The sequence below is a fragment of the Pristis pectinata genome, chromosome 2 (genome assembly GCF_009764475.1).
Source record: "Pristis pectinata isolate sPriPec2 chromosome 2, sPriPec2.1.pri, whole genome shotgun sequence".
NCBI lineage: Eukaryota > Metazoa > Chordata > Chondrichthyes > Rhinopristiformes > Pristidae > Pristis > Pristis pectinata.
The window spans coordinates 129,301,862-129,446,040 of NC_067406.1; the positions used below are offsets into that span (position 1 = coordinate 129,301,862).

At 39.6% G+C, this 144,179-nt stretch overlaps 1 protein-coding gene across 1 annotated transcript; it reads right to left on the minus strand.

Annotated features, from left to right (window-relative positions):
• Positions 1-3,414: 3,414 nt before the first annotated feature.
• Positions 3,415-116,740, minus strand: LOC127584276 (serine/threonine-protein kinase 32B-like). Its single transcript, XM_052040942.1, has 10 exons — positions 116,607-116,740; positions 92,846-93,019; positions 57,308-57,345; positions 48,948-49,037; positions 34,208-34,311; positions 17,864-17,980; positions 13,885-14,010; positions 9,249-9,380; positions 8,625-8,689; positions 3,415-3,550 (listed from the first exon to the last, which is right to left on the minus strand). The coding sequence occupies exons 1-10, from the start codon at positions 116,723-116,725 to the stop codon at positions 3,415-3,417; spliced, it is 1,101 nt and encodes a 366-aa protein (XP_051896902.1). The 5' UTR covers positions 116,726-116,740.
• Between the last annotated feature and the right edge of the window lie 27,439 nt (positions 116,741-144,179).

Below are 144,179 nucleotides of genomic sequence, written 5' to 3' on the forward strand. Positions count from 1 at the left end.
TACTTTCTGCTTCTTGATTTTTTTTTACATTTTCAAGTTAATATCCAACTATCTCTCCTAGTACCAGAGTTAAACCAGCTGGTTCATTGTTCCTAAGGGTTGTGTCCAATGTTTCAGCAGCACTTTTAAAATTTCTTTTGCACAAATGTAATAATGGCTCTGTTATCTCTTTCCCAACTGTTTTAATATGAAAGAATACATTTCATCTGGAGCAGGGGGCTTAAGTTTTCCAGGTTTGATTAATTTATTCACCATCTTTTTACCTCAAATACTCCTTTTTTTGTTTGATGTCTTCCAACACCATAGACACCTTTTTTGGCTCCCTGACACAATGATTGAGGCAAAGTAAGTTTTGCATTTTCATAATAACTCAGCATGTTTTATTACACAATTGCATTTTGGAAGTGTTTTTCAAATATGAGATGACTGCAAGGATAAATTGCGATCTTTGTCGATTATACTCTTTATAAACACTGCAAATTAGGATGACTTTGACGTGAATTTTTATCAGACATTGTCCATTGAATGTAGAGACATTGTCCATTGAATTGGCCATTGTGAAGGATTGTGATAGTTGGTACACCAAGAAAAACAAAAATAAGAAAGAAAACAGGAACTTACCCCAAAAAAGGATGGCTCATCCTGGTAGAATCTTGATTGCTTAATTCACTAGCAGTAACCCTGATAGTATTGGGCCTTTAAAGGAACACAGGAAAAAAAACTTCATTCTCCAGTCAAGACCCAGTCCTACAGCTGAAGCTCCCACCATTGTCATATCACCCATTTGCAGTAGAAAATCACAAAAGAGACACCAATCATGCACTGAATGGCAGTTGATTGTTGCAGAAGTGTGTTATATGCATAAGGCACCTTAACTGGAATTTTCAAAAACCTGCTGTGTTCACACTGAGGACCTGCTCATTGAGGGAATGGATTGCAGAGTGAGCTCAGTTGCACAGCACATGCAGATTTTGCACTACATGATAGAATTTCTCACCCTACAACCAGAAAAATAAGGATTGGAAATGCCAATGTAATATTCAGCTGACAAACCCACTTCCTCCAAATGGATTGGCTTCCCGCCCCACATCACACCGCTTTTAAAAATGTCTTGGTTTGTTGTGGATTCATTTCCTGATCTAGATTTTTTTGCACTTTAATCTCATGTGACCTCCACCCACACATTTTTGCAATTTACGGTTTATCTCAATGCACCCCAGTGACTGTTGCTGTACTTTCGTTCTTTCTATGTGCATAGTTGGCTAATATTTTTTCTGGCTGGGTGCTGCTATGAACTGCTATGTAAAAAAGAGAATACTATAAAATCACTTGTTTCATGAGGTATGAGGCTCCTCAGGTACTTGGCCACAGACCTTGTTATAAGGGATCCTATATTGCATTGTAACTCACCGGTTAAGAGCAGGACAGTATCAGGGTGTGACTACAAATCCAAAGTCAAGGGCTGCTCATGCACCAGTTGTAAACTGCGACCAGCATCATGACAAGTCTCGTTCAGCCTAGTGAAAAAAGTCCACGTGGGCACAGGAGGATGGTGCTGGATGGCGGCAGAGGAAGAGGGAGGGGAGTCAGTGGTCTGGGAGTAGGTGCAGATTTAGGATTTGGATCAGAGGATCAGCCAAGAAGGTAAAATAAATTCAACTTGGCATTGACGTTAATACATTGTGTGAAAAATGTTTTTTTCTGAGCTTGACTTTATCCTGAACTATAATTTAGGATTATTAAGGAAGAATCCAATTTTGGATTTAGAGTAAATATTAGTTTACTCATATATTAAATAATTTGGTTGTGCCTTATTTATTGTATTTTCTTATTGTATTCCAATAAGTAACAAAATACTTTTTCATGATTTACTAAGTCTTCAATTCCATTGTAATGTTGACTGCTCATCCTCTGTGTAATAATGCTGCATTGCGGACTGTGGTGTGGGCTCAATGCAGACCTGTTTCTCTCAATAAATAATAAGCAATATCTACTACTTGGGTGAAGAGTTACAAACTAAAAAAGATATATTTAAATAGAAGCAGGTATCAAAAATTATAGACAATATTCAATCACGATGTAATGCTATTGTCACTTTTGAAGTAACAACAGAACTTTCCTAACAGTTCCTTCTAAATCTTCTAACATAATCAATATTTATGATAAATAAATGGTGACAATTTAGATTCCCATTCTATTCAGTTCATGCAAAGTGCTAGCATTAAAAATATGAAAGTTCTTTGCACTAGTCAAAATTACCTCTTTTATAAGTCTTTCAAATTGCATCTATAATGCATTGATTTTTGACAGCATCATGTACTAGGTAGCATCTCTTTCTGAATGAATAGCAACAGTCAAGACAAACTTCAGGAGATACAGTGGGCATAGCAAACTTATCAGTTTCTATTTGTCAGTTCTAAGCATCAAAGTAATAGCAAAGGGAGCAGAAAGAACCATTGAGCAATAAATTACCCTGGTATTAACTTGAGTTATTCATTTATAAGTGCTATTCTTCTTATTGATGATACCTTTTGACAACAACAGGTTTGATAAATGACAGAGAATAGCCAAATCCAATGTGAATTATTGTCAATAAACCTAAAATTATCATTGTATTTACAGTTCTCTCAATTTGTACAAAAGCAAACTATTTAAAATGTCAGTGGAGAGTTGTCAATTAACTTAAAAGCAGAAATACTAAATAGTAAACTGGACACTAATACTGACAATGAAATTTACATAAAGACAGAAGGTACTGTAGTAGTCATTACCAGAAGTTGGTGCTCTAGTAATGCAGGTTCTTTCATGAATCACAGAATATTGTACTTTGTCAAGATTAGCTTCATCTTCAACATTTTATTAACACAGCATAGTATTATCACACAAAAATAAAATTCCCACTGAAACATTGAATTACTTCATAACTATATATATATATATTTTTTAAATCCAAATGACTAAGAATTAAGATAGTTAAAGTATCAGGAAGGTCACATACTGGAACATAATCTTTCCGTTGACATGGTTCAGTGTTGTGCACATGGTAAAATCAATACAAAGGCATAAAATGTTGCTATTCTCAAAAGGCTTAAATGGGATGTCTGCACTTAAAACATTTTTAGTGGCCTTAGAGGAATCGATGTGAGAAATTGACTTCAAGATAGTTTAAAGATATATTGATGTTATCATCCTCCCGTGTAAGACTGTTGTCCTGCCAATACATTCACCCTTTCCAGTCTATCGCAAGAGTGTAGAAAATGAACAACTCCAATTATGTTTTGAGGAATGTTTAATCCAAGTTGCTCTTCCATGCAGAGAAAGATATTTAAACCACGAGGCATGCATAGAAATAATGCACACTATAATACACATAGTCTTTAGGGTTCTTGGCAAGCTCAGACTAACTCTGGTGGACTAGCTAGGAATAGTTGTGCAGACAGAGCCAGGCACATTGTTGTTGTGACCATCCTGTGTCTTTTCATGTGTCTGATTGCAAGTTCCATTTTCTTTGCTGGATGGTTGCCCAACTTCTGCCTGTGATTTTCGTAATCTGAAAAGCAAATACCATAAAATGATGTTTGAGTACAGTCATGAAGAAAGCATTCTTCATCTACCAGGCAAATAAGGATGTGTGAAAGAATTTCAGTGATAAGTCTCAAAACACAAATCTATTTTCTACCCATGGAACAGTAACTTCCTGAAATTTAAAGCTTATTTACACACTGTAATGATGACTGTAAAACTGTAATTTTATTTCATGCCATTTTCAAGTTTACCACTTTTTTCTAAATTTTCTCTTGTCCTTCTTGGCAGTAGAGTCCACGGGTTTGGGAGTTGCTGTCAGTGTAGCCTAGCTAGATGACTAACAATGGTTTACTTTGTAGATGGTGTACTCTGCAGTCACTCAGTGCTGATGATGCAGGAAGTGAATGCTTAGGGTGGCGGATGAGGTGTCAGTCAAGCAAGCTGTTCTATTCTAGATGGTGCTGAGTTTCTTAAGTGTTGTCCGAGATCTACTTATCCAGGCAGGTGGTGAGTATTCCAAGTCACCAATGACTTGTGCCTTATTGATAACAGGAAGACACTGGAATGTCAGGAGGTGAGTCACTCACCACAGGGCATTCAGTCTATAATCTACGATTACAATATTTATGTGAGTTGTCCACTTGAGTTTCTGATTAATGGTGACCCCTCTGAGCATGTTGATGGCATGGTCTCAGTGATTGTAATGCTACTAAATGTCAAGTAGTCAGACTCTCTCTTATTGGAAATGGTAACTGTCTGGCACTTTGGTGGTACATATGTTAGTGCCACCTATCAGGTCATGCATAAATGTTGTCTAGGTCTTGCTGCATGTGATTATAGATTGCTTCTTTTTCTAATGAGATGTGAATAGAAATGAACATCGTGCAATCATCAGTGAACATTCCCACTTATAATGGAAGAAAGGTCATTGATGATGTTGAGCCTGGGATGCTGCTGAGGAACTCCTGCAGTGATGTCCTGGGCTGGGATGATTGGCTTCCAAATACTACAACCATTTTCCTTTACATGAGGTATGGTTATAATCATTGGATTATTCTCTCAATATATCCAATAACCTTATTTTGTTTTTACCAGGGCTGCTTGATCCCACACTGGAATTGGAATTAATTTATTATTGTCACATGTACCAAGGTACAGTGAAAAACTTGTCTTGCATACCGTTCATACAGATCAATTCATTAAACTGTGCATCGAGGTTGTACAAGGTAAAACAATAACAGAATGCACAGAATGCAGAATAAAGTGCAACAGCCACAGAGAAAGTGCAGTGCAGGTGGGCAATAAGGTGCAAGGTCATAACGAGGTAGATTGTGAGGTCAAGAGTCCACCTTTTCGTACAAGGGAACCATTCGATAGTCTTAGTGGGAAAGATCTGTCCTTGAGCCTGGTGGTACATGCTTTCAGGCTTCTGCCTGATGGGAGAGGGGAGAAGAGAGAATGACCGATGGGAGAGGGGAGAAGAGAGAACGTCCAGGGTGGGTGGGGTCTTTGATTATGTTGGCTGCTTTACCAAGGCAGCGAGAAGTATAGACAGTCCATGGAGGGGAGGCTGGTTTCCGTGATGTGCTGAGCTGTGTCCACAACTTTCTGCAGTTCCTTGCGGTTTTGGCCAGAGTAGTTGCCATACCAAGCTGTGATCTATCCATATAGGCTGCTTTCTATGGTGCATTAATGAAAATTGGTGAGGGTCGATGCAGACATGCCAAATTTCTTTAGCTTCCTGAGGAAGTAGAGGCGCTGGTGAGCTTTCTTGGCCATGGAGTCTACATGGTTAGACCAGGACAGGCTATTGGTGATGTTCACTCCTAGGAACTTGAAGCTTTCAACCCTCTCAACCTCAGCACCATTAATGTAGACAGGAGCATGTGCACTGCCCCACCTTCCTGAAGTCAATGACCAGCTCTTTTGTTTTGCTGACATTGAGGGAAAGGTTGTTGTCATGACACCATGTCACTAAGCTCTCTATCTCCTTCCTGTACTCCGACTCATTATTATTTGAAATTCGGCCTACCACAGTGGTATCATCTACAAACTTGTAGATGGAGTTAGAGCAGAATCTGGCCATGCAGTCGTCAGAGTATGGGGAGTAGAGCAGGGGTCTGAGGACACAGCCTTGTGGGGCACCAGTGCTGAGAATAATCGTGGCAGAGATGTTGCTGCCTATTCTTACTGATTGCGGTCTGTTGGTCAGGAAGCCAAAGATCCAGTTGCAGATGGAGATGTTGAGTCCCAGGTCTCGGAGTTTAGTGATGGTTTTGCTTGGAATTATAGTATTGAAGGCAGAGCCGTAGTCAATAAGCAGTAGCCTAACGTAGGTGTCTTTATTGTCCAGATGCTTCAGAGATGAGTGTAGGGCCAGGGAGATGGTGTCTGCCATAGACCTGTTTTGGTGGTAGGCAAATTGCAGTGGATCAAGGCTGGAGTTAATACGTCCCATGACCAGCCTCTTGAAGCACTTCATGATGGTGGATGTCATAGCCACTGGGCAGTAGTCATTAGGGCACTTTACCTTGTTTTTCTTAGGTACCGGGATGGTAGTGGTCTTCTTAAAGTGGGTGGGAACCTCAGATTGAAGCAGGGAGAGATTAAAAATGTCAGCAAATACCCCCACCAGCTGATCTGCACAGGATCTAAGGACACGGCCAGGGACACCATCCTGGCCAGATGCTTTCTGTGGGTTCACTCTCCAGAAGACTGATCTTGCATCCGCAATGGTGACTGTGGGTTCAGGTGCATTGGAGGCCTTCGGGGTGGGTGGTAACATTCCAATCCCCTTCTGTTCAGCGCTGTCAAATGCTGCCCTGATGTCAAGTGAAGATATTCTCACCTCACCTCTGGGATTTAGCTCTTTTCCCATGTTTGGGCCAAGAGTGTGATGAGGTCTGCAGTCGAGTAGTCCTGGCAAAACCCAAAGTGGGCATCAATTAACAGATAATCAGTGAGTAAATGCCACTGGATAGCAAGGTTGATGACTGCTTCCATCACTTTGCTGATGATTGAGAGAAGGCTGATTGAGCAGTAATTATCCGGATTGGATTTGTCCTGCTTTTTGTGAATAGGATGTACTTCGGTGATTTTCTGCATTGTCGAGTGTTGCCTTGGGTCCTGAAGCTGGGACATAGCGTTTGATGTATTTAGCAGCCTCTCAGCAATTTCTTGATAATATGTGCTGTGAATCAAATTGGCTGAGGACTGGCTTCTATGATGGTGGAGATCTCAAGAAGAAGCCGAGGTGGATTCTCTACTTGGTACTTGGACTGATGCTTCAGCCTTTTCTATGCTGGTACTAATACTAATACCAATAGTATTATTATGGGAATTGATGTAAAATTATATTCCTATTTAGCTACTGTCTCCCATCATAAAAACTGCAGTTAAATCTGAAAAAAAGTTTAAACTTCTCAGTTGGTAAGACCAATTCTACCTTGGATGTTAGAAAGAAAGATGGTGACCTTCCAATTAACTGAAGCTTTGATTTACACAAAAGGGGTAATCAGGGAATAGGCAGCAACAACAATTTGCATTTAAAACATCCCACAGTATTCCAGTTTTAATATTACAACTAAAATTTTAACTAAGTATACAAGTATCATCAAATTGCTTAACAAAGAATTGAATGTCATGAGAATAGACTTAATTAAGGCTTCAAAGGCATTATGTATAACGATACCATAAAATGCTGCTTCAGTGATATGTTTCCAATATCAGTAGGCTGTTAGAGAATGTTTTAACAGATTACTATTAGACATAGCTGGCTAAACAACTGTGGGTGTTTGAGGCACGCAGATTCTACAAGTTTCATCTTCACCCATGAGATTGCTTGTAATGGATTTGCAGAGTATTTCCAGTACTTTTTATTTGTTTTATTTCAGATTTCCAACATTTGCAATATTTTGCTTTTGAATTGCAAACATGTTTCCTAATGGGTGAGTAATTTGCTCTGCCAGATGCATGTGAAAATTATTCCTCCACATGCAGTCTCTATATTGCACATCAGAGATTTTGAATATGAAAATTAAAAGAATTGCAGATGCTGGAAATCTGAAATAAAACCAGAAACTGATGAAAATGTACTCATTAAGAACTCGAAATGATCATTACTTTTGCTGCCAATTTCTGCCCTGCTCTCATTTGGTCCATCTCTGACTCTCCCCTTTTCTTTCTGGATTTCTTTCTTTCTGACTCAGGGGATAGGTTGGTGGCCAATTCACATTACAAATGACAGAGTCCCACAACTATCTCAATTATTCTTCCATCTTGCTTCATCTGAGAAGTCCATTGCATTCTCCTAGTTCCTCCCTCTCTGTCATATCTGTTCCAGTGATGACAATTTCCTTTATCATTAACTGTGGCTTCCTCCCTACCATGGGTAGTGACTCAATCATGTCTCATCCTTTTCCTGCAACTCAGCTCCTAGCCCCTCTCCTTTCAGCCACAGCAGGATAGAATTCTGCTGGCCGTCACTTTCTATCCCACCAGTCTTTGCATTCAGCAGATCATCCTTCACAATCTCTGCTTTTTTTTCCAGCATTCCCCTTTACAAAAGCTCCCTTTATGACTCCCTGCTTCATTCTTCCATCTCCACTAATCACTGTCCTTCTCATGACATTTTCCCATACAAGCTCAGGACATTCAAAATTACTCTTTTACTTCATCCCGTCCAACCATGTAGGGACCCAAATAATCCTTTCTAGTGAAGCAGTGAATATTTTGCACTTATTCCAATTTAGTTACTGCATTCAGTGCTCATAATGTGGTCTCCTCCACACCGAAGAAACCAAATTCAGACTGAGCTTCCAGTTGCCTGTCACTTTAGTACACTGCCCCACTCTCTGTCTGACCTAAATGTCTGTGGCCTCCTGCACTCTTCCAATGAGGACCAATGTAAGCTTTTGGAACAGTACCTCAACTTCTGTCGGGGCATAGTACAGCCTTCCAGACTTAATATTGAATTCAGCTGTTTCAGATAACTCACTATTTGTTTGTATCAGAACCAGCCAATTCTGATATAAGATTCATCTGTAATATCAACTCACTTTTTCCACAGAAGATGATGGTTAAGTATTAAATGCACTTACTTCTCCCTGTTGAATATGGTGAAATCATTGTGGACTGTTTCCAGACACTGTTGAAGATGTCCATTCTTCAATACCATGCGAATGTTCAAAGAAAAAGCAAAAAAGTATACGTGTGAGAAAAATGTTAGAATGAGAGAAACATTCAATTTGGCTGCAAATGCCTCACTTAAGTTTGAAAGTTAATTACCGAATGTGTCAACTTTAATGATAAATGAAAAAGAAAACAGTATTTTGCTATTGCCACTTTGATAAAATAAACTTGTATAATTTTTAGAAAATCTACAAATGATAACTCTTTAAAACACCACATTGAGCCCAACAGTTTTCAGAGTTCCACCTGTAACTCTACAGAACCGCCAGGTGCGTTAAATACATTGTCAAGGTAGAATCCCAGGAAGAGTAATCTTGGGTTCCATAATGTCAAGTAGTGAGCTTTTTCCGACTGGTAAGGGTTTCCCCAGAAAAACAGCAGAAGGAAGAGTCATTCCATAATTTTCAGCATTTTTTATTGGGATTACAAAACCCACTGAAAATTGCAGCTGAAGATCTATTCCATTTTATGATGCACTAACGATTTGGAATGGCATGTCTCAAATTAGATCAAGCTGGATCAAGACATCTTACCAGTGGGGAAGATTCTTTACTGAGATCTTTAGATTTATTCTTAGCCAGTCTTTTCTTTTTCTTGTGAAGAGGTTTGGACTCCAGTATCATTTCTTCTAGTTCAAAGGTTGGATCACAATTCAGCCTTCCTTTCTGTTAGAAAAGGGAACAGGCAATGGAAGACTGAAAATCAGCAATGGTATCCTTTTCAAAAGTGATTAATTATGAAAGAGCAACGGTTTAATACCCCTTGTCACTGAGTTTTCAATCAAAACTGCAAGTGCAGCTGGTATTCTTGATAAAAATCTGCTGAAAAATCTTTTCAGGCTGATGGTGTTTGGGAGCTGAATTAAGATGCAACCATTGCTGTTTAGTGTGGTGGATGGGGTATTAATATGGAACATTTAGCAAAGAGGAGAGATAGTTGGTGGAGGAAAAGAGTTAGTGGTGTCCAAATAGGGAAGGTTAGTGAATTGCATTTCCAACAAATGAGAGTTATTTTTGTGCTATTGTGTTTCAATCAAGTATCCTGCCAGAAAGTGTTAGAGGGAGAAGAAGCACTGTGTAAAGTTTTGCCATTTTATTCTTTGCAACCTCTTTGCTTTCCCTTCCTCAGTCCACCAATTACCTCAGATTCCTTTCTCATAATTCCCCTTCTCCTCTTTATACTGCCCATCTCTCCTCCCCACTCTCAGTTCTGATGCAGGGTTTCGACCCGAAACGTCGACAATTCCTTTGCTCCCACAGATGCTGCTCGACCTACTGAGTTCCTCCCGCAGATTGTTTGTTGCTCTTTGCTTTAAAATTCTCTGTATTCCTGTCAGAGTGGGAAGGCTTCAATGCTAATGGTTCTGGCAGTGCTTCGCTGCTAAGTTTTTCCCAGTTAGTGTAGAATGGGTTCAAGCATAGGGAGCCTATCAGCTTTTTGGATTCTTTGGACTGGATTTGGCTACATGAGGTGGGTTTACAATTTGTTAATTTAATACTTTTGGATAAAGTAAATGAATAATATTAAGCAACACCTATAGTAACTCACTTGGGAGCAACAGGTAATTTTAATCTTTTATTCCCAAAGCAATGTACACTGGGATTTTCCCTACACAATGTCTGGATGTCTTGAAAACTAAATGTTATAGAGTGATTGCTATGATTTGTATATAGCTCCATTATTTTGGTGTCATCTGACTATAGGGCTGGTTGAAGACATGCTAGGTAGTCCAACAATCTTTGTTCTTTCCTCTCAGTCCTGATACATGGTCTCAACCTGAATCTTTTGCCTCCACAGATGCTGCTTGACCTACTAAGTTCTTCCAGCTTTCTGTTTTATATTCCAGATTCCAGCAAATGCAGTCTTTTTTTTCTAGATAGTTTGAGGTTTATTTTATCTTGGACATTCAGTATCACTATAGATTTTCCTTGCAACCATTAAGATGGAGCTAAAATAATTCAATAAAAGAAGAAAATTTTGGAGGTTCTCAGCAGGCCAGACAGCACCTGTGGAGAGAGAAACATTTAATATTTCATGTTGATGACTCTTCACTAGAGCTGGAAAAGTGAGAAAACAAGTGTGTTTTAACTTGCAAGGTGGGGGTGTAGACAGTAGAGGGAATGTCCGTGATAGGGTGGAGACTAGGGTTGTCCATGTGACACAATCACTTTTGGTGGTTGTCCAGGAGAGGTGAAATGAATGTTTGTAATTTACATGATTGTAAATAGAAGGAGATGGAAGTTGGAAGAGGGCAAGGGCAGTAGGGAGAGAGAGAAATAGGGAGATAGAGAGAGAGAGAGATAAAATATTCTGCAAGTGTGAATTGCAGAACATAGCAGTGGTTGGAAGTTGAACTACTAAGAGAATGATGGAAATAGACCTCTCCCTCACTTAATCAATGATAGCATTCCCACCCTAAACAGATGGCTTGTTCATTCTTGGTCACACCCATTCTTCCTGATCACATTCCTCCTTTCCCACACATCTTCCTAGGATCTATTTAAGAGTTACTGCCAACAACACAGTAACTCAAAACAGTCATCTTCACCAGTTAACTAGCTGGCAACGCCAACCAGGCGTTTGCAATTCTGGGTCTACATGTTTCAATATAGGGATTGAATCAATTTCTAAGCCAAGATGCTAATATTTGAAGCAGTATAGCTTATTCTGAAAAACATCAAAATATTGGAGACCATAACAGGCTTAGAGTGAGTGGAAACATGACAGACAATTCAATTTAACAAAATTAAACATGTTTCATTTTGGTAGGGGCAATAAAGCATCCTGTGAAAGGTATGAAACTGAATAGGTCAGAAGAATAAAGAAATATGGGATTACTGTTACAAAAATTAATAGACATAGCAATGCAATTTAGTAAAGCTGTAGAGAACAAGATAATTTTCAATGAAAGAGAATACAAAGGCAGGGAAGTTTTGTTAAATTTCAAGGGAACCTTTATTAGATTGTACTTGAAATATCACACAAAGGAAACTGAAGCACTGGAGATGTGCAGAAAGGAATTATAAGGATGTTACCAGAACTGAGAAGAGTAAGCTTGACAAAGATTTTGAAAATTATAGCTGGGTTCACTTGGGTGAAAGTTGAGAAATTGTTTCCACTTCTGGGGGATGCCAGACCAAAGAGACAAGAATGAAAGACAACCACTAACAGGTTAGCCATAGAATATAAGAGGAACTTCTTGACAGACAGAATTGAGAATCCTTTCAGTGACAAACCGTTAAAGTAGATAACATTAACATATGTAAACGAGGGAGGGGTCGGAAAGAATAGGTGGAGTATAACAGAACAACTGGTTTGAAGCAATTGTGTACATCAGTGTTGTCTTGTATGTAAGTGGCAATACTTTATAGCAGAAGCCTTTTCAATGAGGTATCCCAATCAGTTCCATGTTGATGACCTTTGGAAATAATGTACTAGTTCCTCATGATTTCAGGCATGCTGCAACTGGCCTGATTCTTGGTGGTGGCAGGATATCTTGCCCTCATAGAAGTATCTTACCCATGCACTAAAGCTCTGAATCTGTGATGTGCATTGAGAAAACACATTGACAACAACACTGGAAGGGTTCTGAAAGCCAAAGTGGTGGCAATGAACCCTGGAAACAGCTTCTCAAATATTAAAAGATAATAAAAATAAATTGCTACAGATGTTGAATGTCTGAATCCCCCAGCAGGTTAGTTAATATATTTAAAGAAAAAAAGAAACATTTTTATATTTTAGTATCATGAGAACATGAGCAGGAATGACAGGAATAGTTCATAAATTTAGTTGGAATATTAAGTCAATCATGATCTTATTGAGTCTATTCTGCCATTCTGGGAGTCTATCCCAACTCCAATTTATTGACTATTCCCCATAACCCTTGATTCCCCTGGAGTCCAAAAATCAATTTGTCTCAGCCTTGAATGTAGTTAATGACTGAGCGTGTGCAGTTCTCTGGAGGAGAGAATTCTAATGATACACAATCCTCTGAAAGGTGAAATTCTTCCTCATTGCAGTCTTCAGTGGTTGACCACTTATCATGAGACTGCATTCCCTAGGCCAATGGTGTGTATCTTCTCATAAGATACCTTCTGAATTATTACTGTTTCAATTGATAGTTGGGACAGAATACTGAGGACCATTTATTGGAAATATTTCTGTGTACATCCATTAGCCCATTTAGATTTGAAAGGTTAGTGCCTGGGTTTTACGAGCAAATACTAAAGCCATCTATATGTTTTAAGTGTTTTGTCACCAATATCTTCAATTGCAACTTTAGTCCACAGAATTTCTCTTCAGTGACACTTTACATAATGCACGCAGAGGCGGAACGGAACGACCAGATACCTTATACTTTTATCATTTCAGGTAATTTGTCTCATCGTCGCCTGGATTGGAGTGTATTAGCTATAAGGAGAGGTTGGATAAACTTGAACTGTTTTCTCAAGAGCACCAGAGGCTGAGGAGCACCCTGATAGAAGTACATAAAATTATGAGAGGCATAGATAGGGTCAAAGTCTTTTTCCCATGGTAGAAATGTCAGATACTAAAGGTTTAAGGTGAGAGGCTGAAAGTTTAAAGGAGCTTTGCGAGGCAAGTTTTTTTACACAGAGAGTGGTAGGTGCTTGGAAGGTGCTGTGAGGGGAGGTGGTTGAAGCAGATACAAAAGCAAGTTAAGGAGGCATTTAGACCAACACTTGAACTGACAGGGAATAGAGGGATACAGACCATGTGCAGGCAGACGGGATTAGTTTATTTTGGCATCATGGTCGATGCAGGCATGATAGGCCGAAGAGCCTATTCTTGTGCTAAACTGTTCTATGTCCTATACTGTTCTATGTCCTATGGTTCTATTAATTTGTTGATTGCTCCCTCTCTCAACTTACTGTACTGTCAATTCTGGAATTTTTAAACACACCTGGGAGAAGTTTGCTTTAGGTCATTTGTGCTAAATATGTGCAAAATTATCTGCTGCCAGTTGTACATTCAGTTCTGTTGACTTCCATTGGCTTTTTCAAATGAGTCCAATGACCAAAGGAAAATTTCTCCCCCATTGTTTCAGAGTGTGAACATTATCAGAATTAAGTGCAATAATAAAACCGAAATACAGGAATTAAATTAATCAAATCAAAACTGATATCTTTTGCCTTCACTTTTTAAACTCACATTAGGAATAAAACCAGGGGTGAGATTCTTCTCCAGAACAGCATCCCAATTCACATCAGCTAAGTATGGAGAATTCTGAATGTCCTTGAGACTTGACAGGCGATACTCAGGCTCTTTCACAAGAAGCTAATGTGACATGAAATGCAGTATTTTAACATTGTATTTTTATGCTGGTTAATTAAAGATAAAACAGTCACTGAGCTTTGAAATACATATCAAAACACAGAAGTTTCTAAGATTACTACTTTTATGTAGCAAAATATTTAATTTGCAACACTCTGGAGTAGGAAGTTGATCTAGTCCAGTGAATGAGAGTTCAGAACCCTTCATAGTTGATGCATTTAAATTCAGTTTAAAAATAAATCTGGAAATAAGAACCATGAAGCTTTGATTGCTGACCAATTTCCTCTGAAGCAGGGAAACTACCATCTGGTCTCACCAAGTGAGGTCTATATGTGATTCTGTCTCATATCCATATGGGTGCCTTAATCACTCAGTTATATCAAATGAAAAAAGCTTACCACCAACTTCTCAGAATAAATAGGATTGGAAAACAAATTCTGGCCTAGTCAGAACTTCCCACATTCCAATGAAAAATATCAGCAAATTATATTGATTTACATTAAAACATTATTCCTGTTTAATGATGGCTAGAATGTTCCAGTTCACACTGAAGGCTTTGTTGTCTGCCATTGAGCATGAAGAAATCTGCCCACAAAGTGTAGTCAGTTTTTGTGGGATAAATTTCTTCTCCCATTGTTAATTGCTCTCAAGTACAGTAAAACTCTGAAAATGTGGTATCCAATGGTTCAACATCTAGATCACTCATTAGTCCTCAGTGTGAGTCAGGGGATCGGAGTGCAGCCTGGGTATGCAGCCAGAGACCAGATTGTGGTTGGGAATACCAGGGGCCAGGAATGTGGGTAGGGCTGTAGCTAGTGTCGGGGGCCAGAGTGCGCTTATGTTGGTAATTGGTTTATCATAGTCACATGTACCAGAATGCAGTGAAAAGCTTTGTTTTGTGTGCCATCCAGACAGATCATTCCATACATAAGTACATTGAGGTAGTACAAAAAGGAAAAAAAAACAGAATGCAGGACATAGTGTTACAGGCACAGAGAAAGTGCAGTTCAGATAGATAAATAAAGTGCAAAGACCATGATGAGGTAGATTGAATGATCAAGAATTCATCTTTAGCATATAAGAGGCCAGTTTAAGAGGCTTCCAACAGCAGGATGGAAGCTGTCCTTGAGCCTGGTGGTATGTGTTCTCATGCTTTTGTTTCTTCTGCCCAATGGGAGGGGAAAGAAAGAGAATGACTGGGGTGGGAGGGATCCTTGACTATGTTGGCTGCTATCCCGAGGCAGCGTTTCACAAGCTGAGACTAACAAGCCGAAACTCATCGAGTTCCATTTCCTGCTTTCTTTAAGCTTACTGGGTTTATTTAAAAATTATTATACTACTGTGTAACATGTAAAAAAAAGCAAAATAAAAATGCATTGGACACTCAGATAGAACAACATAAAATCTGTAAAATCTGCTGGACCACCAGAAAGAGTGTTTAATTATCAGAGCTTTACTATACTTTCTACAGGGTATCTATGGCATCCAGTAGTGGTAAATTCATCAAAGTGGCTGGGCAGCCAATCAGTTAAAGAATCTGACAGAGAACAAACTAACAAGTAAAAGAGTTTAATCTGTTAATAATTTGGTAATCATCTTGCAAAAAAAGTTTGGTTCAGAAACATTAATTAAGGTAGTTGAAATATAAACACATTTTTAAAGAAGATTTTTTTGTTATTTAAGAAGAATACAATTTTGAAATTACATTTCACATGCCAACAATTAGTTTTTACATTCCAGAGAGCTTGTTAACTGGCAATTGCAGCATTTAATTAGAAATCTATGTTGTACCTTGTCAATGAGGCCTAAAACTTTTAATGAAAAAAAATGTTCGTCAAAAAGTTACAGTTCATGTCAATTCACTAGTTCTGTGTGGATTGGTTAGGCAAAGATTTCAACAAAAAACTCAGCCCATTCCAGGTATCAGTCTAATAAACCTTATCTGAACTACTTCCAATGCACTCCTTCTTTAAGTAAGGAGAACCGTACTATTATCGCAAGTTCGGGTCTAATACACTTGACCATAGAGTGCAATTTATTCAAGAGTTTGTTGGAATGATATACTCATTTGGAATTTTTTGTTACTATGTTTGAATTTAGTGTCAAGAAGCAGAAAACATGTGAAGTAAATGGTCAGAATATAATCACAACCCAAAATGTATAACCCCTCTAATCTTCCAGGAAACAAATAACAGTATACACTTACTCGGCAGAAAGAATAATTATTTAAAACTTCCACTACCAACTGGAGATTGGGTGCCAATGCAAGTCTGATTATTTTTCCACTTTAATAGTTAATCAATTCAACACAACCTTGAGAGATGGCTGGGTATCCTCTCTTTGTGGGTAACCAGGGATCAGACCAACTTGAATCCCTATAGGATCACAAGGTATCAATGTTGCACTTTTGATAAGATATCTTTATTGTTCATATGTACATCGAAACACACAGTGAAATGCATCTTTTGCGTAGAGTGTTTTGGGGGCAGCCCACAAGTGTCGCCATGATTCTGGAGCCAACATGGCATGCCCATTTGCTTGTATTTCTAGAAGTTCTGAAGTAAAATCTTTTGATTGATATTAAATTTCTTGGCATTTGAAGTGGGCATGGTAGAAGGGTGTAGTGGTGGGGGTGAGGCGGTGGATTGGGAACTATCAGAAAAGTAGTCCTGGGTCCAGATTTCAGGCCAGCTTCAAAGGAAAGTCTGCTGGCCTCAAGGGGCTTGGTGAAAATGTATTGGAGGTAAGGGAATGAATCTAAAGTACAGGGTGGTTTGACCTTTCTCTGTGTGCCATGGAGTTACATTCTTGTTTCCAATGGCTCACAGGGAAAACATGTTGTCTTAGGTTGTTGGGATGGGTGGGGGGTTTGGGGGGCTTTGATTCATTCTCATTGGCTCCTCACTTATAGTCACCAGTCAATGGCCATTGCTAGCTTCCACGGTTGAATAAAAATCCATTTAAGGTCTCATTATGGGGCAGGCACGGTAGTGTAGTGGTTAGCGTAATGCTATTACAGTGCCGGTGACCCGGGTTCAATTCTGGCCACTGTCTGTAAGGAGTTTGTATGTTCTCCATGTGCCTGCATGGGTTTCCTCCAGGTGCTCCGGTTTCCTCCCACATTCCAAACGTGTACGGGTTAGGAAGTTGTGGGCATGCTATTTTGGCACCAGAAGCATGGCGACACTTGTGGGCTGCCCCAAGAACACTCAATGCAAAAGATGCATTTCACTGTGTGTTTCGATGTACATGTGACTGATAAAGAGATCTTACCTTATCTTATTGTTATGGGACCATATTTTTTGAGGTTCCTGGCTATTTCTGCTGGGATCCTCATCCATGAGCATTTAAAATGATGGCCACTAGGATTGGGGTGGTAAGATTGGATGCTTCATTCTAAAGGAACTATGTACTATTCCTATGAGTCACAGGAAGGGAAAGCTGTTTAACAGAGTGAGTGGTTTAAAATCTGAATGCACTACTAAGTGGGTTATTAGAGGAAGATTTGATCTCTGTATTCAAATGGCAAACGGGTAATAATTGAAAGGAAAATATTTGCATGTGTATGAGGGCAAGGCACAGGGCCAGCTGTATTGCATTTGGATCAAGCTGAAATGGACTCTATGGACCAAAAGGCTTCCTTCTGTGCTGTAATCTTTTTGTGCCTGTGGAATTCTGTGTAGATTGGGTTAAAATTCCCCTCCCTGCATTTCGTAAAAGAATGTTTTCACAGGGCACCGAGATTGCTTTTCATCCACTTGAAGCAGCAAAGTGTGTCGTGATTGATTTTTCTGACTCAGAGTATCTGTGTCAGGAGCAAGACTGCATTCCATGACCTTTTCTTTCCATTCTTTACCTTTTTCACTAATGCCACCAATCCTTTGGACCATGAGGAGGAGCAGTGGATTTTTTCCGTGGTGATCATGAGAAATATTTCTTCCACTGGAGTGTTGGAGTGAATCTCATAAGGTCTCTGTAAGGCAAAATATAACAGAAATACATATTGTTTATCTTGTACTCTCTTCAGTAAATGTCAGGAGCCTTTACTGATAAAAGCCTTTCTCCTCTAAACAACAATAATATCAAAATATGATTAGTTATAAGCAAAGTTATGCCATGATTCGCAAAAGTACAAAGATTATGCTTCAATTATATAGGCCACTGGTGAGACCAAATCTATGGTGCCGCATATAATGGTCTTGAAGAATGTAAGTACATTGAAAGCATTTCAGAGAAGGTTCATTAGACTGATATTAGGAATGGGCAGGTTGTTTTATGAAAAACATTTGGACAGACTAGGCTTATCAGTTGGAATTTTGAAGACTGAAAGGGGACTTGATTGAAGCATATAAGACCCTGAGGGGTCTTGACCGGTAGATGTGGAGTGGATATTTCCTCATGCAGGAGGATCTAGGATTAGAAGTTACTGTTTAAAAATAAAGGTTAACTGGTTTTAGGGATAAGATGATTTTTTTCCTCCAAGTCTTTGGATTTCTCATCCTCAAAGGGCAGTAGAAGCAGAGTCTTAATATTTTTAAGGTAGAGGTAGATATTTGATAAGCAAGGGGGTGAAAGATTACTACTGGTAGACTGGAAATGAAGCTGAGGTTACAATTAGATCAGCCATAACCTTGTGGAGGGGTAGAACATATTGAGGAGCCAAATGGCTTAATCCTGCTAATTAGTATGTTCATATATTCATATGATCATATGAATCACAACTTAAGACATGCAAAATTGCTGGTTATAACTAAACCAAAGATATTATTAAATATTTTAATTTACCAGCTGGTGTAGTGGGATTTGAACTCATGTCTCTGGAACTGTGGTCCAGGGCTTTGAATGCTCACTTGTGAGTTTACCCCTCTGCTACTGTTCCCACTATTGAATATTTTGTCTGATAAGGCATTACATCTAGTAGATTGAAACTCTTTAAGAACACTGATGGATCAAGTGTGTGTTTCCAGCGATTTCTATTTTTATATCAGATTTCCACCTTTACAGTTTTTAAACAATCCTTTCTTTATATTAAGTGGCCTAAAGTATGAGTGAATGTTAATGGGAGATAAATTCTGGGATACCGGTAAAGAACTCTTGGAGGAAGATTTAATCTGCTTATTCTTTTGAGTGAAGTAGTAAGTGTGTGTTTATGCATTGTGTAAAATCTGTATTATTTGCTTATTGTAATCAACTTGTGCTACCCAGACTGCTTAACACAAAAACTGATGCCTTGAACACTGAGCTGTCCTGGGAGAGTGGTTTTGGGACAAAGCAACAGGAGTCAAGCCAACTAACCAGAGGCAAACCAGGTCTATACAGGTATAGAAGTAAATCCCAATCCCACCAGGGCTAAAATGAACCTAACCCAGGTTCAAGGACAACTGCCTGAGGAGTATTGATTCAGGTTTGGTGGTGGAGGCAGAGACTCTCACCATATTTAAGAAGTATCTAGACAGGCACTTGAATTACCAATAGACCAAGTGCTGCAAGTCAGGCCACATACCTTTTTGTCCCTCTTCACTCTGTCAAATTTTGGAGATTAAGCACGTGCTTGTCCTCATCTATGGAGCTTCAGGGACCTCTCTGATACACTGTGGCATTGTAGCTGTGTTGCAACCTGAAAGGAGCCCCTGGTCTGAAAGTTGAAAACATGGATAACCTTTGCAGGAGTAGGCACCAATGTTCCTGCCTTGGTTTGAGGCTAAAGTAGGTGATATAGATTGGTTATCCCAACTGTATTGAATATTGATTTACAACCTCACCCTATCACTGCAATTTTTGGATTACCAAGGATAGAGTCTGGCCATTTATCTGCTTCCACTTACCGTATGATTGCGTTTGTTACATTAATGGCCATATGATCCATTTTGTTTAAATGGAAGGATCCAATACCCCCTACTACTTCTCAATGGTTTTCTCAAACTATATCATGTTTAAACTTGGAAAAAATTAGGAGTGGTACTGTCGATCCTTCGCTTAAATTTGAAGATATTTGAAGTCCATTTATTCAATATTTTCATATGATATAGATCCCTTTTCAATAACTTTCCAATTTAGAGGAACAGATTTGACGACATAATATTGCTCTGTTTTTATTGAGAAATTTCAGTCCAGTCTTTTTCTTTTTTTTTGTCTTTTCTTTTGAAATTTTTCTTTTTAGTTTGTTTTGATATATTGTTTATAATTTTTTTTTATTGATTTGGGGATTTTTTTTCTTTTCTTTTATATACACAATAAATCTTTTTCTTTCCTTTCTTTTATATTATATTCATTTACTAAGAGATCGTGAGATCTACAGATTTTTTTTATATTTCATTATTCTTTATGATTGTCTATGCCATGAATGTTCTCTTGATCTCTCTGTATTACATGTACAAACATCGATGTTATATATTAATCTGTATTAATTTGGAAACTAATAAAGAGATTGAAAAAGAGAGAAAGATTGGTAACAGCCTCTGTAGCAAAGGTGACTCAGACATTGCTCTTCAGTACATTTGTTGCAAAATGGGAACCCCCTGAAGAGCGTGTATAGCTATGAACTTCAACTGACTGCCTTCCTTCTCCATCTTCTGCTCTTGGGCATCTTTCCTGATGCTTGCAATTATATTCCATTCCTAAAGACACCTGACTAGACCAACCATGTAAATGATGGCACATTAGTGAGATAGTGCAAAAGCAGCAAAACCTCTCCATGTGCAGACAAAGTAAACTTACAAGCCAAGAATGTTCAGCAGTGGGTAGTATTTGTAAACCATGAATTAACCTAACAAACTAATGTATTAATTAATGATTTCTAGTAAGCAAGGATGGTGCATGTACTAGGGCATGAACTTAAGTACCAGGATAAGAAGAAGTGGAAATTGGGTCCAGCACAAACTCTAGGAACGTCTACAGCAGAAATTATTTTGACTTTAAATGGGACTGATAAGTGATCCCGACTCATAAGAATACCAGGGCATAAGAAATAGCAGCAGAAGTTGGCCCTTGTGCCTGCTTTGCCATTCAGTAAGATTATGGCTGACCTTTTACCTGAGTGCCACTTTTTCCTGCACTAACCCCATGTTACTTGATTCTCCTAATGTCTAAAAATCTATCAATTTCTGCAATGAATATTCCCAGCAACACTCCTATTGGGTAGAGAATTCCAAAGATTCTCTGCTTTTGAGGTGAAGAAATTTCTTCTCACTGATGCGCTCGACAGCCTACCCTTTATGTTGAGACTGTGACAGCTAGTTCTAGATACACCAGCTAAATGGAAACATCATTTCTGCATTTACCCTGTCAACCTCTGTAACAATTTTGGATATTTCAGTAAGATCATCTTTTCATTCTGTTAAGAAGGAACCAACCCAGTCTGCTTAATTTCTCCTCATATGTCAAATCCCCTTCCCAGCAATCAGTCTGGTACACCTTTCCTGAACTCCTTCAGTTGCAAGTACAGTATATCCTTCCTGAGGTAAGGACACCTGCCTTATACACAGTACTCTAGATATGGTCTCCCTAAATGGTTGGTGCACCTCCATGTTAAATTAACTTTGTAGAAGGACACACTAGTCCCTCTCAACACTAACACCCTTCAAACTCTCACCATTTAAAGGATACTATTTTTTTCTAGTAATATAAAAGTCACTACTAAAGGTACCGAATTTTAGTTGCAGCTGTATGCTAGTTTCCTGACCAGCATTTTGAGCCCTTCATTGCAATTGGCACCTGGGAAACTAGTGGTATGTGGCCTAATCATTATGTCCAGATGCGTAGAGTCACTGCAAGTGACTCTCACTGCAACTGAAAATATTCCCATCATTGTAATAATAGTGCCAAAAGAAAATATATTATTGCTATGCATAACCAATTGGAAATGGCTTAGCAATAAAAAAAGAGTAGTTTTGAAACTTAAAAGAGAATTGTTTACTTAGTTAAAATCTTATCAACTTTCTTCCATTCTCTGTAAGAATTCTGATAACGAACAACAAATCTGACTTGATCTAAATCTTATTTTCTTTATGGCTGACAGCCTCCTTGGTAAACTGAAGATTTATATAAATGGTAAAAGAATTACCAAAAGCTTATCTGAGGAATAATGGCAAGCAATGATGGTTTTAATCACGGAACAGTTCCTGAACAGTGAGTTATTTTAACCTTGCAGTTGGCACTACTTGTGACAGGAGACAGCTTTGAAACAATATCAAGAGTTAACTTTTCTTGTGTAGCGACTCACCGTCCAAGCAAGCAAACCAGCTCGGTGGTCAGGTCACGCGTCGTCGGAGCGGCGAGGCCCAAGATGGTGTTGGGCCTTCGTCTTCCCCGAGCGACAGGGAGAACTCATGCGCGGGAAAGGTTTGACGACGTAGTGTATACGTCATTTCCGTTTTCGGTGGGCGGGAACAGTCTCTCTTAAAAGGCCCGTGCAAGGTGGGAAAATAAACCAGTTCTTGTTCTGAAACCCATTGACTAGCGTCTTGTTTTCACATCGCAGTAGCAGCCGCTACACTTGACTAAATGAAGAACCTTTATTGGTTTTGTTTCCTTTGTTGAAATAAATGAGGGATTTTGACATGGACCAACCACAGGGGATGCTTGTATCTCCAATTTTCTGATCTATACACGTGACAGATCAATCACAGCAGCATTGACGGAGCTTCACAAACTTAACATGGTCAGAGTTATTTTTCAGAATCAGAATCAGGTTTATTATCACTGACTTACATGTCGTAAAGTTTGTTGCTTTGTGGCAGAAGCAGTACATTTTATTTTCTGCTTCTTACTACGGAGAAACTGCTTACACCACTGGTTTGGAGTCAATGTAAGGAACTGGACTCCCTGCAAACCTTTAAAATTTAGTGTGGAATTTTCTTTAAACAGAAGCATTTCTAGAGTCTGTAGGCTGCTTTGTGTTACTGTGTGCATTAGCAAATAAACAGAGGCAGAGCTATAAACAGGGATTGTTTTAGTGAAGGTTATTCTTAACTAAATTACAGTGTTGGGGCTTATAGAAATATATATACTATACTGCTACCCCTTTGAAATGGAAATAAACCCATGCAATGAATTTAACTATTTAAATACATGAGGCTAAGTAATTATCTCAATACAAAGTTATACATCCAACCACTTATGAATTCAGACTTTTGTTCTCTGCTCACTCCTTGTTGTAGGCTGCACTTGTCACTTCTAAAGTATCCAAATCAGGTACCAGTAATCAGTGTGCATCATTTTCCCAGGTAGACCTCACATACATCAGGCCTCGTATCCTGTTGCACAGTTGTCACATCAACATAATTGACTTCATGACTTTGAACACATTGTACTACATATGATGGAGCACTATTTTCTTGGTTCACATGTATACACTAAACTGTACAACCAAAACATAGTCTAATAACTCCTTGTAATAATGACTGTAGTTACAATTATACATTCTATTGAATACATCCCATCTGATACTTCTGGTACCATGAACTCTATTGCAACAGTCTCCCCTCTGGCTGCTTTTCACTCTCCATATTTCTACCTCTGCTCTCACAACACCTTGCATTCTAATTCCACTCTGACTGTGGACAAAAGACCGTTCCACCTGCTTGCTATCATGTTTGAAGTCACAAAGTCATCTTCTCTGACCTTCTCCTTCAAGAATGTCTTCAAATCTGGTGCAGCTGTTTACCATCTGTTGTGAATCTGGCTCCACACCATGATACAGTCCTCTCCCATGCATCTAACTGAGTCTATGTCAACACAGGAGGCTTGACAGGTAAGGCAGATGAACTCGGGGTGTGGATTGGCTCTGGGAACTGGGATATCGTCGCCATGGCAGAAACATATCTGAGTGAAGGTCAGGACTGGCAGATGGATACAGATGCCACAGGCATGACAGAGGTGAGAGGTAAGAGAGGTGGGGGAGTTGCCTTCTTGATGAAAGGGGACGTAAGTACGGTCATTTGAGAGGATATTCTTGGGTGATCATCCAGTGAGGCCATATAGGTAGAACTTAGAAACAAGAAGGGGATGGTCACTCTGATGGGATTGTATTATAGGCCCTCCGATAGTCAGCGGGAACTGGAGGAGCAGATCTCTAGAAAGATTGCAGCTAGTTGTAAACATAATAGGGTAGTATTAGTGGGAGATTTTAACTTCCCTAATATTGACTGGGCCAAACATAGTGTAAGAGGCTTTGATGGATTGGAATTTGTGAAATGTGCCCAAGAAAGTTTCCTTTATCAATATATAGAGGGAAATAGTAGAGAGGGTGCAACACTGGACCTCCTCCTGGGGAACAATGTAGGACAAGTGACGAAGTGTCTGCCAGTGACCATAATTCTATTAGTTTTAAAATAGTTATGGAGAAGGATACGACCAGTTCACAAGTTATGGTCCTGAACTGGGGCAGAGCAAATTTTGAAGCCATTAGGCGGGATCTTGCAGCGGTCGACTGGGCGAGATTGTTTGCAGGAAAAGGAGTGTCTGCCAAGTGGGAGGCCTTTAGCAGTGTGATGTCAAGAGTTCAGGGCCTGCATGTTCCTGTTAGGGTGAAGGTCAAGACTGGCAGGTTTCGAGAACCCTGTTTGATGAGAGATACTGAGGCTCTGGTTAAGAAAAAGAGGGAGGCATACACTGTGGATAAGCAATTGAGAACTAGTGAATCTCTTGATGGCTACAAGAAGTGTAGGAGTTCACTTAAGAGAGAAGTTAGGAGGGCAAAAAGAGGATATGAGAAGGATCTGGCAGGCAAGGTGAAGCAAAACCCAAGAGATTCGATAGGTATATTAAGAGTAAAAGGGTGGCTGGGGAGAGAATAGGTCTCCCTAAAGATCAGCATGGCCGTCTGGTTGTGGAACCAAAGAAAATGGGTGAGATTTTTAATGAATATTTCTCTTCAGTTTTTACTGTGAAGAAAACAATGGAAGCTAAGGAAATGGGGGAAATGAGTGGTGGTGTCTTGGACCACATACGGATTTGCAGAGAGGAGGTATTGGAGCACATAAAGTGCATTAAGGTGGATAAATCCCCAGGGCCTGTCCTATTGCATTTTGGGAAGGTAGAGAAGAAATAGTGAGGCCCTTGCAGAGATCTTTGGTTCATCTCTGGCCACAGGTGAGGTTCCAGAGGACTGAAGAGTGGCTATTGCGGTAGCATGGTTTAAAAAGGGTAGCAAAAGCAAACCAGGAAACTGCACGCCAGTGAGTCTGACATCGGTGGTGGGTAAATTGTTGGAGGGGATTCTGAGGGGCAGGATTTACCAACATTTGGAGAGACAGGGTCTGATTAGGGACAGTCAGCATGGCTTTGTGCGTGGGAAGTTGTGTGGACAAATCTCTTGCAGTTCTTCGAGAAGATAACCAAGAGGGTAGATGAGGGTAGGGCACTGGATGTTGTCTATATGGACTTTAGCAAGGCCTTTGACAAGGTCCCTCATGGTAGGCTAGTCTGGAAAGTTAAATTGCATGGAATCCAGGGGAGATAGTGGATTGGATTCATAATTGGCTCAGTGGTAGGAAGCAGAGGGTGATTGTCAAGGGTTGCTTCTCAGACTGGAGGCTTGTGTCTAGTGGTGTGTCACAGGTGTTGGTACTGGGACTTCTGTTGTCTATAACTTACATAAATGCTTTGGCTGTGAATGTACAAGGTATGGTTAGTAAGTTTACTGATGATACTAAAATAGGTTGAGTTGTAGATAATGTAGAAGGTTATGAAAAATTACAGGGGCTTCTTGACCAGCTGGGTATGTGGGCTGAGGACTGGGAAATGGCTTTCAATCCAGATAAATGTGCGATATTGTATTTTGGGAGATCAAACCAGGGTAGAACGAAAACAGTGAATGGTAGGGCCCTGGGGAGTGTTAGAGTGTTATAGAACAGAGGGAACTAGGAGTTCAAGTGCATAGTTCACTGAAAGCAGTGTCACAGGTAGATAGGGTGATGAAGAAGGTATTTAGCATGTTGGCCTTCATTAGTCAGGGCACTGAGTGTAGGAGTTGGGAAGTTATGTTGCAGTTATATAAGACATAGGTAAGGCCGTACTTGGAGTATTATGTACAGTTTTGGTCACTCGGTTATAGGAAAGATATTATTAAACTAGAAAGAGTACAGAAGAGATTTACCAGGATGCCATCTGGACTTGGGGGCCTGAGTTACAAGGAAAGGTTGCATACACTAGGACTTTATTCCCTGAAATGTAGGAGATTGAGGGGTGAGTTGATAGGGGTACATGCGATCATGAGGGGCATAGACAGGGTGAAAGCAGATAGTCTTTTTCCCAGGGATAGGGTGCTGAAAACAAGATGGCATAGGTTTAAAATCAGAGGTGAGAGATTTAAAAGGGACATCAGGGGCAGATTTTTCACTCAAAAAGTAGTGCGTATTTGGAATGAGCTGCCCAGAACAGTGGTTGAGGGGAGACACATTAGCGACGTTTAAAAGCCATCTAGATAAGTATTCTCCCTGCCATCAAGAACATCTTCAAGTGGCAGTGCCTCAAGAGGGTATCATCCATCATTAAGGACCCTCACCACCCAGGACATGCCCTCTTCACGTTACTACCATCAGGGAGGAGGTACAGGAGCCTGAAGACCCAAACGATTCAGGAACAGCATCTTCCCTGCCGCCAACAGATTTCTGAATGGTCCATGAACATTACCTCATTGTTCGTCTTTTGCATATTTATTTATTTTTGTATCTTATAGTAATGTTTATGACTTTATGTCTTGCACTGTAATACTGCCACAAAACAACAAATTTTACGACATATGTCAGTGATAATAAGCCTGATTCTGATTCTGATCCTGACATAGATAGGAGAGTTTTAGAAGGCTATAGGCCAAATGCGGGCAGATGGGACTAGCTCGCTGGGCAACAAAGACAGCATGGACAAGTTGGGCTGAAGGGCCTGTTTCCATGCCATATGACTCCATAACTCTCTGTCCATTCAGCCATTCTGTAGATAGGAAGAGTCTTGTAGACACCAAGTCTTCCTCAGAACTTGGTTAATTTGCCAGGTCTAAGTGATATTCACTCACTACAGCATCTCGTACTGGGCCTATTTTGTAGACTCTTGTAGCAGTGTAGCTGTTTTCTTCTAATTTTCGTGAGCTGGCTCTCTTATGCTGAGCTATCAGATTACAGTCATACTGAATCCCTGCCTTCCAGGTTTGTGAATAGTCCCATTGTTCTGAAAATGCCAGACCACTGTCAATGTGATGTCCTTCATGCACTCTACTCAGAGTGGATTGTCTTTCACTGGACCTAGACTTGGAAGATCTATTCCTCTGGGACACTCAACCTATTCCAATTTTATGAACAATTGTTTACATTTTTCTATAGGTCTGTTTCTCAACCTCATGGTTGCATTAGCCAACACTTCTGTAACTGATGCCTTCCACCCTAATATTTCTCAATACCTGCTCACCAGCTGATCAGCATTTACTATCTGCACTGGAAAAGTAAGCAATGTGAATCTGTAACTCTCAAAGTATGTTTTCCTTATGTGTTTTATATCTCTGAAGGCATGCCCTTAGTTAATGTGTTTACTGCAGACCCATATTTGGAGATATCAGGTTCCCATTTCTGCATTAAGAAAATTCTCTTCTGTTCAATCAGTGATCCCCATAGGCAAATCTTTGCAAATCACTGCCTTACTTCCCTCAAGGAAGGTCTCATATTTCCCTGCTTGGCTTTATTTTCTTCCCAAATTCTGTTGCAAAATCCACATGTATCACCAACTTCACCTTGGTCGGTACATCTGCCTGCATGGACAGTGCTGCCTATAATCAATATACCCTCATCCTGTGGTAAATTTTCTCTCACTATACTTAAAAAGTAGCCATTTACCTATTCTTTACTATAGGTATCTCAATCAGACTACAACATGTAATTATTTTTGCCAGTATCTGCTCAAGGCACCTTCCAAACTCACCTGAACAATATTCTTCTTGGGTGGGTCTACAGCCTCCCAAAGTGTGAGTGGCTTCTGGTTCTTCTTGCTACTTCAGCTCATTGTCTTTTTTAAAACATAATCTCTCAATCTGAATGACTCCATCCAGCCTATTCCCATGATAGTTGGTGCAAACTCAGAGCCTATAACTACAACAGGGAACTGGACACATCCATCTCTATCAGATCCAACAGTTCAGCACCCCGCCCCCACCTCCCCTACAGTAACTTGGGAGGTCCCTTCTGCATAATTGCCCAACATCATTTTGCTCACCTCAATGGAAAATGGTTGAGATATTTCAGTTGTGCTCCCTGGCCAATGACAGACTGACTTGCTGTGGTATCAATGCACATGGTTACAGTTGCTTCTTCAATCAATGAGATGCCTATAAATGTACCGTACTTATCATTCTCCTCAGGTGTGCAAAAGATACTGTGCAAAATTCCTTTTCTCATCTCTTCATTGTCTGATTTTACCACATGTAGAGGGACTGCCCTCTTGTGTCCACAGGACACAACCATCTTTATTGGTTATTATCTTCTTGCATCTCCATGCAGTACTTCCTACCCTGTGACAAAAGTGGCATCTGACTATCTTGAATGGCATTCTGAGGCTGGATGTCTCCCATAACATCCATGGCAAGGCCTCCTATCTTTTACATTTACATGACCCACTGGTTTCCTGCTGAACCCACCTGTAGCATCCATGTGAAGAAGGAGACCATACTGCCATTGGTGTTTCTGTGAGCTTGTTCTCTGCCTGCTTTGAGTGAAATGGCCTAGTGTTTTTAAGTGCCAACTCTGCGCTGGTGGCCATGCTAAGAGCCCCCCTGAACACAAGGTCTGCCTTATTAAATAGTTTTGCCTGATTTCTCTCATCTCCAGCCTATATACTGAGCGGTCTCACAGCAAATGATCTAAAATGATCTAGGAATTGCACCATTTTGTATTGTTTTAGTCTGATCTCCGATACTTACTCAAGCAGTAATATTCCAAACTAAATCAATGTAGTATCTTTCACTCTGATTGTATTATTGCTTGCATAAGCAAATAAACAGAGCTAGGGCTATAAAAGAACATTATTTATTGAAGGCAGTAACTCTCAATTAAGCTGCAGTGTCTGGGTACAGCAATGTAACAAGAGTCATATCATGTAATATAAGCCAACAATGTTCCTATCTGCTAGCACATAATATCAGATACAGGAGTTTAGCTCTGTAAGGCTTTGATGTACAAACAAAATACTACTAGGATTGCTCAGCAGGGAAAGCAATTTCTGTGGAGACAGAAATATCATTTCTGTTTTAGGCTGTGACATTTGATCAAATTCTGGTGTTGTTCAGCTGAGTGCAAAAACCAACAGACATTTCAGTCTTGGTATCTTAACTACACCTTGACTCTATTCTAACCCATGTCCCTAACTCCACATAAATTAGAACATAAGAACTAGGATCAGGAGTGGGCCATTCAGACCCTTGAGCCTGTTACCTCATTCAATAAATTCATAGCTGATCTTTGACCTCAGCTCTATTTTACCTCACCCCCGGCTCCCTTGATTCCTCTCATATTCAGAAATCTATCGAACTCTGTTTTGAATGAATGCAATGACTGTTCCTCCACAGCCCAAGGGTGGAGAATTCCAAATATTCACCACCCTCTGCATGAAGGAGTTTCTCCTCGTCTCAGTTCTAAACAATGTACCCCTTTAGTTTAAGGATGTGACTCATAGTTTCCAACCGCTGCCAGGGTAAATACCCTCCCTGCACCCATCCTGTCAAGCCATCTCCTTATTTGCCTCTTTTGAATCTGTACGACTGCTTTCTCAGACTTGTCCTGCATATTTTTAGAATTGCATTTGCTATTCAGTTTCTGCATCATATGAAAAAATAGTCTTGCTCTTTAAATAATGTCTCTCCTGCTGCCTGCTAATGATTATTTTCCCTTTATTTCCACACATTCTGTTGTGTCTCACTGCCATTTTACCGGTTTTGTTTGTCATTCTTAAATTCTTGTCCTTCAGGGACAGTTATCAGTGAAATCCCCTTGGAACTCCTGCAGGTCTTTTGTCATTTAAATGCCAGCAACTCAGCTGGACAATCTCTCACACTGTCCAGCCGATTGGCTCAAACACTTGCTCAATTTCCAAAGACACAAATCCAGCCCACTCCTGTTTACCGTTGATACTAGCAGAGCACAGATCAACATTTTCTACGTGCACCTTTCATTTATTTTTGTGCTTTTGATTTCTTGTCTTCCTTCACTAAATAGTGCAACTGCTCGGTGGCTGTAACTTAGCCCATTAGACTGTTCTGCATCACCCTCTGCCATCCGAGGGAAAATCTCAATCAATCAACATTTAGCCATTATTTTAGATTGCAAATATCACTCCATGAAGTTGCTTTGACTCCTCAGTTGATGCCTGCTGATTTCAAGGAAGATAGAACTGCTGTTTATGGAGACATTAAATCGACTGGGCTTGTATTCACTAGGACATAGAAAACTGAGAGAGCATCTAATTGAATCTTATAAATTCTGATGGGGTTGGACAGACTGGATGTGGGGAGGATGTGTCCCCCGGCTGGGCTGTCTAAAACAAGGGGCCACAGATCTAGGTTGCAGGGCAAAAGATTGAGGACTGAGATAAGGGGAAATTTCTTCACCCACAGGTTGGTGAACCTGTAGAATTTGTTACTTCAGAGGGCTGTCAGAGCCTAAATCAAGGAATATTTTTAAGAAGGAGATAAATAAATTTCTGGATGCAAAAGTTATGGGGAAAGAGTGAGAACATGGTTCTGAAACAGATGATCAACCATGATCATACTGACTAATGGAGCAGGTTCGAAGGGCAAATGGCCACTTCAGATCAGATCAGATATCTTTATTAGTACATCGAAACACACAGTGAAATGCATCTTTTGCGTAGAAGATGCAGCCCGCAAGTGTCGCCACGCTTCTGGCGCCAACATAGCATGCCCACAACTTCCTAACCCGCACGTCTTTGGAATGTGGGGGAAAACCAGAGCACCTGGAGGAAACCCATGCAGACATGGGGAGGACGTACAAACTCCTTACAGACAGCGGCCGGAATTGAACCCGGGTCACTGGTGCTGCAATAGTGTGACGTTAACCGCTGCACTACCACGCCTGCTATATCTTCTGTATCTGTAGGCATGGGTTTCCCAGGGCAAGCTTAACCTGAATCATGCTGAGTGACTGCCAATGATACAAGAAATCTTAGACTTCCATGTAGGTCTGGCCAAAAGCAGAGGTCTGAGATATTTGTGAGGTCAGATGCCAGCTCATCTGAGTGTCCGCTCTGTGGCTGGAATTACCTATCAGTGGAGCAGTGACTCCTTGAGGGGGGGTCTGCATCCAGCCCTTGGCTTTATGCCATGGAGGACTGGTGCAAGATTGACAACGCCATTCACCTGCCCTATGGAAGGAGGTAAGTGCAGCTCAGTTCTTTATTTATATAATCTTATTTCTGTTTATTTTAATGGTTTGGGCATATTAATCTGTTTTTAATTAAATATATTTATTTATTAAGTTTTATGTGATTTTTATTCATCTTAGATCCAGCCCAGTGTCAATAAATATTGCGGACCCTGTTATTTCACTTTCATCCAGTTTATAGTTTAACTTTGTCAAATTCACTCCTTTCAAATCTTATCCGTGAGTTGTTAAGTTAAACAGAAATGAAATTTCCAATACCTCTGTCTCTGGTAGTGGGATGTTAGAAGGTATAAAGTATAGAACTGTTAATACATGTAAGAACCATCCTTCAAACTACTTCCAAATGTAACTTACAAGCAATAATTGGTTTTGAAATTAGAAGGACAACTGCACAAACAAAAACAAGCAGGCTACCAGCTCACTGTGGGAGGCCACTTCAGAGACGTGCTTTGAAAACTGACATAACCATGAGACGTTCTCATATCCACTGGCCAAATGTAAAGACAAGAGAGTCATAGTCATACAGCCCGGAAACAGGCCCTTCAACCCAACAAGTCTGCGTCAACCATCAAACTCCCATTTAAACCACCACTAATCCCATTTTATTTTCCCCACATTCCCATCAATTCTCTCCAGATTCTACTACTTACCTGCACACTAGGGGAAAATTACAGTGGCCAATTAACTTAGCAACCTGCATATCTTTGGGATGGGGGAGGAAAGCCACACAGTCACAGGGAGAACATGCAAACTGTGCCATCCACAACAGGGCTCTCTTAATTGAACCTCATCAGAACCCCAACCACCATTATACTGAGAGAGGTGTAACGTCCATCGGTATTGAGAAACAAAGATTAAGTTCTAGGAATTGGAACCAGGCATTAGACATCTTGAAATGCTAAGATATTTTGCACTATTGTGAAATAGATCGAGGGGGCCCTGGCTATCCAATCCTGGAATGAGATCAGAGGAGGTTCCAGACCAGCTATTTTGCCACTTAGCCCATCAAACTTGGTCATACTTATATTGTGTCAACCAATCCTTGGGGTGTATATGTATCCAATGAGCTACCCTTCACAATTCTGTGGTAAAAGAAGGATGTTTTGGATGTCCAGGTTTTGTCCTTAGAACTATCCTGTCTCAATGAAGGTGCTTGCTGGTCTTGTCACTTACAATGTGTTCCTATTTTAAATTTGCAATTCTATGGAGTCATTTCTTTTGCACACAAAACTATGATTCTTTCACCAGGTCTCTCCTACGTGTTTGCTTCTGTTGAATAAAGACCCATTACATCTACAGCTCCAGACTCTGAGTGGTTAAAAAAGTCACAACAGTGGACAGCATTCCCATTCTAGATCATTAAGTGTTGCATTTGCATGAAGGTTGCTTGAGACTCGGTTGAAATTACTGTGTAGGATGTCACATAAAGAATGAATGTGTTGTGTCAGTAAAACTGAAAACTCAACACAGAGTCAACATCCTCGGGAGAAAATTGACAAGAATGGAAATAAAATAGAACATCAAACACTGGATTGCTAAAATCATTTGTTTACTATGACATTAAACAACCAGAGCATTCGTCTCGATGAACTTCATCCAGATAAAGATACTTAACGTTGTGGCAGAGATGATTACTTTATTCCTTCCCCAGTGAGGAAGCATAACTGGAATTGGAACTGTCACAACATGTTCCTGCACTCAGAATGCTCCATTGAATAATAATTGTTTTTTAAACTGAGCCAATCACAAGTGCTTCCTTTCATTTGCTTCCTTTCATTGCTTTGAACCGTGGAGGCAAACTATGCCCTTTTTGGACTGAAAAATAGCTTAATATTTTACCTCTGCTAATACAACATGTTTTTGATATGTTTTCTGCATGGTAATTAAAATTGTCTGTACAGTTGCAATAACCTGATGAAGAATGAAAGTTTAAACCTAATTTGCTATTAACAAATCGTAGCTAACCACGAATGTTAATGATGATAAAAAAAATGAACACAAATGGAACACAGAAATGCCTTGTCATTAAATTACTATCAGAAGATAAACATAAGGAGCATATCATTGTAAATTAAATATGTTTCTGACAGTAGGAAGCCTTGGTTTTAAAATATCAGAAACAACCTTAGTAAGATATATTAATATCCAGTTCTGTGACAAAGAGATCATAAAAAGTGACAATGATACATAAGCTATAGTGACTCTAGCAATGCTATACTTAACATATATTGGTTAATTGTAATTTAACAGATATAATAATATATTTGAATTTCTCAGTTGACTCTTCAGTTCGTTCATGAGATGTCATAGAATCCTAATTCTAGTAAGCATCTGTAATTTCATTAATATAGTGGCAATATGGAATATTAAATTCCAGCTAACTGATGAAACAAAACCTTTAACTGTAGGAGATGCCACTAGTAATGAAATTGAAAGTTATTCAGTGCATTGCATGGTATGAAAGAGGAAAAATCATTTATCAGGCAACAAATGTATTCCTGGCTTCCCTATTTTAATTGAAATGTGGGGATATTCTAGATCATGAATTTATTACGACATTTTTGACCTAAAACAAACATCCTACATAACTTCCATAGTTCACTTTGTTAAAAATGTCATTATAAGTACTGCATATTATATGTTTATATGGGTAACGACTGAGCAAATTTAAAATTGTCATAAAAGTTGAAATGCCTTTGTATACGATGTTGACTTTTCAACCATTAGTTGACAATTCATTCACTCTCCATTGTGAGCTTCCAATAATAGTTATAAACAGGCAAAGTTACATGAAGACGTGAGGGCAAAACTGTACACCTTACCCAGCCCCGCAATAATTCGTAAGATGTTATTCCCAAGGACCACCAGTCCACCGGATATGAGTAGCCAGGGCCTCCTTCCAGAAAGGACTGAAAAAGTTCAGGAGCTAAAGAAAAGCAAATTGAAACAAAATTAGCCATAAATATTTATATCCAAAATAAAGATTCAGTGTTATGAATAATAACCACGGAAATACTCAGCATAGTCATAAGATAGCAATGAGTCTTATTGCTCAATTTTTGTTTAATTTCAAGAAAATACAAAGTCCATACTGGACAACGTAAGTAATACCCTTACTCATACACTGTTTTGATCACATTTTAATAAATTTAGAAAATTTATTTTATAACAACAAAATAAACTATTTATATTTAGTTTAGAATCAATTTATTAATCACTGACACTCTTTTAAGAAAGAAAATTGAATTGGCTGGGGTGTGGAATATTAATAGTCAATTTTAACTCAGGTTGTTTTCCGCTAAATTGATTTCCTGGCCTTTTAACCTCCACACAGCCCTTTCTGGTATTGCTAACAATTTGTAGTGAGGCACTGACGTACATCCAATTGCCTGAGAGCCAGAAAATCTAAAAAGATACCTCACTGGCCCCAGAAAATGAGTTGGGATTGGGTTAGGGCTTTGGAACTTGCGAGTAGATATTATGGGAGTGCATATTAGGCTCAAGCCAGATGTTTCAGGTAAGTGTTGATGAGCTGGGGTTGAGGAATGGGAATTCTGGCTACCTTCTCCTGTCCTTCATTTAGAAATACTAAAGCCAATCATTGAAGCTCCATGGTAGCCATGTCATACTCAATTACTGCAATGCAGATGGGACAACAAAGCTGGGAGCAATATGTAATCAGCTTCGTGTTGTACATTCACTCTGCCAACAAAAACATCAGAGTAATGAAGCCTGTTCATTTTGGAATGTTTACAGAACATTCCCTAAATCAATTCTAACTCAGTTATATTATGTGTATCACTATTCCCAAGACTGACTATTACTCATCATTCCTCATTATGAAACATTTGAAGTCACCGTAAATCTTAATAAAAGTCTTTAATTTCTAGTACATTTTGTAAGGCATCCATCACTGCTACTTAATAAACACACCAACACAAAGCAAGTGCATAATTTTTGCATATCGCATTGGAATATAATTACCTAGCATCTGATGGATGAATAAAATCTCAGGGCAATTAAAATTAAAACCAAAGGGTAATAAGCATGAATGTTTTCAGTATCCAAACTATTGGTTTGATTAGAATTTATCCTATTTTGAAAAATTACTAAAAATAAGCTGCTGTTAACCAAAATGTTCAAATTTGCTTCTGTTTTTTTTGTTGCCGATTCTCCATGGATAATTTTCTGGAACAAAATTCCTGAGATTGAAACAGAAACTTGCTAGCATCTGCTGAATTAACCAGCCAAGTGCTGCTAATTCATCATCAATCATAAAAGAATTTGCTGTCATTCAAGATATTTAGTCCACTGTCAATGTAAGTTTGATTTATTCATTAATACTGCAGATGAATCATATGTAGCTGTGGGCTTGCCAAGTTATTTGGTAATATCATTAATGCTGACATCCAGCTTGTATCCAACAACAGAAGTTTGTAATTGCAGACCACAGCTAATCTGTGCAAATTGTAAATGGCTATGCTTTAACAAACTCCCATTGTCTGCTCTAGGAGGAACATTTGTTTTTTTAACTCTTGATAGATACTTTGCTTCATGTGTGGTTTTTGTCTGTTAACAGCTACAGCTGATGAAAATGTAGAGAACGAGAATAATGGGCACTGTCAGTAAAACAAGCCAGAAACATCCTGAACTACAGTACTTAATTCTGAAGCACCCACTTTAGGCCCAGAAAAGAAGCAAAATGGGTACCAATTTTTACATCTAAGGACCTTTAGATGCTATAAAATTATAGCCCACAGTCCTGTGTACAAGTCCTCAGAAATAAAAATGAAATTTACTTCACAAATGGCAAATATTTTGAAAAGTTGGCATTGTGTCTAATATTCAAATTATTCCATTGATTCCTACTGCATAAAAGTCAGTGGAACCAAAAAAATACCCTTGGAGTTCAATTTACCATCATGAGTACATCACAAGGCAAAAAAGTGGAAATAAGATTGCTATTTGTCAGTGGAGAAATGTTCCAAATTTAATTTTAGAATTACAAGAACTTTGAGTACAGACATTGCAATTTTATGGATGAGTTCATCCTCTGGAAATCAACTTGTTGCTGAAAATTTCATTACAGTGAGAGTAAACTCATTTGAATTACAATTTTGTTACATTTGCATAAAGCAAAGCAGCAGAGGAATACATTACTGACAGATTGTGAAGAGGGTAAACAGAGCATGAAGACTGTGCCAAATGTACAAGTCACTATTCAGTGCATGCTCAGTCAATCAAAGTTGATTGGTATCGGACCCACTGGAGAGGCAAAGTTATTCATTTCCTTCTCTTTTTCACAAGTAAATCAGCACATTTATATGCAAGAGCAAATACTGCTGAATTCTACTGATTAGCTTTCTAGTCATTAATGCTACCTCTTTACACAATCCTATTCAGTATTTTTTTTAATCAATAGAAATAATCATGATGATAGTTTTGAACATTTATTACGTTAGATCAGTATAACGAGCTTCAGATGAGACGTCTGAAATAAAGATCAAATTTAATCCCAAATTCTACTCCTGGTTTACACAATAAGAGCTATTTACAGTGGCCAATTAACCTACTAACCCACATATTTCTTGGGATGTGAGAGGAAACTGAAGCACCTAGTGGAAACTCATGTGTTCATAGGAAGGATGTAGAAACTCCACACAGACAGCACCAGAGGTCAGGATTGACCTGAGGTCGCTGGAGTTGTGAGGCATCATCTCTCCTAGCTGTGCCATTGTGCTGCCACTGTGTCCTCAAATACTAATTGTCTCCATCATTTGCTCCCTTTATCTTCCTTCCTTGTTCCTTTGTCTCTTTCTCATGTCCCTTTCTCTCCTCATTTCTATAAAATGGCTCCCCAATGGTCAGTACTCAAGCTCCTTATGACGTGACAGCTTAACCAATCTTCAGTGAACATTTTGTCTTATCCTTCACTCTGCCCCCCAGCTCTGTTTTGAAAACTGTAACCTCTCCACTCTTCTCCCAGTTCTGAGGAAGGGTCCCTGACCCAAAATGTTAACTGGTTTCTCTTTCTGCAGATGCTGCTTGATTGGCTGAGCTCTTTCAGCATTTCTGTTTTTGTTTCAGATTCCAGCATCTGCAGTTCATTTGTTTTCCAAAAAAGAAATAGCCTGAAACAAATTCATTATGACTACAAAAGTGCAATTCTCCTGTCTCAGAAACCTTACACTTCTGCCTACCTCTGGTGTCACAAGCAACCGCTCTGACTCTGAGCCGATGTTTCTTCAGGAGCTTGGGGATCATTAAAGCAGGAAAGTCAGAACTCCAAGTCCAATTGGTTTTCATTACTACATATTGTTATTGCTTTATTATTGTCACTTGTACCGAGGTACAGTGAAAAACTTGTCTTGCATACCATTCGCACAGATCAGTTCATTACATAGTGCATTGGGGTAGTACAGAGTGCATTGAGGTAGTACAGGGTAAAAACAATAACAGAATACAGAGTAAAGTGTCACAGCTACAGGGAAGTGCATTGCAGGTAGACAATAAGGTGTAAGGTCAAACAAAGTAGATTATGAGGTCAAGAGTTCATCTCATCGTATAAGGGAACTGTTCAATAGTCTAATCACCGTGGGATAGAAACTGTCCTTGAGCCTTGTGGTATGTGCCCTCAGGCTCCTGTATCTTCTGCCTGATGGGAGAAGTGAGAAGAGGGAATGACCCGGGTGGGTGAGGTCTTTGATTATGCTGGCTGCTTCACCAAGGCAGCGAGAGGTATAGACAGAGTCTATGGAGGGGAGGCTGGTGTCCGTGGTATGCTGGGCTGTATCCACAACTCTCTGCAGTTTCTCACGGTCCTGGGCAGAGCAGTTGCCATACCAAGCTGTGATGCATCCAGATAGGGTGCTTTCTATGGTGCATTGATAAAAGTTGGTGAGTGTCAAAGGGGACATGCCAAATTTCTTTAGCCTCCTGAGGGAGTAGAGGCACTATTTGTATATTCAAATACAGGCACTCAAGACTCACAGGAGGGGCCTAAAAAACACAAGGAGACTACAGGGAGATTTTCAGGGGTGGAAAAATAAAACAACTTCTGCCTGATCAGCTCAATCAGCTCGAATGGCTGAAAATGCATTGAGATTATGCAATTCTCATTCCAGAAATGTGAAAACCTTATTACCACAGTTAATCAGGATTTGTAACATTTGTAAACAATAATGATTTAATGAGATGGGATGTGGGACCCCAAAAATTTGATCGATTACACCTCTTTTTAAGTGGAATTTCACATAACTTGATGTAAACCTAGAGAAGCTCTTGCTGTGATTATTTCTGGGTTAACTCCTGCCCATTGTAAAATTACAGAGTACAGCTCTGGTATTTAAGCTACCAAACCTGATGTTATGCTGGTGCAGCAAGTGATATCACAAGGTGCACAACACCCATTTCTTCCCTTATCAATGTAAACTGGAGCTCAAAGATGCAACTTAAAACCTTTAGCGATAGGCATGAAAAAAGCAGGAAGAATATTGTTTCGAACTCAGTAGACCTAATTTAAAACGTTCCCTTTCTGACTTTGATATCATAACATCCTTTGGATTCACATTCCACTGATCAAAATATTTTTACAATCATCTTCCCTCCTTCCATCAATGTTTGCAGCCTTTTTATTTCATGCACTTCAGTGTTTCATACTGTGATCTCTGCTTCACTGGTCATTTCACACACTGAAGTGGCCTGGGTCACTCACTACACAGGACTCCATTAGGGCTGTGAATTGCATGGGGAGATGGGCACACACATCATATCATTCCCCCCCCCCCACCCCCCCCCCCCCCCCCCCCCCCCATCTTCACTCACTTCCATGGCAGTCTTTTATGCTACTCTGTGCCTATTGTGGGAATGAGTCCTTTAAAATGTGATGACCTTCTATGCACATAGCTTAGCAAAGACACAGCAATCACAATAACTCTCTGCAGATCCTGCTGGGGAGCACACAGACCCTTGTTTAGTGCATCTTCCAGGGCAGTTAGGCCTTTCTTTTCAGGGTCTTTCAGGCTGCACCACTGTTTCAAACCACTGTTTTATGATTTTTTGTGGTGGATTGGAGTAGACAATAGCACTAAATGGTTTAGTGCATCAGTAATAAATTAAGCCTGACACTTTGAGCATGAATTTTATATTCAGGAAGTGCAGCATTAATAAATTCTAAAAAATGACACATTCCTATTTTTCTATCTTAAAGTCATTGAATCTATCTTTCAGATTACTTATTCAGAATTTAGTTTTTCATTTTCAGGAAGCAGGGAACTGGAAGAAAAATGCACAGAGCAAAAACCTTCAGAAATGAAAACATTTAAACATAATATAGGCACTTGAAATACCAATTGCTAAAGCTATAAATCCATAATTTGGAACTCCTGATGACTTTTGGTAGCAATCATGGTGACAGGTGTTGATCTTCTCTGCCTGAATATTTTAGTTTTGATTTTCTGATGGGGTCATTTATAAAGGATGACCTCAAGAGATGCTTTGGACTTCTTGTCTGAAAAGACAATTTATTTCTATGTTTTCAAAGGCACTTGTATGCAACTGATCTATCACAGGCACTCTTCTGTGTGAATCTTATTTTTAAAAATTCACTTTCATGGTGTGAGCATCACTGCCAATATTTATTGGCATCTGTAGTTGTCCATTAAAGGGTGGTAGTGGGTCTCTTTCTTGAGCTACAGCCCATTATGTGTTGGGTAGGGGATTCCAGCAAGGAATGGTGATATTTTTCCAAGTTAGGATGTTGAGGCTTGAGCCCAGAAATCCATGTATGACACTTTATTGTACTGAAGGAGCACCGCACTGTTGGACCTACATTTTGTCAGATGCTTTCTCAGGTTGATTTATGGACAAAATGGACAGATGAAACTGTAAGGCAAAGGGATGTGTTTGTGCAATCAGTGATAAAGCTAAGGATAGGCATGAAAGGTATGTAAGTGCAACTCTCAGAATCATTGCTGGTACCTGTTGTTTGAGAAAAGTGGGAGCAGTACTTGTGACCGCAGTGATGAACTTGATGTTTATAATTGAAAGTCTGTGATGTGCCTAATCAAAAGGTGAGATACTTTGTCCTTGAGTTATTGCTGTGCTTTGCTCGAATAGCATTAATAGGAGAGAGCTACTTCACTCTCTGACCACATTCTATTATATTTGATCTCAGGAATCCAGGGAACTTCAAGGTAACTGCCTTCCCCCATGGTTGTCCAAGATTCAATAAGGTTGGACAACCTTCTTCCCCCAACTCTTCTCCCACCTCTGCCCCCAACTTCCCAACAATTTGCTTGTGCTCATACCCAGCTCCAGAGGGATCTTTACCCCTGAAATGACTAAGCCTGCCAATCAGGCTGACTTCCAGATGGGGATCCTATCAAAGAAAAGCAATGATTGCTGTGGGCCAGAATCTAGACCGATAAGCTGCCCAAAGGGAACTTCAGATGCTCACCCCTGTCAAGATAGGGCCATTACCTTTGTGTTTCTCTCTTTACAAATGCCGAGTGACCAACTGAGTGTTATCTGTGCTTTCTATTTACATTTCTACTCTCTTATATTGAACAGCACTAAAACAAATTGGGGAAAAAGATCTAGAATTTTTTAATGCAATTTTATCCAGTGGATTAATGAACAAATAGATAGATACCATTTGTAATTTTGAGAAGTATACTAATAAGCAATAGGTTCAATGATTTAATCTTGCTCCTAACCCAATACACTGCTGTAGGAGAAGCAATTCATTCCATTATTTCAGAATATTATTTTTGGATTTGTTAATATATAACTTTGTGATTATTGTTCTTTCAATCTCTAAGAGGTGTAATTAAAGAGATGCATTTTCAAAAGGATAATATTAAAGCAGAAATTTGAATCTGATAGCCTTCAGTTTTCAGATTCAATCAGTGACTGATAGCTGATTGTTTAACTTTGTCACAATGAAGGAATCTCATTGAATTGAAACACAGCAGAAGGTTATACATGCACTGCATCAAGTTTGGAATTCCAATAATTATTTTTCTCATTAACAAGCTCTTTCAAAGTCTTATATCTTCCTCAAAGAGGTCATAATGAATTAAATTTTGTTTTTGAGATGTAGTCAAAAGCAGCTCAGGAAATCTGTTGGAAATGTGGGGACTTTAATGTTCAAAGGAACACAGAAAATATTAAGGGGTCCTGCAGCATTGAATTAAAATAAACAGTGATTGGTGCAGATGTGCAACATTTTCTTCTGGCATGTTTACATGCTGAGTATTTCCAGAGCACTCTGCTTATAAAAATTGTCACAACTCTAAAAATAGGTAAGAGTTTTGACGATAGCCATTTACCTACATTCTGCCTTGACCATTGGAAATCATGTTGCTTCTTCTACTTATGATGCTTGGATAATTGCAGATTACTAGGGAGAAGGTTATATTTGGCAGAGAGAACGTAGGAAAATTGACATCATTATGAAGGATTGACTGTGGTATCTATTGACCTTTATGTCCAGTGATATGTGTAAAGGGTCAGAAAATAATACCTGATTTTACTATTTTGAGCATTCAAAATCCAAAATTCTGAATTATCTCCCCAACTGTTTTTGTATTTCTGGCTAAATCCCAAAATTGGGGGTTTCTCTTAGAGCAAAGACTTTAATATTACACCTTATTCACTGAACATGTTTGATTTAGATATAATTATCATCACAAGTTATATTAGATTTTGGAACTCAAGATATTCATAGAATTATATTTAAAGTGCTTGGATCAAGGAAATGTCATACTCTATTCTTCACCAGATAGAGTGATTCATGTTTTTTTTTATTATTCAGTTTGGTTCTCATATTTCCTTTAGAAGTGGCACACAAATACTGTGGAGACAAAAGTGAAATTGGCATTGACTGGCACACATTCACATGTGTAATTTAGCCTTGAATCTTAATCATAGAGCTTGAAGACTTATATCCAGATTACTGAAAAACCCTATAATGACAAGAATGTACACAAGACTGATTTAGTCTGCATAGTGAACTGAAGAGTAACTACTCTAACAGGAACCAAAAGATGTCAGGGACAGGAGCTTTGACATTCTCCAGCCTCCAGGTTCAAGTGATTGTAAACTGATTAAGAATAACGTGTATTTTCTATTGATGGCTTGAAGGCTGCCATTGGTGGCCACCTGTTTCTCTACACTTTCCTCAGGCTTACCACTTTATGGTTTGAAACGAGTTCCTCCCAATGTTTCTCTTCATTGGTGATGATGTATGCTATTGTTCGAATGTTGATGCATGTGTAATATGCTGGTGTGAGCCCTACAATCTCTAATTCAATGATTGCAGATGTGGAGTTCATGCTTGTTTGAGTCTAGGGTTCATTAATGTGGTCTCATTCCCATGGCTATTTCTGATGGCACTGAACTTTTACTGAGATATACCAGGCCAGTCAAAAAAATTATTTTCATCTGCAGCCACCTGCCAGTAGACTGCAACTCCTGCAGACAGAGGTAAACATTAAACATAACTAAATTTGCAAGGTGTTTAATACATGTGGTGGCTTCCAGTCCCAGAGGAAGTCAGGACAATATGACAGGTGGCCTCAAGTATGTGAATGCCTGAAGTATGTGAATGCCTGACTACTGTTTCACTGCAAAGATGCCAAACACAATGTTTGGTTACATTGCAAGGAAGAAGGCATGCAAGGTTGGTCAACAATGTAGCCTGATGGGCTGCAGTTCCCAAGAGATCTACAGCCTCTGGCACACCTGACTACTTAATCTTTTTCCACAGATGAATTCAAGGCTGAACCAACTGCTGTCAAACAACTGTAATTAAAATGCTGCATAAGACCAGTGCAGATGGCCTGAAAAACTGGCTTTTTTTCCTTGTGGATGTACTGCAATGATAACATGTGGTTGTGTCTTTGAGTAGGAAAGTGAACAGTTCTCTCAGCAAACTTCTCAGATTATATCACCTCCTGTACAGTAGCTATTAAACAAGCAGTCAAAGACTCAACTGCTCCTCCACTGTAAATTCCTTGTCACTTGCTGTAACTTGGTCTCCATCTCCCTCATTTCCCACAAGGTTGCTGATGGTTTGAGATGCTTTCTGAATTATTCCAAAGGATTTCAGAGTTATTTTTGTTAATCTGTTCAGTCTCCTTGCTGAACACAGTCATACTGAGTTATACAATGGCACCAGTAGCACTTCAGATAGTGCAGCTGTCTCAGAGCTTCAGCAACGTGTTCAATCCTAACTTCTGGTGCTGTCAGTGTGGAGTTTTCATACCCTCCCTGTGAACACATGGGTTTCTCCAGGTGCTCCCATTTCCCTGACCCCCCCCCCCCCCCCCCCCCACATCCCAACATCATGCGGGTCTTTAGGTTAATTTACCACTGTAAATTATCCCTGTTGTAATTTGCTCGTGCAAGAATCACGCAGGTTTTAATGGGCATGTGAGACGGAATATGTTACAGGCAAATCAGTAGGAGAATGATATCAATGGGATTGCTCTGAGAACCAGAAAAGATTTGCTGGGCTGAATGGTCAATGTTGTAAGTAAATATATGAAATTATATTATACAGATATCTTGGTTTTACTGAAACTTTGATCAAAGGTTTTGCTCTCATATTAATATGATTGCACCCATTTCCATCAAAAAATTGAACTGACCATTTTCAAGCATGATTTGCCTCAGTAAAGCTGTCATTACCTGGTGTCAGTTGTGCACAAGATGATATCATCACATGCATGAGGCTCATTTCTTCACTAATGACTGAAATTGGTGCAAAATATTCAACCTACGACCTGCAATTGTCATTCACTATTAAACAAGGAATAAGCATGAATTAAACTGTCTTTGCTGGGACATCAATGTTTTTCATCCTCATTGTGCCTGCCTGCTTATGCAACAAATCGGTTCTCTGTGAATGTGTGCCTGCAGCAGCCTTTCACTTCATTACTGTGATCTCTGCCTGCATTATGACTCAGTCTCTCAGTGGCTTGGGGCAACATGAGACTGGAGAGTATATGGGGTGGGGGGTGGGAGGGTGGGCAAGAGCACTCTCGGAGAAGTGGAGGGGATGTAGTCAGACACAGTATCCCTTCTCCCTTGCATTTATATGTCTCTCTCTGACAGCCCTTTGTTCAGTTGGTGTTCAGGCCATGGAAGGTGTACTTTAAAACTCTGACATACTGTCCATGATCCCTGATGGCAATGACTTGGCATCTGCAGCCTTTGCAGGCAGATACATTGGGAATTGTATGGGACATGACTGAGCACGATGATCTTTTTTTTGGTGGCAGGGGGTGAAGTATACCATAATGACTTCTTAAAGGCAAAATTAAAATGGATGTTTGTTATTCGGACTTTTAGAAGGCATTTGAAAGAGATTTATTACAGAATTTTAGGGGTATTGCATTGTATTACAATTTACTGTGCATCTGCTTAAGGCAACAAGAAAGCAGAAGGTAAAGGGTTAATTGATGTGGGTTAATTGATGTTTCTTCAGTTAATGGAATGCAAATTGTGGGAAGCCCCAGAACTTCCTGCTGAAACCTCTTTTGCTTTCTACAATGTGGTTGATTTTGCAGGCACAGAAAGTCTGATATAGAAATTTGTTAATAATAACAGATTAGAAGCATGAGGACCTGCAAGAAAGATTACAAACAGATATGGAGGGAAGTAGACCAATGTAGAGAAATATGAAATGGCACATTTTGGCAAAAAATTATAATGAAAAAAATAATCATTAAAAGAAAGTGGCATTTGGAGAGGCACATGAACAGGCAGGGGTCTGAAGGATATAGACCATGTGCAGTCTGATGGGATTAGTTCAAGTTTGCATCATGGTCAACACAGACATTGTGGGCTGAAGGGCCTGCTCCTGTGCTGTACTGTTCTATGATCTATATTTTTAACTGATGGAAAGAAGAAGGGGATTTAAATACACAGATAGTTACGCAAATAACGTACTAGTGTTTTTAAACTTTTCACTCATACAACAACCCACTGAGGCTCATCAAAATATCAAGTGACAGGATTTTGTTCTGGCTGAAATTAAAGGCATAAATTCAAAATTTAGCATTATTAATCATTCCCGGCCCATTAATTTTATTGAGGGCAGCAGCAAACAAAATGTTAATTTTAAAGGAACAACTTCCTATCTGAATTTAGTGCCTGTGTTTGCTCTTACTACTGCTCCCATGGGCCACTTTATAATAGTTTGAAGGTAGACTTAACATGGCAGCAGTTACGTACAAACGGTCTCTCTTTCCTCTTACTTTTTTTCTCTCTATTTTTATACCAATATTTTGTCATAATAAAGCTGTGGTATTTTCTTTAGAGATCATCAGTCACTTTTTTTAAGAGCTTCATCTGGTGCTGCAGAGTCCTGCTGCAATGCCATCTAGATTTTGCACCCAGCAGTCTTGAGCTCCCTCACAGTGGCAGTGATCCAGACAGAAGCCCAAGCTGCATCGACACGCAACCCTGCCCCAGGAAAATAAGAGCTTCACCTACTGAGAGAAACCAAAACGAACATCTTGGCAGCAAAATGCAGCGTCAGTGATGTGCAAATCAAACAGGCAACTTTGCATCTGACTCAATTAAAACTGTGCACCTAACAAGGAGAATTGCACTTTACCTGATATGATAAGTGGATCATGGAGAATTTTGATTACACAATTGCAATTTGACAACATAAAACTTATCACCCTGAAAATCTTTGTCCTACCTTGTGGCTTCATCTCCTATAATTCTGTTTAATGAGACTTGTTGGTCCTATAAATTCATCCATAGATCTCTACTGGCTCTCATTATCATTGTAAACATCACCTTTACAATTACTATTGCAAACAAGGTGGGCTGGGCTGACAAAATTTGCAGGCTGGCTTGAAATTTAGAAGGAACCCCCCAATCCACAACATGTGTAACATCTGTGCATTACCATGTGTTAATTTAGTTCTGTCTTGGAAGAAACTTTGGAAGCCTGAAGAAAAATCATTAGTAGCTTTTTTTATGCTAAGAATGAAATTAGGACACATTCATGCATACTTAGCACATGAGTCAGCTTCAATCAACCGAACAATCTGAACCCCTTTCTGATTTTAGATTCACAGTATTTCAATGCACAATCATTTCATTTTAATGGAGAACATTAAGATTTTAATTGTACGACTGCCTCAAAAGACTAAACAAGTCTGCCTTAATTGCTTACCAATATGCAGACATCTAAGTTTTTATGCAGTGCTGCATAACATTGACATTTTTATATGTTTTCTAATAGGCTGGATCTAATTCAGTATTAATTGAGTCCTGATGAAGTGTCTCGGCCTGAAACGTCGACTGTTCATTTCCCCCCATGGATGCTGCTTGACCTGCTGAGTTCTTCCAGCATTTTGTGTGTTGCTCCAGATTTCCAGCATCTGCAGTCTCTCTTGTGTCAGTATTAATTGCATATTCTTGTGGACTTCCAGTTCACGTAACATGTAAGTAGACCGGCTAGGACTAAAGACAACATACTTTGTTTCTCTTCCCACAGATGCTGTCCAACCTCTGATTTTCTGATTTTATGGAAGACGACATACTTCTGGTGCTTTGCCAGTAATTTCAACATTAAGTATTAATAATCAGCATGGATTTATAGGTTGTGAAGATTTTGCTAAATTATGGGATATCTTTATGTTTCTTCTGATCTATTCTACTTCTTGATTTTTATATTTGTTGCAGTATTAAACATTTCCCTTGCTGGGGAGATAAGGCATATATGGTTCATTTACATGTCTTGTAGATTTGATGATCTTCATGTGCAGTCACTGGAGCTTAATGGTATTGGTTTATTATTGTCACTTGTACTGAGGTACAGTGAGAAAATTGTCTTGCATACCGTTTGCACAGATCAATTCATTACACAGTGCATTGAGGTAGTACAGGGTAAAAACAATAACCGAATACAGAGTAAAGTGTCACAGCTACAGGGAGTGCATTGCAGGCAGACAATAAGATGTAAGGTCATAATAAGGTAGATTGTGAGGTCAAGAGTCCATCTCATTGTATAAGGGAACCATTCAATAGTCTTATCACAGTGGGGTAGAAGCTGTCCTTGAGCCTGGTGGTATGTGCCCTCAGTCTCCTGTATCTTCTGCCTGATGGGAGAGGGGAGAAGAGAGAATGACCTGGGTGGGTGGGGTCTTTGATTATGCTGGCTGCTTCACCAAGGCAGCAAGAGGTATAGACATGGAGGGGAGGTTGGTTTCCATGATGTGCTGGGCTGTGTCCACAACTCTCTGCAGTTTCTTGCGGTCCTGGGCAGAGCAGTTGCCATACCAAGCCATGATGCATCCAGATAAGATGCTTTCTATGGTGCATTGATAAAAGTTGGTGAGTGTCAAAGGGGACATGCCAAATTTCTTTAGCCTCCTGAGGAAGTAGAGGTGCTGGTGAGCTTTCTTTGCCGTGGCATCCACGTGGTTGGACCAGGACAGGCTATTGGTGATGTTCACTCCTAGGAACTTGAAGCTCTCAACCCTCTCAACCTCAGCACCATTGATGTAGACAAGTGCATGTACACCCCCCCCTTTCCTGTGTGGAAGTGGATGTAAACTGTGCTGGATATTCTTTGATTTGTTAGTGCTTTGTGACCAATGGATGGTGGCAATGCAAAGTGAAACATAATGAATTGGCAGCCTAATCTACAGCATCTCTGTGTTCTTGCCATTTTGCATGTATTATTTCACCTCTGCCCAGTACCCCTTGCAAGTATTTGTCAGGAATTGACTGGCGGTTGAATTTATCAAGGTGCTTAGTGCATCATAAATGCTAGGTATCAGATATATTTATGATTGCCTATTAGAAGTAAAAAAATCACATGGTCTGCATTAATCTTATTTCCCTTTCCAATCCATTACTCCAATAAACTGCACATTGGATACAAGTATTGTGAAGTTATTCACCTGAGTTTAGGATCATGTTATATAGTGTATCCAAGTTAGGAGACATTCTAGCTGCCCATGTAAGTACTGATTAGAGACTAATTGAGCTGGATTTTATTGTAATGAAAAATGTTGGAAATTCTCAGCAGGTTAGACAGAGTTGTAGAGAGTTAAGCAGTTTATGTTTCAGCTCAGAGCATTCACCAATTCTGATGAAAGGTCACTGACCTAAAATATTAACTATTTCTCTCTTTACAGATGCTGCTTAACCTTCTGAGTACTTGCAACATTTTCAGTTTCATTTCAGATTTCTGGCATCTTTATGTTTTGCTATTGGATTATAGGTTAAGTTGAAACATTTTCCACTACTCTCAACCTGAAATTAATGAGCTCATTAATTTAATGACCAGATTAAACAATCAGTTTAAAATATCCATTGCAATCAAAGCTATCCAGATTTCATGCTCAAAATCATAGTTTTATGAAAATTATTTCATCACATCTAACTGAGGAATATGCCGATTAAAATAATATTTTTTAAAATTGATAATGCCTGATTTTGAGTGCCTTCACCACCTCTACAGATCAAAAGTCTATAATAATATTATCTCTATATAATCATAACCATTGCTTACTTATGATTGCTTACCCATGTAGGGCTTTGTCCCAGCCATAGATGTGGCTTTCTCAGAATCCTTCACCACAGTCGCTATGTTGAAATCAGTGATGTGAACATGCCCTTTAAAAAAATATAATAATTTAATAGGAAACTCTCTGTAAAAATACAAATGATGCATAGAAAAAAATGCACATTTCAGTCAACGATACTGAAAGTAACTATATTGTAGAAGAGTGGTCAGTAGTCAAGTTTGTAAAGAATCGTAGAAATAGAAGTTGGATGAAGTAGATTTTTTTGACAGATTTTGCCATTTGTTCGGACCATGTAGGTTTCCATCCAATTTACTATCTGAGATTTGGGAGTTAGTGTTTGCACAAATCTTAGAGTAAATTGAATGGAAACCTACATGTTCCGAACAGGCCATATGCTTGTTCATAATGCTATAAAACTCCAAGAGTAATGCCTTAAGCATGTTCTAAATCTACTTGTTTCACAGGAGTACTAGAAATTGTTGAATAACAGACAAGATTTTTTTAAATAGGTGAACTACCATTTAAGAATTATGGCTACAGAGGGCATGCTGATAATTCGTATAATGGGAAGCCCTTACTTTGATGACTTGGCCTCTCAGGAGATTGTTTGGAGAAAATATTTACAATAATATAAAAACTAATAGCTTGAAACATCATGTAAAATTACTTTTTCCAATATTACATATGGTTACAGTTCAAAAAAAATCATCTAAACTCAGTTTTCTTGTAAGTAAGATGCCATCGTTTCTGAACAGATAATTTCCTGACAAATTTTACTAACAAGACAGCCAGAACTGCTTCATTCACTAATTTAAATTTAAAAATGCACCAGTTTAAAATAAATGCATGAATGCAGGTAGAAGACAATATCATCTCTTCATCCATATCTTTAGATCGGTGTTCTACCTTTTATTAATTAATTGAAAGTCTGGAAGAAAATAATTTTCTCAATTGAGACAAATTGAGTTCATAAATAAAACATTGGTAGCTTGACAAATAATGATTATGCTTCAGCTTCAATGCAGTATTTTGAGTCGTAAATGGGAAAAGACTGAACCTTTACTAAAGCAGTCAGAGAGATAGTTGAGTTGATATTTTCTGTCAGAGGCCTTAATAACCATTAATGGATACCGTGTCAGCCATAGTCAAGAGTAAATGTTATTGAGTAGTGGAGTGTGTTTAATGTGCTTCCCTTGACTAATTTCCGCTGCACATTAGCAGCACAAATGGCGATCAAGTGAATAGAGGTGAACAGGTCTGCTTCTTATCATTTTTACTCAATGCATTACTTTCTAGCCATCTTCTGATTTTGACATGTTCACTCTGACCATTATTGCAAATCCATTCTTTGGTCTTCAGGTATAAATGTACTGTTGACATTCAGAAGTCATTTTTAAAATTACAGATTGTGAAACATTTTGATCATTAAAATGGTATCTGTTCACAACGCACACAAGCTGACATTGGTGTAAAATGGGGCATTTTTATTACAGATTTGAATTGTGGACTTTTTTGGTTTTGCATTTAGTCTGCTGTTAGATTTTACTCACTGGTGATACTTCTCTTTGTTTTCCTTTTGGAGCAGGGTTTGCAGTTGATCTGCATAAATGTAAATAACCAAGACAATCTCTGTGCAACTATTCCTTCCACAGAGCAATATATAGCTATATAAATTGATCTCATGGGTTTATCTTTGCAGCCTTATTCTTTACCAGGGAGACAAAAGAAAGATGCTTCAAAATTCAGTTGCATAATGCATTTTTATAGTGTGTAATTGAATATCCTTTTTGTTCCAGACTGAAACACGATAATGGCCTTTTCCAGATCTTTTATGTCACTGCAGAAATTCTACTGGGCACATCCCACTGTGGGTCACCCTTGTGCTCTTAGATATGATTCTTGTGTCAGTGTATGTGGAATGAAATAATTCTAAAGTAATTCTCTTTTGGAGCTTTACAGATGATTGTAGATTATTTTATCTCAAGAGCAGCTATATTAAAGCAGCTATTAAAATAAATGGAAATAATTTTGGAGGCAGACTACAAAACAACAAAGCAGTGTCATAGGTAGACAGGGTGGTGGAAAAGCCATTTAGCACACCAGCCTTCATCAGTCAGGACATTGAGTACAGGAGTTGGGACATTATGTTGCAGTTGTATAAGTCATTGGTGAGGCCGCACTTGGAGTACTGTGTACAGTTTTGGTTACCCTGTTATAAGAAAGACGAGGTTAAACTGGAAAGAGTGCAGAAAAGATTTACGAGGATGTTGCCAGGACTAGAGGGCCTGAGTTATAGGGAGAAGTGGCCAGGTGAGGTCTTTATTCCATGGAATGTAGGAGAATGAGGGGCAACCTTATAGAAATGTTTAAAATTATGAGAGGCATTGATAAGGTAGAAGGTAACAATCTTTTACCCAGGGTAGGGGAGTCCAAAACTAGGGGGCATAGGTTTAGGGTGAGAGGGGAAAGATTTGAAAGGGACCTGAGGGGCAACTTTTTCATGCAGAAGAATGAGATGCCAGAGGAAGTGGTTGAGGCAGATACAATAGTATCATATCAGAAGCAGATGGATAGGTACATGGAGGGGTGGGGCTTGGAAGGATATGGACTGAACGCAGGAAACTGGGACTAGCTAGGTGGACAATGTGGTTGACATGGACTAGTCGGGCCAAAGGGCCTGTATCTGTGCTGTATTGCTCTATGACTCTATTAGTACAAAACAACTATAAGGCATGTTAAGCACTGCTGATCATGGATGAGTTTCTTTGTAAAACAATGCTATCAACTGTAGAATGAACCAATAGCACCTTGCACTGACATCTATCCTACTATCTGGGCTTTTTTTTTTCTCTGCTGCCTTATAATAAATGAACTTTCTCTACTGTGTTGAAACTTATTCTCCTTTATACAGTGACATGCACATATTATCAGTGGCCTGGATTTTCTAATGTGACTGCTGTTTGAGCAGTGCTGTATAACTTGGGGAATGTCAAAGTTACAGTCCGACTCACTGCTGAAGGCACTCTTGCAAACACCCTCAGAGAGCCTCGTCTCTGTCATTCAGACCATGATGGAATCCAGCAGTGAAGTGCCAGCTTCCAGCAGTTTCCCAGTATCCAGCCTGGGAAATCTCGATCTGAACTTGTGCTGGCTTAGACCTGGTGAAGGTTCAGTGACTCCATTCATTTCAAAAGGGGAGAATGGTTCCAAGGGAGAAGAAGAAGTTTCAGCCAATTTACAGTTTTTGAATCACTAGTTAACTTAAATGTTTTGTTTTTAATTGTTTAAATGTTTTCAAATGCTTTTAAAACTATGTTTAATTTTTTCTTATTTTGAAATTTGAATTATTTTAAATAAATAGTAGTATGATAGTTTTTGGACATCAATGACATTGACAGATGAAATTTCTTGTACTGATCTCTTGGATCGTGAACTTAACTAATAGTAAATTGCCCTTCCCTGCAACTAACTGTCTTGCTTTTTTAGACAAATGTGTCCTGCAAAACCTCAAGACATGGCAACAAAAGGAATCTGTTTCTACCCTGGACTAGTTTGGCTGTTGGTCAAGAGAATGCATTGAAAATATGAACAATTACACTACAACTACATCAAAAGAACATCTTGCAGCACAATTTATGAGAAAAGTGGCTCTAGTCTTTTTAATAATTTCTTGGAGAACATTCAACTAATTAGAAATAGCAGCCTTTAAAAAATCCTTACTGTCATCATTCTACCTTTTTATCCAGTGATGCTATAAAATAGAGGGAATATGTAAACATGATTAGATTATCTACTTCTTACAAATATATTTACTCAAAAAATATCCAGCCAAAGTAATCCAGTTCTTTTAATGTTTGGAATACTGCCAATAGAGGATTTGAACCAAGATGTGGACCACTGTATTTCACTTAAAAGTTAATTGCTGCAAATCAAGTTGATTTTTTTTGGACTTCTACAACTTAAACCTAATCTAATTTCTGCATTTTTTCAAATGTTTTCCCTTATTAGTGCCTGACTGAGTTATTCCACCGGTGACAAACATGACATCTAAAGTAGAAATTTCACATTTAACAGAATTCATTTGTATTGGGATTGTGCTGTGTGATAGTAATAAAGTGCATGAATGTGCTTGGATCATTCCTTTGGTCTGTCATTTTAATGAAGCCATTGAATAACTTGCAAATAAATTCAATAGCACTTTGGTTGAAATACAACCAAAATACATGCCCACAAATGTTACTCAACACTAACTATTAATGAACCACATGATTTTTAATTCCAATATTTTTTTAATCCTTGTAGTAGACAAAGTGCAGAAAAAATATAATTTTGTTAATCCAACTTTATTTACATAAACCAAACAACTAATTTCTTTCAAGTTATTATTAGGGCTTAAGCAAAGAAGGAGTAATTCATTTTTTCCCACTCACACTAAACCTATCCAAGGGTATTGGCTGTTGGTTTTACTCACACCTGTCCATTTAGTTCCATTGATCTTAATGCAACCAATGGTACAGTAGATGGGTACAGACTCCAGCAAGTGTTTAGTGCCAGTAATCAAAGAGGAAGATCATCTAGAAAAGTAATTTAATTCAATTCTCCAACTAATAAATGGAAATGTTGGAGTACAAAATATTGTATTAATTAAATAGAGATATCTGAACATCCTTGTGATCTGTTAATTATAATTGATTACCATATAAGGAGAACATTGAGGAACTTTATTTCTCCATGTGTATAATATGATTGTCTATCATTATTTGACAGTACACATTTGATGACAATTTTTGGTAGCACTCTTTGCTTTCAAATGAAATATGTAATTTTTTAATATCCTTTTACTGCTCATTTTTAAAATATCATTACTGAACTTTTTATTTGCTGGATTATTTGAATCTTACCTTTTTGTTCTTTAGAGAAGATGGTATACTTTGTATTATCTATTGCAGAATATAGTTGCCATTTATTTGAAAAATATTCTCTTTGCTGAATATCAAATGCTAACTGATCTCTTGTTTTCTGAATTTCTGAATTATTTCCCTTCCAGTAATTCCACCAACCTACAACTCCAAGCACCTTAAATGAACTGTATTCATTGAGTTAATCCAATCACTATTTTCCTCAGTATGACCACATGAGCCACTGCTTCTTAAATGTCAACATTATCTTTCAGTGGCAGCTGGTGACCTTTTTGACAGGTGAAGCACAGCTATACAAGGCTAACCACCAGCACGTTACCATGGCAATAGGACCTTCACCAATGTGAAATGTGTCTTATTTTCTTGTCCAGAGTATTTTTCATTTTCCAAAGAAAGTCTGGTCAAAAGAATAGGATAGAGGAATTCCAGTAAACATGTGGAAGCATAGGAGGCCACTTCTCCTAAGCCAGTGCCTTTCCTTAAAATTGTTCTTCTCTATAATCACATCACAATCCTTGATCTGGGTCTGTGTGCAGTCATCCCAAACCTCAGTGCAGCCCTCTACTGACACTGGCCCTGGTTCTGATTGAGCTTCACCATTCACCTGCCAGTACTTCTGTGGTAGCCCAGTATCATCAGAGCCCGCTGTTGGCTTCTTCCTGTTCCTTGGACATCAGCATGCATGTGCATCTGAGTCATTCACACACACACAAACACACACACACACACACACAGACACACAGACACACACACACACACACACACACACACAGCCATTCTGCTGCTCCTCCTCCCCACACACACATCACATGCACATACACCATAAACACACAATATTCCATATGCCTCACCTCATTAGCTGCCTTTTCTATTTTTCAAATATTTATGTTTAAATTCAATTTTATATCAGGCAAGTTAGAGAGATTTTTAACTTTGGATTGCTACTTAAATTTTCTATAAAAGAATCACATCAATGTGCTGATTATGATATTCAATCTATTCATTCATTTCAATTTATGATTAACCTTATATTTTAAGTCTTATTTTGTTACCAGCCATTTATCTCCTTCAATTCTGAATAATGCCACACACTTACTCCTTTTTACTTTAAACCACAATCCTCTCACTTTCAGTAATACATATCATCAGAAAGGATGTCTGTGGCAGGGCAGAAGTTTCACCCTTCCTACGCTGCACTTCCTACATCACCAGCAGGTTTGGGCTCCAAGGCTAGCCATTTTATTACAATATTTTTAGCTCTCATGCTTTAACATTTAGACAAATCTTAATACCACAATAAGTCCCTTTATGGGATAATCTGTGAGTTATTAAGATGCTTTGTCACTGCTATCCACCAGCATTGCCTATGCTTTATCTAGGGGCCTTAGCGCTTTTAACCAATGTCTGCCCTGAATCCATACCACACAATAAACATACAAATATTTTATACTAATTTATTCTTTGCATCCTTTCCTGGTTATGTTTACTCATTATTTTTTCTCCATGTTATTACAAGATACCAAATATTTTTTTCCAAAATTGCCTTACAAGTACGGCGTAAATTTCATAAAACATTTCTGCTTAGAATTTAGTTTGGCATTGTCTTTTTCTAGTTTGCCTTGGTACGGAAGGAATTAAAATCAACTTCACTTACAGAAATTACATCCATGCTTAACTTTTGTGATGATCTGTTACTTTGCCACCAAATAATTAGTTTGGGAGGAGCCAAATCACTCAATTCAACCATAAACAGCAGATTGGATTTGCTCAGGTATGTATGTGCTTTTTGGACTGTGCTATTACCTTCATGCAATTCAGTGGATATACACTAGGTTATTATTCAGTTGTAAGAACTGTAGTGTTAATTACAAACTCTAATAAAAATGCATGCTTAACAGTTAGGAATAAAAACTGATCTGCATCATTTAATACTTAGACAAATCTTAAAACCACAATAAGTCTCCTTGTAGGATAACCAGGTTTTAATAGCCATGGTTTTACTATACAAAGTACTTTGTACGTTACATCAAAAACTCTAGCATGGAACGTTGACTAGAAATACATGAAAGCAAGTCAGAATGATAGAGCTAGGATTCCTTCTCTTTATAGCTTAATTCTGCGAAACAAACGATTTTTTATGATTGTTTGAAGTAAAACAAAATCAGAGTTTCCATTAATTGTGCTTCTCTTTCTAATCCATTACACCAATAAACTGTACATTAGATGCAGCCATTGTGAGGTTATTCATATGAGTTTAGGATCATATTATATTGTGGATCCAATTTGGAAGCCATTCTAGACATGACCATGTGACAACTAATCAAAAAGTAGTTGAGCCAGCATTTGTCATAACGAAAAAGATTGTAAATTCTCAGTGGTATAGGCAGCATCTATGGAGAGTAAAACGGTTATTGTTTCAGCTCAAAACATTCATCATTTCTGATCAAAGGTGATGGACCTAAAATATTAACTGATTCTCTCTTTACACATGCTGCTTGATCGCTATGGATAGAGTCTGAAGAAGTGTGATTTTTAGAAGTTGAGTCTTCAAAGCAAGGCGCACAGAGGATTTTTTTTAATGAAGCACTGAACTTATCTGTAGTTTAAATTAAAGAGGAGGTTTGATTTACTCATAATCTGCAAATAAAATGCTATCAACTGATAACAGATCACTTTCACAGTTGGAGATTCATTGAATCCCTCAGATAGTGAAGTAAAGGAGAAAAAAAAAATGAGACAGACACATAGGTTGGAAAGACAATCAGATCGAGCAAAGCTTGCAAGAAAACTAGAATGCAATCGAGTAATCCAACATTATTTTGTTTAGACAAAGCAGAACAAGCCACTGATGTGCACAAACATGTCATGTTCAATATTTATATTATTCCACAAGCCACGATGCCTTGTGACTCCTTGTAACTATTGCTCTGCATATTCAGTCATTGTGAAATAACCTGACTTTAAGGATGCATAATAGTCTCTGCAAAAATGCCATTAAAGACATGCATAAAAGACACAAATAATCAGTACACATAACAAAGAGATGTCATTCATTTCATTGATGTGTTATGTTTTTGAGCATTTGTTATTGGGCAGTGCAGGACCAGCCTTTTGACCTCTTGAAGAAACAGAGCTGTGTACAAAAGAAGATCCAAAACAAAGAGTAACAGTATACTTACCCAAACCACTGTGGAAGTGACAGAAACAAAATCATTGATATGTGAGGATTTATAGGGAGATTCTTGATGTTGAATTTGAAATAAGGTAAATTGAAAACTGAACCTTACAACAGTAACAAAATTGTCTGTAGCAATGTTTATTGATACTTCAGTGGGACAACTAATCTTTTATCCAATAGCATAACTTGATAAACATAGGGAATCTTTTTGTCCAGGCATGAACACTTCCAAATCAAGAAAAACAAGTATAAACAACATACCATGCTCGTCAAGAAGAATATTGTCAGGTTTGATGTCCCTAAAAGAAAATGGAAACAGAGTTTATTGGTAATGGAAACAGAGTTTCTTAATTATTTTCTTTAATTACATTTCTGCTATTTCCGTTTCTACAATGAAAGTAACGGCAAGCTATTATGTATCATGCCAGATTGAAAAACTTACAGAAAATTGCATTTTGTTTTGGGTGCACTTGATATTTCTCCTACGGCAGTTGATATTGGAGCAATTCTTTTTAATGGGTTCTCTTTCACAATCTATTCCTTTTCTACGAATGGTCTATAATTGCTTCACATCAGTATGTTTTAAAACAAGCTTTCATTAATGAATAAATAAAACGTTTCCTTAGAGGATAATCCAACAGTGAACATATAATTTAAAAAAAATATAAATTTGAACAATTCCTGATAGCAATTCCGGGACTGCAGGGATACTGTTCCTTTTTCTCACCTTTAGAAGGTTCATCAAACCTAAGGGACCTTTATAGGAAATCAAAGTGGGCTTTGAAGCAGAATTTGACAGGCGCTTATGATTTACATTCAGCAAATTGACATCAGTGTCCTCTCCAAGGCCAGCATCTCCAGTACTGGCAAATCTAGTTACATGCAGCTGGCTCTGTTCTGTAGGCCACATTATTCACATGCCCAACACCAGACTCCTGAAACAGACATTGTAATCCGAGCTCTGTCATAGGTTATTATCAATTATGTCGTAGGAGATTATCAGACAGACAGAGGAAAAGATTCAAGGGTGTTCTCAAAATCTTGCTGAAGAAGTAAACATTGCCACTGACCTTGGGAGTAGCTGGCCCATGCCCACTCAAAGTGCAGGAGGAACATTCGGTTTCGTATTGAGGACACCATGTCCATGCATTGGGAGTACCCAGAATCCCTGCATTACTGGCAGAAGGAGCACGCCACCTCTTAAGCTAACCATCTATCATTAATCGGGCACCTTCTGTCCCATTTGTGGAAGAGGCTGCAGTTCTTACATTGGCCTCATCAGTCATCTCAGAACCTGTAAAACTGCTATGGAATCAAGTCATCCACAATCCTAAGGCACTGCCCAGAACAAAAAAGCAAGAGCAGGAAATCCTATTAATCATTTTGTTTTAGCTCATTCCCCAACCTTAAGTACTCCCCTTGCAGTTTAGTTTGAAAAGTTGCATCAACTTCAAAGGAAGGAATCACCAAGGGTATCTGCATATTATGTCATTAATGCAGCATAACTATGTTAAACCTACAAAAATCTCCAAAAGAAAATTGAAAGGCCTGAAGGTATACAGCACCTTTCACAACCTCAGGACAAGCTTTTCTGTCAAGCTCTTATGTCCACAATCTTTTGACTGGGAGGTGCAATGCCAGTCATTATGCCACAGCTAACCCAACTCAAAAAGTAGTCTGAACAAAAATCTCTTTCAATTGCTGATTCAGCTGCAAATCAATGGTCACCTTTCAACCATTCTGTCAATGGAAACAGGCTGTTTTTTCCAATCAATGCAAAACAAGTTATCCTTTTAGCAATATTAGTGCAAAGGTGGCCAATCTATTTTTGTGATGTTGATTGAGGGACATACACTGGCCTGAGTAATCAGGAAACTCTTCTTCAGAAGAAGATTACAGATCTGTGCTCAATGTTTACATCTGAAAGTTAGTGCCACTAAAAATGGTAGCACACCTTCTACACTGCAAAGGTTTTAATCTTCATGTCATAGGAGTGAGGTTTGAATTCACCAGCTTCTGACTCAGAGGTACCAAATAAGCAATTCCTGACCTAATGTAAAAATAGCAAAAGTGAACACAAACAGAAATCTCAATTCAAATTGCAAGTCAATTATAAATCAACATTCAGCTTTAAATCATGGTTTCAGTCAGTTCTGCTTGCAATAATTCCTTCTTACAGACTGTAATAATGCAGCAATGGCCAGCACATTTCCAGTGAGAAGAATTCCTTGTGTGCTGATTTACATTCCATCATTAATTTCATCTGCCTGGGATTCCTCAGCAAAGTGGATGGTCCCTTCAAAATGCAGAAAGGGGAGGAGAGGGGAAGATGTCACTGTGGTGAGATCATGTAGGTGCTGGCAGAAATTGTGAAAGATAGGCAAAAGAAGAAGAATTTCTTTTCTCAACACTTGCCAATAATCTTCATTCTAACATTTGTTTGTAACACTTACACTGCACGGTAGTGTAGCGGTTAGCGTAATGCCATTACAGCACCAGCGATCCGGGTTCAATTCCGGCCACTGTCTGTAAGGAGTTTGTACGTTCTCCCTGTGTCTGCATGGGTTTCCTCTAGGTGCTCCAGTTTCCTCCCACATTCCAAAGGTGTACGGGTTAGGAAGTTGTGGGCATGCTATGTTGGCGCCGGGAGCGTGGCGACACTTGTGGGCTGCCCCCAGAACACTCTACGCAAAAGGTGCATTTCACTGTTTGTTTTGATATACATGTGACAAATAAAGATATTGTGGTGACTCACCGTCTAGTCGGGCGAACCGGCTCGGCAGTCGGGTCGCGCGGTGTCGGAGCGACGAGGCCCAAGATGGCTGCGGGCCTCGTCTTTCCGAGCGACGGGGAGAACCCGCGCGCGGGAAAGTCCTGATGACGTAGGACTTACATCATTGCCGGTTTTTTTTGGGCGGGAGTTTTCTCCCTTAAAGGGCCCGCGCAAGGCGGGAAAATAAACCAGTTCTGTTTGGCAACCCTCCGAGTAGAGTCTTTTTTTATTCCGCGGTAGCAACCGCTACAATATCTTATTTTATCTTAAGTAGGCACATGAATGTGCAGGAAATGCAAGGATATGGACATTGACTAGGCAGAAGGGATTAGTTTAGTTGGGCATTTGATTGCTAATTTAATTAGTTTGGCACAACATTGTGGGCCGAAGGGCCAGTTCCTGTGCTGTACTGTTCTATGTTCTAACACCTAGCCCCCATCTTTAGATAATTGAAGGAGAGGAGGAAGGTGACTGATCTGCCCTGAGATTATTAAACTCCTAAATCCAGTTATGTTATCTGTACTAAAAATATAAACCATACACCTATACTTACTTTGCCTTGCTTGCTCTGTGAATTAACAAAGCTATGTTAAATATATTCAACCTTGCAGGACACAGAGCCATTTTAAAAACCCACAGGTGATGCCTGTCAGAACCATTTAGTTACACGTGTTATTCACCATAGATATTTGTCAGTTCAAATATGTTGCAGGACAATATGGTATTTCCACTCAGTGCTATTTTTGAGCACCAGACTTCTTCTGGTGAACATCTGCTGCAGAATTAATAAACACATTGTGACTTACATTCCCTGGAGGTATTAAACCTGCAGAATTATGGCTGTTTGCGGATCTGAATTTAACAGGGAAAAATCGGATGTAGTTAGGAGTTGCTTCAAAATGTTTTACTCCTGTTCAATCAGTCTGTTGTTTGGTTTTGAGCTGCTGTCATCTCTCTTCTGTTTTGAAAACGTGCTTTCCAACTTTATGTGAAACCTGTCTCTTACATGGGTCAATTTGTGTCTACCTGGGTTTATTCAAATGGTTCAGCTGTCAGAAGATACATATTATACAGCAGAGTATCCAATTTATTTATTGCCTCTCTCCAGGACTAAGCCAATGGTGGTATGGTGGGGTAGGACTTTTGCCAATCTGATATGAGGAATGCCATAGTCTCTGTCAGTTTTATTTGGATGGATTGACTAAACTCTTCACACAAGTGCCTCTCATTGGGATCATCCATTTGGGCTAAGCAATAGCAAGCTGCTGCATAATTAAAATGCCTGAGGCCAGCCATCCTTGGAATACATTTGCTCACACAGAGGAACACATCTGTAAAAACTGAGGGATTGTCAGTTGCAGGACTCTGCGGTTTGCTGAAGGTTATTATCCCACTCCGCATTTGAGAAAGAAGCATCAGGGAATAACAAGATTCCCTACTCCCACTGCCAACCCTAATGGAGATTGCTGGATTGGGCAGTTAATGCCAACTGAGGCAATGAAGTGCAGGACGAAGCTTAGTGATCTCACCAGGTCAGGTAAGCTGAGAGATGTTTCTCACACCTACCAACATGTCTACAATTTATAAACATCTCCTCCTCACTGCTAAAATAAATGCCATAGCATCGGGTTTGCTTTTTCACATCCTGTCTTGCACCTGTAATTGTTTATTCAGTGATATCTATGCTTGAAGTTATCACACCCTTTACAATGTGAAACCATTTCCCTTGGATTGATTGCATCTAATAGTTAATGAAATCCATTATCATCTTTGTGTGTGTGTGTGTGTGTGTGTGTGTGTGTGTGTGTGTGTGTGTGTGTGTGTGTGTGTGTGTTTCTTTTCAAGGCTGTAATAGCAGAGAAAGTCTGGTGATAGTTGTCAATTAAAGTATGTTTAATGGGAGAACAAAACTGGCTGACAGTATTTCTAAGAGACCCCTGAAGAAGACCAAGATGTAAATGCTTTTATAAATGCTTTGGTACAATGTGAGATAGGAAAGGGTACTGGTACCACACTGGGACATTTGCTCAGGACTTTCCATATGTATGAAAATATAAAAGTTGCATTCACTGGAAATCTGAAGTAAAAACAGAGAATGATAGAAGCACTCAGCAGGCCGGGCAGTATTTGTGGAAAGAGAAGCAGAGTTAATGTTTCAGGTCTGTGACCCTTCATCAGAATTTGAGAAGAGAGAAAAAAAAGTAGCTTTAAGTTGGAGAGAAGATGGGGGAAGCATGGATAGGACAAAGGGTGGGGTCAGAATCAGAATCAGGTTTATTATCACTGACTTATATGATGTGAAATTTGTTGTCTGCAGTAGCAGTACAGAGCAAAGACATAAAATTACTGTAAATTACAAAATAAATAATAGTGAAAAGAGAAAGGAACAATGAGGTACTGTTCTTTCGTTCATGGACCGTTCAGCAATCTGATGGCGGAAGGGAAGAAGCAGCTCATGAATCGTTGAGTGTGGGTCTTCAGGCACCTGTACCTCCTCCCTGACGGTAGTAACGAGAAGAGGGCGTGTCCCGAGAGGTGAGGGTCCTTAATGATGGATGGCACCTTCTTGAGGCACTGCCTCTTAAAGATGTCCTCGATGGTGGGGCTGGTTGTGCCCATGATGGAGCTGGCTGAGTCTACAACCCTCTGCAGCCTCTTGCAATCCTGTGCATTGGAGCCTCCATACCAGGCTGTGATGCAACCAGTCAGAATGCTCTCCACCATACATCTGTAGAAATTTGTAAGACATTGATGACATACCAAATCTCCTCAAACTCCTAACAAAGTCGAGCCTCTGGCGTGCCTTCTTCGTGATTGCATCAATGTGTTGAGCCCAGGACAGATCCTCGGAGATGTTGATACCCAGGAGCTTAAAGCTGCTCACTCTTTCCACTGCTGACCCCTCAATGAGGACTGGTGTGTGTTCTCCTGACTTTCCCTTCCTGAAGTCCACAATCAGTTCCTTGGTCTTGCTAATGTGGTGTACAAGGTTGTTGTTGCAACACCACTCAACCAGCTGATCTATCTCACTCCTGTACACCTCCTCATTGCCATCTGAGATTTTACCAACAACAGTGGCGTCATCTTTGAATTTATAAATGGTGTTTGAGCTATGCTTTGCCACACTGCCATGAATGTAGAGAGAGTAGCACACATCCTTGAGGTGCACTTGTGTTGATTGTCAGTGAGAAGGAGATGTTATCACTGATCCATACTGACTGTGATCTCCCGACTGTAGTCAAGGTTGTTGTGGTGATAAGCTGTTGATGAAACCATCTGGTGAATAGATTAACTGGGGGCAATTGACAGTTGTAGAGATTGTTTTCAATCTTTCTCACTTGTTTTAACTCTTACATCCTGAAAAGTCATCATCCCGAATTATTAGCTGTTTCTTTTTCCACGGATGCTGCCTGATCTGCTGTGGGTTTCCAGTGTCTTCTGTTTTCATTGTCCTTCCATTCGTACATTGCACACATACACAGGAAGCTGCTGGATGTACACAGTGACATTAACAACCACACAGTGCCGGTTATGACACCACTAGCACACAACTGTACTGTGTAGACAAAGCCTGCACACTCCAAAACAGGTATTATCCAGAGACTTGATGCCTATTTTGGTTTTATTTAAGGGGTCCTGCCTCCACCTCGATATATCAAGGATGGTGCTTAACTACAAAAATACAGGCACAGATTTGGCCAACAGACTTCATGAAATACAAAATGTTCAAAGCAAGAAATATATAAAGTGGCTGAAAAGAAAAGGCTTCAAGCATGAGAAGAGTTAATTAAGGAATGTTTCTGTTCATTGTTCAGTACCTGGCTGTTAAAATCTAGTACTGGATAGTAAAATTCTTCCAGGACTCCTGAAAACTATTTACAGTGTGAATGAGGATATTTTGAAACAGAGGCTGGAAAATCACACCACCATACATTCTGAACACCATTAGGAAAGTGAAGTTAAGAACAATTAGTTGATAACTTTCTCTTGGAAGTGCTGTGTCCTTACCCAGGGGATAGTTTTTTAAGACAAGTACATTTGATAACTTAACAACCAGCTGACACATAGGACCAATGCAACAAGATAAACAAATATCAAAGAGACCTTTTCCTACACCTCCTCACTCACCATCACCCAGGGACCTAAACAGCCCTTCCAGGTGAGGCAGGGGTTCACATGCACCTCCTCCAACCTTGTGCATTGCTTCTGGTGTTGCAATGTGTGTTGCCTCCTTTAAATCGGTAAGACCAAGCAAAGATCAGGTGAACAGTTTGCTGAGCATCTGCACTCTGCGATAGCCATCTGAAGCTCCCTGTTGCAAGACATTTCAACTCCCCTTCCCATTCTCCGTCTTCTCCACTGCCAGAGTGAAGCTAAATGCAAACTAGATGAACAGTAATACAAGAGAAACAAAGGACTGCAGATGCTGGAATACTTAGATGAAAAAAAACACTATGATGCTGGAAGAACTCACCTACCCCTGAACCATGACCCCACTGAGGACCACCAGGACATCATCTTCCACACCATCACTGACTTTGGGAGATCTCCTCCCCACAGCTACCAACATGATAGGCCCACAACCTAGGACTGCCTGCTTCTACCTTCTCCCCAAAATCCACAAGAAGGACTGTCCCAGCAGACCTATTGTCTCTGCATGCTCTTGCCCCACTGAGCTCGTATCCTCGTACCTAGACACTATCCTGTCCCCCTTGGTTCAATTCCTTCCCACCTACTTCCGTGACACATCATATGCTCTCCAAATCTTCCATAGCTTTAAGTTCTCCGGCACGCACAACCTCATCTTCACCATGGACGTCCAGTCCCTATATAGCTCCATTCCCCATTATGATGGCCTCAATGCCCTCCGCATCTTTCTTGACCAGAGACAGAACCAGTCCCCTTCCACTAACATTCTCCTCCGCCTGGCTGAACTTGTCCTCACTCTAAACAACCTCACTTTCGATTCCTCTCACTTTCTACAGACCAAGGGTGTAGCCATGGGCTCTCGCATGGGCCCCAGCTATGCCTGCCTCTTCTTCGGCTACATTGAACAGTCTCTATTTCAAGACTACTCTGGCCCCATTCTTCAACTCTTTCTCCGGTATATCAACGACTGCATTGGTGCCACCTCCTGCACCCGTGTGGAACTCAACAGTTTCATAAATTTCACCACTAATTTTCACCCAGCTCTCCAATTCACTTGGACTATCTCTGACACCTCTCTGATCTTCTTCGATCTTTCCATCTCCATCCCAGGAGATTCCTTATCCACCGACATCTTCTACGAACCCACTGATGCCCACAGCTACCTCGATTACAGCTCCTCCCATCCTGTCTCTTGCAAGGATGCTATCCTTTTTTCTCAATTTCTCTGCCTCTGCCTCTGCCACATCTGCTTCCATGATGAGGTTTTCCACTCCAGGATATCCGAGATGTCCAACTTCTTTACTAACCATGGCTTCCCCCATACTGTGGTCGAGGGAGCTCGCACCCATATCTCTGTCATTTCTCACACATCTGCTCTCACCCCCACCCCTCCTAGACCCATCAGGGATAGAGTCCCCCTTGTCCTCACATTTCATCCCACTAGCCTACGTATCCAACATATCGTTCTCCGCCACTTCCACCACCTCCAATAGGACCCCCCCCACCAAGCATATCTTCTCCTCCCCATCCCTTTCTGCCTTTCGCAGGGACCGCTCTCTCTTTGACTCCCTAGTTCACTCCTCCCTCCCCAGCCATCCCGGTCCCACCCTGGGGACTTTCCACTGCCCCCGCCATAGTTGCCACACCTGCCCCTACACCACCTCCATCCAGGGATCCAAACAGTCCTTTCAGGTGAGACAGAGATTTACCTGCATCTCCCTTAATATCATCTACTGCATTTGGTGCTCCAAGTGTGACCTCCTCTACATTGGTGAGGCCAAACGCAGACTAGGTGACCATTTCGTAGAACACTTGCACTCCGTCCGTAACCGCAATCTGCATCTCCCTGTTGCCAGTCACTTCAACTCCCACTCCCACTCCCACTCCATCACTGATATATCAGTCCTCGGCTTCCTCCACCTCCTCAACATCATCTCCCCCCCACCCCCAAACATGCCTCTTCGTTTCTTCCTTTTCCTAGCCTCTCTCTCTTTTCTGTACCCTTTTTTCCTCCTTACCTTTGACCCATCCCCCTGTGGGATCTGCTCTCCCCTCCTCCCCCGCACCTGCCTATCACTATCTCTTACCTGCATCTACCCATCACCACCTTGTGCTCACCCTGCCTCCCCTCTTTTGTCCACCTATCACTGCTCTGCTTTTCCCTCCTATATATTGGGCTTCCCCTTTTCCTGTCTTCAGTCCTGAAGAAGGGTCCTGTCCTGAAATGTTGACCGCCTGCTTTTCTCCATGGATGCTGCCTGGCCTGCTGAGTTCCTCCAGCATCATGGTGTTTTTCTCATCTAGATGAACAGTACCTCATATTCCGCCTGAGTGGCCTACAATCCTGTGGTATGAACATTGAATTTTCTAATTTCAGGTAACCCACACCCCCTACCTTCTTCTCATCCAATCAGATTCTCTCACCTCGCCCCCACCCCCCACCACTTCTTTCCAACACCTCCCACCCCCCCCACCCCCCCAGACCCCTGTTACCTAGTTCCTTTCCCCTTCCCCACTGGTTCCATCTACCCATTAACCTAATCTTATCAACCTCCAGAATCTGCAGCCATTTGTTGTCTCCATTTATCACCTTCCTACTTCTGTCTCTAGCTCCACCCTCCCCTCCTCCAACCTGGCTCCATCTGCCTCTTTTCTCTGTCTGTCTGTCTGTCTGTCTGTCTGTCTGTCTCTCTCTCTCTATCTCTGTCTCTCTCTCTCTCCTTAGCTGTCTCTTCCTATGACCCACTAGCTATGGTCTCCCAACTCCACCACTTCCTCTTCCCCTCCTGGTTCCATCTGCCCGTCATCCACCTCCTCATCTGGTTCCACCTATCACCTTCCAGCCCCTGCCTTGCCTCTTCATACTGGCCATCCGCCCATACACTCTCAGTCCTGATGCAGGACCTTAGCCTGAAATGCCAACTATCCCTCTGCCTCCACAGATGCTGTCTGACCCACTGAGTTCCTCAATGCAGTTTGTATTTTGCTCCAGATTCTAGCATCTGCAGTCTCTTGTGTTTCTAAAGATCTCTGGACTCCAGGTAAGACCGTCTTGAAATGAAAGAAAAGCTTGTGTTGAATGAGATGTGACCTTATACTGGTAGATAAGCTATGTCAATGCCTCAGCCAGATCAGCATCCCCAGCACTGAGGCCCTAATCATACTCAGTCAGCTATGTTGGACAGGCCACGTCATTCACATGCCTGAAACCAATTTCCTGAAACAGACACTGTATTTGGAGCTCTGTCATAGGAGAAACTTACCAGGCAGACAGAGAAAAAGGTTCAAGGATGTGCTCCAAGCTTCCTTGAAGACGTACAATAGGAAGTACAGAAGTACAATCTTTCCCTCAATGTCAACAAAAGAGCTGGTCATTGACTTCAGGAAAGGAGGCGGTGTACGTGCACCTGTCTACATCAACTGTGCTGAGGTTCAGAGGGTTGAGACCTTCAAGTTCCTGGGAGTGAACATCACCAACAGCCTGTCCTGGTCAAATCACATTGATGCCACGGCCATGAAAGCTCACCAGTGCCTCTACTTCCTCAGGAGGCTAAAGAAATTCAGTTTATCCCCTTTGAAACCAACTTTTATCGATGCTATCTGGATGCATCACGGCTTGGTACGGCAACTGCTCTGCCCAGGACCACAAGAAACAGCAGAGAGTTGTGGACACAGCCCAGCGCGTCATGGACACCGGCCTCCCCTCCTTGAACTCTGTCTTTACCTCTCGCAGTCTTGGTGAAGCAGCCAGCATAATCAAAGACCCCACCCACCCAGGTCATTCTCTCTTCTCTCCTCTTCTGTTGGGTAGAAGATACAGGAGCTTGAGGGCAAGTACCACCAGACTTAAGGACAGCTTCTACCCCACTGTGATAAGACTACTGAACGCTTCCCTTATACGGTGAGATGGACTCTGACCTCACGATCTACCCTGTTGTGACCTTGCACCTTATTGCACTGCACTTTCCCCTGTACTGTTATTGTTTTTACCTGTACTACATCAATGCACTCTGTACTAACTCAATGTAACTGCACTGTGTAATGAATTGACCTGTACGATCGGTATGCAAGACAAGTTTTTCACTGTACCTTGCTTCAAGTGACAATAATAAACCAAAATCAAAAACCAAAAACCAATATCCCCACTGATTCCTGTGAACCTCTGGTCCATGTCCATTCAAAGTAGAGAAGGAGTGTTTGGAACGGGATTGAGAACCCTCAGCCCATACCCCAGGCTCACACAGAAGGCCTGCATAGGGAGGAGTGCACCACCTCACAGATAACCTACCCAGCCTCCCTGTGGAATAGGCAGCAGTTCCTACATCGGCCTCACCAGCATCAAACCACAAAACCACAGTCGATGCAAGTCCTCCTTGATCTTGAGGGAGAAGAAGAAGAAAAAGAAGATGGAGATGATATTGATGATGATATTGGGAACGAGTGCGTACAAATATGATTGGTTACATGTGAGGTAACTGACATTTAGTGATGTATGGTGAATTAGCATAGAAGAACATGTCTCAGACGTGGCCATTACATGAAAACAGCAAAATGAGAAAGGAATAATGTGGCTCTGAACAGTAAGATTGCATTTTAAATTATCAAAGCTCTTACATACCATTACAGAAATTATTTCACCTGACTGCTTTAGTAATTGCACTGGTTAGAGTGAGTTGGGAAAATTGAAATGCAGGTAGATGTAAAACTTAGACTAGTAATTGAGGCCTACGCTAAAATAATGCCTCATAATAATTATCCATGCATTGGATACATTTGTAAAGGACAACCGGAGGAATTTATATCCATAAATGTGATTTTATGTAAAGCTGCACCTTTTCTATATTTCGCTGTTTTATTTTTGTGACATTATTTGGTGTTTCAAATACATTGTAACCTTTGATCTAGTATGTCTTATGTATTATATGAAGATGTATTTGCTTTTGCAACATGTTAATGTTCTTCTCAGCTAGAAGCTTGTAGGATAAGATTTTTAACATTCTGTTCTCAACAAGGTAAAAGAGATAAGACATAGTTTCACATCCACTGTGTTTCTGAGCAGTTGGGGCTCTGTGGCTGAGTTATTGGAGGACTTTCTACCAAATGAGGAAAATAACAGTTATGTCTCCATTCAATGTGGAGCTGTAAAAATATCAGTGGTGCAGCTAGCAGGACTGTTGGCTTACAGTTACAACAACACAAGTTCAATCCTGAGTGTGCGGAGTTTGCAGGTTCATCATGTGACCACATGGGTTTCTTCTAGGTGCTCTAGTTTCCTCCCACACCCCAAAGATGTGCGGGTTGGTTGATTAATTGACTGTTGTAAATTGCTCTAAGAACGTATATGGGGAGTTGATGGGGAGAATACAAGAAAAATTAGTGGGAGAATGGAATTGCTCTGTGAGCTGGTATAGACTCAACGGGTCAAAACTTCCTCCATATTGGTGGCAAGGGGGCATGGAAATAGAAAAGCCTCAAGTTGAACAATACCCATTCTTCAGAGTGAAAATAAGCTGGAAACTATAGGTCCTCTCAGCCCACACTTTGTGTGACAATAACTGAGATCATTTAACAACAGGGAGCCATTTGTTTGTCCTTCAGACATCATGACTCATGGATGGTGGAAGATAACTTAATCAAGAATCTTGATACCCTCCTCAATGTAGACATGACAGTTAATGAAACTGGATGGGTAAGTACAAAGATCATTGACCTGGTACATTAACCCTGTTTCTCCTTCCACAGATGCCACTTGACCTGTTCAACATCTCCAACAGTTTCTGTTTTATTTAACCTCAGCTTTCCAGCATCTTTTTTTATTGCTTTTTGAAATGTCTAATAAAGTATGTTAGCCTCTAATTGGCCCAAATAAAGCTGAACAAGAGAAGTATAAACACGGTATCCCAGAGAGAGAAGGAACCCCGTATAAAGCGATGTAGTAGGCAGGGACCATAGTATATTGGACAGGAGTAGGCAGGGACTCTAGTATACAGGACTGCAGTAGGCACAGACTTCAGCAGCAGAAATGTAGTAGGCAGAGATTGTGGTATTCAGGACTGTAGTGGGCAGGGATTATGTTATTTGGGACTGTAGTAAGCAGGGACTGTGTTATGCAGGATGGTAGTAGGCAGGGAATGTGGTATACAGGACTGTGGTAGGCAGGGATTGTCACATACAGGACTGTAGTAGGCACAGACTGTCCTATACAGGACTGTTCGAGGCAAGGACATTGTATACAGGTCTAGAATAGGCAGGGACTGTAATGTAAGATAAGATATCTTTGTTAGTCACATGTACATCAAAACACATAGTGAAATGCATCTTTTGTGTAGAGTGTTCTGGGGGCAGCCCGCAAACATCTCCACGCTTCCGGTGCCAACATAGCATGCCCACAACTTCCTAACCTGTACATCTTTGGAATGTGGGAGGAAACCAGAGCACCCGGAGGAAACCCACACAGTCACAAGGAGAACATACAAACTCCTTATAGACAGTGGCCAGAATTGAACCCGGGTCACTGGCATTGTAAATAGTGTTACACTAACTGCTACACTACAGAACTGTAGTAAGCAGAAAAAAAAATGGGAACAATACAGTGACGAAAGGTCCAGAGACAAATGTTAGGGAAGGGTCTATGTTGTATGTTCTATGTCTTGAAGAAGGATTGGAACAAAGAATGTACCACATGTGTAACACAGAGTAAGAAGTGGTCTCTTAAAGGTTTCCAGAACAGCAACTTTTATTTGGGCTCCAAAGCATCATCATCATCAATGCAAAGCCCTGTAAATAGCAAGGGAAGGTAAATGGACAATTCAGATCCAGCCATACAAGAAACATTGACCAGGCCACTGGGAACTTCTGGCTGTTTTTCAGTGGCCACCTGAACAAATGGATTTTAAAGCCTGCTTTCCCAGGCAACTGTAAGCTTAAATTTTAAGGCTGATATCTGGTCACTCTCTGTGAGTGAAAAAACTGCCAAGTGCTCTGTACAGAATAGAGATGTCAACTGCAAAGTGATTTGCAATGAATTAATGAATAGAACAGATGGTGCAAATTGAATTCTTAAGTAATTAGTTACAGCTGCTCCATTCCACACTTGCTAAGTGCACAAGCGTTGTGCATTAACAAAATCTGTGGATAGCTAACACATAGCTAAAAAGAGCAAATCCCTGACCCTGAACTTCAGCACAGAGATTGAATAGATGTACTGGGTAGAATGTTTGTTACTTTACTGGGCTGTATTCCAGGGGCTTGGAATAATAATCCAAAAAACATTCCTGGAAATTGGATTGCGTTGCTCCGCATTTTTATGCATTGTGCAGTCCAGTTTCTAGGGAAAAATGAAACATCATTGAAAATTGAGGACTCACCATGTGGATTATGAATCACAGTTGTTGCAGCGCCCCTGTGCTCTGATGCACTAATGCAGAGGAAATCCTGGATCTGTGCAGTTGCTTCCAACAATGTGCCACACAAGTGTAACCACTACTTCTTTCTTAATCATGAGTGCATGCAAGAAACGGATGCATTTTGAAGATGATAGAGGGAACGTATGCTTAGGGTAGTGGATGGGTGCCAATCAAACAGGCAGCTTCCTCCTTGATAGTACTGAATATTGCTGAACCAGCACTCATTCAGGAAAATGGAGAGTATTCTATCCCTAGCTGTTCAGGTGAAAGCGCTGGATATGCTTTTGTAAGAATTGACAAATTCTAGGCCACTCTGAGAATTTGCTTTTAAAAATATCTGCCAAAAACAAGCAGTATTAGAAGTGATGACATGACACCAACCTGGAACATTCACTCTGTGTCTTTCTCTCTCCACAGATGCTGCCTGGCTTGCTGAGTATTTTCAGCATTTTCTGTTATTTATGTCATATTTCCAGCCTCTTTAGTTATTTTGTTTCTGTCAGAACAATACAGCACAGTATGGGCCCTTTGGCCCACGATGTTGTGCCGACCTATATAAATCTATTCCACGATCAATCTAACCCTTCCCTCCGACACAGCCAATAACCCTCCATTTTTCTTACATCCATGTGCCTATCTAAAAGACTCTTAGATGTCCCTATTGTATCAGCCTCTACCACCACCCCCAGCAATGTGTTCCAGGCACCCACCACTCTCTGTGTAGAAAACCTACCTCTGACGTCTCCCCTAAACTTTCCTCCAACTACCTTAAATGGATGTCCTCTGGTATTGGCCATTGCTGCCCTGGGAAAAAGGTACTGGCTGTCCACTCTATCTATGCCCCTCATAATGTTCTACACCTCTTTCAAGTCGCCTCTCATCCTCTGTTGCTTCAAAGAGAAAAGCCCCAGCTCACTCAACTTTTCTTCATAAGACATGTTCTCAAATCCAGGCAGCATTCTGGTAAATCTCCTCTGCATCCTCTTTAAAGCTTCCACATCCTTTCTATAATGAAATGACCAGAACTGAACACAATACTCCAAGTGTGGTCTAACCAGAGTTCTATAGAGCCGCAACATTACCTCAAGGCTCTTGAATTCAATCCCCTGACTAATGAAAGCCAGCACACCATTTGCCTTCATAACCACCCTATCAACTTGCGTGGCAACCTTAAGGGGTCTATGGACTTGGACCCCAAGATCCCTCTGTTCCTCCACACTGCTAAGAATCCTGCCATTAACCTTGTACTCCGCCTTCGTTAAGTCTTCCAAAATGTATCACTTCACACTTTTCCAGATTAAACTCCATCTGCCCACTTCTCTGCCCAACTCTGCATCCTGTCTATATCTCGTTGTAACCTATGACGACCTTCATGTCATCTGCAGACTCACTAACCCACCCCTCCACTTCCTCATCCAAGCATTTATAAAAATCACAAAGAGCAGGGTTCCCAGAACAGATCCCTCCGGAACACCACTGGTCGTCGACGTCCAGGCAGAATATGCTCCATCTGCTACCACCATCTGCCTTCTGTGGGCAAGCCAATTCCGAATTCACGCAGTCAGGTTGAGGATTTAGTAGAAATGAACAGGAGGTGAGTATTGTGCACCAGAGGACTTGGAAAGACATGAAGGGAGGTAGGAAAAAAGACAGAGAAAAGAGCTTTTAACAAAAGAATAAGATGGAGTCAAATGCAGTGAGCGATGGGTGCGGAGAGAAAGGTCATTTATTCTTTTAGCCATCTGTTTTTTATTGCTAGCTCTTCTCATGCCCTCTCAACAGGGAAGGATCTGGTCCAGAGATTTAATGGTAAATTTATTGGGTGCTCTTCTAAGAGGATTCCCAGGGCTGAGAAGCGCTGTGGCAGGGGGAAAGGTTGAGTAGTCAAGTTTTCATTGTCCTACTTACCTTCTATTGCCATGAAATTATAATGCTGCTGACTTTTGTGGGTGGAGGTTAATTGTCTCCACTTGAGCAAAACACAGAAACTCTGTGAGCATTTCAAAATTCTTGCATTATGCTTCCTTTACTCCCTTCTGAAAGTTTCTCGGTACAGAGGAAGTTTTGCAGTGTTGAATGAATGTACATTGCAGAACACAGCTATTTTGTTAAATATAGAGCTTGAATATAACACAATTTTCAATCATCATGCATGCAGTTTGCACTAACATCATGAATTCCTCAGAGTGACTTAATGAGATGATAGCTCTTTGCCTACTGTTGATCAACTCTCCCTAATTCTATTATCATTTTCCCTTTCATTTTTTCTTTTTATTTATTTTTTCTTATTATTCATTTTTCTCAGCTTCTAATTTCATTTTCAAGACTTACTATCATTTTGGTCTTTTAGCTGTACAATTGCTGATAATATAATTGAAAATTATTATTTCCGGTGAATATTAATCATCAGTTATTGCATTTTCATGCATTTACTACCACCGTGCAATTATGTTGCAATAAAAACTAGCTTGCAAAGGCTTGTTAAAAAATGGTTGACATGGAATAACACCTGGTTCTGAAGCCTGAAGACGGTGTGTTTAATCTGCTTCCAATGTGCTCTTGGGTGTGCTTTACTTTAAATGGCGCACCTCAACTCACCAGTTTCATTATGATGCAGATGTTATCACTTTAAGCTGATATTGCTATATTGTTTGCAGTTCTAAAGTAGGTGAATGCCAGGCACAATCTCATTATTACATTTGGAATTCTTTTGAACGTTTCAAGCAAAGAAATTGTATCAAACTAATACAGTTAGAATTCAAAATTAATGCAAGAGAAGTCCAAAGATAAAATCTAAGGAACTCTGAGGATTACAGATCTGTACTGACAATGCCAGCCAGCACATATTGATGTTGCAGATCAGATTAAAGGAACACCTTCAATTTGCTGATTTAATTTGACAAAGGTAAAAATATAGTAAAAATGGAACTGTCAAAATTTCAGGCAACTTTGATAACACTCTTTCTAAATTATTTAATTTTCTGACCTACATAATTCCTAATTTAGTACTATCAAACCATATCAATTTTTTCCGATTATGTTCATCTTGTTTATTACAAGTTTCATCACCTAACATTTGCCACAATTTAGGAAAACCATTGGCCTTTAAGTGGTTTAATTAGCTTAGTATCAAGATTTGGTTCATTTAAATAATGTGGTGGCAACACAGAGGTTTGGCTCAAAAGAGCAGAGAATTAGGAATTTAATATTCTTTGCAACCACCTACTCAGGAAAGATTGTTGAGGAAGCCAAAGAAAACGGGTGGCAGTATTGATCGAATAACCTATCACAGCGGTGACAAACAATGATGTCATTCATTGATCAAAGACACAATCTATTTGGAAAAAATGAGTGCTGTTACATTCTGAAGGTATACTGTAAATCAGAAAGTAACAGGAAAGAGATAGAGGAACAAACTTGCAGGGAAATTACTGAAAGTTGCAAGAAAATTACTACTGATAATAATGGAGAATTTCAATCACTCTGCTGTAGACTGGGGCTGTACAAAGGACAAAGAGAGGAGAGAATCACATCTCAAACTTATTTCAATTCAATGTGGAAGGAAACAATTCCGGAAATAAATAGAGCAAGCATAGTTTGCTTCAGGAGGGGAAAATTTGAGGATCACTGTGCATAATATTATTAGAAAGGATGCAGAAAATAACATGGAACAATTAAGTTTTAAACTACCGGAGAAGGGCTAATTTCAGTGAACTGAAAATGGATCTGGTCTGGAACATTGATATCCAAGTACTTGTGGGCAAAGCATAACTAAACAATGGGAATCCTCCATAGAGAAAATTTGGACACAGGGTGTCATATTCTCATGATTAGAAAAGGAGCAACATCAGTGTTAATGTTCCTCATCAAGAGATTGAGTAAAAAAAAATTTAACTCTCAGGACCAGCACTAAACACCATTGGCCACTGGTGGTATTTATCTCTACACATGTGGTTCCACTGAGCTTGCTTCCCCCACACAGAGCAAATGAATTAGAAAAATGGAGTTTATGAGAAGTTTAAGGTCCTTAATGAAACAGGGAACCTAACTAAGTATGGAAGCTACAGTGAAAAAGAGAATAGATAGGTGGGCAAGATAAAAGGAACCCAAACTACTTCCATAAACATTTAAATGATAAAGCCTTCAAATTTGTTTGATTTTCAAATTTATTTTAATGTAAGCTGCCAGAAGGTGAAGAAAAATATCACATCAGTTCAGCAAACTGAATGGAACTGTTGCATTTTGGGGAAAATAGTAAAAGTCTATGTTAAGATTACACAATCTAAATTCAACAGAATTGCATCCTGGACAAAGATATCAGGGTAGAAATCATTTCTCCTCATGCACATTTTGCACCAGGGGGCTTTTTTCAAAATAGATTCAAACTGAGACAGTAGACTGAGCCTGGGTTTAAAGTCCCATCCTAAATAATGTAAATTCTTCAATTATAATCATTTATTTGTGAAGTCAAATCTCAGAATGCAATCATAACCTTTCAATGTATATAATGTAAAGCCATGAGAAAAAGCAATTATTCCTGTTAAGTTTCAATTTTTTGAAACATCTGAACAGCTTTTGTTGAAGATGTTGCAGCATTCAGTTCTATCACACCAAACAGCATCACTGGCACAATCTTTGGGAAGATGGTGGTGAGCCACTTTCCCAAACTGTTGCAGAACTATGCTAAGCAGCTTCAAGATTTTGACCCAGCGATGAGGAAAGAACGATGATGTGGTTTCAAGTCAACATGCTGTGTGATTTGGCAAGGAGATTAAAGATGGCGCCATCCCTTTGTACCTTTTACTTAGCAGGAGATTTGAGTGGTCGTGTCCAACAAACCTTGGGAGATGTTGTAGTGCAGAGATGCTACACACTGTAACCACAGTTCAACCAATGGTGGGAGGGAGGGAATGTTTAGAGTAGTGGATAGAGTGCCAGTCAAATTAGTTTCTTTGTCCTGGATGGTGTTAAGGTTCTTGAGTGTTTTTGAAGCTGCACTCATCCAGGCAAGTTTAAAGTCTAAATTCCATCACAGTCCTGATTTCTGCCTTGCGGATGGTTGAAAGGTTTTGGGGAGTCAGGTGCACTGTAAAATATATAGCTGCTTACCTGCCCTGGGAGACAAAACGTAAATTTGGCTAGTCCAGTTAAGTTTCTGGTAAATGGTGATCTCCAGATGCCTGTGAGAGTGATTTTGCAATGGAAGTTATGATGAATATCGAGGGTAGATAAATAGACTTTGTCTTGTGTGGGCATTTGTGTGGGTTGAATGTTACTTGCCACAACTCTGGAAATTCTCCCGTTCTTGCTGCATGGGGGCACAGACTGCTTTATTACATGAAAGTATAGGTTTTACATCAGGCTAGAATATGGTAATGGCCTATTTACTGACTGCAGCTGATGCATGTAGTGGTTTTTCATTGTGGCTTCTCTGCGTAATTAGGTACAGACTGGTCCTAAACTGACAAACTCACCAATAATGGTCACAATATTGCTGATGTGAAATGTAAAACAGATGTGAAATGTTACAGATGGAAAATAGAAGAATTTCTTTATGGGCATTTGAAAGTGTCCTGACTGGTTGCATCATGGTTTGGTACGGCAATTCAAATGCGCAGAGAGTAGTGGACTCTGTCCAATACATCATGGGCACATCCCTCCCCACCGTCAGTAGTACCTACAGGAGATGCTGCCTCAAGAAGGCAACATCCATCATCAAAGATCCTCACTATCCGGGCCATGCCATCTTTTCACAGCTACCATCAGGCATGAGGTACAGAAGCCTGAAGTCCCATACCACCAAGTTCAAGAATAGCTACATCTCTTCAGCCATTTGATTCTTGAACCAAATGGCACAACCCTAATCACCAGAGTTTAGCAAAACTATGACCACTTTAATCACTTTGCACAAAAACTGACTTTTTTTTGTTCTAATTGTGTTTTTCTTGTAAAAATTGTGTTTAATTTATGTTTAATTTGTTTTTCTTATGAATGCTGTTTATCTGATGCTATGTGCCTGTGATGCTGCTGCAAGTAAGTTTTTCATTGCACCTGTGTATGCACGTGCATATGACAATAAATTCAACTTTGACTTTGACTTTTAATGTACATTGTTATGCCAGAGCAGTTGGCATGTCACTCTGTGGCTGGCTGTGTGTTATAGGAGTGTTTGGGCACTTAAACATGCAATAACTGTAGCTAAGTCCTTAATTTTGGTGAACAGAAAAATTTCCACCTACTTTCCATGCATTACAAATGAATATATACTTGCAGTTAATATTTTTATTTAAGTGTCATTATTTTCTGAGAATTTCGGGAGCTGGGAATTACTGATACAAAATCAGGCGGAGAACTGTTCTGCGGAGACTGTATGGATGTTTCAGCAGCAGGATACCCCTGCATTAAGATTGAGTTACAAGCAGAAGTGAGTTTAAGGTATACCAGTTGCATCTAGCACAGAAAAGATGAAAATACTAAATGATTCCATCATCGATTGACTTCCTTGAATTAATTTTATCCCTTATTATAATCCAAGTTGTTTGTAAAATTATAAATATATGCAAGACTGTCACAAAGGAATGAGGTGAAGCATTACATTTCTCTCATCTTCATGACATCCCAAAATGTGTCACAACCATTGGATAAAGCTGAAGTGTAGTTACTATAGCAGTGCAGGGAAATGAAATGGACAATTTATGTACAGGAAGATCCCCAGAAAGGAAACAAGATAAATGACTGGTTGTTCGGTTTAGTAATGTTGGATGAGGAATAAATGTTGGACGAAACTGAACTGTCTAAACTGATGTCTACCAATCTATTAGATCCACCTAAAGGAATATGGAGAATAATTAAAATACAACAAATTTGAAAGAAAAGCTATAATTGAAAGAAGTCAATCAGATCCTTTTAGATCCTTGAAATGTTTTAAGGTCACCTGAGGAAGTATTCCTAACTGTGGACTAATATCTCAAATGAAAGATGTTGCAAAGTTTGAAGCCATCTACAGAGTAGTGTCATTCCAATCATCAAGAAAAATGCCAGATTCTTCTTGTCTTACTGTTGGACCAATGCAGCCCACCTGAGTTATTTGGTACATCCTTTAGTATATGCAAAAATGGCATGTATAGGACACTGATTTCCACTTGTGGACAATACTGCATACTCTTATAATAGCTGGAAGTCTAACCAAACAGGAGCCCATGGAAAATTTTAATGGAACTATTTTAAGGCAGGTATGGTAGTGTAGCAGTTAGCGTAACACTATTACAGTGCCAGAGACCCGGGTTCAATTCCGGCCGCTGTCTGTAAGGAGTTTGTACATTCTCCCAGTGACTGTGTGGGTTTCCTCTGGGTGCTCCGGTTTCCTCCCACGTTCCAAACATGTACAGGTTAGGAAGTTGTGGGCATGCTATGTTGGCACTGGAAGCATGGCGATTGCAGGCTGCCCCCAGAACATTCTACACAAAGGTGCATTTCACTGTGTGTTTTGATGTACATGTGACTAATAAAGAAATCTTATCTTATAAATTTTGGAACAATTTTAATCAGAACTTGGGTTGCTTGCTGAATTGGCCTTTAAACTGGTCGTATCCAGCTCTGAGACCTCATCTGCAGTTGTTAGATGGGAACCCAATTTTCTGGATCATCGCAGTATGAAAATTACACCAAAAGTTACCACAATTATGTTTTTATTTTGTTGCTGGGAAATTGGGAACTTAAATAAAAACTCTCGGAGAGCTGATTTGTCCTTGCCAGAATGTAAAACCAGTGTAAAACAAAAGCAAACACTGTCACCAGTGGTCGCCCAGTGGTCTTTCACTCCAGTTTTCTTTTAATAAAATTACATCTAGAAGTTAAGAAGGGGTTTGAATAATGTAAGGTGCCCTGAGTCAGACTAAGTTTCACTATACATAATAGAGGTTTTCTTCACAATTCTCTGTTACCCTAAGATCAGATAACTTCTGACCATTCTGTGCACATATCTAGCACATTAACGGCATAAATTCAGTAATCTTGGGTGGAGGAGTCTTGTAAATTGTTATTAGAAAGCTCCTGCATATTTATTTTAGAATTGGCAAAATATATTGGGTAGATATGTTTGCACTATAGAACCATACAGCACAAAACAGGCCCTTCGGCCCACTAGTGATTGCGTAGAACTGTCAAGAATCATCAGTGTACCCATATATTTTAAATATGCACAAAAAAGTCCTTTGCTCTTCCTAATTTTAGGAAATTAGCACTGGAAATGTGGTGACACTGGCGGGCTGCCCCCAGAACACTCTACGTAAAAGATGCATTTCATTGTGTGTGTTTCAATGTAGACTAATAAAGATATCTTAATGGGACTGTCAGTGTAATGTTGTCTAATTTACAACTAAATAGCTCTAGATCCCTATTCACTTTTTCTTCCCACATTCTATAACTTCCTCTTGATGTTTGACAATACATCAGCGTCAATTCCTTTTTCATGGAAATTTATAGAATTCATGAATAGTCTTTAACATAAATCAATATGTGCTTGAAAGCTTCAAGAAAATATTTTTCAAAGTATCTGCAATGATATTCTTAATCAACACATCGTCTGTATTGACGCCAAGCTGACTACTCATGAAAAGCTACGTATAACATTCACTTCACTTCATAATGTTAACAAATGGGAAAGCCAGTTTGAAAATCTGTAAAATATTTTCCAGCACTATCTTATTTTTTTCTTATACCTCTATTTCAGAAAATTCTGTGCTGAAGTCCCACATCGGAGACTTGAGACTGATTGCAGTACAGGATTGAAGAAGGTGCACACCATTGGAGGTGTGTCTTTTAGATGAGATATTCAAGCTAAAATGGATATAAAGGATGCCATGACTCTATTTTAAAGAAGAGTAGCAGGATTATTCATTATCCCTAGCCAATAATTATCCTTCTGGTAATATCAATGAATCATATTACCTGGTCGATATTACATTGTTGTTTGTGAGAGCTTGCTATGTGCAAATTGGCTGGTGAGTTTCCAAGAGTGACTCCATTCCAAAAAAGTAAAATGCTTTGGGATATGCAGAGACTCTAAATCTATGAATCAAAGTCTTTCTAATTTTTTAAATGCATGAGTGCAAGAACACAAGAAAACAGGAGGAGTAGCAGCCACCATACGCCTCATACTCCACCATTCAATATGATCATGGATGAGCTATGCTGGCCTCAACTCCTCTTCTGTGCCATAATTTCTCAATCTTTCAAATGTCTATTTCCACCTTAAATATATCTAATGATCTGGCCTCCACCAACCTGGTTGTCAACATTTCTGACCTCTGCAAAAGGCTTTTTATTCTCTCACTACCCTCTGAGAGAAGACATCTCTGCACATCTCAGTTGTAAACGACCAATCCCTTGTTTTGCAGCTAAGTCCCTTTATTTATGACTTTCCCTCTACTGAAAACATCTCACCATCTACTCTGTCAAGCCCCTTATATATTTAAATAAGGTCATTCCCTCATTCTTCTGAACTCCAAGGAATACTTTTTGAGAAACTCAACCTCTTTCAATGTATCAAGAAGCAAGATTTAGATAAGAAAACAAAAAGCTATTTAAATTTTTGAGAACAGAAATGAAACCTTTGCTCATTGATAGTACTTCGCACCATATAACCACATCAAAGGCAATACATTCTGGGTGCTTGCCAAAGAAAGCCCTTTATTGTCAACATTTGTGACCTTTGCAAAAGGCCTTTTATTCTGCCCTTCCTCTTTACTTTGCCCCAGGTGGCTTTAAAGAATCCCTGTTAATTAGAAGCATAAACTGCAAGCCTTTTCTGTTTAAGTCAGCGTGTTATATGGTTGACCTGGATATTGCTCAGCTGATTTTTTTGCAAGCAACCTTTCGCTGCTGTTGTTCAAAAGCACTATGACAGTTCAATTCCTCTGACAACAACATTGTAAGGTAAATGAGATTGTGCTCCAGCCTTAAATAACTATTTCAAAAGATGGTTTGTCTTTTCAACAGTGATGGTAGAGGAGTGAGCATAGCAGGACAAATGAGTTAGCTAGATATTTCTGACCATTTAGTGAGGACACAAGAGACTGCAGATGCTGGAATCTGGAGCCACACACAATCTGCTGGAGGAACTCAATGGATTGAGCAGCAGCTGTGGGGGGGGGGGGGGGAATAAATTGTCCTCATGCAGGGTTTTGACTGGAAATGTTGACAATTCCATCCCCCTGCAGATGCTGCTGAACCTGCTGAATTCCTCCTGCGGATTTGTTGCTCCATCTATTTAGTATTGGCTGCTCATAGTGTGATCTCCTCTATGATGAGGATACCAAATGAAGATTAAGTGACTGTTTTGCAGAATATCTGCCTGCACTCCCGTATTGCATTAATTCTCCATTCCAGTCACACCTTAAACTTCTGCACATTCTCCTGAAGTTCAATGTAAAACCAAGAATCACCTTATCTTTAGACTCAGGATGTTATAGCCTCTAAGCCTAACCATTTCAAATAATTAGTAGTTTGGGCATTTTCCTTTAACATTTCAGATTTCCAGCATCTATAGGAGTTTCCTGTGGTAAATTGTGCATCTGAGATTTGTTAATGATTGCCAGTGATAACTTATTGCAGATATACTGAAGCAAAAGCACATTTTTAATGTGTAAGAACTAAACCTAATCACGTTAGAACTTGGATTCAGAGAGTCACAGAGAGATGTGATATGAAGTTAGGACCTGTTGCCCCTGAGTCCACACTGACCATCAACCACCCACTTGCACTAATGATACATTAATCCCACTTTTTATTCTCCCCACATTCCTATCAACTCCCCCCAGTTTCCACCACTCACCTCCACAATTTATAGTGGCCAATTAACCTGCCAAACTGCATACCTTTGGGATGTGGGAGGAAACTGGAGCACCAGAGGAAACTCACGTGGTCACAGGGAGAATGTGTAAACTCCATACAGATAGCACCCAAAGTTCAGCCAGTCATGAAATGTTTCAATCTACCTCAATTTTGGGAAGAATCTCATGCCTAATTTATTGCACAATGGTGTTTTTCAAAGTGGCTTTCTACTTGTCTTATTCATTGGAGCTCCAACAACTCTCAAGAAGCTCAGCACCATCCAAAACAAAGCAGCCCACTTGATTGGTATCCTATCAACCACCATAAACATTCATTCCCTCCATTAATGGTGCACTGTGACTTCAGTATTTACCATCTATAAAATGCATGGCAATCATTTATCCAGGGTATTCATTAAACATCTCCCAAACCCATGACCTCTACCACCAAGAAGGACAAAGGCTTCAGGCCACTAATTACGTGCTCTCCTCTGAGCTGCACAGTTGGAAATACATTGCCATTCCATCATTGTCACTGGGTCTAAACCTGGGAAATCCCTCCCCAACAGAACTGTGGAGTTACCCTCACCTGAAAGACTACAGGAGTTTGAGAAAGCAACTCGTCGCCGCTTTGTCAAGAGCAGTTTAGGATGGGCAACAAATATTGCTCATGCCCAGATTGGGAAAAATAAGTAAAAAACGCTACTTAATGAGGGAATGCTTAAAGATTCCGGGGCAAAATCTAAATTTCTTTTCAGTGGCTGCTTGTATGTAATTTGCATGAAAAGTGAAGGTTTATCATGCATATTCATATAACTATCATATTACCAATTGTAATACACAATGAAACTTGAAGATGAGTGATAATAAAATACCAATGCAAATGCCTAGGATTGAAAGACTGCAAAATTACTTTCCAGTTGACAAGTTATAGTGACAAAAGAAATTGAAAATATAGGACAAGCATTAATTTCATCAAGATATCAGCAAATAAAAGGAAATGTTTGAAATTTTATGCAAATTGCTGTGATTTTTGAAGCAATTATTCATTGTGTAAATGGATGTGGTTGAAATAAAGCAAACAGCTACATCATGAAATTACTTCTGTGAAATAGCCATTTCCAATCGATTATAGCCAGCTCACAAAACCATGAAAAATCCTATTAGTAATAGTCCTCTTACTGTAGTAAGATCTCAGATTGTGGAGTGACACTGCTTAATAGCTACTTTGTGCATCACAGCAACATCCAGTAAGATTCATTGCTGGCAATTGCACTGAAGCTGTGGCTTCCTATGCAAATTGTTTGATCATATTAGCAGTCAAATTGTACAGCTATTATGTAAACATTCATTTTAAATGACACATTTGAAGATGAAAAATGACAACTAAAGGAAACACTTCTGACAGGCTTTACAAAATTATTTGAAAACTCTAAGGACCCACTAAGGAAATAATAATTGTACTTTGATTAGATTCTGATATCCAGCTATTTTTTTTTTCATTTCTACTCCAGTCATGGTTGTAATTAATCCCAGAAATAAGGAAGAATCTGATGTAATTTCTAGAGAACATATTTGTGTGATAAGTAGAATTAAAACTATGTAATTTATCCAACTGTGCAGTAGGAAAGTGCACATTATACTAGAAACTCGGTTGAATGGTATCCTCTAATATATTAACATGGAGGATCTTCGGCTGGAATTACACCTGCTAATATAAAATGGCATGGATGGGAAATCATTCCGTCAGCAATACAAGTGATTCCCTGCTCTCCTTCACATACCTGGAACTTTGACAGGAAGTGTGGTGGATTACTGATTTATGCAGCCAACAGTGGGCAAGCAAACTTATAAGTTGTGATTAAAACATCTGACATATTTCCTCTCATCTCATTGACTTTGAGTATGAGGACCACCTATGTGTTTATGGATTGAGGGTTGGTGCATTATTTCAACATACAGACTACATTGCAGATGAGCAAAGACTAACTTATGTATCGATAGGTACAATACAGCAATATTCTTTCAGGCTCACTGTTTTATTACTCAGATAACTTGCAATATTTTAACATTACAAATAATTGTAATGTACTGACCTGTGGGGTTTTTTTGTTACTAAGTTCTAAGAGAAAACAAAAGAACAGTTTCATTGACAAGGGTAGAGGGAGCTTCCCCATTCTCAGAGGATCAGAATATGCCAAATAAGGAGACTTCTATGTGGACAAGACAAGGTAGGCTATGAGAATAAAATTTAAATATGGTACTTTAAGATTAATTCATTTGTGTGTTTAAGAAAGTAATTTTAGAAACATGAGATCTCAATAAAATTAAATATTGAAAATAACTAGCTGTTTGGGTACAATATGTGATGGTCCTGAATTTCCCAGATGATTCTGCTAGATTTAACTATCAAGCCCAGAGACTGGTAAAGGACGTATCAATTGAAAAACTGCAGATGCTGGAAATCTGAAAATGCTAAAAAATGCTGGAGACATTCAGGAGGTCAGGCAGCATCTGTGGAAGGAGAAACAGAGGCATATGTTTCAGGTTGAAGATACATCATCAGAACTGAAGAAAAGTCTTTGACCTGAAACATTAACTCTGTTTGTCTTTCCACAATGGTGATGGTCCTATTACTCTAAATGTATACCTTGCTGCAGTCAAAATGCTAGTAATGTTTATGTTCAGATAACTTAGTATCAAGCAGGAGGTAGACATTGCACTGGAAACCTTTCTGAAAGTAACTAACATAAAATTATGAACTTGTGTGATAGTGATCTTAATGCAAGAACATATAGTCTACAATAAATATGAATGTAATTTAGAGTTGGTCTGCTCTGCATCAAGTGAGTCTCAGAAACCCATTGTTATAATTTATTTTGAAATGTGGATCACTGATATTAAGGCTATTTTATTATTTAGGACTTTACATCATTGCAAACCACATAAATAGTGGGAGAAATTTGAAAACATGAGTTGGTCTCCTGTAGCATTGTACATGAGAGTCAAATCCAAGTACAGCATTCAGGACAAGACAAGTTAGAAGTCGGGGAATCAATGGAAATGGGAAAAGGTGAGGGATGAGGAAGCGTTGAGGTGGAAATTGGGTGGAGAGGAAAAAAGAGATTTGGTAAGGGCATAAATGAAGAGGGAAGGACAAGGAAGCGGCACTTAATAAGGGAGGGGTGGATAGTGAAATGGATAGGTAAAAAAGGGGCTGGGAAAAAGTGGAAAGTGATAAATAGAGGGTGGTGGAGGTGAAAATGGTGGCTAGCTATAGAAGAGAATGGGAATCATAGGAAACCAATAAGTTTGCTCTGTTTGGGGAAAGAGACTATTTGACTTTTTGCCATGTCCTGTATGGTGTCGATCTTCTTGTGTATTGTTGCAGCTGCACTCATCCAAGCAAGTGGAGAGTATGCCGTCACATTCCTGACTTGAGTCTTGTGGATGGTGGACAGGCTTTGGGGAAAGGACCACACAGATTCCAAAACTACCCACTCACTTTCCCAGTCTATCAAGTGCCACTTGTCCCAGCTGCAACAGAATCTGCAGATCCCACCTAAGTCTTCAGCCACCTCGGGAGCAAGAGAACCTGAGTGAAGCAAGTCACTTGGTCAATTGGTTTATTGTTGTCACATGTACTGAGGTACAGTGAAAAACTTTGTTTTGCATGCCATCCATACAGATCATTTCATCACATCAGTGCATTGATGTAGTACAAGGGAAAACAATGACAGAATGCAGACTTACGACCCCAAGGGTCTGCTGCAGGAGAATTGGTGAAATGGGCCAAGCATCTACAACAAGATACCTGACCGGAAGATCAGCCATTCCAAACACCCAGCCTTGCCAGGGGGTGGGGGGTCGGGGGGGAAGAACTGTGCAGGGTGGGGCAGAGAACAGAAACTCTTGCCTGGCTGTGGATCATAGTAGTTTCTGGAGATCTAGGATGCTGACTGGGGCACAAGCACAATCTCCATGTACATGCTGCCGAGAGCACTTTTAATCTGGAATGTTCTTCCAGTTCAGTAGCCCACTCTATTCTAGACAGATTGAATGTGAGAGAATGAATTACAAAATTTGTCACCCACGTCTCTCCCCATGCTAATATTTTCTCCCTTAAAGACATTTGAAGACTAATTTCTCCCTCTACATTCTATGCCTGGGCAAACAAACCAGGTACTAAATGTTTGTTGATATCAGATTTTCCTCCCATATAATTCAGCCCACATGTTGACTGCTGAGAAACGATAAGCTTATCAACTACCAGCTGCCTGCAAGCATGAGATCCCTTGATCATATGTTTAATAGCATAATTTCAAATGATTCACTCCCACACTATCCTTCCACTTGTTATGTGTAAGCAAAAGAAATGATTTATTAAACTGATGTTAAGGTTTCTAAAATGTTGGCATAAAGAAAGGTCATATTTCAAAAGATAATACTGTCAAGAAGAAAACCATAAATCACTTGCTGATACTTTATTTTACAAATCGCTTCATTCTCATTTCAGCTTTACAAGTAAAATGAAAAGGGATAAATAGCAATGTGTCTCACATTATATATTTGAATAGTATCATACACGCAAGATCTCAATTAAGTAAAACATGTTTCTTATTTTCGGTGTAATCCACAATTCCCATTGCTTGCTGGAATACAATGGCTACTCTGTCTTGATGTACTCTAGTTACAAGCATGCATTTATCTTAAAAATAATCAACTGCCATATTGTTCAAGGTATAAACAATGATTCTTTCTGTTTTCATAACAATTACAAATTAAGGCAATAAATCCAATCTTATCTCACAGTAGTTACCTTGAACAGTTATGTCATACCTGGATTAAAACTATAATGCAAGATAAACTGTTACAGAGCGGTGGCTCAGCTGTGGAAGGTTGAACCATAGAACCATAGAACAGTACAGCATAATACAGGCCCTTTGGCCCACCATGTTGTGCCGAACTTTACACCAAGCCTAAGAGTATCTAACCCCTTCCTCCCACATATCCCCCTGTTTTAAATTCCTCCATATGCTTAGCTAACAATCTCTTGAATTTGACCAACAGACCTGCCTCCACCACCACCCCAGGCAGTGCATTCCATGCACCAACCACTCTCTGGGTAAAAAACCTCCCTCTGATATATCCCTTGAACTTCCCACCTATTACTTTAAAGCCATGCCCTCTTGTATTGAGCATTGGTGCCCTGGGAAAGAGGCGCTGGCTGTCAAAGGGAGAAGGGAGCCATGTTAAAAAATTTATTTGCTTCAATGGCCTATGGGAGAGAGGATTAAATATCCACATTCCTTCCTGTAGTTCATGCTGCAGCGTTAAGGTCAGAGGATTCCTCTCTGTCTCAAGTGTGGATTCACTCTCACAAGGTGCCTCTAAAACCTTCATTTTCTCACCAGTCTGATATCTGACCCTTGGTGAGATTCACAAGCTCCTCCAAGCACCACCCATAAACCACAATCCACCAGCATGATTCATGACCTCTTTGAGCATCTGGCAAAACAATGTGTCTATCTGGAGAACGCCAATACTTATTCCGTGTGAATGTATAAATTAGATGCAGATTGGAAAGAGATAAATTATTTAACTTAGTTCTTCTCCTATTGGTTCCAGTGAGATCAAATCATAACTTCACCAATGTAAGTGTTTTTGTGTGTTCCTCAATCCAGGATTGTAGAATTCTCTTCAGAAGAATTGGAGGAGGAAAGAGGAGCAGCCAGCTATCATTGAGATCAAAGTGCAGGCAGCGATTGGAGCCCTTGGGATCCAGCACATGATACAGTGCCACAATAATGATAAATTGGCCCCTTGGAGGGGCAGTTGTCTGACACCATTTACTAAGAGACCACAGGATTAGGTTGTAGATAATATGAACCATATACTCTCAGCAAAGTTGGGCACCCGAGAAGCAAGTATTAGACTATGTGTACGGGACAAAGATGTAGTGAAATAGACCTTCGAATTTACTGTGTGGATTTATCATCTGAAACAGCAGCATAGTGTTGGATTACAGGGAAGGGTGTTATGAGATGACAATTCCTGGGACCTGTATGTTAGGGGGAGCACAATATAATTGGTAATCCAAATCCATATTCACAAATGTTAAGGGAAAGTCTGATCAATCAAAGACTGATGCAAATGTTCCTGGCTGTACGTCCACTGCACCCATTTCAGCGTTCTTGGCCTCCAAATTGACATCAGGAAAGTGCTTATGACTTGCAACATATCTTCACATCTCCAACCCCCTGCAGTAGAACCAATAGAATACCTGACACCAGCATGATTCAACCTTTATCATATTGAGCGGCAGGGCAGTCTTGAGGGGCTGAGTGGCCTATTCCTACTCCAGTTTCTCGTGCTTTTGTGTCCTTGTAGAAACCAACATAATGCAATGAAAAGGAGAACTTCTGTTTCAACACACCCAGAATTTGAGTAAAGACATTGTACTCATTGTATTTCCATTTACTCATGAATTTACCACTGTCAATGGTATAGCCAATCACCCCTCACAAACACCCCCCCATCTCCACACACACACACACACACACACACACACACACACACACACACACAGTCCCCTTCCCCCACCTCCCCACAGCAGTTCTCTCTCATTCTACATGTTCTTTGAAACACTCTTGGCAAATCAATTATCATATAATAATGGCATCAGCATGGCCATCCAAGTATTGTGCTTTTATTTAATTTATCCTTTTTCAGGAGTCCAACACCTGCATATTACCAGGTAGAAGTATTTCCTATTCAAGTATTTGTGTGCATTGTTGAGAACCTCCTGATTTCCATATGTAAACTATTCACCTAATAACATTTGGTAGATGTGCTGCACTTTCTTCTGTTACTGCCTTTCTTATTTGGAGAAATTGGGAATGTTGTTACCCTGGGAAGTAAAATGTCCATCACCTACTTGGTGCACTGAAGTCTGACAAACATGAAAAATGGTCTTATACCATAAGACCATAAGATATAGGAGCAGGATTAGGCCATTTGGCCCGTCAAATCATTCAATCGTGGCTGAATTTTTTAAAACCCCATTCTCCCACTTTCTCCCAGTAACCCTTGATCCCCTTAACAATCAAGAACCTATCACTCTCTGCCTTATAGATACCCAATGACTTGGCTTCCCACAGCCCTCTGTGGCAATGAGTTCCACAGATTCACCACCCTTTGGCTGAAGGAATTCCTCCTCATCTCAGGGATATTCCTTTATTTTGAGGCTGTGCCCTTGGATCCTGGACTCTCCTAGACATGGAAACATCCTCCCTACGTACAGGCTTTTCAGCATCTGGTAGGTTTCAAAGAAATCCCCCCTTCATCCTTCTGAACTCCATCGAGTACAGGTCTTGAGGTTATCTGGAAGTGCTGAGAATGGTCACACAAGAATCTGAAGATGTGGTGAATTTTGTATCAATTGGCGGGTCTGTCTTGCAGTTGGATTTGGTCTGCACTTGGGATGTCAGTGGATGAAGTGCTGACAGAAGTTTTATGAGATGACTGTCTTCTGCAGGCTTCTAGATGATGAAGGTATTATGGTTCTTTTCATAGAATTCACCTGGATTCTACATTCCTCCTGTGGTTTAAAATGTATCCACTGATAGAATGATATTCATATTTTCAGTCACCTGCTGGTGGGTAATTTTTTTGTTCATTACTGAGCTTTAGACCTTTATGCTATTTAGAACAATTGCTGTCAGCTCTTGCACTCAGGTCTGCCTGCATTGGAATATGCAGTCGATTTGTGTGTGGGAAATTGCGCCTCACGAATTTGATTGAGTTTTTTGAAGAGGTGACCAAGATGACTGTCGAGAACAACACGTTAAACATTGTCCATGTGAGCTTTAGCTAGGCCTTTGACATGGTCCCGCAAGGTAGGCTGGTCTGCAAGGATAGATCACAGGGGATCCAGGGTAAGCTAGTCATTTGGATACAAAAATGGCTTGGTGGAAGGAGCCAGAGGGTGATAGTGGAGGGTTGCTTTTCCGATTGGAGGCCTGTGACTGGTGGTATCCCACAGGGGTTGGTGTTGGGTCCACTGTTGTTCATCATTTATATTAACGATTTGGATGACAAAGTAGTTGCGTAGTTAGTAAGTTTGCGGATGACACCAAAATTGGTGGTATAGTGGACAGTGAAGAGAGTACAACAGGATCTAGATCAACTGAGAAAGTGGGCCAAGGAATGGCAGATGGACTTTAACTCAAAAAAGTGTGAGATGTTGCATTTAGGCAAGTTAAACAGGGCATGACTTACATAGTAAATAGCAGGGACCTGGAGAGTGTTGTAGAGCTAGGGGTATATGTACATTAGTCCCTGAAAGTGGTGAGGCTAGTAGTCAGGGTGGTGAAGAAGGCATTTCGCATGCTTGCCTTCATTGTTGAGGGCACTGAGTACAAGAGTTAGGATATCATGTTACAGCTGTCCATGACATTGGTGAGATCAGATTGGAGTATTGTGTGCAGTTTTGGCCACCTAGCTATAGGAAGCATGTCATTAAGCTGGGAAGGATGCAGAAAAGGTTTACAAGAATGCTACTGGGACTGGAGGGCTTGAGTTATAAGGAGAGCCTGGGTAGACTGGGGCTTTTTTTCTCTGGAGAGTAGGAGGCTGAGGGGTGACCTTATAATATCATGAGGGGCATAGATAAGGTGAATGGTCAGTGTTTATCCCAGGGCAGGGGAGACCAAAACTAGAGGGCAAAGACTTAAGAGAGGAAAGATTTAAAGGGGACCTGAGGGGCAACTTATTCACACAGAGGGCAGTGGGTACATGGAACAAACTGCCAGAAGAACTGGTAGAGGCAGGTAGAGTTACAATATTTAAAAGACCCTTGGACAGGTACACGGATAGGAAAGATTTAGAGGGATATGCACCAAATGCAGACAGATGGGACTAGCTCAGGTAGGCAACTTGGTTGGCATGGACAAGTTGGGCTGAAGGGTCTGCTTCCATGCTGTATAACTCTTACTCTTTGATTCTATGAGTTCTTGGACAAGACTACGTGGGCACTAGATTCTGTGGTGCAAGCACCCTTTTTGCCATTGGCATAAACTTTATTCTCTCCTCTGAAACTGAAACAGCTATTGAAATATGCAGTAAAGTGGTAATGTCAATTACTGTAATTACAGCTAAGGTTCACAGCTCTTGACAACATTAATGCCGTGGCTATGGATCAATGCACTGTAATTCCTATTTTGCAGATTCAGCAGCAAACAACATAATAAGGTAATGAGAAAAACATAGCGCAGCTGCAGCAGAATGTAAAGTCAAGTAATAAACTTAATTATTATCCAGAATGAAATGTTTAGAGACAGTTTCAGTATCCAAGAAATCATGTGAGCAGCACTAGTAGCTGAAATTATGTATTTTTTAACCAATAAATAATGCTAAAAGATCAAAAAATTCAAGGATTGTATTGAAAGCTCTTTTCGAAGAAGACTTAGTTTAATTAAAGGGGTGCAATGAAGCAGATGTAAACTCGGTGCAGCATTTCCTCATCCACCAAAAATTGTAAGCATTGTAAAACCACAGAAGTATCATCTTGGTAATTTGCACCATTTTCTAACAGCAAAAATCATTTTAGAATCTTGTCATTTTGGCAGCTGGTTTATTAATTCCACAAGCCTTTGAAAATGGATTTCTAAGTCATCAGATATCATTTGAGGAGACTGTGAAGAACTTTACAAATAAGTCCTAAATCTGATATTCATTTAAATAATGCCAGCAAATTTATTGCTTAAGTAGAATTTATGGTATCAAGGTATGAAAATGAAATGTTTTTAGGTCCTAATTTCATTGCACAACAGACTTCGCCTTTATTATTTGATGATGCTGCTGTATCATTGAGACATTGTACCATCTGATTCACATCCTTTATTTTCATAGAATTCTGTTTCAGCAAATGTGTATTCTATCCTGTGTTTCAAATATTAAGGATCTCTCCAGTTAACTTTTAAAAATTTAGGACTCTAAGTGAAAATCAGTATGTTGTACATGTGATCAAATAATATGTTTACACCAGTGTGTGTAGAGTTTATGTGTCCAGACAGGGAAAGTTGATAGAAATCTTGGGATAGATGGGTCCATTACCATCAGACAAGACCTATTTGTCCTATGCATCTGATATTTCCAAAATAGGCTGGTGAAATATAATCAAAATATAGAAGATGGCAACTAATTAAATATTTCACCATTTACTAGCAATCATTTCATTTGTAAGAAAGTCTGCACAATCACTGTGCCTTCTGTACTTATCAAGTTTTCTACATTTGTAAAATCATTCAAATAATTCATCATTAGTACTCCTAAAAATTCAATATTTTCATTTGTCACAATCTATTTTCAATACATGTCCAGTAAATTAATGTAAAGCAATTTTGTTAAAAGTGATTATTTTTTATACATCTTCTGAATGATTCAAACAATTTATTGTCTCCATCTTCTATACATTTCCTTGATAATACTGTGACACATCAGCACTGTTTTCTTTTTAACAGTAGGTATATAAAATGTGATGAGCAGGCAGGATATTTATTATTTATGTATCAGATATTCATGAAAATGAATTCAGCAGGATGGGCAACATATGATTATATATTTCAAACACACAAACCTGTGGATGATGTGGTAGCTTTGCAGGTAGTCCAGAGCTAACGCCAGTTCACATACATAGAGTTTCACTGCTTCTTCCTTGAAATGTACATTTTGCTGTAAATGATACCGTAAATCTCCACCTAGTAGCAGATCTACCACCATAAACATGTCTTCCTCATCTTGGAATGAGTACCTAAAAAGAAAAACTCTTCTTTGAAAGTGAAAATATGCGGTGTGAGAGTAACCTCTCTTATTTAAACAAAGATTCACTTCTGAGTGAAATTTCAAAGCAATGGAATTTGTGAATTAAGGGAATTTTGCTGTCAAAAGATGAATATAGTAAAATTACTCCCAAAGTTACTCAACAGGCCATTAAAACAGATGTTGGAAGAAATATTTATGACTTTATAGAGATATTTAAATATACTAATAATGTGCATTCTCAGTCTACTTTATTTGGCTTGCATATGATAGTGAATGAATTGGTAATAATTTATGCTGATCTGTTACTGCATAGTTGACATTTTACTGAATAGAAAATGATAATGGGTTGGGAGCAATATCCATCCCCTACACCGCCTCACTCTGTCTCTCTATTATCCTCTGATTGGCCAGGCTCCTTGTCAGAGATGTGAACTTATATTCCAGATGTCTCTTTCTGGATTTCTCAAATGTAAGTAACCTCTGCATATAATTAGTAATAACAGGACTTACTCATAATCATATAAACTAAATTTAAACTAAAGTCATATTATGTCTGATTACAGAAGAAACAAAACCAAATATAATCGCATTTTTGAAATATTGACAAAATTCAGTTCCTAAACATGTTCAAAATTAATTTTTGTGAGGAAACGCAAAAATAAATGAAATTTTTTAAAAAACTGTAGACACTGGAAATCCAAAATAAAATCAGAAAATGCTGGATACACTCAGCAGGTCATGTAACCTCTGTGGAAAGAGAACCAGAGAGATCAGCATAAATTATTACCAATTCATTCACTATCATATGCAAGCCAAATAAAGTAGACTGAGTTAATGTTTCACATCAATATCCCCAGGGTCTTCAACCTGAATGTTAACTTTGACGATTATTCTCTGAATATTCTCTTTCCACAGATGCAGCCTGACTTGTTTCCTGCATTTTCTGTTTTTATTTGTCGTCCTAAGGAACAATTATTGTTGATTTGAAGGAAATCACTAACTGAATCAAGCATGGCAATGTGGAACAGTGCAAAAATATGCAGTGATGGGACAGCCAATTGATTTCACAACTATTACTAAAAAGGAAATTACATATTATAGGCAGTATCCAGTATTCAACTAAGCGCTGAAATTCAATCATTTCTTTATTTATGATTTAATCTTTCCATTACTTTCAGGGAATAAAAATAGACATTTGGAAACGCATTGCAGAACTTAGTAATTCAAAGTATTCAACTCTCCAAAAGTTTTCATCATTTTCAAATCTCTGCCCTCTTCAGTCTCTGTAGTTGTTTTTCATTTACAGTGACAAAACTGAACTACCATTTAAACCCCAGTTGTTTAATTTTGTTGGATAATGTTACTAATTTGTTCATGTTTATGTTTAGGTATTAATAACTATGATCTGGAAGTTGCAATACAGTTGTTAATGTGTGGATTCTCTTTGATGATCTTGCCAGGAAAGAATTCATTGAAGCAAAATCGTCTTAGGAGTGGTTTGAAGGTCGGCACAACATAGTGGGCCGAAGGGCCTGTATTGTGCTGTATTGTTCTATGGTTCTATGATAAAAAAAAGAAGCTGCAGAAAGGAAAACAGAGAATGCTGGAATTGGTCATCTGGTCAGGCAGCATCAGTGGGGAAAGAAACAGGGTCATGTTTCAGGTCAAGGGCCATTCCACTGTACTGGAAAAGTGAGAAGACAAGTGTATTTAGGTTGTAGAGAGGGGGAGATAGAAAGAAACACTTACGCTTTGAAAAAATAATTGTTGGTGCACTGATCCATGTAGTCCCACATTAGAAAAAGTATGTCTGATACACAGCAAAGTAGATATAGAACACAGAACAGTACAGCATAGGAACAGACCCTTTGGCCCATGATGTCTGTGCCAATCATGATGCCTAATTAAACTAAATTTCTCTGCCTGCACATGATCCACATCCCTCCATTCCCTGCATATTCACATATCTATCTCAAAGCCTCTTAAAAACCACTATCGTATCTGCTTCCACCACTATTCCTGGCAGCCCATTCCAGGCACCTACCATTCTTTGTGTAAAAACCTTGCCCTGAATATCTCCCTTTAATTTCCCCCTCTCACCTGAAATGCACATCCTCTAGTACTTGACATTTCTACCCTGGGAGAAAGATTCTGACTGTCTACCCTATATATGGCTCTCATAATTTTATAAACTTCTATCAGGTCTTCCCTCAGCCTCCAATGCTCCAGAGAAAACAACACAAGTTTGTCCAACCTCACTTTATAGCTCATTCCCTCTAATCCAGGAAGCAATCTGGTAAACCTCTTCTGTACCCTTTCCAAAGCTTCCACATCCTTTCTGTAATGGGGTGACCAGAATTGAACAAAACTCCAAGTGCAGCCTAACCAAAGTTTTATACAACTGCAACATGACTTCCTTACTCTTATACCCAATGCCCCAACCAATGAAGACAAGCATGCCATATGCCTTCTTTACCACCCTATCTACTTGCGTGGCCACTTTCAGGGAGTCCATCTCTAGTTGCACAAAAAAAAATAAAAGTGCAGATTTGTTCCAAGTATACTTGTGGATGCACTTACTAACCCCAGGTTACAATTTCAAGATTCAATATAAACGTATCATTTCACTGATATACCCATCGAAATGAGGGCTGTAATTTATTTTATGAATTGAAATCCACAGGTCAGCTGTGAAGGTTATGGGATAAAGGATAGAGGACAAACTTCTGAAAAAGAACTCTTTGAAAGACTGCTGGGATGCATCCAGCTGGATGTGGTACTGAACTTGAGTGGTTTCTTCTGATGTTGCCTGACTAAGCTGTTTTCTCTCCAGCCTCTGGGTGTTCTTACTTTACCACAAAGTGAGATTCCCATTCAATCACCTATTATGTAAATTCTCTGCAGAATCAAAATATGTTTTTCCAGAATGCTACAAAGACTTCTCCAACAATCATTCCGATGACCAGATTGCCATCCAGGTTTGAGGGACAAAAGTTCAGAAGATAATATGCTGATGAGCTGTAATAAGAGATAATGCTACTAGTGATCGGTTAGCTGGGCAGAGTAGGAAGTAGGCTGCTGCAGCCAAGTTCACTGATGATACAAAGATTAATGAGTTAACAAGTTGTGAGGCAGGCACAAAGAGACTTGAAAGGGTTAAGATAGGCTCAATATGACTAGCAAGGAGTTGACAGATGGAGTATAATGTGGGAAAAGGTGAGGTTATTCACTTTGGAAAGAAGAATGAAATAGCAAATTATTATTTATTAATTACAAAATGCTATGAAGCAAGGAGATCTGAAATATAAGATGTAAGCATGCAGATACAGTTAGTAATTGAGAGACCCAATGGAGTGTTTGCCTTTATTGCAAGAGGTATGGGCTGGGTTTTTTGTTTGCAGCTTTACAGGGTGTTGGTGAGATGGCACCAGGAGGACTGCATACAGTTTTGTTTTCCATATTTAAGGAGGGTATTAAGTACTTGCTTTGGAGGCAGTGTAGAGAAGGTTCACAAGGTTGATTTCTGGGATGAAGAAGCTGATAAATGAAGAAAGGTTAAGCAGCCTGGGCCTATACTAATTAGAGTTATGAAAAATGAGATGTGATCTTATTGAAAAATATCAGCCTTTGACAGGGATTGACAGGGTGGTTGCTGAAAGGACATTTTTCTTACTGGGGATACTAGAACTAAGGGGCATCATGTCAGAATGAGGGGTCACCTACTTAAGTTGAAGATGGAGAGCATTTTATTCTCTCAGAGCTGTGGACCTTTGGAATTACCTACCCAAGAATGGAGGAGGCAGAGTCATCGAATATAGTCCAATTAGTGAGTGACAGATATTCAGTCCGTAAGGGATTCAAGAAGTGTGGGGAAAGAGAGGAAAGTGGTGTTGAGGCCATGACTGGATCTTGTTGAATGGTGGAGCACCCTTGAGGAGCCACATGGCCTACAGCAGCTCCTGTTTCTAATTTAGACCAGCCAGCCAATCCCCCTAGTGGAAGACCAGTCCATTTTGAAAGAGAAGTTCCATTAACTGTGCATAGTGCAATGCTGGGTATTATGCTTAAGGGTTGTTGGGGAGAAAGGGATGGAGTTGGTGGATCAGCTGCAGAAGACAGCCCCAGGTAAGAGTAACCCAGAGTATTCTTATGAAGCCCACAAGCTCTTCTGTACAGATCTGGAGCCATGCATTGGAATCCCCTCACTCCAGCCAAATTAAGTAATTAAACATCTGGAACAAAATGTTAGTATCAGTAGTGGTGACCTTTGAAAACCCATCTTGATCACTATTGGCCTTCAGAGAAGGATATCTGCCATCCTTATGTGTCTGGTAAATATATGACTCCATATTCACCAATACGGATGATTCTTCACCATCATCTGAAATAACCTCGCAGAGTTCACCAGCGCTAGGAGATGGGACAATAAATGCTGGGCTGGCCAGCAATCTTTCCACATTAATGTGTCTTTTTTCTATTGTTATTTCAAAATCTCTGTTAAATACTGGGTTCTATTTCATGAAAAATTAGCTACATTTTAAATTACTGAAGAGCAGGTGAATGTGCTTTCTGAAACCATTCTCCACAATATCAGGCAAGAATACTGAATACTCAGCTGAGCTGCCCTTTTCAGAAATCAACAAAAATAGAATTCTAAGTATGAAATAACCTTCATAAACACAAAACCACTGTCTTAATTAGTACCTTGCAATTAGTACAGAATACTAAAAAAATTAAAACATGCATGGCATTCTTCCCAGGTTTCCACAACAGGTTAATTAGAGACCTGATTGACAAGGCACTTGCCACCTTATCAATACCAATATTCAACAATAGCATTGAGACCAATGTGTTTAAAATGTAAATCAATAAAATCCTGCTCAAACATTGTTTATTGCACATGGTCTGTCCTCAAGCACAGTGAAACCTTGATTTAATGTGCCTCATTATATTGTGATTTTGGATATACTACGGGTGTTACCATGTTCCCAAGACAGTTTTCATTTTTATTTCAGGTGACAGGAAGGCAATAATATTCCCAACAGAATATAACATATCTTTGAGAAAATCCACCTGACAATGGTAATACTGAGGAGGGAGAAATAGACTCTGAGAAAGGAGCAGCAAACTGTAGTTGTCTGATAAGGGGAGGATGTTGGGGAAATCTGTTCAAACTGTCCGTCTATTTACGGTATTGTATAAAATGAAGAAAGAGGACTTCCAAAATTATGTGAATGTTAGTTTCACTAATTATGCACATGGCTTATAACATAGATGTTAAAGCTGTCTCCCAAGACCCGTGTTATATTGAGGTTGCACTGTCTAAATCAGTACCAACTCCAGAGTTATATAGTGACAGACCTGTGCCCTCCTGTACTAAGCCTCATGAGTACAGAATGACAGACTCAGCCCACAAGCAATACTCAGCTTTGTATTGCTTGTACTCTTGTACAAGAGTACAAGCAATACTCAGCCCACTGTTATATAGTGACAGACCTGTGCCTACTACCTGTGAAATTGTCTAATAGATCAACACCCACCCAACCTGTACACTTGAGTCTAGAGCCAGGTATGAAAAAGATGGGCAGAAGATTGAACTTGGTCCCTGGTTATCTCATGCATTTATCCATGGTCCGAGGCTCAGTCTGATCCAGGGACCCAGATCTGGTAGTGTCCCTGCTCCCTGGCCCAGCTGAGTCGCTGCTCAGAGTCTAGTATGGAGTGGGGCATGAGGACCTGGGTCTGGCATTGGATTGGCCTCAGGAGGGAATTCAGCATCAGGAGTGAATTGTGCCTGACCTCTTATCTATAGCCTGCATAAGGCTCCTGGTGTATTGCAGGCATCAGTGCTGGGACCCTTGTTGTTTGTGATCTATATTAATGATTTCCATGTCGGAGGAATGATTAGTCAGTTTGCAGTTGACACGAAAGTTAGTGGCTTTGTGAATAGCAGGGAAGGTTGTCTATGGCTACAGCATAGATCAGATGGAAAGATGGACAGAGGGTTGGCAGATGGAGTTTACTCTTGACAAGTGCGAGGTGATGCAGTTTGGGAAATCAAATAGGGATAGAACATATATACTAAATGGTAGGGCACTAAGGAATGTTGATGAACAGAGGGACCTTGGAGTTCAAGTCCATAGTCCCCTGAAAGTGGCAACACAGGTAGATAAGATGGTGAAGAAGGCATGTGGCATGCAAGCCTTCATAAGTAGGGGCACTGAATATAAAAGCTGGTACTTTATGTTGCAAATTACAAGACACTGGTTAGACTGCACTTGGAGTTCTGGTCGCCACACTATAGTGGTTGTGCTGGAGAGTGCAGAGGAGATTCACCGGGACATTGGCTGGATTGGAGGACTTTAGTTATAGGGGGAGGATGGATAGGCTGGGCTTTTTTTCCCTTGAGTGAAGGAGGCTGAAGGGTGACCTGATTGAGGTATACAACGTAATAAAAGGCATAGACAGGGTAGGTAGACAGAATCCTTCACCTTTGGTATGGTATCAAAAACAATATGAAAGGAATGCGTTTTAAAGGGAAAATGAGGGGAAAGTTTTTTTTTACACAGAGATGGTTGATATCTGGAACTTGCTGCCAGAAGAGGTGGCAAAATTAGATGCAATTTCTACATTTAAGAGGCATTTAGAATAGGCAATGCATAGAAGGATACAGACATAACGTGGGCAAATGGGATTAGTGTAGATGGGCAAAAAGGACGGCATGGACATGGTGGGCCGAAGGGCCCGTTTCTGCACTGTAACTGCTATGATTCTCTCACTATTCCCCGTGTACTTCTGCCCAATGCCATTGCCTGCCACTCCTTTGAGGAAATAGGGGATATCCTCAGAATTCCTTGCCCATAACTGCTACTGGTTTTACAGGAAAACTGGCATCTCTTATCACAGTCCAATAGGACAGACAATTTCCCTTTAAGTAATGAGAAATCTGTACCAAGTGTTGGCACTACTATGCTTAATGCTTCCCAGGTGAATGGAGAGATGGGGCAGAACTGTGCACTGCAGGGGCAGCAAGTGATGGTGAGTTGGATGGACCCAACCAATGGAACAGATTGTGGCCTATGGACTGTATGTTGTACACCCCTTGTCCATCCATAAAGAGCTTGCTCTTTGATGCAAAGCAGGATGACTTCTGGAAAATTGCAGACATATAAAATTACAGATAAGAGAAATTTGAGATAAGACAAAATGTTTTCAAGAGTTTAATATGCAAGTTTTTCAATTCTTTATCATTATCGAACAATTTATATAACTATTAATGTGTAAGATTTCTAATACAGAATTCCCTTTGAATAGACTTGATGCTGTGAAATCAAAAGAAATACAATTGATTTTTATTTTTAATTTTTATAGAGTTTATTATACCATTAATAAATTAAATTCCCTAATAAAGGTTTCAGCCTATAAACCAGTGAATCAGAAACAGTCAGGGAGAATACGAGATGGCTGAATTTTCACTGGAACTAACCAACACTATCATGTTTATCAGTAACTTCTACACCCACGAAAAGCTACCTGAACTATCTCCATGACTTACTCATGCTCCAGGAATTAGAGGAATTGGTATCGGTTCCATGGGTTATGAAATGTAAGTGGCACAATCTTAAGGATTGTGTCCTATGTGCAACTGCTCTTTATTTTGTTGCAATATTATTTAGTATAGAGCCTGTCTGTATCTGAAAGTTGCTAACCTTTTTAAGTATTACTTTTATTCAATAAAGTACCTTCATTATTGGTTTTAATTGCTGACTTTTGTCCAGTATCTTAAAGAGTGAGGGATACTGAAGCTAAAATTGCCTACATCCAAATTTGATTGTGTTAAGGGAAGTTTAATACTTGTCCCCGACTTCTGCCCTTCTAACTTGCCTCTCCCTGTTAATTGGGATTGGAAATGTTCAAGACATTTGCAACTTTCTCCTGTTTCGTACTCCCTTCGTGCTGCACTGCAGTTTAAGCCATTGGAAATATGCGTATCTCTGGAGTGAGGCCAGAAATCACCAGTGGAGAGGTGGCTACTGCTGAGCCAGATCTGACACATCCTCAGGAAGTTCCTCAGATCTCCACAGTCAACCAAATACTTTTGAAGTGTAACAGACATCCTCTATTTTCTTTCAATGTCACAGCTATTTTACAGCAACCTCAGATTTTCAAAGATAGCAAATGCATTTGTGGACCAACATTCACAGACTTGGGCATTCAAAGTGCTTCATAGACAATGAAGTACTTTTGAGGTTCAGTTGCTATTGTGATGTAGACAATGTGTATAAAGCAGGAACCTAATTTTTTTCAATGTGGTTCATGCAGGAACTGCAACAGTTTAGTTTGAGACATTGAGGAACAATATTTTAATGCACAGATTATGCAAAGTGTGGAACTGCCACTTAAAACCATGAGGTTGCTGAGGGGCATTTTTGCCATTGACTGGAAGGGACAATGGCATGTGCATTTCTGATTGCTGAAAGAACATAGGGAATTGGACATGGGCAAGCCAGGAGTCTTTGTGATGACTAAGGCGCACCTGAGAAAAAGGAGAGGAGATTCCTTCAAAAAGGATAAAATTGGAACCATCCTGGTGAATTCTTCACTTCTGGAATCCTTGACAGTGGCCCAGTTAAGGATGTGGCCATTGGCCACTGTAGGAGCAGTCTCTCTACCTCTTAAGGCTTGTTCCTAGCGCTGATGCCCACAACACTTGCAAACTGTTCATTCAGATTAGAAAATTGTGGGAGTGCCATCAGTTGTGTGTTACTCAGATTGATGAAACTCAAACATGTCCAGTGACCTGCGGCACATCATAACCATAAAGGCCTACGACAGAATTTCTAGAAGTGTGCAAGGACTACCAAATCCCTAAACAAATTCTATTGAGTGGCGCATGATTATATTAGGCTATACAATAAAACTTCTATCACAAGGTCTCAAGGATAACAGCAAGGAAAGAAAACCGATAAACTGCTTCTGTGGTGTTAGGTTGAAGAAGAGATGCCACTCAGGAAATAATGTTAATATTTCACATAAATTACTAAATAAGAAATATTCAATCCTTGGTGCATCTGTTGTGGAGTGGAAGACAAAAGTTATTCCTAACAGTAGCTTCTACGTGCTTATTGACAACTCATTGTGCACCTGATTGTTAGGGCAGCACAGAGCTATTTCTATGTCCGGCAGCAACAATCTGGAGCAACAAACAATCTGCTGGAGGATCTGCAGTCCCTTGTGTCTCTATTTCTGGTAGGTTTTTCATTGATACCCCAGTTATGCCCCAGTGTTTCAGCTAAGCTTCCCATGATGCTTTCAGATGGCCTAGGTTTTGTTGCCTTCTCTTCTTCTGATGATGGAATTGATTTCCACTACAAACACTTGGCCAATCCACCTCCAATAATGTCTAATGATGGTGCTCATATCTTGGCTGCAGTGTATGAGTAGATCTGGTTTGAGATTGTCATGGGACATATGATACATAGGATTTTCTGAAGCAGTTGTACAAAAGGAAGACCAGTTGGACATGTTGCACAATGTCTTTTCCCAGCACTCTCTGCTATTAAGAAACTACCCCGATAAATTTTGAGTTTTGTTTTACTGTTGCACTTGGGTGATTTCCGACCATGTTTATGCTCCTGAAAATGCTCCTGATTGTGTTGATTCTTTTCCAGATGTCCTGGCTTGCTCCACAATCCTGGCTGCTGTATATGAATGTTTCTGTGTCAATGGGAACGTTATCCTCTGTCTCTACTGATGATGATAAAGCAATGGAAAAGGCCATGATGTCTGTTTCATTGAAGATAATTTTCAGCTGACTTATTGGCTGAATGCAGTGAGGTTTTTTTTAAACTTGTACACTGACATGTAGTGGGAGAATGATATCAAGATCTTCAGTGGTGACCACTGGATGCCTCCTGACATGTTCTGTTGTTCGTCATGTTACCCAATCAACAGCAATATTTGAAAAAGATTTGATATGACATATGCCTAATGCATCCCTGTTTTGACTGCATGAATGAGCTTACTGTGATCAACACCTCATATAAAGTTGGAGCAGAAACTTTCAATGATGTTAATTATATGGTTTCATATGCCTTCAGACTGTGGCACAGCTTAGACCCGTGAGTGCTGTCAAAAGACTTTTCAAAGTCCATGAGGCTAATGTAGAATTGTCATTGCCATTCTGAGCATAATCTTTCAGACAGTAAGGGACTATAGATTCCATACTCATTCATATAGCCACTTGCATCACGTTTCAGCTATGCACTAGAGTGGAAGTGATATTAAACCTTCCCATAGAATATAGTCTCACAGAATTTGTGTTTGTACTAATTCCAGTTTAATGTAAAATTACAATTTATTAGTTTGTTGGATCTTCCACTTTTTCAGTGCCCCTATTTTAATGGAAAATGAGTTGTCCTGCAAGGACTCTCACCAAGAGTTTGGCTACCTGGAAGTGGTAACTAATCTCAATTCTGCCATCAGTGAACTGCATAACTTGCAGTGTAACTGCAATCCTCATATGGGACCAGTCCTTGTAATATCAGTGCAGGTTCCATTTACCTGCATTAGCACTACCATGAGCGCAATCGTTGAAATGAAACTGATTAGCCCTGCCTTGATATTAATAATGAGTAAGTTAAAAACCAGTTGCAAGTATCCAATTAATGGTTAATTGACAAAAATAACTGCTGCAGTTGGATGAAATAAAATGGGTCATCCACACTTGGGGAATAAATGTACTGAATATTCCAATTCATTTCTTCTAAGAGACCCCTCAATAACTTGGTATCTTCCACTGGGATCTAAAACCTCTTGAAATTACAACAGTAGCTTTCATTAAAATTATCAAATACCTTTGATGCTAATCTAGTCAAAAACAATCTTCTTTTAGTACTCTGCTGACATGTCATCTGGATAATTGGTCTCCTCATTGTCAGCCATAACATATGTAGATCATTAATTCTGATAAGCTTATCTTTTAATATTTAAAGATATATTGTGTAAAGTCTCATTGGTTACTAAATATCACTGTCATATAAATTCTGCCATTCTCTTGTGGAATTTGATGGAACCCATGAGAAAAAGGGGGAACAGGGTAGGGAGTTAAAACAAGATTTTAGCAAATGGCATTTAACTACTTACCGTATTGCTTAAAAAATGGCTTGCATGCAACGTGGGTTTCCGTTTTACTATTGCCTATTTTATGTTCCTCCAGGTGATGAATTTCACCCTTATGCCCTTGCCACAAATACAAGGCATTTGGCACTCATGGCAAGACAGACTCTAAAACAGGATTTTCTACTTCTGACACTAGGTTAAAAACAAATGTTATAATAACACTGACAACATAAAAAACCTTACAAAAGACATACGTAAGGTCTTCTATTGTAATTTATGCCATGGAAATGACCTAGAATCCTAAAGCATTTGACTCTTGATTGAAAAATATTGCCCAATTGGCTCCAATATTCAACACACTGATTGGAAAAGTGCTGATGGTTTGGATTAAGGGAGATCTGGGGTAAGACTAGCACCTTTCAGATACTCTCTCTGGAGTGGATGGGCAGCCTGGTAGAATTGCACCTACATTGGTGTATGTATAAGCCTGGGTACAGGCAAAGCAGAAAACTTTCTACTTGAGGATGCAAATTTCAATAAGATAATTTCTGGAGGGCATTCAGATCATAACCTCAAGGACATTGATGTTAAAATGTCCAAATGATATGACACACAGAACATTTGAGCAATCAACCTCACCGAATGTAGGAAATTATATTTTATAACCATAGCAAACAATTTTAAGCAGTGATCCCATTCTATCAAATTAAACAAAGCTCACAATCAAGTAACATGTTCAGTGAAAAGCACCACCTTCCACAGGGAATTCCATGTTCCCCATGATTTATAATTTGATTTTATGTTTGAATTGCAACATAATACCATGCTACCAAGCTAGCAATGTGCCCTTCTCCTGTTACAGTATGCATTAGAAATAGCACTGTTTACCAACTACCATTCATGAATTAGCAAGAAACAATACTTTAACAGTTCCTACAAACGAGTCCAAAATGGCTAGAACACAGAACATGGAACAGGCACAGGCCCTTCAGTCCACAATATTGTGCCAAAGTAATTCAGCTAATGATACCTAATTCCTTTTGCCTGATGTGGTCCATATTGCTCCATTCTCTGCACATTCATGTGCCTATCTAAGAACCTCAAATGCCTCTATTGTATCTGCCTCCACCACCACCCCTGGCAGCACATTCCAGGCACTCAGCACTCTGTATAAAAACTTTCTCCCTCTCACCTTAAATGCATGTCCTCTAGTATCAGACATTTCGACCCTGGGAAAAAGATACTGGCTGTCTATCTATGCCTCTCATAATTTTACAGACTTCTATGGCTCTCCCCTCAGCCTCTGCTGCTGCAGAGAAAACAACCTTGGTTTGTCCAACCTCTCCTTATAGCACATGCCCTCTAATCCAGGCAGCATCCTGGTATACCTCTTCTGAACCCTCTCCATAGCCTCCACATCCTTCCTGTAATGGGGCGATCAGTATTGAATGCAATACTCCAGATGTGGCCTAACCAGACTAAAATAATTCCAGGAAAAATATACACAAGCAATGGCGCTTAATTTCTTTCTAATATAACTGCTTCCTGATCTCAAAATAGCATCAGTCCTTATATAACCAAACATTGTAGCATCTGTAGAGGGTGAAAACCAACTTTGCTGTTGCAAACCTGGTGATCATAGACCAGCTACCTATTGTACACCCTGGCCAGAGTTCCTTTTCATTGACTTCAATGGAATAATGCAATGGGAAGAATAATTAGTGTTTCCAAATGGTGGACCTTCACGGCCTTGCACTTACACTACTTGCACTGCACTTTCTTTGTAACTGTAACACTGTATTCTGCATTCTGTTTTCCTTTTACTACCTTGACATACTTATGTTTGGAATGATCTGTATGGATGGCATGCAAACAAGAAGTTTTTCCACTGTATCTCAGTACATATGACAATAATAAACCAATACCAATGCCAGTCTATAAAAAGTAGCTTGCGGATCAACCCACAAAGAAAGTATCAGCTTGGGTCATTTGATAAGCTACAGCATTAATTGGCATCTTTGTTTTTTTAAAAACCAATCCCTAATCTGAGCAGATAATATAGACCAATGCTTCAGGGCAGTACAGAGAAAGTGCTGCACTGTTAGAAGGCTATTTTCCAGGTGGGATATTACAGTGTTGCCCTACACAGATGGAGATAGAAGGCTGAATTATACTCATTTCTTCACAACAATTTCTCTCTCATCACTTTAACTGGTCATTTATCTAATTTACTGAGACACTGCTGTGTATAAATTGTCTGCCAAATTAGGCTGTCTAATGACTATGACTGCACTTGAGAAAGTTTTAAATTGGTTATGTCACATCTAAACAGCTTGTTTAATTTTTCTTCCCTTGTTAAGACATTTCCTTCACTGGGTGGCAAAAATTAAGTGTACATTTTCATGCATATTTGAAATGGACATGTGATTTTAAGAATGTATGAAGCTTAATAACATTATAAATAAGAGTAGCAGTAGTCTGCTCTGTCATTCAATAACTTCACTCTCCTGCTTGTTTCTCATAACCCTTAAGTCCCCTATAGATCAAAAAAAAACTGTCTACCTGAGCCTTCAATGATGTAGCCTCCACAGCTCTCTGAGATAGAGAATTCCAAAGGTTCACAACTCTCTGAAAGGGGAAATTCCTCATCTCCACCTTGAATTGGAATGCCTTAATTCTTAAACTCTGCCCCGGTTCTATGCTCCCCATGAGGTGAATTACCCCTGACTCAAAACATTAATTCTATTTCTCTTTCCACAGATGCTGCCTGACGTGCTAAATGTTTCCAGCATTTTCTGATTTCATTTTAGATTTCCAGCATCTGCTGTTTTTTTTTCATTTTCATTTGTAGGTGAATTGTCTTAGTAGCTATCTTGTCAAACTCCATTTTGTTTAATACGATCATCCTTCATTCTTCTAAACCCCTATGAGCATAAGCCCAACCTGCTCAACCTTTTCTCATAAGAGAATTCTTTACCCTAGGAATCAACCTAGTGAACCTCTGAACTGTCTCCAGTGCCAGTATATCCATTTAAATAAGACCGAAATAGCATACAGCACTACAGACGTACAGTTCAGCAAGACTTTACTGCATTTATACTCTGTCCCCTTTGTAATGACAGCCAACATTTGATTTGCCTTTCTAATTTGCTGTGCCTGCATGCTAATGTTCTGTGTTTCCTATATGAGAAAATCTTGATCCCTCTCCACAGCAGTAGCCTGTCATATTTTTTCATTTAAATAATATTATGCTTTTCCACTCTTCCTACCAATGTGAATAACCTCACATTTCCTCATATTATATGCCATCTGTCAAAACTGTGTCAATTTGTTCATTCAATATTCCTTTGCAGACACTTTGCTTCCTCCTTATAACTTGTTTTCCACCTGTATCATCTGCAATTCTGGCTACACTACACAAAGTGCTTTCATTTAAGTCATTAAAATTGTTTATAAATAGTTGACACCCCACTGGTTAAAATTTGCAACCTCAAAATGACCCATTCATTGTTAGTTAGACAGTTCTCTATCCACATCAACACCAGAGCCATGAGCTCTTTCCTTGAATGCTTCCTGAAAATTCCAACATACTAAATCAATTGATTGCAAAAACCAAGCTGTTGGATGAACTCAGTGGGTCAGGCAGCATCTGTGGAGACAAAGAGATAGTCAAAGTTTCAGATCGAGACCCTGCACGAGTCCCCACTCCAAACTTCCTCCTCCCCTCATCCCATCCCATTCCTCCTCTCTACACCCATCCCAAGCCCTATCCTCCCACCCATTTCCACTCCAAATCCTTCTCTCCCTCATCCCCACCCTATTCCACCCCTTCACTCCCTACAAGAAGTCCTGATCTCCATCTTTCTGCCCCTCAATGTGGATGGCTGTTATCTGCCAGGTGGGAAAGAGGAAGAAATGGAAATGATGCTCTTTTGTTAACATCAACAGAACCTCCGCCTTGCCAAGATTCCTGAGTCTTCTATGTTTCTGTGCTCCTCAGCTTCTTCCTCACCTCCCTAATTATCTGGTTCAAAGAGTTTGGTGCTCTTCCTCTATAATTAGAGACTGCAGGAGAATGCCACTCATGAGCTGCTCAAGACTGTACTGTCAATTACTTACGGTCATTAACACAGTGTGTCGGATTACTGCACGGAATACCAACGAACAATTAATCATGTTGTCCAGGTTCTGAGCACTTGCTCTGCCCCTGACATTGTATAATTCACAATAGAACAAAACCCATTCCTCCTGACTAATTTCCAGATCGTTCAACCTTACTCCTACAAACATCCTATTCCCTGCCTTTCTGTGTTTAAAGGAGAGAGAGTTGTGTATACTTTGATATGGTTTATGTAAAATCACTTGCAATAACTACTGAAATTCACATTTCCTTCACAAGAGGATTTTTCCCATCTCGACTCCAAGTTTTGCCTGACTTACATGTTACACTTGTTGGCATGTTTACCTCAGCACTACTTTCCTGCATTGGTCCCATATCCTTGATTGCCTTCATACCAAACATTCATCATTCTGTCTTGAACCTACTCAGTGACTGAACCTCCATAGCCTTCATTCCAAAGCTTCCCAACCCTCTGGTGTAGAAATTTCTTCTCATGTCGATCCTGAATGGCCGACTCCTTATTTTGAAACTGTCGCCCTAGGTTTTAGGTATCCCAGTCAGGTTCTCCCAAGCCCTGTAAGAATGTTGCATCCTTCAACAAGATCACCTCTATACAGAATTTAGACCCTCCATTCATAGAACAATCTCCCCTTTCCAGGAATCAATCTGCTGAAGCTTTATGGCACACCTTCTATTGAAAGTAAGCCCTTCTTTGGGTAGGGAGACCAGAACTGGCATAAAATTCCAGGTTGAATCTCAGTGGATCCCTGTATAATTGTTGTAAAATGTCTTTACTCTTCTCCTCAAATTAATAAAGACTAACAGACTATTTGCCTTCCTAATTGCTCGCTGTACCTGCATGTTAATTTTCAGTGATTTTTGTTCATGGATGCCCGGGTGTCTCTGAACTACAACACATTTCAATCTCTTATGATTTAAAACATTTGTTCTATTTGGTATTGGTATTGGTTTATTACTGTCACTTGTACCGAGGTACAGTGAAAAACTTGTCTTGCATACCGATCGAAGGAGATGTGCTCAATCAAAGGAGATGAGCTCATATTCATCCACATCGTGTTCCTGTCTATATCCCCCGAAGCCTCTGCAACCATCCACAACCCACACTGCTGTTCCACTTTGTCTCATCAATACAAACTCCTCGAGATCCTGAGCCTTTCAAATTTTGACAAACCTTAAAGAAATCTGGAAGTAAGAAGCACCACTGCAGTCAAACCATTACTTGTTGAAATCAAGTAGCCTGCAAGCAATTGCCAATCTCTTCAAATTGCACATGTCTTGGGGGGAGGAGTTGGAGTCTATCCTAATGCTGAATGCTTGATCCTATGTGTATGTTGATTACAAACCATTAGCACCAGCAATAAGATATAATTGTTCATAAGTTATGTAAATCAATGATAAAGTGATCTACCTGTGTGTATACTTTGAACATACAAGAGTTTCGCAGGTGATACTGTCCTTCACATTATGCAGGTTAATGCCATTCATACACATAATAGCAAATTCAATGCAAACTAGTACCCGTAGCATCCAAACAACTGGTGCCACATAGCCACATTTTGCAACAAAAGTGTAAAATCTATAATAATGAGCAGTTTGAACAGGATGAATAATAATTACTATATTTTTGAAAAACCTTTCAGATAGTGTTACTGAATTAATGATTATAAGGTTACATGGTATGCTTTAAAATAAATTGGATTAATGAGGAAGTGCTGTTGCAAGGAGATGAAATGAAGGTGAAGTACTTAATGAATTAATTTGAAAAGGAATGGAATTACAAATTAAGTGCAGGATGATGAGAGTGAAGTGTGAAGCTATCATGTGGCAGCAAACTACTAATGGGCAAATGTGTACTTTATTGTATGGCACAGAAAGCACTATCTATAAAGCAATTCATTGCTACATAAACGCTCAACAAGGATATCACCATGCACTTCCTAGATTCGTACAGCATAGTAACAGGTTCTTTGGCCCATCATGTCCAAGCCTATCTGTTTCTGTCCATCTGTACTAATCCACTGGCCCACATTAGATCTGTACCTTTCTATGCCTGTCTAAATGCTTCTTAAACATAATAGAACGTAGAACAGTACAGCACAGTACAGGCCCTAAAGAAAAAAAACACCTACTCCATAATCAATCTAACCCTTCCCTCCTACACAGCCAATAACCCTCCATGTTTCTCATATCCATGTGCCTATCTAAGAGTCTCTTACATGTCCCTATTGTATCAGCCTCTCTACCACCACCCCCGGCAGTGCGTTCCAGGCACCCACAACTCTCTGTGTAAAACACCCACCTCTGACATCTTCCCTACACTTTCCTCCTCTGGCCTTAAACAGATGTCCTCTGGTATTGGCCATTGCTGCCCTGGGGAAAGATGCTGACTGTCCACTCTATCTATGCCCCTCATAATCTCATACACCTCTATCAAGTCACCTGTCATCCTACATCGCTCCAAAGAGAAAAGCCCGAGCTCGCTCAATCTTTCCTCATGAGACATGTTCTCTCATTCAAGCAGCATCCTGGTAAATCTCCTCTGCACCCTCTCTAAAGCTTCCACATCCTTCCTATAATGAGGTGACCAGAACCGAACACAATATTCCAAGTGTGGTCTAACCAGAGTTTTATAGAGCTACAACATTACCTCACGGCTCCTGAACTCAATGTCCTGACTAATGAAGGCCAGCGCACCATATGCCCTCTTAACCACCTATCAACTTGCATGGCAACTTTGAGGGACCTACGGACTTGGACCCCAAGATCCCTCTGTTCCTCCACACTGCTAAGAATCCTGCCATTAACCTTGTACTCTGCCTTCAAGTTCGTTCTTCCAAAGTGTATCACTTCACACTTTTCCGGATTGAACTCCATCTGCCAAACTCCGCATCCTGTCTATATCCAGTTGTAACCTATGGCAACCTTCTAACACTGTCCACAACGCCCCCAGCCTTCATGTCATCTGCAAACATACTAACCCATCCCTCCCTCATCCAAGTCATATATAAAAATCACGAAGAGCAGGGGTCCCAGAACAGATCCCTGTGGAACACCACTAGTCACTGACCTCCAGGCAGAATACTCTCCATCTACTACTACCCTCCACCTTCTATGGGCAAGCCAATTCCGAATCCATACAGCCAAGTCTCCATGGATCCCACGTCTCATGACTTTCTGGACGAGCCTACCATGGGGAATGATTGTATCTGATCCCACCAAACCCAAACCTTCGCCTCGAATGCATGTGCTAGTTAACTATACTTTCAGCAAGTAATAGTTTGAATGAAGCGGTCCTTGTTACTTTCAATTTTTTTTAAAGTTTGTCAAAATTTGAAAGGCACGGGAGCTCAGGGATTTTGTCCATCTGCACTCATCTGATTTGCCCACATTAATTCCATATCCCTCTACACTTTGCCTATTTAAGTGCCTATCTAAATGTTTCTTAAACATGGTGAATGTATCTGACTCCTCCACTTACTCTGGCAGTGAGGTCCAGGTATCAACTATTCTCTGTTTAAAACATCTTTCCACCAGATTTTTTTAAAGCTCCATCCTCTCACCTTAAAACTAGTACTCTTGTTTTTGATATATCCACGATGGGAAAAAGATTTTGATGAGCCTACCTAGGCATGTAACGTTATGTACCTCCATCAGGTCACCCCTCAGCCTCCTTCACTTCAGGGAAAACAAGCCCAGCCTATCCAATCTCTCTCCATAACTAAAGTCCTTCAACCCAGGCCACATCCTAGTGAATCTCTTCTGCACTCTCTCCAGTGTTATCACATCTTTCCTATAGTCTGGAGGCTAGAACTGCACACAGTACTCCAAGTGCAGTCTAACAAGAGTTTTGTAAAGATTCTTTACAAAAGATATAAAAGATCCCAACTTTTATATTTTATGCCCTGACCTATGAAAGCAAGTATGCCATGTGCTTTTTTTCACCACACCATCTACCTTGTTGCCACTTTCAGAGAACTATGGACCCGAATCCCAAAGTCCCTCTGTTCATCAACATTTCTTAGTGCCCTACCATTTACTGTATCTGTCCTACCCCTATCTGACTTCCCAAAATCTATCATCTCACACCTTTCAGGATTAAATTCCATCTGCCTACGCTCTTCCAAACTTTCCATCTAATCTCTATTCTGCTGTCGCCTTAAGCAACCTGCTTTGGTATCCACACTTTGCGTCATCAATTTTAGTGTCATCTGCAAACTTACTAATCATACTTCCTCCATTCACATCAAGTCACTAATATATATCATAAATAATCAAAGCTCCGGCACCAATCCCGGCAGGACACCACTGGTCACAGACTCCTAATCAAAAAAAAACATGTTTTCACCATCACCCTTTGGTTCTTATTGCTGAGCCTATTTTGGATCTGAAAGGAGTAACAATTCTTGAAATGAGTTAACAGGTTCACTTTATATCCAGACTCTCATCATGCCCATTAGAGATCACCTCTAAATTTGCCATGGCTTCCTGCACCTCTGGTGAGGGGTGGAAGCTTGCCTGTGTGGTTTATTGATGGAAAACCACTCCTTGTTAATATCTGCTCCCATATTTCCAAAGGAAGAACTTATTCAATGTATAGCTATGGTGCTGTTTGGTAAAATAATATTTATCAAAAGAGATTCCCAAGGCCCATGGGTACCAATTTGGCATTCTTGGTTGCCACTGCAGGCTTTGTAATTCATGTTTTATTTTTCAGCAGAACGACCCAGTGGTTCCTCTCCAGTAAAGTCTAATGTACCTCGTCCTCATCAGCTGTCTTCTATTCAAGTACTAACCAAACTTCAATCTTCTGACATGAGGCAGGATCAGACTTTTCTAGACTACTAACAATAGTCCATGTTACTCCATACCAATAAAAAAAGGCACAGCCTTATCCTGCTCATTGTTTTCATATATGCGTATATCTCATCTGCCAATAATTCTGCAGAATTAGCATGCTGTGGTCTGGCAGTATTACCTTTCTGCTCTCTAAAATAATGAGTGAATATAATGCACATTCCTAATATTATCTGTGGAGTGATGTACTGTGATCAAGAGTTAATAGACCTGGACTGTGCGCTGGACAGAGAATTCAGACAAAGGTCTGAGTTCACAGTATTCAGCCTGTTTATAGAAACTGCAATCTAGCTATTATAAGGAAATAAGGGTGATAACAGATGTCATTACAGTCGATTTATTTCATGGATCAATTACCCAATTGTAATTATGATTATTCTCAAGCAGTTTTTAATTGGGAGAAATTATATCAAGATAAATTTTAACATTCACAGCATTTACTCCAGAATTATTTTCACTTTTACCTCTCATTTATTTTTCCATTTACATTTTTGATGGGTGTTTGTGTTCATATAGATGACAGTACTGGGAAATGAGTTTGGGTTACAGTCTGTAACCTGTTAATATCTAATAGAAACATATAATACATTTGAAAATTAGTTTACAAATAATATTGTTATTATTGTTGGGCAAGATACAGCTTCAAAACTTAATTTTTGCACAGAAGTGTTTAATTCATATGATTTTTGCTTATTTAATTCCCTACTTCAGAACTGCCCATTTCTAAAAAAATCAGTCTGTGGAATGGATTACTTCACAGACAGACTCCTCACTTCACCTACTATCATTGCCATTCACATTGTTTCTCTGTGGTTTATTCCAATCTGTCATCGATGTGGTGGTAGATCAGAGGACATCTTGTGAGAATTCTGCTCATGTGTAAGTTCCACTTTCCGCACCATATTTAATTACATAGACTTTGATGGCAGTAATTCAATCAAAGTTTCCAGAAGAACCAATAAACCTTGAGAATGAAGTTCAAATGGTTTCAATTTGTCATCTTAACCCACAGATTTGATTACTGTCCTGCCTTCTGACTGCAGCAGATCCAGAGAAATAAAACTGCTCAAGTATAAACATTAGATCGAGTATAGTGACAGTAACCACTAGATGTTACAGCAGGATGTTGAGGTAATGGCAGATGCAAATTTATTAATTGTGCTGCTTTCCCAAAACTATAAATAAATACATAAAACAGAATTCCAAATAGAAAAAAACTTTAAGCACTTTTCTCTGCTTATCCTTTCTTCCCTTTATCACATTCTTTTACTATAATATATTTTTCTCACTGTTACAAAATATTTCCATTTCCTATATTGTTTCACTTGACATTCTGAGATATGCAAAATTAGATAGTATTAGTTTTTTTTATTACTTTTTTGGTAGCTTTGATAGTGAATTGCATTTTATGCATTATTAACAATTTATGTATTATTAACAATTAAATCAGAAACCTTTTTCTAGTATGTTTTAAGAATGAAGCAAGATCTTCAATCCTCCCAGATCTTAGCTTTATCTTCACAACATCACATGTTAGTCCTCTTCAGGGACTAAACCAATCACCTTTTGAAAGTTCTTGTGGACTCTGATTCCACATTTTCAAGCAATGCATTTCTTACATGAACACCTCTTTCTATAATGAGATATCATTTTAAATCTGTGATATTTGGTTCTAACCCACTTATAGATTATCAGAGAAGACATCTTCTCCCAATGTCTCTGTTCTAAGAAGGCACTTTGCTGCTCCTACAACCCACCTGAAATCCCTCATCCCCTGGTATCATCCTGACAAAACCTACAATACTCCCTTCCCAAGACCTTGAAATTCATCTTAAGTGTTGTGCCCACAGTTAATTACAATTCTCCAGATAAGACCCACAAAGTTAAATGTAAATGTTTGGCATAATTGTATTTTTGTGTCCCTATTTGCATGCCAGATATTAGATATACAGTGTAGCTATGGGTTCAGCAGTTTGGGTAATGGAAACTCACTCTTATGGAATTCACAAATCACTGCCAAAAGAATTGAGGAATGGAATAAAGTTCACTCTTACGGAATTTATGTGAAAAAATAAACACAAAATGGATACAGAGAACTGAACTAGTTTACCAAGGACATCGATAGCAGGTTCTAGTTCATAGCAGGAGACCACTTATGGGATTTGCTTTGGAAACTGACAAGGCACTCTCTTCTATTGATGCTTAAATGAATCAAATCCATTTTTAAAACATTGCTGCATTAATGGGGCAGTATCTTTCATTTTCCCCAGACAAAATGGCATTTAAGTCCATTTACTTCATGTTCATAACTTTGTTATGGATGGTGGATTGGGTCTGAACGTTACAGCATTGGCATTAATTAAAATATATGCTGTATTTTATGCATGTTAGTAAAGGGAATGACTTAAGGTTTTTGTTGGTTTTATGCAGAGTACAAATGGAAGTCACTTTCTCTTAATCTTACTCCCCAAGCAAACAAACTCAAATCATTTTGTAAATTTCATTTACAGTAATGTTTTTAAAAAAAATACAACTATCAGTTGATCTATTTTCCACAACACTTTTACATGGTTATGGTTATAAGTCACTGTTCTCATCTTTTGGTAGACTGATCAAGTAATAGCTAATATCCTTTGGGTTTTTCTTTTAATAAGGTTATATAAACTAAAAAACAATCACAGGCTGCCAGTTCACAGTGGGAGGCCACTTTCAAGAGAGTTGATTTGGAAACTGACAAGACAAGCTCTTCTATTGATACCTGTACAATGACATTGTAACATCCATTTCTAGTTAATTCAAACAACCCTTTCTCTTCTGTCTACAATACAACCAGAATTCACTTGCTTATACACCATGAACCCGCAGGGATATTACTGTTAAGAGAAAAACTTCCCACAGGAATACATCTCCACATAGAATTCAGTGGGAAAAAAGGGCTTACGTTATGGAAAATCGTACAGACAGTTTTCTAGGAATGCAACCCCTCCAGTAATGTGGGGGCACACTGTACTTTGCTAACGTGACTTGTCAGTTTGCTCAGTGCCATTAAAAGACTTAAATCATCACCCCTAGTCCCGATACTCTTGCACTAACTTTAAAATAGTGCCAGTGTAATTATATTGCCTCACCTTATAATTTCTCCCAACCTGCATCACTTTACACCGAAAGACATTAAACTTCAATTGCCAAGTGTCTTCCTATTATCAAATGTCTTTCAATATTGCCTTGAAGTTTCGAGTTATCCTTCTCACTATGAATGGTTTTGCTTACACAAACATCCATATATTCAACTCCAGGTCTCTTATTTATAGCATACTAATTACATAAACGTGTTTTAAACTCAAGCAATTAATTATTATTCAGAAGTATTCACACTAAATATTTTGAATTAATTAAATGTTTCATGGTTTTATATCACCACACTTTATGAGCTTGTTTAACAGTTACTGAAGGTACTTACCACAGATTCACAAGGAAAGGGTGCTCAAGTCTCTGCATTATCTGCAATTCTCTGAAAACATTGCGAACTTCATCTCGCTCAATGCATTTTTGTTTGTTCATGTATTTCATAGCATACATTTTCTTTGTATCTCTCTTCTGGACAATGCATACCTGGTGAAAGCACAGGGAAATTATTGAATAAAATTATGTCAATGTCAGGCATTTTGCATCAGCACTTCTATTTATTCAAAGCAAGATCATACATGAACTGTTAAATTGTAATAGTTGGTTTTATCTGTGATTCGATGAAACTGAAATCAAAACTCAAAACCAACCATGTGGAAAAGAAATATAAACAAAAGGTGCTGGACATACACAAGCAGGTCAGGAAGCATCTGTGGAGGGAAATGGCAGCAACTGAAAAGAGTTAGAAATCAAGCATGTCTTGAGTTGCAGAGAAGGAGGAAGGGTCTGGATTAGGGTGATGACGAAGAACATAGAACATAGAACACTACAGCATAGTACAGGCCCTTTGGCCCACAATGTTGTGCCGACATTTTATCCTGCTCTGATCTATCTAACCCTTCCCTCCACATAGCCCCCTATTTCCCTATCATTCATGTGTCTATCTAAGAGTCTCTTAAATGTCCCTAATGTATCTGCCCCCACAACCTCTGCTGGCAGTGTGTTCCACGCACCCACCACTCTGTGTAAAAAACTTACCCCTGACATCCCCCTTATACCTTCCTCCAATCACCTTAAAATTATGTGCCCTTGTGTTAGCCATTGTTGCCCTGGGAAAAAGTCTCTGACTGTCCACTCGATCTATGCCTCTTATCATCTCGTACACCTCTATCAAGTCACCTCTCATCCTCCTCTCCAAAGAGAAAAGCCCTAGCTCACTCAACCCATCCTCATAAGACATGCTCTCCAATCCAGGCAACATCCTGGTAAATCTCCTCTGCACCCTCTCTAAAGCTTCCACATCCTTCCTATAATGAAGCAACCAGAACTGAACACAATACTCCAAGAAGAGAAAATGAATGCCACAATGAGGCAGTGATGCTGGCTGAAAGAGGGTGGTGAAGGCTTGTTAGTCTCAGATGATTTGACTGGAGGAGATGTTAGTAGAAGGAGATAAATGAAAACTGAGGAGGAGAGAAAAAAGGGGAAAAAATCTGTTTTGTTACTGTAAGAAAGGCACTGGAGGAGCAAAACACTGCAGACACTGTGGGGGTTAACTTGGAGGGTCCTGGGAAGTAGCCGTGGATTCTGATGAGTGAATAATGCACAGCAGTTCGTTCTGGTACAAGGCACAAGATTTATACAGATTACCTTAGCAGATATTCATGAGGTTCAATTTCATGAATGGCCAGCACCAACTCAAGGTAGCATTCACTGATTGATGCCATGCCTGCACGTCCCAGCCCTTCCTGTCAACTTGCCCTCCTGTGCAACCCTCTCATCCTCCCATTCCTCTTCAAGTGGTAGGCCATGTGGACTTGGCCAGCAATGCATCCATTTGTGCCAACGAAAGGAGATGGTTAAAGGAATAAATGGAGATTCCAAGCTCAGCCTTTTATATAGTAATGTCAACAGAATTATTTACCTCCTTACCCCAATCGATAAACACATTTTTCTCAAACAAACTGAACCATAACTCAGTCATCAACAAACTTACAAGTCATTGAGGATTATTTTAATAAGATAGGTGTTGGACAGGTGGGGAAGGTAGGGTTCATTTACCAACTAACTGCCAGGGTTTCAGTACGTGATTAACATATGGAGTTAGCTGGATTGCCTTAGTCCAAATTGGCAGGCCTGTAGTTCAGACTAACACCGCAGGACAAACTAGCATTGCACAAAGGTTGAATCACCAACTGTCTCCTTTAGAGTGTCCGGTATGTACATGTGATGTCCAAATGTTGCGTAGTGTGGGCAACAGTAAAAATGCGCACTCATGATTTGTGAACAAGAATGACGGAAAATTGGCATCTGCAATGCCAGATAAAAACAGGCTATGCAGCCACACCATCCAGCCTGCATGTCCCACATGAAACCACAGGAAAATACTTCCAAACTGGAAGATAAATAAATGTGATAAAGGAGCTCAATTTATGTTCCATAGAGAAGTGAAGCCTGCAGGGTGGTTAGGGATTGCACTGATTGACATTTAACTACAATAAAATAAATGATGTCACGTTGATGCAAATAACCTACAAGATAATGAAAGAACATCAGTTAAGATATAAAACAAATAAACATGACTATTTATTTGTTTTTAATCTTATCAATTGACACCTGAAAAACAATGCAACCACTAATACTATTGTTACAATTATATTTAACTCAAAAGATACTAAATATTGCAAAAGCTGTATCAGTGGTCAATTGGTGAATTTGTTTGTTAAGCAACACACTATAACTCATAAGGTTAAATTCCTTTTTATTTCAATGACAAGGAAAAACTTACACTTCTTTGAACAATATTGTTCTAGGGTCTAAATCATTGAATTTCAAGTGCACCGTTAAGTTTATATAACATCTTTATGATGGAAAACCATCTACTGCTTCATAAAGGTTTAATAAAGAAATTAGACAGGAAGCAAAAGGAGAAATTTAAACAGGTTGTTGAAAACTCAGCTCAATGGCATTTGAGGAATCACACAGAAACACATTAAAAGGTTGAACATGGTGATATTGAGTGGCGAGGGGAGCAGGGCAAGATATTAAAAAAAACATAGGATAGATGCAGAGAAAAAATATAAATTTCTTCGGTACTAGATGGATATCTTAAGGCTGGGAACATTAGATGCAAGTTAGTTTGAAATAGAGCTTCAGAATGGAAAAATAAATATTCTGAAAGATTAGTTCCCTGAGGCAAAATTCAGGACTTCAATGCAATTGTGTTAAGAGTCCTAGAGAAGCCAAGAGGTTCAAAAGAAATAATTTCTTGTGCTAGGTCATATTGAGCTCAAAGTGTTTATTATCTCAGTCAATTTATCCCTTTATGAGGAAATAGTAGACATCGGGAATGTGTCAAAAGATAGGGAATGGGTAATAGGCTTCCTGACTCAAATAAATAAATTACAGAAATAAACTTTATTTTCAACTATCTAAAGTTATAGGCCAATATTGTTGAAAGAAATTAGTGGAGTCAGAATGCCTTTGGTTGTGAGGGGATTCAGCCAGAAATTTGGAATGGGGAAGACATGCCCTGTGAATTACTAATTGCCACAAGTTCCTGGCTGATGTGTGTTGCCCTGAATTAGTTTCACCAAAATAGGGATTTCATCTGTAACCCTGCTTTGATTTTCATGAGTTTGTTGCTTTTTGACATTGATAATCCATTAAATACATCATAGAATGTTAAGTCCAGTAATTATCACTGCCTATTGGTTTCTCTTGCCTGAAAGTAACCAATCAAACATGGGCTCCATTAAAGGATCAGATGAATTTCACCCCGAGGTGTTCTTATGTAGGATTGGGAGGCAACCTTGGACCTCAACTACCATGTTTCCCTCATCCTCTGGTCACCTTGACCCTTTCCTAGCCACCTATCTATTTCCAGTGGCCATCTCTCATCCCTGCAAGACTATGATCTCCCAATTTGCACTCTCTCCACCCACCATGCACATGCCAGGGATTTCCAGGCACCCCATCCCCAGGCTCCAGCCTTGATGGCCAGTATCCTCTCATTCCTGACCCAGACTCCTGGACCTGGCCAGTTCTCCATATTCTTCTTTGCACACTCTGCAGCTACTGAATTGAGCTGCCATTGGTCCATGACTCAACCAGTCATAGGCAAGCCACAGACAATCCTTTAGTGTGGAGATGAATTTTAAGAGACCCTGGAGTTCTGTTGCTATTGCATGCATTCAAATGGGCAGGCACGGTAGTGTAGCGGTTAGCGTAACGCTATTATAGCGCCAGTGACGCGGGTTCAATTCCGGCCGTTGTCTGTAAGGAGTTTGTACGTTCTCCCTGCGACTGTGTGGGTTTCCTCCGGGTGCTCCGGTTTCCTCCCATATTCCAAAGACGTACGGGTTAGGAAGTTGTGGGCATGCTATGATGGCGCCGGAAGCGTGGCGACACTTGTGGGCTGACCCCAGAACATTCTACGCAAAGATGCATTTCACTGTGTGTTTCGATATACATGTGACTAATAAAGAAATCTTATCATACATGGCAAGCATTCAACCACACTCCTGGACTGTGCCTTGTAAATGTTGGAGAGGCTTTGGAGAGTCGGGTGGTGAGTAACCCGTCCTCCAAAATATATTTTCTAATCTTGAATGACAACAACATACATCAAATTGGTGCAATTCTCGTGAAAATAATGCCTTTCAATTTCAAGGATTGAGCGGAGTTAGTATTCAGTCGCTGACTTGTTGGAGGTGGCCATTGTCCACCACTTGTGTGTTGTGACTATTTCTTGCTCTGGATACTCTGCAGGTTCTCTTGCATGTGGACAAGAACTGCTTCATCATATGAAGAACTGTGAACTGAAACCATTAGCAGACAGCATACCTCTGACCTTGACACAGAAAGAAAGGCTTGATCAAACAGCTAAGAATAGGTGCTTCAAGGAACTGATCAGGGAATCTCCTGCATCAATGTTCAGTAACTGAGACAGTTGTCTTCAGCAACCCTACCCACCTTCCTTCAAGCCTGGGGTGAGGGTTTTTGACTGTTTTGACTGCAATAGTCATGATTTTAAAAGATAGGAGTAGGTGTACACAACTCTTTGTAATTGACATATTGTTTTCAACAATAGATGATTTGCTGAAGCCAACATTTGTGGATTCAAAATGGGGAATAGCAGCGCTAAGTAAGGAAGATAATACTAATCAGGAGATATTGGTAGAAGAGGAGAAAGGACTGGCAAGAACAGTAGGCCCTACCACATCTACTTATCCATGTATTTCAGAATGTAGACAAGGGTATGAATATGACAGATCACGGCCTTATATCAGGGTTTTGGCAAGGGCCAACACTTCAGTGTGGGAGGGTGCAGAAACTCCCAATGCTAGGTGGCTACCTGCCATCAGTTGTCAGGGTAACCAATAATTGTGATATGCCTGCTGGGAACAGGCTGGCAAATGACAATCAAGTCCATCTGGGAAATCCAGGTCAGGATTGTGGTCCAGATGAAGAGTCCTGACCCAAATGTCAACTGTCCATTTCCCTCTACAGATGCTGCCTGACCAGCTGAGTTCCTCCAGTAGTCTTGTATCTTCGTCAGGATTATAGTTCCAGGGATCCTCAAAGAAAAGTATGTGTTTTATGATTTAGAACATAGAACACTACAGCACAGTACAGGCCCTTCGGCCCACAATGTTGTGCCGACATTTTATCCTGCTCTAAGATTTATCTAACCCCTCCCTCCCACATAGCCCCCTTTTTTTCTATCATTCATGTGTCGAAGAGCCTCTTAAGTGTCCCTAACGTATCTGCCCCCACAACCTCTGCAGGCAGTGCGTTCCATGCACCCACCACTCTGTGTAATAAACTTACCCCTGACGTCCCCCTTATACCTTCCTCCAATCACCTTAAAATTATGTGCCCTCATGTTAACCATTGTCGCACTGGGAAAAAGTCTCTGACTGTCCACTCGACCTATGCCTCTTATCATCTTGTACACCTCTATCAGGGTGATAGATTTCCAAAATTCCCCATTTCCCACTTTCCTTATCTCTATTCTGAATGCTTTCTACTATTTCCTTTGCTCTTTATTCAGTACTAGTCCTCTTAGTATCGATGTCTCTTTGTTTTGTTGAGAACTCTTGTTTTTCATTTTCTTGCATCTCAGCTATCACAAGACCTGAATTCAGTTGCCATCATCATTCGGTGAATTGTGCAATAATTTTGTCCATGCTCATTCTATTCTCCCAATGTAAGTGCACAAAGATGAATGAGATTGAGGGGGGTGCAGCCTCCCAAAGTAAGAACTTGTCATAAACTGCAATTTACTCAATTTGATTCACTGCAAGTCAGAAAGCAATTGCTTCCTTATTCCAGGGAGAAGATTGTGTACTCTTCCACACTGAGAAAACATTTCATCCTTTCTTCTTGCTTTGCGTTTTTCTATTCCAACAGATTAAGAAAAAATTATGGAAGAAATACATCACTGTGCAACAAAGAAGTGCGCTAATTATACATTCTTAAAAATCCACAGATTATAATTATATGTTTGATGGGAAGCAGAGAAGAATAAAGGAAGGGTTTTTTCTGAACAAATCTCTGTCATTACTGCTTCATGTCATTCATTGATTGAGAGAGAATGGTTGTTTGCAATCATTTTGCTGTGTCTCTAAAGGACAGTCTTTAGAGGATTTTTTTTTAGAATAAAACTTGAAATTTAACTTGGAGTCTGGATTTGCCAAGGATCATCTGGGACTTGTGGAAAGCATTTCTGATAGCGAAGGTATGATTCCATCTTAAATCTGATGCAGCACTTCCTTCATCCAGTGGAGGTTCTCATATCATGTGATATGCGGGAGTGGGTTTAGGCCAGCCACAGACTGACATTAGGACTCAAGTGAATGGCTCCTAGTGACAAGTGGGAAAGGAAGATGGAGAAGAGTGAAAGGGAGTGCTCATTGTACAGTAGGGGAAGGCACAGTGATGCAGCTAGTGGAGCCATTACCTCACAGGTCTAGAGACACAGGTTCAATCCTGACTCTGGGTATTGTCTGTGTGGAGTCTGCACATTCTCCCTGTGACCATGTGGGTTTCTGCCGGGTGCTCTGGTTTCCTCCTACATCCCAAAGGCATACAGGTTAGTAGGTTAATTGGCCACTGTAAGTTGCCCCTAGTCTGCAGGTGAGTAGTAGAATCTGAGGGGAGTTGATGAGAATGTGGAGAGAAAAGAAATGGGATTAACATTTCTTTTAGGTTAGTGTGAATGGGTAGTTGATGGATCCAGAGGGCTGAAGAGCTTATTTTCATGGTGTATCTCTCTATGAGTCTATGCCTATGAAATAAATAATAAAGAGGTCATTCCTTGCCTACAGCAAGAGGTCACATTGTCACCAAACACCCAGCAGTGAAAATGGTGATGGGCACAAATATGATGGAAGTGCAATGAGAGGGAGCTACACTCTATTTTAAACATCTGCCTCTTCCATTTCCACCAGGTGAGCAGGGTTAAAATTTTCCTCTTTAAGGTGAAACATTTTAGAAGATCAGCAACGTGGACACAAAACTTCAGGTCAAAACTTAGATCTAACATTAAAATAATTATCATGGATTCATTGCCGTTAAATGAGCACTTTTGAAAGACATGACTCCACCATTTCGAATCAATTGAAAAATCAAGCCTCCTTGACATTTGAGCTAACGTGTTAAGCAGCGTGGAGTACCTTTAAACCTGCTCCTGATTGGTTTGATTAATTAGCAGGGAGCCAAAAATTTGACTCCCTGCTGATTATTTGAGCCAATGAGTAGTAGCTTTACTGCTGACCTTGCATAGATATTATTGATCTATGTGGGAAGCAGGAACTTGGCATGCTGCCTTCTTTGCAATCAACGGCTTAATCATATTGTTAATGCCTGTTTGTTCAAGTTATCTCCATATTAATTTTTAGTGGGACTGCAGAATGTTCTCAGAAAAGGAAAAGTGTATTTAGGTAGGTATACAGCAGGCATATAAATGAGAAATGATATTGATTGATAAAATGGTAAAAGAATATACAGCAGCACTTAAAATAGAAATCTGATGCAATATTAATAAAAAGGAACATGAATTGAGAAATAGATTTAGCTTGGAGATGTGGCTAAATATTGAAAATATCATGAGTGGTCATAAGGGGAAATATAATGATGCTGATGTATGGTTATAACCATAGAATATAAATCTTAAGACATCTTACAGACATGTAAATGCTGACGTAATCTTGGTGTCCTTGTGCTAAATAACCCAGAATGTTAGCATGCAGGAACACCAAGTAATTTGGAAGTAAATGAGATGCCTGTCTGTATTGTTGGAGGGATGAAGTGCAAAAGCAGGAAAGTTTTGACCAACTCTAGAAGACTTCAATGAGAGCACACATAGAGTACTGCATGCAGTTTTTGACTCCTTGCTAGTCTTAGAGGTGGTCTATTGATTCCAAGCATAAAGAGATTATGTTATTAGGAACAATTGAGCAGGTTGGGTCTTTACTCCAGTGCTTGGGAGAATGGGAGGTGATCTTATTGATATCTAAGATCCCGAGGATCTTAGATATCAATAAATCAAACAATTTAAGTCTGAGGTGAGGAATGTTTCCTCTATCCTGATGGGTTTAAATCTTTGGAGTTATCCCTCCCAAAGAACTTTCATGCTTAGTCTGCGTACATTCATTCAGAACTGTGGTGCAGCATTTGGAACTGCTGCTCACAGCCGCAGCAACTTGGGTTTGATCCTGACCTTGGCTGCACTCCCTGTAGAGTTTGCACATTCTCCCTGTTCCTCCAGGTGCTCTGGTTGCCTCCCAGAGATCTGCTGGTTGGTAGGTTAACTGGCCACTGTAAACTACTACTACTGTAGGTGAATAGGGGGTTCTGGGAGGGAGACTGATGACATACAAAAGAAAACAGGCTGCAGAGAAACATGTGGAGGAATGGGATTGAAGGGATTGCTCTGATATCAGCATAGACTGAATGGCCTTCTGTATCATATGAAAAATATGAGAAATTTAAGGCTGAGGTCTTTAGATGTTTAACATGTTAACATGTTGAACATTATAACATGTTCAGATAAACATCATGACATTGTTTAGATCTTGATGAAATTAACATTCAGATTATCAGGTGACAAGGTGGATAAGGTACAGGACCAGCCATAATATTTTTGGTCCTGAAATTGCAGGGAGTGGTGAGCCCCCTTCACTTGCTACTCCCCTACCCATTAAGTTGACACTTAACTGAGGCATTTCTTCCAGCAGCAACTTGGTCCTAGAAGCCAGTTGGTGAGTATTGTGGAGTCCAAGGCCATTCAATCAGAGAGAGCCAACCCCACTTACTGTAATGCTGTAATGATAGCTCCAAGCTGAATCAGCTGTCAAAATTGCCAAAGGATTTAACTGTCTCTGAAATTCAAAAACTCAAAGAGATTTTGAATATAATTGAAAATTAAAAAGACACAATTACACGTGAAAACATATATGTACAATTAAATACATTAAAGTTAATTCAGTTAATTAAATCATGTAAATTCCTTGAAACATGCCGCTTCATCTTGCAACCAATCCTCTCTGTTAAAATGAATGAAGTTGTTGAACCTGCACCAGACCTCCCAGCAACACTGATGAGAAATTGCTGGAGTTGATCACCTTTGTCCAGCACAACTTTGGAGTCCAGTCAGAAAGAAAGCAGAGAGGATCTCTCAGGGTGTTTGAGACTTTCTGATATTACATTGAAATTCTGGGCCAAAAAATGGTGCTCAGTTGTGGTGGCCAGGTGGCCTTCTCCTGCTCCTGCTTTTACATAAATTTTCTATAAATGTGGAACTATACCATCAGATTACAGTTATAACAAAAGTAATGACAAAGTGGTTTTGAATTGACATAAAATCAATCTTTACCATGAGTTAAATATCATTCTTTGCCAAGAATTAATTATTTTGCAAAGTGCTTTCAAGAACAAAAATGTATAATGACAAACAAATCTCTGAGCTGCTCCTTCCTGATGAAGAGACTGACTAACAAAGAATGTGAATGTGGTCAGAGTGCTTTCTGGAGCAACACACAAAGGACTGGAGGAACTCAATGGGTCAGGCAGCACCTGTGGAGGGAAGTGGACAGTTGACGTTCTGGTCAAGACCCTTCATCTGGACTGGAAGATGGAGGGGAGATAGCCAGAATAAAAAGGTGGAGGGAAGGTGTGGAGCAAGAGCTGGCAGGTGATATTTGGATCCAGGTGAGGGGGGTGATGGACAGATGATGGAGAGGGGAGAATGGGAATGATGTCAGGACCTGGGAGGTGATAGGTTGAGGAAACAAAGGGCTACAGATGATGGTATCTGATAATCCCCTCCTATCGGATTCCAGAATCACACCCCTCACTTGGCTCCGCTCTCTACCTTTTTATACTGGCTATCTCCCCTCTTTTCTTCAGTCCAGATGAAGGGTCTTGACCCCTAACATCAACTGTGTATTTCCCTCCACAGATGCTGCCTGACCCGCTGAGTACCTCCAGCGCTTTGTGTGTAGCTCCAGATTCCAGCATTTGCAGTCTCTTGTGTCTCCAGGGGCTTTCTATGTGCCAGAAGTGGCAGAAATTGTGTTACAGTGTGTGAACTTCCAATCTTTTATTTCACATCTGGCATAGTGGTAACATATCATTTTCTTATTTTAGCAATCTTACCACTGGATGTTTTAATTTGCTATGTAACAAAAAGATCCTTATAGACTATAAAGGTTAACAACTGGTGTTTACTCCATTTTCATTTTGTTGTGAATACAGTCAGCAGAGTCAGAAAGTTCTAATTCATTCACATCGAAAGTTCTGCTGAACCCATCGGATCTATGTGAAATTTTCAACTCATTAACACCCAGTAGATAACAGTTTTTCATAGTGCAAATTAATTAATTATTTGACAAAAAATCTTGAAACAACTTAGATAATGTTGTGCATAATTATGAAATACAATTGTATTATTAAAAAGGCCAATCAGCTCCATTGTGAATCCTGTTTGTATGAACAAGTACAGGAACAACTTGCATTTGCCCCTTTATAAGACTGCAGCTTCCATGCCATTCAGGTGAGCTTTTGTCTGATTTTTTTTTAAAAATATCATTTTTAACACTTGGAGTATTGTGTTCAGTTCTGGTCGCCTCATTATAAGAAGGATGTGGAAGCTTTAGAGAGAAGATTTACCAGGATGCTGCCTGGATTGGAGAGCAGGTCTTATGAGGGGAGGTTGAGTGAGCTAGGGCTTTTCTCTTTGGAGAGAAGGAAGATGAGAGGTGACTTGATAGAGGTGTGCAAGATGATAAGAGGCATAGATCGAGTGGACAGTCAGAGACATTTTCCCAGGGCAACAATGGTTAACATGAGGGCACATAATTTTAAGGTGATTGGAGGAAGGTATAAGGGGGACGTCAGGGGTAAGTTTATTACACAGAGTGGTGGGTGCGTGGAACGCACTGCTTGCAGAGGTTGTGGGGGCAGATACGTTAGGGACACTTAAGAGGCTCTTCGACACATGAATGATAGCAAAAAGGGGGATGTGTGGGAGGGAAGGGTTAGATAAATCTTAGAGCAGGATAAAATGTCGGCACAACATTGTGGGCCGAAGGGCCTGTACTGTGCTGTAATGTTCTATGTTCTAAAGTTAATCATTAAAGTTAACTCCTGCCATTGTCTTTTTTTCTACAAGTCCTATTTTTATATTTACTTAAATTAAAACTAGTTAAATATTAGATCCCAAAGAAATTGGAAATATACCTACTTAAGCCATTGGAAAAGGGATGCACACATAAAAAATAATCTTCTTCTTCCCCTGCTTATGTGTTGGAAAGGTATACTTATATAAATTAATTTCTGTAATTAGTGGCATTGTCATATAATTACAATATAACTTAAAAGAAAGCCACAAATGATTTTAACTTAAAAATTCAAGAGAAAGATCTGCAAAGTTCATTGTATATAGAAATAATCTTAAGCATTTTATTGGTAGGTTTACAGCCATTGTGCAGTTTATGGTTACACAAATTCTGCTGTTATAATATTTATCTATGGCTTTAGAGGATAAATTTTTGAAATATTATATCAAAATACCAATAGGTAGTATTATTGGACACTTATAGTCTTGAAAATAATTATTTGAATAAGAACTTGATTCAATATGGATAGGCATACATATTTGATCAAGATAATGAGTCACACATGGTAATGAAAGAAGATTGTGCTATTAAAATAGCCACTATATTGGCATTAACATTCGTTGCTGATAAAACTAAAATTTACAAAAATCAAAATGTATTGGCAATTTGTTCACTGGAGACAGTGGAGAAAATATTTTTCTCCTCATCACTCCCCATTCCCAGAGAAATGTTAGACAGTCATGAATCAAGTAAAGGAACTGGGATCCCCACTCTTCCCTATGCTGCCCAAGGGATTCATTAAGAGTACTACACAGATGGCAGCAACTTACAAGTAGATAGTACTGTTAACATAGCAACACATGCTAAAAGATTTAACAACAATAAGATCAGAACCAATGACCAAAAATGTGGACTAAGTGGTGGGTCCAAAGGAACATCTTAAATAAAGAAAAGGACATAAAGAGGCAGAAAGACTTACAGATGAAACTCAAAAACTAAACTAACAAAGCCAGCAATGGTGAAGCGATTAAAATCATGAATGCACAAAAAGTCAGGATTGAAGGAATGGAGAGATCTCAACGGCATCTAAAGGTCAAAGAGGACATGAAGATAATTGTGAGGTCAAGGATGACTGGAGTAGTGGAGGTAACTAGGGCATGGATAAGTGAATAAAGAAGGGAAACTTTTTCCCTTTGATATTTATAATACTGTTCACATTTCACTTTCTGATATTTACTTAGCAATCAAACAAACCCATGTGAGATTTTTCTTGGTGCAAGGACCAAGGACATCTCTCTCACAATTTTTATCTTATAATTTTCCCCTCATCAGACTGGTTCTCATTTACCAGGATGACCAACCTGCTGTAATACCTCAGCTCTGTATAAAACTTCTGTTGGTCATCTCCCTCTCAATGATTAAAAGAAACATGCTAAATAAAGAACTTAAGGAATAGGAGAAGGAGGAGGCCATCTGGCCCGTCGAGCCTGCTCCGCCATTGAATAAGATCATGGCTGATCTGGCCGTGGACTCAGCTCCACCTACCTGCCTTTTCCCCATAACCCTTAGTTCCCCTACTATGCAAAAATCTATCTGTGTCTTAACTATATTTAATGAGGTTGCCTTTACTGCTTCCCTGGGCAGAGAATTCCACAGATTGACTACTCTCTGGGAAAAGCAGTTTCTTCTCATCTCCGTCCTAAATCTATTCCCCTGATTCTTGAGGCTATGTCCCCTAGTTCTAGTCTCACCTACCAGTGGAAGCAACTTGCCTGCCTCCACCTTATCTATCCCTTTCATAATTTTATATGTTTACATAAGATCCCCTTTCATTCTTCTGAATTCCAGCGAGTATAGTCCCAGGCGACTCAGTCTCTCTTCATAGGCCAACCCCCTCATCTCTAGAATCAACTCAGTGAATCTCCTCTGCACTGCCTCCAAAACCAGTATATCCTTCCTCAAGTAAGGAGACCAGAACCGTATGCAGTGCTCCAGGTGCGGCCTCACCAGTACCTTGTACAATTGCAGCATAACCTCTCTGCTCTTAAATTCAATCCCTCTTGCAATAGTGCAGCATTTATGCTTAACGTGAACTTACATGAAGTTTGTTCCAATTTGTCCTGAGTAGAAAATCAATAAAACTCTGAGAGAATGGCTATATTTCTGGTTTCATGCCAACTGCCTGCCAAATCAGATCAGGGTAATTCATGGAAAATCAGAGCCAAGTTCGTAAAAGGTCTTAAACATTATTGCTTTTTTTCTGTAATCATAGAAGTTACATGTATTATTTTGCCTGTTGACTGTGCTGATCATACAGAACCGGTGTGAAATTATGCTTCTTGTGATGGAGCTTCCCCACACATACCAAATTCATTACCAGAAACCAGAAATCTCCTGAACTAGGTAACATTTCCCATCCTGACACCACATGACTCTAAAGCACAAGCACAGCCATATCAATTACTAAATATGAATAACTTTAGGCATTTTTGCAGAATTTTACTATCTTCTGCTTAAGCAGAGCTGGATGAGAAAGAACCATGATAGCTGAAAGCATGCTGATAAAATTGAGACACAAAAGACTGCAGATCCTGGAACCTGGAGCAAGACACAATATACTAGAGAAACTCAGTGAGTCAGGCAGCATCTATGGAGGGAAATGGACAGTAGATGTTTTGGGTTGAGACCCTTCATCTGCAGTCAGTGCAGAGTTTACACATTCTGCCTGTGACCACGTTGGTTTACCCTTGGAGCAGTGGTTTCCTCGCACATCCCACAGACAAACTGGTAGGTTAAGTGGCTTAGTGTAGGTAAGTAGCAAAAGAATCAAAGGGGGGTTGATTGGCATACGCGAAAGGCTAAATTGTAGGCCTACAGGGGAATAAGGAGAATGGGACAGATAAGATTCTTCTGCTAGGAGCCAGAGTGGACCTGATGAGGCAAATGGTAAATCAGTTAATTGATTAAAGTATCAAGAAAGTGCAACAGATGTTTTGTGCCAATATTATGTGGAGCATACTTGGCCTGATGTACATATTGGTGCCATGCGCACTCCCTGAATGACAAATCTATCTTATGGATACAGAATGCAAGGAACAGATGACATACAAGTTGGGCTTCACTGTCAAAAAATTAGATTGCATCCTTCAAATGAACGATTTATTTTGCTGAGATTAATCATTTACAACTTTTCCTTTAAATGTCATATTTTCCTTTGATCAGTTCTGAAGAAGTTTCTCTTTGTAAAGCCCCTACTGTAAGATTCTGATTGACTCATGCTTTTCCACTGTTTCATTCTGTGGAACAGATTCCAGAGCCTGCAGATTCCAGGAATTCATATTAATTCTTTTGTCGAAATTTGCTCAAAATTGGCAAAAGAAACAACATAGATCTCGAACTTTCAAGCACAAGTTATATCCTGTGTATAATTGAGCTTTCATGAGCTGGGGATTTCCAAAGATGGCTTCCTCTCCTCACCCACCGATTATAACCTGCACCCAAAAGAGCTGTGAAGACTCAAGCACAAGGGGTCAAATGGTCTACTTCTATTTTTTCATGTTTTTATGAATGAATCACCATTGCAAGTTTCCACTTGCAGGTCTTTGAAATATCTCCTAAAAGTTTTGGGTATGGAGGTGCAAAACCACTAATTATGCCAAAAGTGGAAACCTACTACAAGACTATCTTTTACATTTCAGTAGAATGTCTGTGTCTGCCATTGGAGAGGCAAAATATGGAATGCAATTTTCACTGTGTTCTTATCCATTTTATCTACCCACACAAGCCAGAGAATTTCTAGGGTAGGGACATGTTTGGCACAGCTTTGTGGGCCGAAGGGCCTGAATTGTGCTGTAATTGTTCTATGTTCTATGTCCTATTACCTGCAATGGGTTCACTTCTGCACTGGTGGCTTTACCTCTGATGCTCCCCAAGAATCAATCTTAAACCCACTGTTATTTCTCATCTGCTGGTGGCACAGTCAGCAATGTCCCCTCTCCAATCTGAAGCCAATGAAACTTGCAAAATAGCTTTGAATAAATTGAGATACTGGCATCTCAACAGCAGGCAATATACAAACTCATTATGCAGCGTGACTGGATTTCAGGGAATATCCATTACAACAAAGCTAAAAAAAGCAGATTTTTGTCAGTCCTACTTAGCTTCAGAATAATGATGCTTTAAATGGATTCTTAAAATAAACAGCTCCATGTCTATAATCAAATAATACATAATGTCATGCAACTACATTAAGCATACGTCTTCTAATATCACTGTAGTAGTTTCTAGCGTTAAGTGTTATTAAACAAACTAGCACATTATTAACTTGAAGGCTATACTCTGAACAGCAGAACATAGCTTCATGTAAATCTCTTGATTGAAAGATATTACAGCAATACAATTATTTTGACAGTTCACACGTGTAATTAAATGGAAGCAAAAACTGTCAAAATGAACAGCAGATCAGCAATGGGGTTTATTTAATCAGGAGACAGGGAATACATAATTCAAACATAATAAATGAGTTGGAGTTGATAAATGAATAAAGAGAGATTAACTTTGAAACCAAAAGGAAACAATGAAAAACATTTAGCACAGCACGGATTGACAAAAGACAAGACAAACATAAGGCTTAAGAAAGCTAGAAAAATGGAGATGTTAAAAATTATGAGATAAGTTTGTCATAGAGTATAATAAGCAATGAAAAGACTTCCTTTAAGCTGACTAGGAGAAAGAATAGCTAAATGTATTTATAGATATGAGAAATGGGAGCCTTACAGGGAAAGGAGAAGACATGAGAAAAATAACAATCAAATTCTTTGATATATTTTCTGCAAACAAGATGGATGTTAAGGTAGCAGGACTGCTAAATATGAGTATAGAGAAACAATTGGAGTCTTTAATGATTCTCACTTGCAAACTTACAAATTTGTTTTACGAAAGAAAATTTTATTAGCACATTAGGGCCTGGCAAATAGATAATGCTTAAAGAAAATCTAAAAAAAACCTGCAGATGCTGGAAATTTAAAGAAAAAACAGAAAATGCTGGAAATACCCAGCAGGTCAGACTGCATCTGTAGGAAGAGAAACAGAGCTAATGTTTCCGGTCAAAGACTTTTCTTTCACCTGAAACTTTTGCACTGTTTCTCCTTCCACAGATGCACTCTGACCAGCTGAGTATTTCCAGCATTTTCTGCTTTTATTTTATTCTGTTTAAAGAGGCCAGTTCTAAGGAGAGAGAGAGGTGCAGATAAAAAGAGATTTTGAGAGGAAATAACAGAGGTTGTGACTTTACAGCTGAAGGCACAGTCATCAATGGCAGAGTAAGTGAACTCTGAATGAGGAATTGGAGGAGCACCATAGCCTTGTATGGCCAGAAGAGATTATAGAAAGAGGAAGTGGTGATTCAAGGATGGGAATCTTAAGATAGAGGCAATACTTAACTGGGAGCCAATGCAGGTCAGAAGCACATGGGTGATGGGTGAACCAGATGATGTGACTTGGGACATGGACATGGAATCTGGAACAAACTCCAGCCTATGGGAGGCTAGAAAAGGGAGGCTGACCTGGAGTTACTGGGAAAGATGTCCAGAGATGGACAAGGAATGGGTGAAGGTACCAACATCAAATGAGCTCAGAAAGTTGGATGATGTTATGAAAGGTGGAAAAGACTTCAGGATCAGCATGGAAACATGGTCCAATGCTCATCTCAGGATCAAACAGGTCACTAATATTAAAAACAGTAAGATTCAATTTCAAGCAGATGTCTGAGAGGGGATTGGAGTTGGAGGTTAAAAAATTGTGTTTGTATGGCTGTAAGTGAAGACAATGGCTTTAATCTTCCCAGTATTTACGTTCAGGAAGTTTCTGTGCATCCACCACTTGCTACCTGTTAAGTAGTCTGATGTGTTAGAGATGTTGGGCTTATCTGGAGGCTTGGTGGGAAAATAGAATGCATTTTGTCAATGTATAGTGGAACCTGAAGGTGCAGTTTCAAATGAGGTTACTGACAGCAACGTCTTGATAAGAAATACAAATGGACCAAAGTTAGCTCCTTGTGGAACACCAAAGGTGACAGTGTAAGCATGGAAGAGAAGCCAATTCTCTGTTCTGACTATACAACTAAGAACAAAACGAGAGGATTGTGGTTCCCCTCAACTGGGAGATTGATGTTGAAAAAGCATGATGTGGCCTTAAAGGCATCAGATAAGTCGAGAAGAACATTTAATTAGACCAGACTAATAACCTCTATACCCCAACATCTGATCTACTGCAGCCACCCCAGCACTCTATCATTCCCTATGGCCACCATTTTTTCCTGATCCCACCTAACTACTCCTTAAACCTAACTTTGGACTCAAACTTATCTAATTAACTTTGCGTCCAAAGAGGAGGACCTACCTTGCATGCTATTGAATTTTCCAAGAACAAATTGCACTCTGATCAACTATTAATTAACTTGCCTTTCCAGGCACAAAACTCAATTTAAGAAAAACACTAGGAAATTCCATTGCAACTCCATAAGCAATCAAGTTAACCTTGGTCAGTCCTGGTAACCAGTAAGTTAAAACAATCCCAATCCACTTTTCTCAGGAACCCAAAAGCTGTGCCTGAAAGGAATTCCTGTTCATCTCATATTTCACTGATCTACACTAGAGGGCAATGGTTGTCTGATATTAACCTTGCCTAGAAGTCTTAGAGATCTGCAGAGTTCTGTTGTCCATTTCTACCTCAAGTATCCTACACAATTGGGCAGAATCCAATCTCTTCATGATTCTAAAAATGAATCATATATCCTCTAAGACTATAGGATAGAAATGTATTCTTAGTCACCAGCACTAAAAGTGCACATGCAGTAGCAGCTATGTACTGCACGCCATGTCCAAAATTCAAATCCAATACATTCTAAGCAAGTGAATTTTAGAATAGAAATTCATTATGTTTTCATCACCATATCATTGACTTAGTTCATATATTTAGAGGAGGAATCCACAGAATATTCTTCTGGAAGAATTATTTTTCTCTGTGCCATCTATCCATATACCTTCCATTAGTATGAAGAACCATCTTACTGAGTATCTTCCCTTAACAGCACCCAAGTTCTGGTATCCTACATTAGCACATGAAATTTTCCTGAAGGAATCTCAGCTATGAATGATTTTGTAATGAAAGATTCATACTTTAATCTTTTATAAGTTGCTACATATAGCTGGTTGTTTTCAATCATTTTATAATGCATTTAAAATTCTTTAATATGTTCAGCAATATTACATTTTTTTTCAGCCACTGTAATATCATGCGATTCATCCAAGCTTTGAAGAATTTATCTGTGTTTGAAATATATCCAATATATTTTTTTGAAATTATATTTCTTTTTAAATGGCTTTCGCTAGATTCATTATCTGTTTAGATTAAATATTATAGAGCTTTATTGACCTCATTCCATTTAATTTCTGCTACCTTTGAAACTCATGTGCTATGAATTAATTACTCTAGATAATATTATTTCTAATTTCCTGACTGTATTGTTATGACAAGTCTGCTATTTTTAACGATGTGGAAATAAGTTCCTCTGATATGATCATGTTGAAGGATCCTTGTCCTTTTCTACAACTTACATAATACCCACTTCTTTCATCACTAAAGGGAGTTAGCATATGTTTCACAGTGTATGTTTATATAAAATTAACACCAGTTATCATGTAAATTAAAGAAAGATCTTTGTGGATAGTTAATAATGGAGATATTTGCTAATAATGTTTATGGTAGTTTTATTCACCTCTAACTGTTATATGGGCTTTTGATCTTGCATGATCTTCTTTTCCAATAGAAAATATCTCATCTTTTATCCACATAATTTGATTCATTTGTTACAGAGGAATGGAGTGAGTATTTATGTAAAGCAAGCACAAGGTCTGCTGAAGCACTATGTAGTTCAGGCAGCATAAATGGGAAAAGGAACAGAGTCTGATGCAGGATCTCGACCTGAAACATCGACCAGCCCTTTGTCTCAACAGATGCTGCTCAACCTGCTGAGTTCTTCCAGCAGTTCATTTTTTGGAGCAACACCCAAGATGCTGGTAGAACTCAGCAGGTCAGGCAGCATTTACAGAGGGAGATGGACAATTGATGATTCAGGTTGAGACGCTTCATCTTGTGTCTTGCTCCAGATTCCAGCATCAGCAGTCTCTTGTGTCTCCAAGTTCCAGCATCTGCTGTCATTTTGCCTCCAGAGTCAACATTTTGGTTCAAGGGCCCTTCATCAGAACTGGAGAAGTGAGATAGGCATGTTTAAAGTTACTGTGATGGAAAGATAGATAGAATACAGAGAATGTCTGTGATAGGGTGCAGATCAAAGTTATTAAGTTAAAAAAATACTTTAATACTTAAACACTGGTTGAAACAGAAAAGAAAAACGAAACAAGTTGAAACAGAAAGGTACAGCCACGTCCATGGAGAGAGTAAAAAAGGTTTCCTGAAATTGTTAAGTTCAATATTAAATTCTGATGGCTGTAACATACCCAGACAAAAGCCATGGTGCTGTTCCTAGAGCTTACATTGGGCATTGTTGACACAACATAAAAAGCCAAATACATCGGAATGGGGTGGAGAATTAAAGTGACAGGAGATTGATAGCTTTTGGACTGCATGGAGATGTTCTGCCAAGCAGTCACCCCATCAATGTTGAATTTCTCTTGTGTGGAGGAGACCAGATCATGAGCAGTGAATGTAAACACTAGGTTGGAGGAATGCAAGTGAATTGTTGCTTCATCTGGAAGGGCTGCTTGAGTCCTTGGATGGTGGAATGGGAAAAGGTAAAAGGGTAAGTGTTACATCTCTTGGAGATTCATGAAAAAGTGACAAGTTGGTGAGATGGATGAGTGGATCGGTCGTAGAGTGAACAGCCCCTTTGGAATGCTGAAATTAGAGGAGAGGGGAAGATGTGTCTGGTGGTAGAATCCTGCTGAAAGTGGCAGAAATTATGGACAATGATTGTCGAATATGAAGGCTGATGCAGTGGAAGTTGCAGACAAGGTTAGGAGGAAAGAGGTTGAGAGCAGAAATGAAGGAAATGGAAGAGACACAGTAGAATGCCATGTGAACTATGCCAGAGAGAATGCCACAGGTGAGGAAGATGTTGTAAAGACATTGGGGTGGAAAGCTTCGCCATCAGTAGAGTTACAATAAAGACAAAGAAACTGGGAGAATGGAATGGAGTCCTAAAAGGATGCACAGTGGGATGAGTACCAGTCAGATATCTATGGGAGATAAAGACTTATAATGGATATTGATAGCCACCCCATCTCTTGGGATAGAGAGAGATATCAAGAAAATGAGGGGAAGAGTGAAAGATGAATCATGTGAACTTGAGAGCAGGGTGGAAAATGGCATAAAGGTAATGACATTTTTGAGTTCTATACCACTGCAGGAAGCAGCACCAACACAGCTATCACTGTGATGGAAAATGGACTGAAACAAAGACTATTCTATGCTTCAAACATAGAGATAGGCATATTGTGTGCCTGTGCAAGGTCCTGTAGCTATACCTTTGACTTGCAGAAAGTGAGAGGGATTGAAGGAGAAGATAAGATCTTTATTAGTCACATGTACATCAAAACACGCAGTGAAAAGCATCTTTTGCATAGAGTGCTCTGGGGGCAGCCTGCAAGTGTCGCCACGCATCCAGCGCCAACATAGCATGCCCACAACTTCCTAACCTGTACATCTTTGGAATGTGAGAGGAAACCGGAGTACCCGGAGGAAACTTATGCAGACACGGGGAGAACATACAGACTCCTTAAAGACAGAGGCTGGAATTGAACCCGGGTCGCTGGTGCTATAATAGCGTTACGTTAACTGCTACACTACCGGGTCCCGGTAGTCCCGGGTTCAAATCCCGGACGAGCCCCCAATTTTGTCACAAACCAGCAACAAAAGAAACACACTGAGCATGATTCAGTGTTAAAAACTATTTTATTAATCACTACTTATGATAATACGTAAAATAAAAGCAAAAATGTTAGTATGTTAGAATTCAAAAATGTTAAACCTCGAACGTTAACCCCAAAACTAAACTCTTCGTGTGTGTGTGTGACAAAGTCCAAAACTCCCAGTTCCGGAATGGTTCTTAAAGTTCAGTTCCGCAAGCCATAAGGTGAAACATGAGCAAGGGCTTCTTCAACAACCACCGTTGTCTGAAGATGAGATGTAGATGTAGAAAAACATAGAGAGAGTACATACGAAATCCAAATGTTCCACGATGGAACCCCAAACGACACTTCAGTGTTTACTCGGTAGTGACTTCCTCACCCCGAAAAGCATCCGAACCGTGGTCGTCCACACACAAATACCTGTTTCCTTCTACAGGTCAGCAACAAAGTGAACTCCACCGGATTACTTCCAACTTCCATACATGAAGTATGGAAGTTGGAAGTAATCCGGTGGAGTTCACTTTGTTGCTGACCTGTAGAAGGAAACAGGTATTTGTGTGTGGACGACCACGGTTCGGATGCTTTTCGGGGTGAGGAAGTCACTACCGAGTAAACACTGAAGTGTCGTTTGGGTTCCATCGTGGAACATTTGGATTTCGTATGTACTCTCTCTATGTTTTTCTACATCTACACTTATCTTCAGACAACGGTGGTTGTTGAAGAAGCCCTTGCTCATGTTTCACCTTATGGCTTGCGGAACTGAACTTTAAGAACCATTCAGGAACTGGGAGTTTTGGACTTTGTCACACACACACGACGAGTTTAGTTTTGGGGTTAACGTTCGAGGTTTAACATTCTTGAATTCTAACATACTAACATTTTTTTTTAAACTTTTATTTTACGTATTATCATAAGTAGTGATTAATAAAATAGTTTTTAACACTGAATCATGCTCAGTGTGTTTCTTTTGTTGCTGGTTTGTGACAAAATTGAAGGCTGTTTCAAGTTTGAGAAGGAGAAGCTGATAACTGGTGTATCGATATTTCAGTGGAATAAGGGAAATTACAAAGGTATGAGAGATGAGTTGGCCCAAATTGATTGGAGGAGTAAGTTAGCTGGAGGGACGGCAGAGGAAAAATGGAAGAAATTTCTACAGGAAATAAGGACAATGCAGGACAGATATATTCCAAGAAAAAAGAAGGTTTTGAATGGAAAAAAGGCACAGATGTGGATAACGAGGGAGGTGAAGGATAAAATAAAAGCAAAAGGGGCGGCGTACAAAGTAGCAAAAATTAGTGGGAAAACAGAAGATTGGAACGATTTTAAAAATCTGCAGAGAGAAACTAAGAAGGTCATTAGGAAAGCAAAGATGAGTTACGAAAGGAAGCTGGCGGACAACATTCGGAAGGATTCTAAGAGTTTTTTTAAATACATAAGGAATAAAAGAGAGACACGGGTTGACATAGGACCAATTGATAACGGTGCAGGAGGTATTATAATGGATGATAGTGAGATGGCAAGGGAATTGAATGAATATTTTGCATCGGTCTTCACCGTGGAGGACATAAGCAATGTGCCCATTAGTCAGGAGTCTCACGAATTGGAGCTGAGTTCAATTGAGATTAATAGGGAGAAGGTGCTTGGAAAACTAAAGGGGCTTAAGGCTGATAAGTCTCCCGGACCGGATGAGGTGCATCCCCGGGTTCTGAAGGAGGTGGCTGTGGAGATAGCGGAGGCGTTGGCGATTATTTTTCAGGAATCGATAGATTCTGGCATGGTTCCGGAGGACTGGAGGGTAGCGAATGTAGTTCCGTTATATAAGAAAGGTGGGAGGCAGCACAAAGGCAATTACAGACCTATTAGTCTGACATCAGTGGTGGGAAAATTATTGGAGTCTATCCTCAAGGAGGAGGTTACCGAATACCTAGAGGCGCAAGGCAAGATAGGACCTAGTCAACATGGTTTTGTGAAGGGGAGGTCCTGTCTGACCAACCTATTGGAGTTTTTTGAAGAAATCACAGGTAGGGTGGATAAGGGAGAGGCGGTAGATGTTGTGTATTTAGACTTTCAAAAGGCCTTTGATAAGGTGCCTCACAAGAGACTGATTAATAAGATGAGAGGTCATGGAATTATGGGCAGGGTAGCAAAATGGGTGGAGAATTGGCTGGTTGGCAGGAAGCAAAGGGTGGAAATAAAAGGATCTCGTTCTGGTTGGTTACCGGTTACTAGTGGTGTGCCGCAAGGGTCGGTGTTGGGGCCTCTCCTTTTTACCTTGTACATCAATGATTTGGATGATGGAATAAATGGTTGTGTGGCTAAGTTTGCGGATGACACCAAGATAAGTGGAGGAGTAGGGAGCATAGAGGAAATAGAAAGAATGCAGAGGGACCTAGACAGTTTAGGAGAATGGGCAAGAAAATGGCAGATGAGATTCAATGTTGAGAAATGTGCAGTTGTACACTTTGGAAGTAGAAATAAGCGGGTAGATTATTATCTAGAAGGAGAGAAGATTGATAGTGCGGTAGTACAAAGGGACTTGGGGGTACTTATACAAGATACCTTAAAAGTTAACCACCAGGTTGGATCGGTGGTTAAGAAAGCGAATGCTATGTTGGCATTCATCTCGAGAGGTATAGTGTATAAAAGTAAGGAAGTGTTGATGAGGCTCTACGGGGCGCTAGTGAGGCCTCATTTGGAATACTGTGCGCAGTTTTGGGCCCCGCATCTTAGGAAGGATGTGCTGACGTTGGAGAGGGTTCAGAGGAGATTTACGAGAATGATTCCAGGAATGAAAGGGCTTAAGTACGATGAGCGTTTGTCGGCTCTTGGACTGTACTCGCTGGAGTACAGAAGGATGAGAGGGGACCTCGTAGCGACATTTAAAATGTTGACAGGTAAGGATAGAGTAGATGTGGCTAGGCTGTTTCCCTTGGTGGGCGTGTCCAGGACCAGAGGGCACAATCTTAGAATTAGAGGGTACAGTTTCAAGACAGAGATGAGGAGAAGTTTCTTTACCCAGAGGGTGGTGAAATTGTGGAACTCCTTGCCACGCACAGCAGTGGAGGCCAGATCAGTGGGGGTGTTCAAGGAGGAGATAGACAGATATCTAAATAGTCAGGGTATCAAGGGATATGGGGATAAGGCTGGCAAATGGGATTAGAATAGTTTTTTTTTTTCTCTCTCTTTTTTTCCCACCCCATTTCTTTTTCCCTTTTCCTTGGAGCAGACTCGATGGGCCGAATGGCCTGCTTCTGCTCCCTTATCTTGTGATCTTGTGATCTTGTGACTTTCAATGTACGAATGAGTTTAGGGATTGGTTGGATCTCTGTTCAAGGAAGAAGTGAAGAGCCTTTAGGTTATGCTGGTCTGGGATGGAGGTGCAGAAGTATTGAAGAAGATGAGCTGGTGATAACCAGGAAACTGGAAACTGTCAGAGTGGTGAGTGGAGAGCATCAAAGGTCTTGTGAATATGCATGGGAAAAGACTGGACAAGGGGAGAAAGAGTAGTCAAGGTAAGAAGAAATAGGTTGAAAAGGTTGAAGCAGTGGGTCTACCAGGACAGATCTGTTTGTGGATCTTGGTGAGGAGGTAGAAGCAAGCAGAAAACAAATTGCTGGAGGAACTCAGCGGGTCAGACAGCGTTGGGTCAAGACCCTTCATCTGGACATCTCAACCCCAAATGTCAACTGCCCATTTCCCTACACAGATGCTGTCTGACCCACTGAGTTCCTCCGGCAGTTTTGTTTTACGCTCCAGATTCCAGCATCTGCAGTATCTCGTGTCTCCTAAAAGCAAACAGCATGGATTAGGAGGATAATGGGGCTGGAGGCTGTGGATGGAACTCTCCCAGGGAAATGAGATCAGTAACAGTCTGGGAGACAATGGCCTGATGTTCAATGGTGGGGTCATGGTCCAGAGGGAGGTATGAGAGGGTGTCTGAGAGCTAACCGTTAGCCCTTCTAGCTTGACGTCAGCTTGCCAAACTACAAAAACACAGCCTTTGTTAAATGGTTTGATGACAATGTTAGCCTTAGTCCTTAGTGAGGAGAGTCCTTTGAGGAGAGAGGGAGATAGATTAATGTGAGTAAGAGTGGTTGAAAGATTGAGATAGTTGGTGATGAGTAACTTATCAGTAAATGTCCCCACTCCGAACCTTTTGATGGTGGAAGGTCACTGATGAAGCAGCTGAAGCTGACTGAGCCGAGGACCCCACTCTGAAGATATCCTGGGGCTGGGATGATAGACTTAGCAAAACCACAACTATTTTTTTTGTGCGAGGTAAGACCTCAGTCAGTGGAGTGTTTGATGCTTATAGACTTCAGTTAGATGTGCGATCCTTGATGCCACACTCAGTTAAGTGCTGCCTTTGAGTCAAGGGCAGTCACTCTCACCTGACCTCAGGAATTCCTGCCTTTATATTCTCTGACTTTCTCATACCAATGGGACAACTTGAAACATATTAGGCTGATTAGTACTCAACCTGTCCATCACCTCATGTTCATCTATGATGGGATGGTCACCGCCGTGCCAGTTCCCAGCATCCTACCCACCTTGTCGCTCTGGAAACTGCGAGGCGGAGCAGCCACAAGTGGCAATTAGGCCTCAGAAACTACAGCCCTACCCTTGGACCACTCTGATGGCCTTTGATAGACCATGCTATCAGAAGGCCCTTTCCACACTCAAAGTTTGAGAGACAATTAGAAAAGCTGAAAAACGTTTAAATAAAGAAATCATTTCAAAGCACCTTCTTCTTATGTAAATTAATTAAAATATTATTGTTAATTAAAATATAGTTTTAAAAAATGACCACTTATATTTACTAATTAATGTAAGTGAATGGGGTTGGGGTAGATGTGCCAGTTAAGGCCGATGTAAAACTGAATGGCCAAATATATAGTGTATCTAACCCCACAATTGATCTGTGCTGAATGCAGGAGTTCAGTGTGAGGTTTAATGTGTGCTTGCAGTAGGTGATATAAAACTGTGATAGCTTTCTACAATAACTGTGGAGCTTGTGATTGAAAATTAACTATCCATATTTCAGGTGCAGTAAATAAATTGATTTCAGTAGAAATGTCCTTTGGTTATAATTTGCCCAATGTAATCATCAACAAAATAGTCATATTGAGAAAATTATTAATGTTTGGAGAAACTGTCATGTGCCCTGGGCCACTTTACTTTGTTATTTATAAAAATAACAGATGTTGTTCATGAGGGAAGCTATAGGAAGAGTTCTTGATGAACTGCTCAGAACATTGCTGATACAGGAAGAGCATTTTACTTTTGATCCATTCCTTGCTATTGACTTGAGTTTGAAGTGATGTTCAGTATTGAACAGTACTCCGTTTTCTACCCCTGAACTTATTCGTACATAAACTCCTCCTATCTAAATGGGAGAGGGAATAAATCCTGGTCTTGTCCACATGAATGATCTCATTCCATTCATGAATTAAGAAAAAAGAGCTGAGAAAATTCAGGGCAATTGAACTATCATGAGGTTTCCGTATTGTTAGAAAAGAAAACTAACATCTGCTTTCTACCAATTTCAGTGATAAATTCATACTTCCTGAATTAGAGAAGAGGAAAATGCCACTGACATTGTTTAGTGTCATACATATGCAGTGCTCTGTAACATCACAACACACATTGGCTTGTATCTTAGTTCTTGTTGTTCCAATGATGGTGAAACTGTCAGCAATCACTGTGATTGCACCATTAAAATGACAGCTTCTGGAGTATACACATGTGCAGTTAAACATGGAAATCCAGAAGCTGTTTTCAGCGATTTGCTACTCTTCCACATCAGGTTCTGTTTTCCACCTTTGCTGGCCATTGCGTATATTCAGTGCTGAAAATGATTAGATTCATAGGCTACAGGGGATCAAGTGTTATAAAGATCCAGTCGGAAAATGAAGTTAAGGCCAAAGATTAGATCGATCATGATTGTTCTAAATGATAGAGCAAGCTTGGGGGCAATTTGGTCTAATTGCTCCTATGTCTCATATTCACCAGTATCATCAAGGGGAACCAGTGAACTGGCAACAAGTTTAGATATAAATGAAGTATTCTTGCTGTTAAATAACCTGAAAACGTTCCCTTTGCTGCATGGTGTGCAAGTAAATTTCTAATAGCAAACCAAGCTATAGATACTACTTCCTGAGATTTCTGGCCCTGGAAAATGAAATTTATGCATATTGATTATAATTTGTTGAAATGAACATTTCAAAATAAAATGAACAATATAATTTTTGAAAATTAACTTATCAAATATTATGATTCTAGCTTAATCTTACATTTGTTTCAATTCTTCCTCATGAATCTGTAGAATGTCTAAATTATTAGAAAATAAAATTA

Coding starts and splice junctions, on each gene's coding strand:
- LOC127584276 (XM_052040942.1), bottom strand. CDS start 116,725: ATGTATGCTATGAAATACATGAACAAACAAAAATGCATTGAGCGAGAT. Junction 8,690..9,248: donor GTAAAGAATCTTCCCCACTG/GTAAGATGTCTT, acceptor ATGGTATTGAAG/AATGGACATCTTCAACAGTG. Junction 3,551..8,624: donor ACCATATTCAACAGGGAGAA/GTAAGTGCATTT, acceptor TTTGCTTTTCAG/ATTACGAAAATCACAGGCAG.